Source organism: Eretmochelys imbricata, chromosome 10, assembly GCF_965152235.1.
Source record: "Eretmochelys imbricata isolate rEreImb1 chromosome 10, rEreImb1.hap1, whole genome shotgun sequence".
Classification (NCBI taxonomy): domain Eukaryota; kingdom Metazoa; phylum Chordata; order Testudines; family Cheloniidae; genus Eretmochelys; species Eretmochelys imbricata.
In genome coordinates this window covers 26,458,451-26,602,629 of record NC_135581.1, presented here as the reverse complement: position 1 = coordinate 26,602,629, position 144,179 = coordinate 26,458,451, and positions in this window count along the sequence as shown.

Here is a 144,179-nt window from a genome sequence, read left to right as displayed (position 1 = left end):
GCCAACATCAAACACATGGTGAGCTCAGCTGCAGACCTCTTGTATATAATGAACAGGGCACTGACATCCCTACTTCATGGCTGCATTGACACTTGAGGAAGCAGAGCGGAGTGACTGACTGATTATCCAACAGCTGCAAGGGCCCTTATATCAAAGACCAACATCTCCTTTAGTTGTCTCACTACCCCCTGAAAGAAATTTAGTATGGCTAAAGTGGACTTTATTTTCTTTCCACTCAAGCCCAGTCCCCTTCTGCTATTCTCCATCACCACAGGTAACATCCATCCATTGCTGGAGGTGTCACACCTCCCAACCATCCACGGGACAGCTGGCAAGATCACCTTTCCCTTCCTTATCTGTGGCCTTGTCAGCCTCCAATCCCATATGCATCTCCACACTAAGCTCCCCTCTTCTGAAATATTTAGTTCAAAACTGTGCATAGTTCCTCCCTTCCTTATTCCCCTTACAGACCACTGAAAAAAGGACTTCTTTGCCAAATGTCAGCCACTCATATATCTGACCAAGTAACTGTCAAAATATATGCCACTTCCATGACCTTTCTCTAAGTTGGATTTTTGCTTCTAGCCCAGCCTCATGCTTCCCTTCCTCATAGATATGTAGCAGAAAGGGAGAGAGTTGCCCACTGAGCTGATTGTCTTTTTCCATGTCATCCAGTATCAAGGGAAGAAGAAGCTGGATTCTCTTTCCTGGATTTGAGGGAGAGAGTGAGAAAAAACTATTACATCTCCCTAAGTTATGAGTGATGTGAGCAAAAAATCCTGGCCAGTTCCCTTCTCTAGAGAGATGAGAAGAAACCCCAGGGAAAGGGAAGGAGGTCTCCATTCCCCACTCAGATAAAATAATGGGAAGATTAATTGAGCCCACAGGACATGCAGTCTCTTTTCTACAGGCAGAATGGCTCTCTTGCCTTTCAATATTCCCTCCAGCTGATCTCTTAAAGAGAGAAAATGGTGGGAGCAGGCCAGCCAGACAACCCTAAGAAATGGCAGGGTACTAGCTGGAGACCCCCTTAAGACAGAACAAGAAGCAATGGTCTCAAGTTGCAGTGGGAGAGGTTTAGGTTGGATATTAGGAAACACTATTTCACTAGGAGGGTGGTGAAGTGCTGCAATGGGTTACCTAGGGAGGTGTTGGAATCTCCATCCTGAGAGGTTTTTAAGGCCCGCCTTGACAAAGACTTGGCTGGGATGATTTAGTTGGTGTTGGTCCTGCTTTGAGCAGGATATTGGACTAGATGACCTCCTGAGGTCTCTTCCAACCCTAATCTTCTATGATTCTAAGACTTCAGAAGTGGAAGATGACTGGCATGCCCTCAGAATATACCTATAGGTAAATGAATGTTATGAAGGATGTCTCCTAGTTGCTCACAGTTATGGTTCTGAATAAAATTCAAGTATTTGAGTTCCCAATCTATAATCCCATTGTCCTACATCCCTATGATGTCCTTATGTACAGGTATCTTTAAGTTTGGCCACCCAAACAAAGAAGGAAGTGCAAGTACAGAATATGGTAATCTTCCAGAAGCTCATGGCCATATGGAAACTTCCAATCATCCTCTTCATTGTTAGTAACCTTCCTCAAAGTAACCTAAGGTACGGCAGGAAGATCACTCCTGATATAATTGCATTGTTTTTTCTCATTCCATGGTGTATCATCCTCTGATTTTACCCAGGTCGTTATTATCTTACTCTGATTGCACTGTTCTTATCATTTGCATTACAAACAAGAGGCAAAGAGAGCTTCTATCAGAATTTGGATAGCAACATGTTACAACCCCTTAACTGGGGTTCTAGCTCCTCAATACACCGCTACCGGGGTAAAAGTAACTTAACGGACTTACCGATACGGAGGGCAGCTGGGATCCTGGGCAAGGTTGGGCAGGAGGGTGGCTCTGGGCCCCCAGAAGGGGCAGGCCCTCAGTGAGAAGGGGGAGGGCTGGGGCCAGACTCCCCCAGCCAGTCCTTCAGCACTGTCTGGCCTGCACCACCCAGGCCTCTGGCGGCAATTTAAAGAGCCAGGGACTCGGGCTGCTGCCGGGAGCCCTGGGTCCTTTTAAATCATCAGGCCCAGGGCAGCTGCCCCTTTTGCCCCTCCCTATCCCCATCAGCAGCCCTGCCGGTATGGTTGGTGGTGTACTGGCAGTCTTACTGGTATGCCATATCGGACCGGCTTACTTTCACCTCTGCCCTACCCCATGATTACTGCCTAACAGTTACTTCTTAGTATTTCACCTACCAGGAGAGGAATTCATCATTGAATCTTATAGGAGTCAATATTAATGATATTTTAACCTTGCTGTTCTGCTTAATTCAACTGTGTGATAGGTTCTGACTTATCTTAGTCAGTGGCTATCAAAATGTTTATCCAAACCTGAACTACTCACAGAATAAAACACAGTGGTGGTTATGATGTGTGAACTAAAATGTTAATTATACTTGACCATAACAATATCTTTGCCTGAATTGTGGGTATCAGAAAAGGTAGAAAATCCTTCCTCTTAGGTTTTTTTTAATTCTGTCTTTGCATTCAGAGAGATCAGCACTCTCCCTGATGTGAAGGTAATTAACTCAATCAGATGAATCTCCATGAATGTTTGCACATGGCTTTGAAAACATAAAGCTCTTTCTAAAGTAATAATGCTATGTAAGCATTATTATTGTTTGTTCTTATTACTATTTCACTAATATAACCAATTCACTCACAGGACAGCTTCTTTATGTTGGACTGTCTATATTACAAGTAAACTTGTGTTAATTTTACATTTTTGTGACAATTCATTCACACAAGTCTCATATAGTCTTTCTGGCAAGATGTCTTGATGGGTTGAGTTTACTGCAAGTGAGGTGACAGACATCTGAGGATTTTAGTTCCACAAAATGCAGTTGTTTCAGTACAGAGCAACCCATGAAAAATCTATCTTCCAGTATTACTTTGCTCATGCCCTTTTGCTTGGTTTTGAGTTTGAATGAACCCAGAATTGCAGAGTTAAGCCATGACATTTCACTTGGTTTCAGGTTGAAATATGAAAACCAGAATACCACATAATTGATCTGTGAAATGGTAAATTTTTCCAACTTACCTCACAACTCATCCCAGGTTAGATTTTGAACCTGGCCCAATTTTAGGATTGTACTGAAGCTATATAACAAAATTTATACTCTGCTTGTGAGTTCCCAGAAATGTTCTAAATTCTTTCACCAAACCCACTTATTATCAGTCCTAAGAACTTGCAGTGAGATGCATTAGTGCTGGTGAATTATCTCTGATAGTGCCATTACTACGTGTGACAACTTTAACCACAGATACTGTGAGCTCCTTTAACTTCTGTGCTTAAAGAGGGAGGCAAGAATATCCATTTAAGGGTCTGCTGCAACTGGATGAAACTGCTTCTTGGTGGGGGGGGGGGGTTTCCTCCAGTGCTGCTGTTCTGTTCTAATTCTGCTGCATCTATCCATTATATAATATAGTGGTTATTAATTTAGAATGTCTCATAAAGTATAACATTGTCATTACTAATTATATTAATTGTTTGAATTCCTAATTCCCCTGACGGGTGGGTTTTTTATGATTTCAGTCCTATCAGTGCAAATATAAAGGAATAGGGAATGTGGGGGAATAGAGGAGGAAGAAGAGAGTGAGAGAATCAGATGCTTTCCTTACATAATCAGCCTTTCCTTTCCTGAGAATAACACTAAATTTAGAGAAACTATTCAAACTTGTTACATATTAGATCTTTACAGCCTACATTTGGTAAAATGGTTTATTCAAGAATGAATAATACTCTAAAAGATAAATTTCAAACTGAAAATAACATCCATTACATTACCATTATAAAAGCACTTTTATAATTGAACTCTTTAAATATGTACAGAGAAAATAAAGAGCAGTAAATGCAGGAGCTATTTTTATGCACTACAGAGAGGAGGACTGGGGGTGGTTAAAGCACAGAACTGGGACTGGGGAGATGTTAACTCAGTTTTTGCCTCTGCCATAGACTTCCTGTGAGACCCTGTCCAAATAACCCTCAGTGCTTCAGTTCCCCATCTTTAAAATAGGGTACTTCCTGCCTTGCACTTCTTGTTTCTTTGTGGGTAAGGACTGTGTCTCACTATGTTTGTATAACTCTGTCCTCAGTATGTGTTATGAGTAAGGCTACATTTTAGTCATGGGTATTTTTAGTAAAAGTCATGGACAGGTCACAGGCAGTAAATAAAAATTCACAGCCTGTGACTTATCCATGACTTGTACTGTATACCCCTGATTAAATCTGGGGGGGGGGGCAGCCTGGGGGTGCCACAGGTGCTGGGGGTGGGTAGGGATGGCAGGCTCTCCACCTGGCTCCGTGCCTCCCTGGGAGTGGCGACATTCCCCCTTCCTCAACTCCTAGACGGAGGTACAGCCAGGAAGCTCTGTGCACTGCCTCTGCCCCAAGCACCGAATCCACAGCTCCCATTGGCCAGGAACTGCGGCCAATGGGAGCTGCGGGAGCAGTGCCTGCAGACAGATGCAGCGCACAGAGCCCCCTGGCCACATCACTGCCTAGGAGCCAAGGGATGTCACCGTTTCTGGGGAGCACCCCCGAGGTAAGTGCCACCCAGAGCCCTCATCCCCTCCTGCACCCAAACTCATGCTGCTGCTAGGGGAGAGGGGCACAGTGGCCTGAGACTGCACCGGCCACTGCAGAACTCAGAGGTCCTGGAAAGTCACAGAATCTGTGACCTCCATGACAAACTTGCAGCCTTAGTTATGACTCACCTTCCGTGTCCCCTCCACACACACACACACACACACTATGAATCTGTCACATATCTCAGCCAGAGAACAGAGTCTTTTCCCCCTTGTGGGCATGTGATGTGGTCTGATTCATTACAACTGGGTTATCCAATCTATATGCTGTAGACTGGGGGAGGTGATGTGCTAGTCTGCATCTGGGCTGGGAGCAGGAGGCCCTTTGATCTTAGTAGAGATGGTTGGGGGAAAAAAATTGTCCCCAGAAATTTGACAAAAACAGACACCCCTCCCCCATCATTTCTATCTATATTTACTCTGGAAATTTTTGATTTTTTTCCCATCAAAAACAGTTTGGATATAACACTTTTGACCTGCCCTGGATCTTGGCTGGGTCTGCTACACTGCCATGTTTTCTCCTCAGACTCCTGTTCTCACAATCATCTCCCTACCAGTGGGTCACCAAGGAGTGGAAAAACGTCCTGCCAGGAGACAGAGAGGAGAATGCTAGAGGAACGTCCTGCTTCTTGGAGTAGAGGTGTGAAACTGGAGAGTTAAAGAGGCAATCAGTTCTTGAAGCAGATCCAACTGTCAGCCCTAAACTGTGAAGCTAGCTAGAGAGAGGGAGATTAAAAGGGGGAGGCACCATACTTGCAAGATGAGGAGGGATAATCCAGTTGTAATGGATCACAGAATACTAGGTACCCATTTCACAGAAGGAATTATGTAAATGTTTATCTTTGCTCAAACTTCAGAGGTTCATGCTTTTGCTCTGTATTTCCCCCATTCAATCCCCAGTCATGCCCAAGATGGCAGTAATCCTAGCTGTGTGGTGCCTACCACAGTGGGGTTCCAGGTGTGGTAGTGGCCTGGAGGCCCAAAATATGGTAAACAAGAACAACCTCACGAGTCCAAGGATATAAGGCAATTTATGGTCAGTGGGTCAGCTGGATAGTGGTCTTTCAGAAACATCCTCACCCTCCATTGAAATGGATCCCTTCACTCCCCACACCTTATTTTCAGAAGTATCTACAGCAAGTCATAACTATCCAAAAGCTAAAGTGATCCCTCCCACATATTACAGCTACTGTAGAGGTTTTATACTGCTGTATCTGACAGTCCTCCTTTCTCTCTCAAGGATGTTAAAGGTGATAAATCTGTGCTGAAAACATGCATTTGTTCGTGTGGCTTTAGATTGTATCCTTTTAGCAAAGGAAGAATATGATAATTTACAAGTAGAGAAGCTATTCCGGGGTATAGAAGAATATTTAACCTATACATTTACTGTAGCAACTTATCCTCACACCTCTGAGCTCCATTGGGTAGCTTGAGAGAATCCCCCCCCCCCCCCATTTCCTACCCAGTGAGTGATTACCCTCCCCCAACAAACAACAAAAAAAACCTACCACAAATCCTGTAAGCAATGGATGATAGCAAATCAAATTTTTTAGTCTTCCTCTCTGGTTCTGCTTATAAGGAATGTGTAAGTTTAGGGTATCAGTAAGATTGTCAATTTGTTAGTTGAAAACAGTTTTTAAATCTATTTCTAACTGTGAAATGTGGTAGCCATGGAGCATATAATTTCTTCTTTTAAGATGCTGTGTGTATATCATTTAAAATAACAATGAAAGCAGACATGTCAGGATTGTGGTGTTTTCCATTTCAAACAGTTTGTGAAAAGGAAAAAAAGTCTGCTTTCTTAATGCCAGAATCTGATAATCTTGCTTGCATTAAGCATTATTTTATTGCTCAGTGGGACTTTACTGAGATCAATGGGACTACCCAAGGGATAAGGTTCTATTCAATCTGAGTAAAGGCAACAGAATCTGGCCCTCAGACAGGCATTTGCAACAGAAAGTTTGTTGTAACAAATAGTTGAAGATGAAGGTTTATTAGCAATATCAAACTAATTAGGCAATATAAACAAACATGCAGTTGTCATAAAAGTATAGCTTTCCTGAAACGTATATAAAGTATCATATGACACCAATATAACATGTGATAATACACCAGCAGATGGTTGCCAGAATTTTTTTTATAGGAAGTTGAAAGACATTTTTCATGCTGACAGATTCAGTGATATTACAAGACACACTGCTAAAACCCTGCATGTATCTTTCATTAATGAGTTGGCAACTACAGTGTGAGATGTGGCTTACTGCATACATGCATGTGTGTGGGTGCACACACACAAGTAAATTGCTAGTCAGATGAATGGGTGTATATAGATATATACATATCACAACCGGTGGTATAATCAGCATAGATCTAATGATTTCAATACAGCTCTGCCCACCTACACCAGCTGCGGATCTGGCCCAGTATATCCTCATTCATCTGAGGCTTGGGACACTGATAATTTGTTATTCAATGTACTGGAGGAATTGCCTTTGTTTGGGCCTTGGAAATAAGTGTTCAATATCTTCTAAGGTCCTGACAAACATTATCTAATTGAATTTCACAATGTGAACCTCTGAGTTCTTGGCACCCAGCCCCCTTCTTGGATCATGGTGCCTCTCTAATGAAATAAAAACTGGGGATCTCCAATTGCATTGGTGCAAACAGACACTACAAATAGTGCACGATTGGACAGGCATGGCCATGCATTTCCTTGGGACATGGAAAGAGAGGAATTTGAGCCTGCATTTCTTTCTAGTGACCTTGTCTTGTTATATTACAGTCCACAAATGGTTGCAAGGCTGTTTGACTGTCTCCTTTTATTGTATTAATATCCCTTTTTAATTCTGTAAATGAGATATGTTAATAACCTTCCCTCTTATAATACTACTTCAAATGAGATAACACTAGCAAATTGAATACTACATCATGTCCTCTAACTTGACTACAGCCATCAACAGCAAGTAGCAAAAGTAGAATGACCCATAAAAGACTCCTAAAACTGCTGAGACAGGAAAAAGATGGTTAAAGGAAATAAATGCTACTGAGGAATAGAAGCTATGCATTCAAAAATAGGAACAGGCAGTATTTTTAAGTAGCAATGCTACAGTGTATTTATTTCAAAATGTATAGTAAATGGAAGCTACAGATCAAACCTGCAAGCGTTATTCAAACCCGGACCATGCATTCCATAAACACAACAAGGACAGGCCTTCCAGTCTTTCTAGTCAGAGCAACAGAGAAAGTAAATGTGACACAATATCATTTAGGAAAGGAAAGAGATAAATACCTCTGATCACAGTGTAAGCAATATGACGTGGCATATAAACCAAAGAGGTCTAAAGAGGACAAGTATAAAACCAGGGCTACTTACAGTGTAAGGGCAATAAGGAAGCATACATTGTCAAGAGCTGCAGCCTTGAGCAAGGCATAGATTTCTGAGCCAAAGAGAAAAAGCTCAGTTCTTTGGAAATATTTCTCTTGGTCTGATAGTTTGGAAAGGATGATTTTAAACTACTTGCAGCCTTTAAAAAATTATACATACACAGAAGCCCATTGCTTAGAAAAGCTTTCACAACACAATTCATATGGGGCATCTTAAATACTGCCCTTTTGCATGCTCATTTCAAGGCCATAAAACACCAAAGCACCTAGACAAGCCATTGCTTGGATACTGACACAGCTGGCATTCTCAAGCACCATAATTTTTTGTCTGTTTAATTAAAGCACATGTACTGTTTGCACTTTCAGTGGGGGTCAAAGAGTGCTACCAATCTATTCATTGAAAACAAAAGCACAGCCCAAGAAAATAAAACAGCGTCTGCGAGTTCCAATAAAGTTATTTTAGAGCAACACAAGGGTTAGCATTAGCAGATGTGCTTAATGCTGCATAGTTTTAAAGACTTTTAGTATGCTAAACACAGACCATATTAACTAGACCCTGCAAAATATTTTCCTATTTCACAACTCAAGAGCTCTTTAAAAGTATGCATAAATGTTGTTCAAGTTATAAAGCAGAATGATCTTTACATGTATGTTCACTAGCATTTAACACACTAGACTACATGGCTGTCACTGCCTATTGCACATAATTTTCCTAGCTAGCCTTAGGTTCAGAAGGTAGGAGCTCTGATAAACTTTGACAAAAGAGATATAGCTTTTAATTTGCCCAAGGAACAGAAGGAGTAAAATTATGGTCTGAAACACAAGGCTGAGAATCGGCAGTGTATTTTCAGCTAACAGGTCTAGAATTGCTTTACAATGGACACTTTATGCCTATGTTCCCTTCTTTGCTTGTTGTAGAGATGTGCTTGAAAAACTTAGCGCTATCACTGTTCGAATATGGTAGCTCCACTAATGTGCAGTACATGTTAAACCCCTTTTTTGTGGTCATTGTCATAGGTTCTTTCTGTAGGCTGCTCTTGTTGAATTTGTTTGCTTAAGTGCATGCTGGGACAGATTATCTGAAAGTTTCTTAAAGCAAGAGATATTTTCTATGAACATGCATTTTTTTTTAATTTGCTATTCAAATGTGCTCATCATAGTTTATCAGGTGTATTTGCAAATGATAAAGATGACTACAAAACTGGCTAATCCATGTGTAGCTCCTCTGAAGTCAGTAGATTTATATGAGCTGAGGATTTGGCCCATACTTCCTGGGACTGAGTCTTCACAAATATCCACTGATCGCAGTCACAGAGATAGGCTCTTTAAAGAAGCAGATTCAAGGACCTTGCACTGAAAACCCACTGCAACCCCATCTAGTCAAACATGGATTGTTAATGCACATACATCATACCTGATCTTTGATGATGAAGAGAGAAAGAGGTGGTTTCTGAGGTACTGAGGAGGCACCATATACTGCTGGACTTTAAATTTGAGATCAACGCTTCCTATTTTATGCACTTAAAATATAAAGCGACAATGTGCTTTCAGCAGTCCTCAGCAAGACTTTTGATTTCTAATGCTACTTGGGACTCCAGAAGCAAAGGAGTACAGAATAGAAGACCCCCTATGTTCCAATCCTTCTTGAAGAGTAACAACCATGTGGACAAACTATAAAAAGATAATGTGACAAGATGTCTTTAATCTGTCAATAATTGATACAGAGTAGAGATGGTGCTGAGAACTGTGTAGTAGTAAAGAGTCCGGTCTCTCTTCAACTAGAGAAAAGATTGACAGGGAAGTGGATTCAGTTTGGACCTCCAGCCAAAATAGTTCATAGACTCAGATTTTAAGGATATTTGAATTCTTCAACTGGTCTCCATAACCAGTTCCTGCTGGTTTCTACTATAGGACCAGTAGATGCAGGAACAAAATTGACAATAGACTCATTACCAATTGAAACTGAATTTTCCATAGGACTATTTAATTTTTTTAAACCAACTTAATTTGAGAGAATAAGCTTACTTCATAGCTTACTTCTCTCCCCCCTGCTGCAATCAGTGAAGAACTGCTTTAAGCCTTTATGACACATGAAATGATAAATTTCAATTACAAACTTTGGTCAATACAAGTCACATCAGCATAAAGCCACTGCAGTAAGTATATTGCTTATGTGCGTATATACTTGGCTCCTTTTGCCAGCACTGTGCATACTTTCCAGAGTGCTTGTGTTGATGAACAGTGCAGCACACAACAGGTAGGTATCCCAATGTGCAACCTCACTGTCCAGTGCACTGTCTTTTGGGAAGTGACTTGGGCGCCACTGAGGTATCCACGGCGGTCTGCAGAGTGGTAGTGGGGTCTCTGCCAGTATGGCATGTAGCTCTTTGTAAAAGTGGCAGATCTGTGGCTCAGCACTGGTTGACATTTGGCCTGCCTGGCCTTCTGATATGCCTGATGCAGTTTCTTTGCTTTCACACGGTACTGCTGCTGGTCCCCATTGTCTCCCTCCTGCTGCATTTCCCAGGCAATCTGCTCGTAGATGTCAATGTTTCTATGGCTGGGCCACAGCTGTGCTTGCAGAGCCTCTTCTCACCACAGGCCCAGAAGATCCAATATCCCCTGCCTGTTCCAAGCTGGAGTATGTAGCCAGCATGGTCCAGTGGGCAGTTGCACAACAATGGAAAGCTGCTAGGTGTGTTTGCCAGTCTGGACAACCAGGAAAAAAAAACCACACACATTTCAAAAATTTGCAAGGCTTTAAAGGGGATGGGGACCTTCCAATCTCCATGACCCCTGGGCAGTGGAGTTCATAATTGTAACTAGAGAGGTCAGTATCAAGCATTGTAGGAAATCTGCTGAAGGACTGTCAGGGTCAACGTAAGTAACAATGTCTATATTTGTGCTGCATTGACCTCAGTGCATTGACCATGGCTCAGTGCTACTTGAGGTGGTGTTATTTGTTGCTGTAACAGAAATATTCTCAGAGAAACCCTTGTCACAAGCCTAGATTCAAATTGTGCCATTTTCTGTTCTGCATAGCTCAGTCCTTGTCAAAAGAAGGAGATATCAGAATTGTAATGGTTCATATATTTCGGGAATTAAAGTGATGTTCTGAACTGACTAGAGAGGCATGAATACTATATGCCGCTCACTAGACCCTACCTGGTAGTGTATTTTCTGAACTGCAGTGTATAACCCAGAGAATTTGCTGTCTTCTGTTGCACTGGAGCAGATAGCAAATATTTGGTGAAATTATCTGAATTATCAGGAAGAGGGAAACTGTAAAGCACAGGCCCAATTTTACACTGATGTGGTCATGTGCAAAGCTCTAAATGCCATTGAATCAGAACATTAGTCTCCCTTTGCAGACGTATAAATGCCCATACAAGGTGCAAAGCCATGGAAAACCAAGCCCTCTGAACCTGCTCTTGCCTCTTTTTGTAATCAGCAGCAAAACTCCCATTGACGTCAACAGGTTGGTGATTGGCCTCCACCTATGAATAACACAACTGAAGTCGACGTACTTAGATCTACTTACCATGGTGTCTTCACTGCGGGAGGTCAACTGCTGATGCTCTCCCATTGACTCCACCTATGCTTCTCACACCGGTGGAGTATCAGAGTCGACGGGAGAGTGCTCGGTGGTTGATTTATCGCATCTTCACTAGACATAATAGACCACTGTTGGATCGATCGCTCTGGAGGTAAGTGTAGACATGCCCTAAGAGAGGCTAAGGAAAGAAAATATTAGGCTTTTTTTTCTTTCTTTTTATAGACTTTTAGAACAAACAGATACTGATGGATTCTTTTTTGTGGGGGTGGGATGACAAACTTTATAATCTTGTCTATAGAACTGGCCATTCATTATATTATTAATTTGTATTCTGGTAGCTCCTAGGAGCCCTGGTCATGAACCAGGACCCCTTTGTGATAAGCATGATACAAACACAGAACAAAAAAGTCTCTTTTCCAAAGAGCTTGTAATCTAAGTAATTGCATTTTTTAAAATTATTCCTGTACCTTATTTGTCATCTCTTTTTTTAGGTCTTCCCTTATGTGCTGTATTTCATACCTTGCATATATCCAAAGAAAAATCATCCTGGATTTTGGGTCAAATATTTGAGATTTTGACTTTTCATTCTGAATTGAGATGGAACATATTTTCTAAATCTTGAAAAAATGAGTAAACCATTTCCTACTCATCTCTAGCCTCAACAATTATCTTCTTTGCACTCTGTATGAACATTGTATGCCCTGCCTCCCTTATTCACTACCACTGTCAGAATTGCTGCAAAAGCACCTATCACAAAGAGCGAGCCAAAAGTCCTGAGATTTTTGGAGTCACACTGGAACTCCTCGTCTTTTAGTCCTGAGGCTTGGTCTACACTACATAGTTAGGTTGACATAAGGCAGCTTCTGTTGACTTAACTGTAAGGCATTGTCTACATTGAAAAATTAAGCCTACCTAAATTAATTACTGGGGTGGTTTATGTCCACTCCCTCTATCAATGGTGCATGTCCTCGTTGGGAGCGCTTCCACCAATTTAACTGTGTGGGGCACTGACAGCTGGAGCCCCCCCCGCCCCGGGGTGACAGCCCAAGCTGGGTGGAGGGGCTCAGCTGTGAGCCCCATGTGAGTCTGACAGCCAAAAGGTGAAGTAACAGTATCTACCCAGACACTGCATCACCCTAACTTCATTGTCCTAAGTGCTACTCCTCTGACGGAGGTGGAGTTTTTAGGTCAGTGTCGTGGGCAATTGATATCAGCGGGATCAACATTGTAGTGGAGACACTTAGGCTTGGTCTACACTACAGCCTTGCTCCTGCTAGCGTAAGTCGCCCACTACGCTGACCTAATAATGCCATGTCTGTGAGAGGCAGAGCTCTTCGGTTGATGTAGTCAGGGTGATGCAGTGTCTGTGTCAACAATGCCCGAGTCAACTCTGCCTCTACCACCTGCTGCAGCCTCTGGGATATTACAGGCTCCTCTGAGTGTTTCAGAAGCTAACAGACACTGAGAAAACAAGTGTTTGCAAAAGTCTCAATTTCCTATCCGTTGCTAGCTCTGTGTGGCTCATTATTTTAAAGGCTTGAGATAAAGGAAATAGAGTGCATTTTCCTGGTCAAATGGCCGTAATCAGAACCTTTGAGGGAGCTCCTTTGCTTGGACTCACAGGAAGAGCTCTCACTGCAGCTCAGCTCTCAAGCGAACAGCACTCTAAACAACATTTCAATGAGTCTTTTTTCCCCCCTTCAGTAGAATTTTATTTAAGAACACTTGAAAGTCCGTAGGAAACTGAATGAACCATTGCGGCTCTTCCATCCCCCCAATGGGAGGTGAAGTTTTCAGGGGAATTAGCAGCCCTTAACCACCAATTTTTTTTAAAAAAAACTTTGTACACTAGGAAGGAAGGGAAGGGGAAGCATTGCTTACTATTATTTTTATACACGTATCCATCCCATTCACGAAAGGCTTTCATGGCCCCTTTGTGGCATTATGTCTAGAAGCTAGAAGACATTTTTAATAGCACTGTTGCTTTTCAACCAATCCGATGACAGATAGGAGTGAATAATATAAATTCTCTCGCCATTCCTTGGCATTTATTTCAATGTAAGTGTATTTTTTTTCAAGTAGAAAGCCCAATAGTAATCTATCAAGAGACAAATCATTTTTTCTTGGCAGTGAAGTCTGCAAAATCCCCATTTTTAAGGCATTAAATCTCCCTCCTTTGACAAGAGTAAGAAAGCATTAAAAGCTTTGATTTAGCTGGATCATACAAAATAGTTTCTCATAATTATCCTTTTGGATGATATATGCTTGTCTTCCCTCCCCCCCTTATTAAACCAGAGGTCTCCATTTTTCATCCAGCTGTATTACTAAATTAAATTGCCTTTTGTTGTATTCAAGTTAAGCACTTTGCCGAAAGCTTTTCTTGTTCAGGGAAATAACATTTACCCAATGTGCTCCCTGTTTTACTGTTTAAATTTACTGTTTGCAATTCTTTGGTTTGCTGAGCAATTTGAGGTTATTGTTTGTTTTAATAGGAATAATGAATCACTGTAATTTAGTGCAGTATCTTGGAGTACAGTATCTAGGGAAAAAATGCAGCACACAAGGAATTCATTTTTCCAATTGAAATGTAGATGGTAAAAATGTTAGAACACCATAAGCATGTCTGTCCTTCTTAAACTTTGTGTTATTGCCCCAGGAGAGGAGTGATTTGCTGGAGGTGAAGGGGATGGTAGTCTAGTTATTGACAAAATAACCATGAATACTACTATAACCTAGTATACTACTTTTCTTTTAAAGCTTCCCTCTTAGAACTTGGATTTGGATCTCAGCACCATCTCTGCCAACAACTTTAGTCCATCCCTTGTAAGAAAAAAAGCCAAACCTTGATAGGGCTATGAGATGTTGCTGGAGAACACCAAACTCATTTAGTACCCTTTGGACCACAGAAGATGGTATAGAGCCCAAGAACATTGCTTGGTGGATGTGTGGACTAAGGACTATACTAAACATTAGAGATCCTCCATTACCAGGAAGTCCAAAATCAAACTATCATGTGCTATGCACCAGGTGTATAGCAAGGCTAAATTTTGCCAAGCCACCAGGGAGCATTGATTGCCCAGTTCCCATTAGTGCATGTTCAGTTCCAGCATCCAGATCTGCAAGGCAGCTTTGATAATCTCAAAGCCACTGCTGACCTGTTTATAAAATAGGTCACTTGCCCTTTGCTTTTGCTTTGTTCATGGAAAACTGGGAAGGGAATCCCTTAAAGAGAAACTTTTCTTTTCAGAGACGTCCTTTTATTTCTCTATTTTTTTTTTAATCTAAGCCCTGCTGCTACACAGATGTTGATATAACTTCTGGTGATGATAGTTCCAGTAACATCATTAATTTTTTGCCAAATTGATTTTTTAAAAGAAAAAAGTCTGATGTTTTTTAATCTTCTTCTTCCCCTGAAGCAGCCCCTGTGAAATCCTTTTTATAGGGAATAGAACACTTCTTATAAAACCGTGTAAGAAGAATTTAGTATTGTATAGTTAGGGATTGGTTTTTGCTTGATTTCTCCTACACTAGCTGTGATTGACAAGTCTCAGAAAGGTTCCAAGTTTCAGCTCAGTGCAATTAAGCAACACAACTAAGGTGCTTGTCTGAAACTCTTGGGTCTGCAAAATTAGGATGCAAGTCCCCTGAGACCTGGATGTTTCATAATAAGTCGTGTACTTCTTTCTTGGGTTTAGGCTAGAAATATCATAAAACAGCCCTTCTCTCACCATTTCAGCTTCTTGTCTGGGCTGGAACCCAGATAACTAAAGGGGAATATAGGAAATGATTTTTTCAACCTGTAGAGGAGGTAGTAGGGGGTAAGGTTTAAGTTTTATATAAGTTAATAGAGAATCAGGAAATGCGAATTATTTTATTTAAGTTGGTTTTGCCCAGCCCTATTTATTTGTTGTTAGTGTAGCAGATTTGCCTCTGTTATATTGTAGAACCCTGTTTATCTGATCTAATTAGGACCAGGGCCAGATCAAAATAAAAAATTCAAATAAGTAGGGTAATGGGCCAAGAGCTTTCTATCCATTATTTTAATATGTGGAGTTGCTTTTAAACTAGCTGACCCCTCCCAAAAAAGCATTAAAACATGCCCCCGTCTTTATTTACAGCCTACGCAAACCATTACTACTAATACCAGTTTTTAAAAATACAGAAAACACCACCAATATGTAATATGCATAAAGTATCAAATTAAAATACAGTACTATATACAGCAGCACTCATGTTTATAAAGGCTGTGGGGGGAATCTGATAGTTGGCAATACTGTGCTTTTTCCAAAGTTAGACTCTTGAGCTATTTTTGCCAGTGACTCCTATTTTATTAATAATCTCTATTTTAGAATCCGCTAACAGTACCACATGCTTTCGCTTAGTGGTCTTGGTCATTTTATAAGGCTGCAAAGATATGATGGTTACAGAAGTGTTGCCATGGAGGTTATGTCAATTTCCAATATTCCTCTGTGTGTGCTGGTTGTTTCATTAACATGGAGGGGCCACATAATGGAGGCTCGGATAAATGGGGTTCTGCTGTACTATCGCTCGGACAGACCTGCGGGCTGCACAGTTAACACCTTCTTTGTTCCCAAATTTCTAACTAACAACAAGGACTTTAATCCAATAGCCACACTCTTCTAGCAAAACATGAAGTATGGGTGGTCTAGTGCCATCTAACTAATTCCCATGTTTGCCGGTGAACGGCAGTCCTTTGAGCCAAAAAGAAATCTGCATTAAAGTCTTCCACAGCTGTTTAGATTCAGTTATACCATAGTAGCTTGAAATGGCCAACCAGGACAAAATTAAATGACCAAGACAAATTTAAATTTAAAATTAAATTTCACAACCAGGACAAAATGTAATGAAAATTATGTTGCTATCAGAAGCATTCTAAAGAAGTACCTGAGAGGGGAAATGGTTAGTAGGAAAAGCATTGTTATCAACAACAACTTGTATAACAGTAGTCCTTAGAAGCCACAACTAAGACTGAGGCCCCTTTGTGGTACGCATTGTACAAACACAAAATGAGAAACAGTTGCTGATCTGAAGAGTTTACAGTCTAAATAGATGAGAGGGGTACAAGATGGGAGAAATGACTTGACTTAGGTCACACAGCAGCTCAGTGGCAGAACCAAGAACAGAACCTTAGTCTCCTGACTCCGGGTTTAGTGACCTACCCACTAAGCCACATGAGACTGGATTTTTAAAGGGATTTAGCATCTAATTCCTGTTTATTTCATTCCTATTGACTGATGGGATTTAGGTGCCTAAATCCCTTTAAAAATCTGGCCCATTGATTCTAGCATATGGCATCATCAATTTGTTATGGTAATCACATGGTTCCACAAGTCCAAACAATTAAAGTGGTGGAACAATGTAAAGTTAGATCATTTTAGCAGCAATGGAAAGTTCAGCTCTTTTTTCACTTCCCTAAATATAGCAGACTCCTTGTCATGGGGTGCCATTGCCAGATTGGTGCCTCCTCCTGGTAGCTCTAAGGATTATCTTGAGGCAGATGCCCTCATCCACAGTCTACACACCATCACTCTGTCTCTGATTCCACCTACAGTCCATCTCTCTACTTCAGGAACCTCAGCATCCTTCTTCTGACTCAGCCCTCTGGCTAGGTCATCCTCCATGTTTCCCCCTTCCAGGGGTGCATATCACAGTCTTATTGTCCAGTCACTTCCCTAGTGGTGAGGGTGAGATCTGGGCCTACCCACTACTCTAAATCCCAACCCAGGGACCCTATAAATAGCAGCCTCCTGCTGCATCTCTAACTGGGGCCACAGGGAAAAGGCTATATTTCCCTGTGGCCCAAGCATATCCTTCACCATCGCGTCACGGCACTCAACTGCTCCGCTCTTCATCTAGCTAGGAGCTCCCTCGTGTTCCCCTGGTACCTGCTAGTAGCTGTTCTGTCCAAGGTGCTTGCAGTTTTCTTCACCCTCCAGGGACACAGTCCTCAGTCCCTTGGCTCCTAGCAGCAACTGTTCCTATGCTGCCCTGCAGCTCCCTTTTATTTGAGCCTGCTGGGCCTGGATTGGTTGCTCCCTGCAACTCCTCCCTGATTGGCTGTGCTTTATGCGGTCTCTCTGGGCCGCTCGGAGGACTCACCTCCATTGCTCCTTCTGGTGCAAGGCATGGCTAACCATTTCTATGCCTGTGTGGGGCAGGGACCCCATCTCACACCTGTTCACAATAATCACCCACAGTGGTGCTTCTACTCCTCTAGTTCTAGACTAGGCAGCAATAGGGAAGTTCAATCTATTTGGTGCCAGTGCTGAATCTGTAGGGAGATGCAGCTGAATAATAGTAATGTACATGCTATTTAAAATTATTATAATAATTAATTTCTTGTATCCCACATAAGAGTGTGCTAGGTACCGATCACAGAATTATCTGATTTACCAATTCGTAAAAAGCCAAAAACCAGTACTATGATTGTTGCATGAACTGAGATATGCGGGTAGGTAGATAGGTAGAAAGGAAAACAGAAATTTTATTCTTAACTCACTGCTGATCTAACATTAACCTGCTACCTTCTGCTAGATGGGACTGAGGTAAATAAACCATGCAAATTTGGCTTTAAGTACAAATTTTCTGTCTTTTGTTGATCTGTGAAACAGCTTTAATGTTTCTGGAATGGAATTTGTGCTGTTCTACACATATGCTCTTGCACTAATTATAATTTCCTGGTATGAATTTAATCAAATATTAATAAACTAATAATTGATGCCAAATCCACAGCTCTGTCAAGCTTTCTTCTGCATTAACATCACTTTGATTCAATTATCTGTGACTCTACCCTATGGTGTAAAACAGGTTATTCATCTGTATTGATATTTTGGAGTCCTCAGCAAAAAAGAAGACATGAAAGCCATCTTCTCTCTCCCCCCGCCCTCTATTCAAGAAATGCTGTGTGAACCATTTACCTGTTTTCAGGGTTTTTTAAAAGCTTCCAACTCATTCTGGTTTGTCTAAACATTGTGAACCTTTCAAGTGCACCTGAACCCGTTTCAGGTTTTCTATTGAAATTGCATGTCAGTCTTTGTTTTGTATACATTCAATGCGCTTTTTACTGAGATTTACATTGAGATTTTATTATGAAACTCAAGGGTGAACCAAAAGAGAATGTGGACATGAGATGACATGAAACCAAATGGCTGAATTTTTGTACAGTATGGTTTGTTACCCAGGGTGTAATGTTTGTTCTGTTTGGTCACTAGACAAGAAGTGGGATAATAGAATTTAAGCAGCAATCTTAAATAGAAAGCAAATAATCAGATGTCATCAGGAGCCTCTTGGCACCAGGCAGGTTGGAATGATTTGCTGATGTATTTTGCCATGCTGTGCAAATCTTCATCTGGACATTAAGAAATTGAAAGGGGAAGGCGGGAAGTAAGATGAGTTTAACATCCTTGGTGCCCCTGAGCATGCTGAACGCTGCATGCAGAAAAGGTGTAACATACTGGACAGCTGAGAACTGCCTGAGATACACAACAAGGTTCTAAAGATTGCATGGAAATGGTTAGTTTTTATTGACTCGAGTGGCTACTGTTACATCTTCCCTCTCTGAAACCATACAAATCAAATGGAAATCAGACATGAGATCAACCAGCAATAATTACACATTACTTCAGCCAGGTGTACTTACCTATAGGGATGGAGGTCAAAGGACATGACCTAAACACCTCAACATGTGAAAAAATTACTCTGCCTCTTATTGGAGATGTGTGAATAATGGTCTTTGAACCTTAACAGCTTTCTGGCTACTTCCTGTTCCTTCTGCAGAGGCCTATTTGCCATTGAGCTGGATCTACCACCAGGAATCTGTTTGCATCACCTGATGTGATCTGGCAGGCGTGCATACTCTGATAGAGCATGAAACTGGGAGCCAACGTTGTCCTTGAATTTGTTTAGGGATCTTTTGTTCCTCTGGTTGGACGGACCTGAGAGGTCATAGTTTCCCAGTGGTGACTGTGTTTGGCTGAAGAAATTTGTTAGATGTTGGTATTACACTTTTGTCTTTCTGCCCATAAGTCTCCAGGCTGGGTGAGCCTAATAAAGCACTGTGAGGTATGTTATAACTCTGCTATGGATGGATGCATTGAATCTAATAAGGCTTTTCTTAGATCAAGTTCTTCATTGTTTGTACTGACATTGCTTCTATCCCACTTGACTATGCGGAAACAGGTTTTAACCATGGTTTCTTTGAAACTGTTTCCAGTGCTGTTCTTGTCTATGCTTACAGTTAAATCATGTTCAGCACTGATCCAGCACTGATCCTATTGCAGACATTTACAGCTTAAAGCACTGTGTCTGGGAGTAAATTGTACAACTTTATACCCTGTGTTTAGACAGGAATGACACTAGATGACAACAACACAGTGATGGGTTTTGGTGTGTTGAGGTAGAGTTGCTTATCTGAGTTGAACCAAAAGTCTTACCTTTTTGAGGTAACTCATCATTTTAAAATATTTTGTGAGCCTGGGAAAGTGGAAAATTATCTACTTATATTTGGCTGGCTAAAAGGTTTAAATATTCATGTCTGTTTTTGTTGTTTTTGAACAAAAGCCATCACTTTCTTAAATGCAATTGTGGCAGGGCACTGCTAGGAAAGCCCTTAATCAGCTCCTGCCACCCCAGCCCCCAATCAGGGGGAATGGATTGGGGCTGGGTAAATAGCCAGTGCTTGCCTGGGAACTGCCCGCACCTGTCAGCCTCATTAGCAGGAGCTAAAAGGCTGGGAGGAAGTGGAAGAAGGGAGGTGGAGGCCAGGAGGGAAAGACTAGGCCATGCCAGGCCCGGCTCAGAGGGAGGAAAGTGCCTGCTAGTCTGTTGCTGGTCAGGTCAAGCCGTGTAAATCCTCCGGGGCATGGTGTACACCCTGTTACAGTAATAAATTGCTATATTTCTGTAAAAAGGAACCTGAATCAGAACCTGATAATGAACCCTCTGAATTTTAAGAAAATATAGGTTATTTATTTAGCTCTCACATACAAGTTCCTTATGGGCATTGAATAAGTTAGACTGATAAAGCAAAGCCCTGGGAGAAAGTGGGCACGTGGAAGACTATATCTCTCCTGTATTGCATAGTTTAGAGCATGGTATTATTCTAGACATCCAGGACACATTTGGGAACTTGGAAATTCAGAGTTACATTCAGACTGTTTCCAGTTTGGGCTAGATAGATTGCCAAAAATCAAAAAGGTAGAACTGCAAAGCAATGTAGATTCTCATTGTCATGAAAGCAATATGTGTGACTTCATTGTACTGAATAAACAACACTAGTGGCCTCGCTCACTATTTGCCAGGATTTAAAGAGCAGTCACAAACTTTTCACTTGCTTACCGGCCTGTATAATTTATAATGATTTCCTATATTATTTGGCAGTCTCCCTTACCTAACTACCTAGGCCAATCCCTTTCTGCAATTGAGCACGGCAGACTGGTGACAAACGGGAAGGTCAAGTCCAACTGCAATAGACACAGTTCTAAACTAGGGTCATGCATTCTGTATTTGATTTAAAATAAACTTGAAGTTTTGGGATGTGGATGTAGTAGCAAGGGCACAAAGGAGAAATTAGATGAAAGGAAGGAGGAGAAAACTCGTTGGGACAGTAAGGAAAGTGCATCCCCACTAAGGTTCCCCACTAAGGGGAGGACGCTTAAGGAAATTGAGGCTCAGGTGATCTTTAGTGGGATTCTGCCTGTTCCTAGAGAAGGGCAACAAAGGTGTGACAAGATTATGACTATCAACAGATGGCTTAGGCAGTGGTGCTATAAGGAGGGCTTTGGGATGTATGGCCATTGGGAGGCATTCATGGATAGAGGACAGTTCTCTCGGGATGGACTTCATCTGAGTAGGGAAGGAAATAGACTTCTAGGATGGAGGCTGGCACAACTGATTAAGAGAGCTTTAAACTAGGAATTTGGGGGAGATGGTTGGGAGATGTCCAGGTAATCTCCACGCCAGAATTAAGCATAGAGCGGAAAGAAAATGAAGTAAGAGTGGATACAGCTGTAGGTAGGAGGAAGGGCAGTGTAGATACAAGTCTAATAGGTTATACTGGCAGTAAAATAACCGTGCCTAATAGGGTACAGAATGTGAGTGAGGCTAAACAGCAAAAATTAAGATGTTTGTACACTAATGCAAGGAGCCTAGGTAACAAAATGGAGGAACTAGAGTTACTGGTGCAGGAAGTGAAACCAGATATTATAGGTATAACAGAGACCTGGTGGAATAGTAGTCATGACTGGGCTACAGGTATTGAAGGGTATGTGCTGTTTAGGAAAGACCGAAATAAAGGTAAAGGTGGTGGAGTAGCACTGTATATCAATGATGAGATAGAATGTAAAGAAATAAGAAGCGATGAAATGGATATGACTGAGTCTGTCTGGGCAAAAATTAAATTGGGGAAGAAAACTATTAGAGCCTCCCCTGGGATAGTGCTTGGGGTGTGCTATAGACCGCCGGGATCTAATTTGGATATGGATAGAGCCCTTTTTAATGTTTTTAATAAAGTAAATACTAATGGAAACTGTGTGATCATGGGAGACTTTAACTTCCCAGATATAGACTGGAGGACGAGTGCTAGTAATAATAATAGGGCTCAGATTTTCCTAGATGCGATAGCTGATGGATTCCTTCAGCAAGTAGTTGCTGAACCGACTAGAGGGGATGCTATTTTAGATTTGGTCTTGGTGAGTAGTGAGGACCTCATAGAGGAAATGGTTGTAGGGGATAATCTTGGCTCAAGTGATCATGAGATAATTCAGTTCAAACTGAATGGAAGGATTAACAAAAATAAATCTGCAACTAAGGTTTTTGATTTCAAAAGGGCTGACTTTCAAAAATTAAGGAAATTAGTTAGGGAAGTGGATTGGACTGAAGAATTTATGGGTTTAAAGGTAGAGGAGGCCTGGGATTATTTTAAATTAAAGCTGCAGAAGCTATCGGAAGCCTGCATCCCAAGAAAGGGGAAAAAATTCATAGGCAGGAGTTGTAGACCAAGCTGGATGAGCAAGCATCTTAGAGAGGTAATTAAGAAAAAGCAGAAAGCATATAGGGAGTGGAAGAAGGGAGGGATCAGTAAGGCAAGCTACCTTATTGAGGTCAGAATATGTAGGGATAAAGTGAGACAGGCTAAAAGTCAAGTAGAGTTGGACCTTGCAAAGGGAATTAAAACCAATAGTAAAAGGTTCTATAGTCATATAAATAGGAAGAAAACAAAGAAAGAAGAAGTGGGACCGCTAAAAACTGAGGATGGAGTGGAGGTCAAGGATAATCTAGGCATGGCCCAATATCTAAACAAATACTTTGCCTCAGTCTTTAATAAGACTAAAGAGGATCTTAGGGATAATGGTAGCATGATAAATGGGAATGAGGATATGGAGGTAGACATCACCATATCTGAGGTAGAAGCGAAACTCAAACAGCTTAATGGGACTAAATCGGGGGGCCCAGATAATCTTCATCCAAGAATATTAAAAGAATTGGCACAAGAAATTGCAAGCCCATTAGCAAGAATTTTTAATGAATCTGTAAACTCAGGGGTTGTACCGTATGATTGGAGGATTGCTAACATAGTTCCTATTTTTAAGAAAGGGAAAAAAAGTGATCCAAGTAATTGTAGGCCTGTTAGTTTGACATCTGTAGTATGCAAGGTCTTGGAAAAAATTTTGAAGGAGAAGGTAGTTAAGGACATTGAAGTCAATGGTAAATGGGACAAAATACAACATGGTTTTACAAAAGGTAGATCGTGCCAAACCAACCTGATCTCCTTCTTTGAGAAAGTAACAGATTTTTTAGATAAAGGAAACGCAGTGGATCTAATTTACTTAGATTTTAGTAAGGCGTTTGATACGGTGCTACATGGGGAATTATTAGTTAAATTGGATAAGATGGGCATCAATAGGAATATTGAAAGGTGGATAGGGAATTGGTTAAAGGGGAGACTACAACGGGTCCTACTGAAAGGTGAACTGTCAAGTTGGAGGGAGGTTACCAGTGGAGTTCCTCAGGGATCGGTTTTGGGACCAATCTTATTTAATCTTTTTATTACTGACCTGGGCACAAAAAGTGGGAGTGTGCTACTAAAGTTTGCAGATGATACAAAGCTGGGAGGTATTGCTAATTTAGAGAAGGACAGGGATACCCTACAGGAGGATCTGGATGACCTTGTAAACTGGAGTAATAGGAACAGGATGAAATTTAATAGTGAGAAGTGTAAGGTCATGCATTTAGGGATTAATAACAAGAATTTTAGTTATAAGATAGGGACGCATCAACTAGAAGTAACGGAGGAGGAAAAGGACCTTGGAGTATTGGTTGATCATAGGATGACTATGAGCTGCCAATGTGATATGGCTGTGAAAAAAGCTAATGTCGTCTTGGGATGCATCAGGAGAGGTATTTCCAGTAGGGATAAGGAGGTTTTAGTACCGTTATATAAGGCACTGGTGAGACCTCACCTGGAGTACTGTGTGCAGTTCTGGTCTCCCATGTTTAAGAAGGATGAATTCAAACTGGAACAGGTACAGAGAAGGGCTACTAGGATGATCCGAGGAATGGAAAACTTGTCTTATGAAAGGAGACTCAGGGAGCTTGGCTTGTTTAGCCTAACTAAAAGAAGGCTGAGGGGAGATATGATTGCTCTCTATAAATATATCAGAGGGATAAATACCAGAGAGGGAGAGGAATTATTTAAACTCAGTACCAATGTGGACACAAGAACAAATGGATATAAACTGGCCACTAGGAAATTTAGATTAGAAATTAGACGAAGGTTTCTAACCATCAGAGGAGTGAAGTTTTGGAATAGCCTTCCGAGGGAAGTAGTGGGGGCAAAAGATCTATCTTGCTTTAAGATTAAACTCGATAAGTTTATGGAGGAGATGGTATGATGGGATAACATGGTTTTGGTAATTAAATATTCATGGTAAATAGGCCCAATGGCCTGTGATGGGTTTTTAGATGGGGTAAGATCCAAGTTACCTGGGAAAGAATTTTCTGTAGTATCTGGCTGATGAATCTTGCCCATATGCTCAGGGTTTAGCTGATCGCCATATTTGGGGTCGGGAAGGAATTTTCCTCCAGGGCAGATTGGAAGAGGCCCTGGAGGTTTTTTGCCTTCCTCTGTAGCATGGGGCACGGGTCACTTGCTGGAGGATTCTCTGCTCCTTGAGGTCTTTAAACTACAATTTGAGGACTTCAATAGCACAGATATAGGTGTGAGGTTTTTTTTTGTAGGAGTGGTGGGTGAAATTCTGTGGCCTGCGTTGTGCAGGAGGTCAGACTAGATGATCATAATGGTCCCTTCTGACCTAAATATCTATGAATCTATGAATCTATGAAGGTTCGCTCCCAGTGTTGGAGTCCTTTTTTAAAAAAAATAAAATAAAATAAATAAAAAAGTGCCAGAACTGGTGGAGCCCCAGGGAGATGAGCCTCTGCAGAGCCTATCCCATCTCCCTACCTGTGCCCAGCTCCTGCTCCCTACAAGTTGGATCCACTGTCAGGGTGGCCCAATACCTGATTCCATCTGCGGGTACTGGCTGCCCCAACCTTTGGATTCCCTTGCCCAGTTTTGGTTGCAGTGTTCCTCTCCAGCACCTACCAACTGAGAGTATGGTCTGAAACTGGGGCAGGAAAGGAGGCACCTGGCCTGGGTCCGGCAGAATTAGTGGAACACCATTCCATCTCCTAAAAATAGTGCCAGAACAGCATCCTGGAACATTCCAGCATGACTTCGGTAATGTTTGCATCATAGTATGATGTGGCTACTGTGATATATTGGTGGCATATATCCCAATCCATCCATTTCCCCAGGATCCTCTTCCCTATATTGTTTGGGTCCCTGCCAACTCTTCACAATGTCAGAATGCCCTTTCATAGGAACATTTTTTTCCAGCATGCCTTTGTGAGAGACACCCTTTAAACTGGTTAAAGCCAAGCAGCTGCAGCTGTAAAGTTGCCATTTTGCAACTGGCAGCTGCTGAGTGAGTTGCTCTCTTCTCCAGCTGGTGAGTCCCTGTTTTTGTTTTTGTTTTTTTTGCCCCCTGATTTCCCTTTCTAACTCTGGAGGAAACAGCACATTCTCACAGCAATATTTAGAAACGTACAATGGTGGTTGGAACTCACTGAATTCAGTTCATCCCAACTTCCCATACTGCTTTACTAACATTAGTTACATCTCAGAGGAATAGAGGATCTAATATTATTGTCCAAAGCCACATAGTGAGTCAGTGGCAGAGTGGAAACATAACCCAGATTTCCAAAATGCTTTAACTATGAGACCACACTGAACTGGCACATGTCCGAAAGGATCAGAGTGGCTTCTCTTTCACGGCTGTATCTCTGGTGAAAGCATTAGATAGCTGGTTGTCCTCAGAAATGAATTCTTCTGCAGTCTGACTCTAAAATTATATATATATACACACACACCTAGAAGTAAAAAGTACAAAGGTGTACGAAATCTTATTCTTTGAAAGCAGTTATGACTGGTAATAAGGAGTAAGTCCAGTACAATTGCCTTTGAACTTCAAGGCCTTAATTTAGCAAAATAATTAAGCAGGTGCATAAATCCATCCCTATTCAGCAAATCCCTGTTCAGCATATGCTTAACATTAAGTCCTGTTACAGTCAATTTGACTTAAAATTAAATGCATGCTTAAGTGCTTTGCTGAATAGGGATGATTTTCTGAATCAGGGCCCAAGTTAATGCTAATCTGTCCCATCGATGCTGGGGGAAAAGACAGTTTTCCTTAGAACAATGCACTACAGCAGCATAATGTTGTTTGACTCCAGCCAAAGAGCATCCAAATCAAATTGTATTCAATGTAGATGTTAATGGAAAGTAGCTTTTAATTTCTGCAGGTGAGACAGCCAGAAGCCTTCTAATCCTTTGAGCGGAGTTGACATTCATTTGAAAATAATTGAGGAAAGCAGAAATCAAGAGAAGGAATTGAAAATCAACAGTTGCTGATTTTACTTTCTTGGCACCTGATTTTATTATTGAATTAAAAAAGTTCTGGCAGCTACAACCAGCTCCACCAGATGTTGAAAACACGTTCAAAGAAGAATGGAAAAGAGAGTGTCAGATGACATAAGGATCATTAATTTAAAAAATAAAATGTCAGGATCAAGTTCTCTTCTGATTGTCAGAACTGATATGGAATGGAGTGAAATATCAAGGATAAAAGGATGAAAAGATTTTTGCAAATAGAATAGTCATCTCATTTTAAATAGACTTTCATGAATGTGAGCTTATCAGCCCTTAGAAGTACAGGACAGATTTGAAACAGCCCATTCTCCTCATATATTTTGGTTCAATTCTTTTCTCACTTTCACAGCTGCTATGAAAAAATGTTGTTTGGAAACACATTTGTGAGGAACTTCAATCTTGATGACAATAATGTCATCACTATTCGATAGCAAACTAAACCGAGAAGAGTGGCATAGAAAGTACACTGAAAATGTTCCTTAGATCTTGTAATGGTGTACAGGTACACACATACAGGTATTACAAAGCCAGCCTAACAGCCCTGGCATACCCAAAACACTCACTGAAGCCAATGGGATTTGGAGGGTGCAAAAAGTATGGAATTGTGTAAATGATTCCATGAAGGAATACACCACATTCTCTCAATTTTTTAATGTTTAGCAGTTTTCATTATAGATACTTCCAACTATTCTATACACATAAACATATGAAATTGTGATTTCTGTACAATTTCTAGTATTCTATGGACCTGATTGTGGCTTATTCTGCGTGTCCATGCAGAGGAGTGAAGGAGTGTATGTCCCCCTCTTACTCAATGGCACCTGTTGCCCGTACAATGGGTTGCTACAACTCTTCCCCATGCATATTGGGCAGGGTGGGTACTCCCCACTGCGCCAGGTATAAGACTGTAACAGCTATAGGGCTGGTGCAGAGTAAGCTCTCCCTGCCCGAACCAGCAGGCAGAGGATGATTGTCTTGGTCATAATCTATTTCTTGGTCTTCTCTTGAGGCTACACATAGATGAGGCTTGTTTCAAAGTCACAACTAACCCCTATATAATTTATGTTCTTGTAGGACTGCACCTGCTCCCATTGAAGAAAATTGACATGGACGTCACTGGGTGCAGGATCAGATGCTATTTAGCAGCTTCCTTTGGAGAACGTCAGAGTGGTTTACAACATTAATGAATGAAGCCTCACACAGCACATGTGTAAGGGAAGTATGACGATTGCATACAACCATTCAAGAAATGAGAGCAGGAGTTACCCTAGGTCATAGCAGGGAAGGCTGTGGCAGAGCTTTGAACAGAATCCACATCTCCTGAGTTCTAGTACTGATCCTTAACCACAAGAACATCTTCTCTCATGTACACTTATAATCTGTGTGTCTGTACATATGTGCACAAACAAGCCTTACCGTGGAATCTTCACCCTCAAAAATCAACTTATTTTTCAAGGTAACTTTTAGCCATCAGAAGAGAATTTTGCTGTCTTCACCAGCTTTTCAAAGTAACCTTCTACTTGAGCATTTCCCCAACAGGCAATAACTAAGATAGGATCCTTGTGGTGGTCAAGAAAGCTGTGTGTTAAAATGTCACTTGCATCTAGTAGGAGAAAAATTAACTGCCCTTCGCTTTTATTAAATTGTCATGAGATAGCAAACCTTTATGGTGTCACATTTCTCCTTGGAAAATTTTACAATAGGAGTCTATTTCTCACTGGGATTAGCATATCTAATTAGCCTAATTTTCGTTTGCATTTCAAATCTGACCTTTCCATTTGTATCCTTGAGATTCCTCTTTCTTTGCAAGGACATAGACTGTTATTTCTTTCCTCTTTGTAAATTTAGACTATAATGTGCAAAGCTGCCAGGCCATGCTACTACTAATGGAGACCCCAAATGAATCCAAATGGACTATTGCACCTGTCACTGAGGCTGACCAAACTTAGGCACACCATTACCCACTTCCCTGAATCAGGGTTTAACGAGGGAACACGCATGTATTTTGACAGGTTTCAGAGTGGTAGCCAGGTTAGTCTGTATCAGCAAAAAGAATGAGGAATACTTGTGGCACCTTAGAGACTAACAAATTTATTTGAGCATAAGCTTTCCTGGGCTAAAGCCCACTTCATCAGATGCATGCAGTGGAAAATACAGTAGGAAGATATATATATCTATACAGAGAACATGAAAAAATGGGTGTTGCCATACCAACTCTAACGAGACTAATCAATTAAGGTGGGCTGTTATCAGCAGGAGAAAAAAAAAACGTTTGTAGTGATAATCAGGATGGCTCATTTCAAACGGTTGACAAGAAGGTGTGAGTAACAGTAAGGGAAAAATTAGCATGAGGAAATAGTTTTTAGTTTGTGTAATGACTCATCCACTCCCAGTCTTTATTCAATTTAATGGTGTCCAGTTTGCAAATTAATTCCAGTTCTGCAGTTTCTCATTGGAATCTGTTTTTGAAGTTTTTTTGTTGAATAATTGTGACTTTTAGGTCTGTAATTGAGTGTCCAGGGAGGCTGAAGTGTTCTCCGACTGGTTTTTGAATGTTATAATTCTTGACGTCTGATTTGTGTCCATTTATTCTTTTGCGTAGAGACTGTCCGGTTTGGCCAATGTACATGGTAGAGGGGCATTGCTGGCTCATGATGGCATATATCACATTGGTAGATGTGCCGGTGAAGCACACTGAGTTTTGAGGTGAAGCAATATTCTTGGACTAGGAACAGTTCTAAAGTGGGAATTAAGTCAAGAGAAGGTGAGAAAGGAGCGTGGCACTAATGAACAGCTGTATTGGTGTTCTGATAAATTAATCATCTTTCTCGCCTGTCTGAAAGCAATACAGGAAAGTGGAAGACTTCTAGGGTCCTAATGAGAGGTGAATTTTTTTCAGTAAAACATTTTTCTTGAATTCTAGTGGGTTCACTGCACTGAGGTAAAGGACTGAAAATAGCAACCTTTTTCATGTTGATGATTCAGTTTTGAAGATGAATATTCCTTCTCATCATTTTGTCTTCTTTTTACTTTAACAGTTGTGCCTACAGGAAGGAAAGGAGCTGGGAATTCATGGAAATATCTCTCCTTTAATAATTTACAATTAATTATGATATAAAATAAGAATTAATAATTCTTGTTAGCAGTGGGCATATTTCACAAGTTCTGGAGATTTGGTTTGGATAAGCACTCAAAAATTGTCTGCACACATGATGGTCTTTTTAGAACAACTGTAAACCCAAGTTCTGTATATGAAAAAAGCAAACTGCACACTATATATGGTATCGATTGTTAATATTAAATTTGGTGCAAATAATCCCATTCTACTCTTCTTACTCAAGTTGAGTAGTATCTGACCCAAGTAGCCCATGGAAATCAGAGTAAGTTATTGCTCTTCATGAATAAGTGTGGCAAATTCTGGCTCCAAAGTCCTAGATTCTGTCCCTTTCCGTTGCCTGATGTAATCTTTCCCTGTGTTAGATCTTATCCTCAGGGCAAGGAGCATGGGTGAGAACTTACAGCCCAGACAGTGGGAGGGCTATGGTGGCTTTAAGCCACCTCTGCACCCTTCCAGTTCTGAGCTGCTCTGTGATCCCAGTGTAAGACAACTGTGGTTGCTGCCTGTAGGCTGCAGCACTGGCCAGAATCTCTTCAGCGCTAGAAATTGCAGTCCCATCTCCAGCATGTCCTTTCTTCCCCCCAACACTTGCCCAATGCCAGGGCTTGCAGGGGTGTCCTTGTAAGGCAGCCTTACAACTGTTGATCATAGTGCCTGCCCCAGCATAAAGGGGCCAGGGGAGATTAGGGTCTCACCCCATGTTTGCCTTCTCTCTGGAAAGAAATATGCCTCCGTCCCATTGTGATGGGCCTTTATGGGCAGCAGTTAAGTACGGAGACAGATTTGCTCCTGGGTACCATCAGTGGGGATGTTAACAGTTAACTGCTCAGAGTTAATGATGTATGGTTGAATTATCTAAATTAATTGTGACCACCCATTTAAACCATAATCAGTTGTGTGGTATTTTATCTCCTCAACTCTCAAGTCTGTGTCAATGCAGTGGCACAAATTGCGCAGCAAGCTGACAAACTGTGAATACTGTGTTTGTCTCACAGTTCTATTGTAGATCCAAGAAAAAACAAACTAAAAACCCTCAACCAAACACACATGAGTTTACAGGTGCTTATTACTCCTGTAAAAAAGGGAGGGTCAGCTGAAAACATGTCTCTAAAGTTTTACTTTCCTTTCGTAAGCACCTCATTTAAACCTTGCATGTAGTTAAAATCTTCTATTTCTTTTTTAGCAAAAATAAGTCTGCAAAACTTTTGTCTATGCCCATCATGACAAAGTTAGACTTTAACTATGTAGACTTTAGATTTTAACCCCTTCTGGCCAGGGACTGTCTTGCTATGATTATATAGTGCCTAGCACAATGAGGCTTCAATCTTGACTGCAGCCTCTGTGCGCTTCTGTAATACAAATAATTAATAATGACCCTAAGCTAACCCCATGTCAAGGTGGCCTTAGTTTCTTGTGCATTCCTCCAAAAAACAGCCCATACCTATAAATTCACAGATCTGGGTGGATGCCTCATGTACTCTTACACAATACAATGAAGGGGGGCATGTGTGCCCCTACTGTCTGCTCAGCAGGTAAAATAGGCAGGGTTTCAGTGTTACAAGAGACCTGTAAGGAGAATTGATGGTCCAAGATCTTAAGAAAAGTGGTTTTGCTGTTCTTCCAGAGCTCGGAGAAAACTGGCCATTCCATGCTGTCACCGTCCCTTCCTCAAACAACGAACGATGATGTTTAACAGGAAAACAGCAAAAGCCATGGTTGGAGAGAGGTAAGTCCACCTGTGACAGGGTGTACAAACTCAGCATTAGGCAAGAAGGGGTTAGAAAGCAGCTTTGGGCCCTGGCAGCCCCTCCCTGCTGTACCTGTAAGTCAGGCCAATCTTGCAGGAGGATCCATAAAAAGAGAGACAATCATTTCAGAAAGCCACAGGCTGGGGAGGCAGACAGACCTGTCATCCTCAGCTCTCAGAGAGGAGCACGGCAGAGAGTCATACTGCCTTTGCTTGCCTGCGAGCACAGAGCAGTAGGACAGATGGCTGGAAGATCCTGGTAGGACAGACACGCTGGTGCTGCTCTTTATTTCTGTTAGTTTCCTTTCCTTTAGTACCTTGAGAACTGGCACTAAGGGTTTGACTCATTGCAGACCCTGCTGAGAATACAAGCCCCCTGAGAAGGTGGGCCAACGTGGGTGGTAGGCCATGGAAAAAGCAAGAGATTGACAAGACAAACCTTAACCAATTAGTACAAGGGTTCCTGGGCTGGAACCCAGGGTAGAGAGCAGGCCTGGGTTCCCCTACAGCCTTACCAGGAAAGAAGATCCCAGACACAACAGTCCAGAAGGACTGTGGCACCTGCACAAGGACTATAGACAGGTGTGAGGTTCTGGGACTACTGGGTAAAGACCCTGGTTTATCCTGAAAGGGATGAGACCAAAGATGACCTGACTAGAGGGCTGAGTCACAAGGCAAAATGGGACCACCAGCAGATCTGGTTGGCAGGACTACAGAGAAAAGTCCTTGCCACATTGCACCTAGCCATCAGGCGCCACAATGGCTTTTTTGCCCTACCGCCCAGCACATTTTTCGTTGGAATGGGAAGATAAGGACCTACATGAGCTTTACGCCTGTTATTTCAGATGTGATGATGATATTCTGTAGCTGACTGTTTGTTTTTTCCTTTGATTTTAGAAAAAATGCAATAAATGTAATGAAAGATGAAATAAAAGGGGGAAAATTAGTGAGAGTGTTCCCTCATTTGTGTAGGTCAGAACGAGCAACTAATCAGTATACTTTATAACAGAAAACTATCTGTGGTGAGGTCTTGGATAGTATTGTACAACTTATAAGAAGTAAAACCTTGATTGAGTTTTGGAAGTCATTCTCTCATGTACAGAAGGGATTTTATCACATTGCTAACTAGCTTTATGCATTCTGCTTTATTGCTAGAGTTGTTCTTGGCAGGGGACGGTTGTTGCAGTTTAATAAAAAGAGGATAGAGGTCCCAATCCAGCGAAGCACGCATGCAGTTGTTTAAGCACATGAGTAGTTCCAAAGGGAAGAATGTATAAAGCTGGTCTCTAACAATGGAATTAGTCACATGCTTAATCATGTGCATAAGTGTTTTGCTGGATTAGTGCTCTTGTCCTCTCTTTACTAAAATATATAAGGGTCTGCTCACATGCTTAAAATTAAGCAAGTGCTTAAGGAATTCACTGGGTCAGGCCCAGAAGGAGCTTGCTGTATGGGTAATGCAGACTTCCTGTATTTGTTGTTGTGGCATCCTATGGAATTCTTTATTTGGAAAGCAGTGATAAAACCAGTGGAAACTCACTAGGGCAGGTGGGGTAGGCTTTGCTTGTCTGGTTTGAGCTAAATCCAGTATGATTTTAATCTGTGACTTGGCTCTGATTGGCCATTTATACCCAATGATGTGTCAGTGTTACCTAACCAATTTCACAAAGCACAGTGCAGCAGCATGTTATGTCCTATTTCCTGAATGCAAAAGCTAGATAGTTTTGTAAAAGGTTGTATGCAAAAAAAGAAAATGAGGCCCGGAGGCACCTTCAAACTTTCCAAATGACAAAACACTGAAGTCCTCTCAGAGACAATGCATGTAATCTGCCTTTAAAATCAGAATGGGGTGAGCCTGTATATTTATTTGTGCTAAATCTGCCATTGGGATGATAAACCATATTTGCTTATTGGGATTTGTGATGGATCTTCAGAGTGGGAATTTGCCCAGACGACCATGTTCATTATTTCTTGGCAGCTTTCTGGATTTTTTCTTCCTTTCTTTTTCCTACTTTTGAGTGGACTACAGCAATATCCAGGACTGAGCCTATCATTTGCTCTTTCTATATGCTCCATCTACTGTTCTTTGTATGTCAAATAATTTCTCATCTTGCTCTTCAGTTGCATTCATGCATGAGTGATACTGGGATTTATTGTTCTGTTGGGCTCAGTTGTGGATCCATTAAAATAAAACTTAATACAGTTTAGATGCCTTTGGATGAAGAAAAAATAGCTGCTTAAGTCTCAGAAATGCTGAGGTGATCTCAGTTGTTTTTCCCCCTCCATATTCTGTTACAAATAGTGTTCAGTTTGGTTATTTGCCCATTGAAGGCCTTGGTTTAAAACTTTCCTCTTTAAAACAAGATGAAAAAAATCCAGAACTGAAATAAATTCAGCACGATTTATTTATGTGGTTTTAGATTACAGTAATTTTTTGCTGATATTAGCTGATTGGTTTGCTGATATACAAAACAGGTACTTTCATAGCTATAGGCCTATTGCTGAAGGAAGTAGGTGGATTATTTTTAATTTATATACTTTAATTTCATTGTCCAGTTCGTTAGAACTGGACAAATAATTCATCTGAGGGTAGATAATCCAGTGGTGTAAATGTTCATAGTGCCATAGACTTCAGAGTTTCATGAACATTTACCCTAGCTAAGGATCTGTCCTCCTGAATTATTTGATGAAGATCATTTCTTGTTCTTGTACAAATTGTCAGTGAACAGATCACATTTCGGTCAATTTTTGCCAATTCAAAATAATTTGCCAGAAAAAGTCTTAATTGCTCTTTGTTTATGATGATCTTATTGTGAGTATTAAATACACAAAATATGGGGTGATATGAATGCACATATAGCTGATAGCAGCCATCCCCCTTCATCTGCTTTTTGGCTGGGAGGGTACCTGAGTAGTTTTTAACACTGAAGGATGATTAACCATAGAACAAGATACCAAAGGAAGTGGTGGATTCTCCATCTCTTGATGCCTTCATATCAAGACTGAATGCCTTTCTGGAAGATATTTTAGACAAATACAAAGTATTAGACTCAGTACAGGAGTAACTGGGTGAAATTCTATGGGCTTTTATACAGGAGGTAAGATTAGATGATCCAATGCACCATTCTGGCCTTAAAATCTGTTCTAGTGGGAGGGCCCTTAAAGAGACAGGCCCTGTGAAAGCTGTGTTAAGGGTGTGGTTGGGTTGGTGCAATGCTGGTGCAGTGGTTCTCCGCTCTGCTTGTGGTGGTGATGTAAAAGGGGGAGGTTCCCTGACAGAGGCTGTCCCCCTCCGAACTTAAAGTTGGACTCTGTGATAGCCAGGCCATAGCTGTGTGCGCGTGTGGTAGTCGAGAGTGCTCTGTAAAAGACAGAGATGTCTGTTTACTTGTAGGTGATTAGTTAGTAGTAAAAGTGCCAGTAGGTGACACTCAGTAATATTGTTCCTGTTCCAGGACCGATTAAAGTTGTGCACTGTAAATGGCTTCCAGTGTGCAGCTCTTTATATACGGCTCTCTTGACACTGGCTCCCCATAGTGGTTGTGTGGACAAGTAGACAAGTAGCACTGGAGAAAGAAAGCCATGTTTCAGAAGGGACCAAATCTAATGGTTGACTAAGAGCTCAGGAATGCACGCTGGGGCTTGGCTGCTGGTAGACAAACTGTAGACTCTCACGCTTAGAGCTAGACAAAAATTTTCTGATGGAAGGTTTTCTATTAGAAAATGTTGATTTGTCAAAATCAGAACATACTGCGAGAATGTGTCAGTTTGAATCCGTTTCTGAGGGAAGCCAGGCAGGTTTTTGGTGGAAGCCTACCTGGTTTCCTGCCCAGTCACTCGCCTCTCTGGTAGCCAGGCTCTCAAGGCTTACAGGCTACCTGGCTCCACAGCAGCTTGCCTGGCAGGTTGCCACAGAGCTGGGGTAACCAAGGCTTCCTGGCTTCTGGGGAATCTGGAAGCTCGGGGAGCATATTGAATTTCAGAAACCCAAACATTCCTGCTGGGGGAACATTTTGGTGTTTTTTAAAAAAATACAGACTTTCCTGCTCCACAAAAAAAAGAAGAGTTTTTGGAAATTTGTCTCAATTTGGGATAAAAATTTTTTTTCCCAAAAACCTCAAATTTTTTCATAGCTTTACTCAGCATGAGACTGGCCAGCCTCTCAGTATGGGTAACAAAGTTCTGTTCCTTACAGCTCTACCTGCCATGTCAAGCGAGACTATGCCAGGCTGGGGAAGACGCTTAAGGAAATCGAGGCTCAGGTGATCTTCAGTGGGATTCTGCCTGTTCCTAGAGAAGGGCAACAAAGGTTTGACAAGATTATGACTATCAACAGATGGCTCAGGCAGTGGTGCTATAAAGAGGGCTTTGGGATGTATGGCCACTGGGAGGCATTCCTGGACAGGGGACAGTTCTCTCGGGATGGACTTCATCTCAGTAGGGAAGGAAATAGACTTCTAGGACGGAGGCACAACTGATTAAGAGAGCTTTAAACTAGGAATTTGGGGGAGATGGTTGGGAGATGTCCAGGTAATCTCCATGCTGGATTTTAACATTGAGAGGGAAGAAAACAAAGTAAGAAAGGATACAGCCGTGGGTAGGAGAATGGACATAAGGAGTAAGGGCAGTGTGGATACCAGTCTAATAGGTCACACTGGGTGTAGAATGTCTGTGCCTAACCGGGTAAAGAATGTGAGCGAGGCCAAACAGCAAAAATTAAGATGTTTGTACACCAATGCGACAAACCTAGGTAACAAAATGGAGGAACTCGAGCTACTGATGCAGGAAGTGAAACCAGATATTATAGGGATAACAGAAACGTGGTGGAATAGTAGTCATGACTGAACTACAGGTGTTGAAGGGTACGTGCTGTTTAGGAAAGACAGAAATAAAGGTAAAGGTGGTGGAGTAGCATTGTATATCAATGATAAGGTAGAATGTAAAGAAATAAGAAGCAACGGAATGGATAAGACAGAATCCTCTGGACAAAAATCACATTGGGGAAGAAAACTATTGGAGTCTCCTCTGTGATAGTGATTGGGGTGTGCTATACACTGCTGGGATCTAATTTGGATATGGATAGAGCCCTCTTTAATGTTTTTAATGCAGTAAATACTAATGGAAACTGCGTGATCATGGGAGACTTTAACTTCCCAGATAAAGACTGGAGGACAAGTGCTAGTAATATAATAGGGCTCAGATTTTCCTAGATGCGATAGCTGATGGACTCCTTCATCAAGTAGTTGCTGAACTGATAAGAGGTGATGCCATTTTAGATTTGGTTTTGGTGAGTAGTGAGGACCTCATAGAAGAAATGGTTGTAGAGGACAACCTTGGTTCAAGTAATCATGAGATAATTCAGTTCAAACTAAATGGAAAGATAAATAAAATAAGTCTGCGACTAGGGTTTTTGATTTCAAAACGGTTGACTTTCAAAAATGAAGGAAATTAGTTAGGGAAGTGGATTGGACTGAAGAATTTATGGATCTAAAGGCAGAGGAGGCCTGGGATTACTTCAAGTCAAAGCTGCAGAAGCTATTGGAAGCCTGTATCCCAAGAAAGGGGGGAAAATTCATAGGCAGTAGTTGTAGACCAAGCTGGATGAGCAAGCATCTCAGAGAGGTGATTAAAAAAAAAGCAGAAAGCATACAGGGAGTGGAAGATGGGAGGGATCAGCAAGGAAAGCTACCTTATTGAGGTCAGAACATGTAGGGATAAAGTGAGAGAGGCTAACAGTCAAGTAGAGTTGGACCTTGCAAAGGGAATTAAAACCAGTAGTAAAAGGTTCTATAGCCATATAAATAAGAAGAAAACAAAGAAAGAAGAAGTGGGACCGCGAAACACTGAGGATAATCTAGGCATGGCCCAATATCTAAACAAATACTTTGCCTCAGTCTTTAATGAGGCTAATGAGGATCTTAGGGATAATGGTAGCATGACAAATAGGAATGAGGATATGGAGGTAGAAGCGAAACTCGAACAGCTTAATGGGACTAAATTGGGGGGCCCAGATAATCTTCATCCAAGAATATTAAAGGAATTGGCACATGAAATTGCAAGCCCATTAGCAAGAATTTTTAATGAATCTGTAAACTCAGGGGTTGTACAGTATGACTGGAGAATTGCTAACATAGTTCCTATTTTTAAGAATGGGAAAAAAAGTGATCCGGGAAAGAATGGGAATGGGAAAAGAAAGAATGGGAAAAAAAGTAACTACAGGCCTGTTAGTTTGACATCTGTAGTATGCAAGGTCTTGGAAAAAAAATTGAAGGAGAAAGTAGTTAAGGACATTGAGGTCAGTGGTAAATGGGACAAAATACAACATGGTTTTACAAAAGGTAGATTGTGCCAAACCAACCTGATCTCCTTCTTTGAGAAAGTAACAGATTTTTTAGACAAAGGAAAGCCATATGCTAAAAGTAAAGGGAAATTATTCTAGAATCACAAACATTGTGGATGGAACAGATTTTATGAGTCATCTAGTCTGTCCCCACAGGGTTGGCACATGGAATCCATTTTGTAGGGTGGCCTCCAGCCTGATAACTCTCCTCCCTCCACAGTGAGAGGGAGCCATCTCAGAGCTGTTGTAGCTCCAGCTTCTGTGAGTGTTCCCATACACAAAACCATGTTTCATTCATAGATATTAAGGTCAGAAGGGACCATTATGATCATCTAGTCTGACCTCCTGCACAATGCAGGCCACAGAATCTCACCCACCCACTCCTGCAATAAACCTCTCACCTATGTTTGAGCTATTGAAGTCCTCAAATCATGGGTTAAAGACTTCAAGGTGCAGAGAATCCTCCAGCAACTGACCCCTGCCCCATGCTACAGAGGAAGGTGAAAAACCCCCAGGGCCTCTTCCAATCTGCCCTGGAGGAAAATTCTTTCCTGACCCCAAATATGGCAATCAGCTGAACCCTGAGCATGTGGGCAAGGTTCACCAGCCAGGAAAGAATTTTCTGTAGTAACTCAGATCCCACCCCATCTAACATCCCATCACAGGCCATTGGGCCTATTTACCGTGAATAATCCAAGATCAATTAATTGCCAAAATCATGTTATCCCATCATACCATCTCCTCCATAAACTTATCAAGTTTAATCTTGAAGCAATAAAAGGAGTTTGTTTTAAGTCTTATAACAGTGTTTCATGTCTACAAACAGGCACTTTCTCTTCTTACAAAACAAAATCTCCAATGTAGTAATTTTAAAACCACTGTAGTTTGACCCAGTCAAAGTCATTTTAATTAAATCCAAATTATACCTTCGCACTCTGCTCAGGAAGAGAGAGGGGATGGTCATCATGGGGTGGGATATATATGCCTACAGCATTAGGGTACTAAGTAGATATGGGTGGACAGTTACCACGCTGCAACATAATCCTTTTAGCACCTAGATATTAAAGGAGGTAGATGCACTGGAAATACCTTACGCAGATACATTAGATTAGCTGGATGATTGAACACATCATTTGCTGAGCCATAATGGTCAGGGTAATAAAATAAAAAATGCATTCATTTAGGAAGCCCAATTTTCCAGTGTTAATCTTAAAGCTGTACAGCTCATCGAAGGCCACCATATGCACAACTGGACCACCAAGCAGTGTATTAGGCCCAGATACTGCTTGGGACACCACGTGTCTGTCTAGGCTCACAGGCCAAGGGCAATAAGGTCTAATCAAGTACTTTTCAAAATGTCAGAGTATGCATTTTTACATTTGAATGCTACAGTTTGTGTCAATGGATGTCTATAAAATGGATATTTGGACATCTAAGTGCCCATTTGCATGGCAAAATCCAGAACCGGGCATGGCAAAGGGTGTATCAATGACCTTGAACATGTAAATCAGGGAATATATTCCATCATCCAATATAGTAATGCAAACAAGTTGAGGAATTCTATTAGTTTACTCTTGCCAATTATATCAGTTTTCTATATTGTATTTGTATGCTTTTTTGCTGTACAAAGGAGACGTAGAACTAGAATATTGGTTGTTAGAATTAACATTCCAAACTCTCGTCACGCTTTACCTAAAGACACACATTAACTATGGTCCAAACCCTGCCATTCCTACATACTCAAAATGCCACTGGAACTCCTGGAATTTTTAAGTTACTAAGGATAGGAATGTTTGACCCAATAATTATTTTCCTTGAAACCATGGAAGAAGCCTTGATTGTTGAATATCTCTACAAAATACAGAAAATAGAGCCTTTCATTTAGCATAACCTTTAACTTTAACTTTAAACTAGTCAAACTGGGTGAAACTAATGCTTGTACATCAGTCCCATCACATATCCTATGCAGGACTTAAGGGCTCAAAATACAGTTTACATAGTCTGTAGGTCTTGGACTGGCCTTTAAGAATAGAGGGAATTTCACCCTATATCAGGTTAGATTTATTTCTATGAAATATACTATATTATCACTGAAGGTTTGAATTTCACAGTGCACATTTCTCCTACTTTTTGATAAACTGGAAAGCAAGATGTTTGCAGACACGTTGTAAAGATTTGGGTTTTATTATCCCCCTAAGCTCTCCCAAGATCCTCAGTTTGATCTCAGCGTGATTTTGAAAGCTTTGATCTTTTAGGGTTTAATTTAGTTCAGTGACATCGAAGTTCTCCAAGGCAATTCACCTTTCCCTGACTTATAAGAAAAAAATTAAAGAAAAAAAAAGTGTGAGAGAGAAACAAAACTTTCATTAGAAAGAGAGCCTCTCAACATTTCCTCTAAAGCAAAATAACCCTTTGCAATCCCATTAGCCTTCAGTAAAAAAGCCTGTTCTCTTCAGTAATAAACTCACCATACACAGTGCTAATCCAGTTTGAGACACTAAAAATATCCAACTAAATAGTTTATTTACTGTTTCAATTCAAAGCTAATACATTTAACAAGTGTAAAATTGTTTCACAGTTGTGTAGAACAGCCTTTGCTAAATTGAAATGGAAATTAATACAGTTTGTTGTAGCCCAGACTAATCTTTTTTGTCAAATATGAATACTTAGATGCAGCCCTTTGTTAAAATGTCATGACATCCCCCATAGGTGTCTGCTTGTTCACTTTAAGGTGCAACAAGAATTGTGTGGAGTAACTGGGTCCCCCAACCAGCTGAGACCACACCGATAAGTACGGAAACCTGGTTCCCTTTTGTGTTTCTTAGCTGCAAGAGACTGGGAAGGCTCTGGTAGGATACCCTAGATTTGTTTTTTTGCTGTTGGGTTTGCTGGTTGTTTTGGAAGGCATTGGTGTGTGTGATTGCAAGCATAGTCTTTTTCATGGTCATTTAAGAATAGGCAAGGCCAAATCTATTAAAAGGTAGCTGCTCTTTTTGAATGGATGTGTGTAGAAGTCTAAAGAATAAAACAAAAAGAATTGAATAGAAAAGTAGCAGCAGGACTGGAGTGTTAACAATATGTTTATCTTATTTTTGCAACGCACACCAAGGAATTGCTCTTGTGGAAAAGACCACTGGCCCATCTACTCCAGTGAAAGTTATTGGCAGTAGCTTATACCAAAAGCTTCAGAGACAGATGAGAAACCCACAATGTACTGAGCTGATATGCAATACTATTCCCCAGAGGGAAGAAAAAAACGTCTTTCCCAATGCAGCTGGTGATGAGCTTGTTCCCTGGAGCATGAGGCATTATTCTGCATTCTTAAAGCCTCTTAGCTATATATTAATTAGTGGCCTGTGAACCTGAAAAGGTTCAGAGATGGGTGAAATATTCACAGAGAGCAGTTTGATTCATGAAATTAGCAATTTTTTCCTGTTCACGAGGTTTTGGTGATTTGTACGTGAAGTGTTTTTCAAAATTAATCCAGTGAATGGTTTGTGGGAACATATTTCAGCCTGTAGGTTGTTTGCAAACAATTTGTTATGACATTGCTTCAGTCAGTCACTCTTAACAAGTTACTTTTTCTGCTGTGTGTTAGTATGTATTCTGTCTCCATTGCCATTTTCAAGATGGCTGCTGCACACTTCTGCCATCAGTGTTAAGGTGACTACATATTCCAAGAGTATTCATTACACTATCTCTCTCTAAGAACATTCTGGCAAACAAATATATAGAGAGACCTAGCTTTTAGAAAGTGTTTTTCAGCAGTAGATCTTAAAACACATTACAAAGGAGGTTTACAGATAGGGAAAGTGAGGCACTTGCCCCAAGTCATGTAGCAGGGCAGGGCAGAGCCAGGAATGGAACCCAGGTCTCTTGAGGACTAGTCCACTGTTTAGCCACTAGACCACACGCCTCACAATACATACAGATGGATTTTTGCAGGAAGCAAATAAGAGAGATTGGAAACACTTTGGTTGTATTCAAAAGAGTACTTTTGGGTAGCCTTCACTCAGGTTTGCTCCGGTTTGACATTTCAAAAACAAATAAGCAATCTAGAAAAAAAGTGAGTTATATCACAACATCTCAGTTAACAAGACTACAGTATAATACTTGTACAACTTTAATATGCGATGAAATCAAATGTAACAATGTTGTAAAACGTATCAGGTGAAATTCGTGGCTGTGAGGAACAGATGCCACTCCAGTGGAGACAGTTGTGTCAGCGGTGAATTTGGTACAATGTAATGTAATACTGTTAGTAAAAGTAGGTGAAATCCTACTCCCACAGAAGACAACGACAAAGCTTTTATTGACTTTATTGCGTCCCAGATTTTCACCACACTCTAAAGAACTTTGAATATTTGAAATAAACATGTAGGTACTGACCCTCAAGACAGCATTTTTCTTATTGTTCCTTGCACCCTTAGGTACATCTAGGAGCTTGTCTACACTACTGCTTAAGCTGATGTACCTTACGATGCTAAGGAGTGTGAAAAAGACACCACCCTGAGCGACGCAAGTTACAACGACCTAAGTGCTTTCCACACCAGCACTAAGTCAGCCAGAGACGCTCTCCCGCCGACATAGCTTCCTCCTCTCATTGAGGTAGAGTAATTATGCCAATAGGAGAACACTCTGCCGTCGGCATAGTGCATCTTCACCAGGTGCACTACTGCAGCAGAGTTATATTGGCGCAGCTGTGTTGACGTAGTGCAGTAGCGTGGACTAGACCTATGTCCTGGCATAGCCATCTTTACAGACCACATGCTTCATCTTAGCCAGATTCTACAGTTCTCTCTACCCTATCCAGCAGAGTCACAGGGCAAAGTCTCCACTCCTCACACAAGCCCAAAGTCACACTTTTGGCCAATACTGTCATTTTTTCCTCATGTCAGTATAGGCCATAAGGAAAGTAAGGGAGGATCTTCATTAATCCAAAATGCCATCCACTGCGGGGGAAATAAAAACTTGCACTAATATGGAGAAGAGAAGTAACCCTCTAAATGCCTGATTAAAAGGAAAGAGAAAGCAAATAATTTATATTGTAATCAAAGTGCACCAAATGCCATATACAGTACAATACTTCTGCGTATCATTTCTGTGGGCTGCTATGTTCTAATGCAATATAACCCTTCTGCTCAGTGGTTAACAACAGCAAAAATGGCCGAGTTCAGCATAGCTAGGATCTCTCTTGACAAATAACTAAACCAGCACAAGATCTATTGGCCCTTTTTGTTGTTGTTTACTGCTATGGAGAAAGGTTACATTGTATTAGGACATAGCAGCCCAAATAAATGATATGCAAGAATATTCTGTATAGCCTGCCATTTAAGACTGCATGAGGAGCATTTAGTGCACTTAGGTTACAATTATTTTCTTTTTCTTTTTTAAGTGGCATTTAGGGGCTTAAAATCATGAGTTGGGCCCTCCAGAATCATGATGTTGACTTAAAAATCCTGAGGTTTTTTTTAAATGATAAATTTGGGTTTCTTTTAATTTTCCTGCTGAGTTATGATCCTTTAGTGTGTTTGTGGATTACATTTTCAAACTTCTATATTCAACAATGAGAGCTAGAAAACTTCTTTAAAAATGAAAATGAAGATTCCCATAACATCATTTTGTCTCTGGGACCTGGGGTTTTCTGTCATACCAAATATCCCAAGACTTGCAATGAAATGGCAAGAGTTGGCAACACTGTTTTTTCCTGATTCTGCCCAGGTAACAAGATAGTAGATTTTCTGATGGTTTTTGGCTGTTCTGCTTCTGGTTCCAACAAGAATTAGGTTTGTTTCTGTTCCAGTTTGGGTTTGGAGGGAAGGTTCAGGTTTGTTGTTATGCTGTCTAACTGGCTCACACACCTCAGTACCCCATGTCCAGACACCATTCACCTTTAGGAATACTTGAAATTTGAACCCACATAAAGATCTAGATACCATGAGTGACTATACACCAAACTAAACATCCTATCCAAACAGCCCCAAACCTAGATGGATTCAAAATCCATATCCAGAACAAAAAAAATTTTGGCTTCAGCCTATCTCTACATTTTGTAGCTATAAAAATTAATTTTAATATTTAAAAAAGCATGATAAGGTCATCAGCTAAAATATAAGCATGTAAAGAACTAAATAGTCCCTTTATTATCAATGTATTCTTTATTGTAAAGAAGGGGGGGGTAAACAGGGGGTTTAAAACGTATCTTCCAGCATTTACAGTGTTCAGATAAATAGTATTTCCTATTTGTAAAGTAATATAACACACGTGGTTTAAACATATAGTGACTTCTGATCTAAGACAAATAGTCACATTTTACTCTGTACTACGCCTAGTCAAATCAGCAAGGCATCACAGTAGGTGATTCTATAAGATATACAGCTATACATGCCTACATATCTGAAGTAAAAATCAGATCCTTTGTCTTTTGTTACCCATTGCCACGTAATGCTATTTTCCTTTCTCTTTCTTTCAAAAGAGAATTATAAGTTACTGCTTTATCAAATAGCAGAATACAATAAAAAATAAGTTGGCTTAAGTTTTTAATTAATTTTGTAGCCCTAACTTTCTTGTTTTGCCAATAATATCACAGTGAAGACCGAACTTTATAACGCAATGACAATAATAAGTTTGCTAAACTGTAAAGACAACTTAGTCTAAAGCACTATTAATCAAGGTGACACCTTGTCAGATCTATGGATCTGCTACTACTAATTTGTCTGGTCACCTGAAATAGGCTCATTAAAGATGGATCTTTACCAATTTATTATGTTTTTTCGCATCACTAGGGGGAAAAAAAACTAATACAGCATTCAAATGTTATCATGAGCTTTTGGTAACATGAATGGATTTAAATAAGAAACTATCCTGTGACTGACCAAGGTAAATGAGATTTATAATCCATTTCCATTATTGATATGTTTGTGTGAATGTCACCTGTGCATTATTTCAGTATTTATACTTGTATTACTTTAGTTCCTGTTGACAACATTTCTTATTAATCTCTTTATAAAAATAATACTACAAATTTTTCTACTCCAAAGACCCCAAAATATGAAATTGTCAGTCCTATATCTCAACTCCTGCCCAGGGTACATAGTGTGTGTGACAAAGATCCAAAATGAGAGAAAGAAAATGACTCAAACTTAAAAGGCTGGGGGATTCATTTGCTTCTTTAACTTCAGCCACATGATCCTGTATTTGTCAGGTGAATAATTTTCAACAAGAAGAGGCCAAATCACAATATTGGCATGGAACGTATGTAACTTTGGGAGTAAAATATAGGCTATCTCTTTGATATGAAGGACATTGGTGAGATAGTGTTGGTGGGTGGCTTAAGAATAGCTGCTGAAATCTGCCGCAAAGGAAAACAAGAATAGGGAAAGCAGCAGCTAACAAATTAAAGCAATCACTATCTGTTTGGTGATCGTTCACAAATGGGAAACAGGCTAAACTTTCATTTTACATTAATTCTTTGGGAATTGTTCCCCCAGCTCTACTGGACACAAACAGTAGGCTGCTCCCGAACCTCCTATGGGTAGTTCAGCACATTTCAGCATGATGGACTATTCAAGCTAATCAGGCATGCACTCTGACATATCCTGCACTGATAATTTATCACCGTCATTTATGATTTATTTACTTCCGATGCTTTGCAAGTTGGCAGCCTGCCTTTAGGATAATGTGGCCACTCACCTAGTTATACTATACATTAATATATTCATTTCACTGCACACTCACAAAGTGCACTTGCTCAGGTTTCCCTTTTGATTAAAAAATACACCAAGAATTACTGTTTAACCTCCAAGTCTCAGAATGCTGACTAAATTCTCTACTGCTATAAATAAGTGTTGCACCACTGATTTTGGAGGAGTTTACACCAGAAGAGAATTTGGCCTTTTGTGGATTCTCATTTAGCTCTATCCACACCACTCCAATGACAAAACAGGAGCCATAAAGGTATCAAAAGGGCCTGGAGGAGAATTCTTCTGGTGTGGGAGAAATGGGGAGCTGACATAAGCAACGCTGTGCTATTACCTTTGTAAGCTTCCACATAAGATCTTGCTAGAAGCAGGGACAGAGGGAGGAGGGCACATCTCCTGAGTGCCGGTGTTAAAGAGATTCTGGGCTGTGAAACAGCCTCTACAGGCCACCATAACTTAGAGCAACCGTGGATCATCTCTAATTTATGGTGGGAATAGCTGGTTGAAATCCAGGATTAAATTTCATGAAAATATTGCCCTCCTTTTTCAGAAAATTTTAAGTTTAGAAATTTTTCAACCTTTTTTTTTCATTTTGCCAGGAAATCAAAGAGTTGGAAGGGACCTCAAGAGGTCATCTAGTCCAACGCCCTGCTCAAAGCAGGACCAATCCCCAATTTTTGCCCTAGATGCCAAACAGCCCCCTCAAGGATTGAGCTCACAACCTTGGGTTTAGCAGGCCAGTGCTCAAATCACTGAGCTATCCCTCCCCCCCAAAAAATCATCTTCTGAATCCCAGGAAATACACCATCCCTTAGCTTACCTGGAATCTAGGTGGCTTAAAGCCATATTTTGACCCACTCGTCTCTGAGCTGTACATGAGTGTACATTTCTGAAGGCATGTCTTACAAAACCTCTGTGTGACTGTGAAGATGTCCATCCTATAGAGACCACAGGATGAGCACCACAAAAAGAATTCTGACTGGGAGCTTTTCCCACAAAAGAAAAACCCTTCTCCCCCAGCTCAGGATTTATAAAACTTCAAGAGTTTGAGCTATATAAAAAGGGAACCCCAGCTCCTTGGGTCTTTGTGCACAGGCTGTTTTATTTTCAACACACGTGGATTTAACTGGTATTTCCCAAAATGCATGCAGCGGTAATACAAATCAATATAATCTGCCCTCAGTGCTGTAGATGGGAGAATTTCAACTAGGGTGAACATGTGTTCAGTAGCCTTTCAACATGAATAACCAAACATTCATCGCCAGTCTATTTATGTATCTTTTGTAATTCCCACCATTAGTCTGATCACTGTCCTTACTGTGCCATATCATAACTCCTTGTTAACTTTACTCATTGGAATGGAGTGTTTTATCTATAATACTCAAATAAAGCCACCAGTAAAACAAAGTCCAAGTTTATAACATATGCAGAAAATAGCATTTGAGGATGTCCCTGGTTTGGACATGAAGGTGGAGGCAACTAAGCTAGATATACATCCAGGATGTTCCGATAGAGACAGACTGTTATTGCAGCTCAGTCAGAGATCATTCTGTTAGCACCACCACCGGATCCAAATGGTTGCTCCTCCTGGTGGGTGCCACTACTAGATCTCTTAAAGGCACAGCCCACTACAAACACATATGTTGGCAACTTCAGGACATATAAATGAACTGGGTTATTGAATCGCTCTCCTCCTTTGGGCTTCTTTCTTTTTCCACTGGAAAAATCGCGCTTTGCTTTCAGTCACAGGTAGCTGTTTTCAGTAATTACTTAGATTGGAGCTGTGTACTTAGTCATCTCATATGCTTTGGATATCAGGCAAGTTTGGGGTATAATTCAACCTCTGTGCAATATGCAGCTCCTTTCACCCCGTACAATCGGACTGATGCTAAATACAGTTATTTTTTCCTGAACATTTCCAAAATTCACCCCTTCCTTTTCATCTCTCTGGCTGAATTACATGGCTATCCCCTTATCTTTGGCTAGTACAAGCTTGTCCTCTGTGGCATCCTTTTCACATTGATTCCCTCAAGTCGCTATTACATGATGCTGCTAAAGTTGCCATCCTCTCCTGCCACTAGAACCATGACACTCCCTTGTTGGAATCTCTCCATCAGCCCTTTTTTTATCTTCTAGATCAAGTCTAGGAACCTATCTGACCCTAGGCCTACCAGCATCGCTACTACATTGAGTTTGGTTTAAATTTTGACTATTTATGGGCTTCTTATGGATTGTGTTTTTCCCCCCATTTCTAAATACTTCTCTTTTCCAGCATAGTGGTCAAGACCTTAAAATGTGGGTGCCATAAGGGCATATTTAGGGACCTAAATAAATAGTCTATGTTTCAAAAGTGCTGAGCACCCAACAGCTGCCATGAAGTCAATGGAAACTGCTGAGTGATCAGCACTTTTGAAAATTAGGTTGCTTATTCAGTAGCCTAACTTTTTTGGTTCCTATTTTTGAAAATTGTGGCCTAAGATTTCTTTCTTTCCCGCCCCTCCTCCCCCAACAGCAATTTCACTTATCCTTTGAACTAAACCATATTTGCTATTCAGAGATAAACACTGAAGATCTTGGCGAAAGAAAATCCCTGACAGACTACCAAAATATTAAACGGGTGGAAATAATTTTACTTTGATGGTTCAGTAGCAGAAAAGTCAGGGGGTGGAGTTCTGGTGCATTGGATTCATGCCGTTTAAAATTAAAATATTAAGCCTAACAGTTTATCAAAAATATTGCATTCCAAAAATATTCCTTGGATTTATTCCAAACAATTACAATAAATTATCAGTAGCATGAGTCTAAGATGCTGAAGGACTGATTAGTGAATATGTTCCCATTAAATCATCAAGAAAAAGATCTGTTTTTTTTTTAATGGTAGAAATCTTTATCATGATTTTTTTTTAATGATAAAGCAGTAGTAAAATACAATAACACCATAGAGTGCTGGCACATATCATGCGTCAGACAAATATATTTATAATTCTTTGTATTTATAGAGTAACTTTTACCTCAAGAACAAGTGAACCCTCCATGACAGATATTCATCATATTGCTTAATTCTCTGCTGGAAGGTGCTCAGATACTATGGTAATGAGCATAGCATAAGAACCTATATAGAATAGGATAGAATCCCAGGATCTCAAAGTGTGGTACAAAAATCATTTCCACACTCATGTAAGCTATTAATATACCCATGTTACAGACTAGTAAAGTGAGGCACTGATGGTAAGTGGCTTGCCTATGGTTATATAATGAATCAATGTCAGAACTGGGACTAGATTTCCTGACTTCCAATTCTGAAGTCAATGGGAGCTGCTCAGGTGCATTCAAAGCCCCACAATGTCCTTGTGCATCCAAACACCTCCAGTGATTTAGAGGGACTTTCTACTTGTACCTTACCTCAGCTGTTAAATTTTATTTTAGTTTTATGTCTGTCAAACTATAGCCTATGTTTTCCAAAAGGGCTAGTGATTTTGAATCCTGCCATTTTTGGGTGCCCAAATTGAGACAATTTAAAGGGTGCAGATTTCAAAAAGTGCCAAGCGCCCATAGGTATCTAAAATAAAAAAACACAGAATGTTTCTAAATGCTTCCAGCTGTTTCCTTTGTAACCATGAGTGAAACTCAAAAAAATTTGATCCAGAAAAATACACAAAAGTCTTTTCATATTCTAGTTATCTAAATGTCTTTGGTTTTCACAAGAAGCAGCTCTCACAAGGGGTTTTAGAACTTCTGCTTTCTGCCTCACCAAGGCCTGGAAATGCAGAGGCCAGAGAATGGGGATAATAACTAGTATAACCAGACATTCTAGAAGCTGCATTTTGGTTTAAGAGATGTGTGATGGGGTATTCACCCCACACCTGAAAGGAAGGCATTAATGGAGGCCTCATGGGAGGAGCAGTGGGGGTAAGTCCTCCAAGCAGCCTAGGGAGGGTGTGCAAGAAGCAGCTAATTGGAGGGAGGCTGCACAGAGCAGCCAATCGGGGCCCAGAGGGCTCACATAAAAGGGAGCTGCAAGGCAGAGTATGGTCAGTGGTTCCTGAGCACTGAGTGAGTGAGGATGGTGTGCCTGTGGAGCTGAGAGAATGGGCAGTACCTTGGACAGAGCAGCAGCTAGTAGGGACTGGGGGAGCAAGAGGGAGCTCCTGGCTGGCTGCTGGGACTAGCTGGATCAATGCCCTGAGAAGAATGTGGAGAAGTGGCCCAGGGAATTGAAGCAGCAGGGACAGAGGTTAAAGAGGCATAGTAGGAGGGTACTATCCACAGGGTCCCTGGGCTGGCACCTGAAGTAGTGGGCGGGCCTGGATCTCCCCCACTTGCCAGTGGGGAAGTGGCTGGATTACTGAGGGAGATACTTATACCTCCCCCGGGAGGGGAAAAACACAGATGGTGACACGGTCGGAGGGCTGAATCATGAAGAGGACACTGTGGTTCCTGTACTAAGGTGGGTCTGTAGGTGGAGAAGGGGGGTAGAGGCACCACCAAGAGAGGGCCTGCTGTCTGAGAGCACTAATCCCCAAGATGGCCAGCAGGGGGTGCCATTCTGATGAGTGGCCCCCATGACAAGGCTGTTTACTGTTTGAGTCAGTTCTTATTTTAACTGAACTAGTTTCTCCCATTCCTATATTTTGCTGTCTGTGGCTTAAATGATGCTCTCCTTCAGTAATTAGTGCCAGGACTGATGTTTCGGAGCACTGAAGCTCTGTATTCATAATTATGAATATTAGTCTTTGGCATTGAAGCCCCAATCCAGCATATCACTCTAGCACAGGCTTAACTTTAGTACATAAGTAGTTCCACTGAAATCTGTTGAAGTTCACAGTAATTGAAGTTAATGGGATTTAAGTATATGCTTAATTGGTGTGCTGAAGCAAGGCCTTCAAATATCTAGCCAATACACTGACCATTCACTGCCACCCCAGCCAACTTACATCACCCTTTGAACCTTAACGTTGTTCACTCAGTTCTTCAGCAGCACACACTCATCAACAAAATATACTATTATTAAAGGATTAAAAGAGATATTATTTCAAACAAATAAATTTTAGTATGATTATAACAGCACACTCTACAAGATAAATTAATTCCAAACAATGCAGAGCATTAACATACTGTGGGCTAGAGTCTAACTCATGCTGTGGTTTGTCTTCACCTTCCTGGACAGTAAAGAAGCCATATGGCTGCCCTATCTGGGCTAATGAGGCTTCATTTTCCTCAGACAAACCTTGAAGGGGTGTAGGAATGTTGTATTTGCTCAGGGAGTAGACACTGGAGAAGACTTCTCCTTAGAATCTGAATTATATTGAACCTGAACTTCAAATACAAACCAAACTTCAGAGGCCAGGTCACAACCTATTGTAGATGTTTCCACATCATTATTCCAACCATTCTACTCTCCTGTTCTTAAAAACTCCTTTGTTTCTTTAATTATTTCTTTTCATCTCCCTGATTTTTTTTTTTGAAGGAATACTTCTCTCTTCATGACTCCCTGCACAGCAATTTTTTTCCCACACAAACAACAGAGAGCAAAGCAACGTTTTGCCTTTGAAGGATATTAGGGATAGACGATCCAAAGACGATCATTCAATACATCGGCCACTCAAGCACAAGTGGCATTAGAAAGCTATGCATTCTGTTAATTTTGTGAAATAGCTGGAGCTACAAGATACAAACTTTGCAATATTGAGCCACTGACATTAATGTGATAAAAGATGTAAGGACCAGCGTGGTGGAAAGAGAGAAAGCAAACATTTTAAACCTTTGGTAACAGATAAAAGAAAACATCTTTAACATTCTTGATGGCTCTGCTGTGCTATATTGATTACAAAAGACAAGATTCTGACTGGAGGTTGCTGAGTGATTTTCCTCCTCTGTCAGTACAACAAAAAGCCAAGGTCTTAAATCATTTTCAGGAACAACTTCCTACTACACAGCAAAATAAAATGCCATAACTTTGACTGTACCTTTGTAATTAGACCAGAGTTAATTAATATCCTAAGCCATCTAAATGGACAGTCCCACTGTCTTACCAATTGATTTGATATGAGAACTAAATGTCAGCATCATTTCTAATAAAGTGGCATGTGACACTTAATAAGTAAGACCTTTTTCTTTAAGATTTAAGCATTTCCCACACTCCTTTTTATTTCATTGACATTACAAAGATATCGCTGAATCAAATAGGAGTGTTTGCGTCTTTCTGAAATTTCACAGTAATCATACCTCTTCCTTATTATACCAATTTTTAAAGCACTGGCTTCACATCGTATTTAATTTTAGTTCTTTTTATTTTTTTTTTTGCCTTTGTTTTTATTTAGCGAAGTCCTAAAGCACATGCTCAAGTCCCATTGAAGTCAATGGGTGAAATCCCTGGCTCCACTGAAGTCAGTAGGAGTTTTGCCGTTGACTTCAATGGAGACTAGGTTTCACCCAATATGCTTATGTGACTTGTTAAATCGAGATGGACTTACACACGTTCTCAAAGTGAAACATTTGCCTAAGTGCTTTGCTAAATAGAGACCATGAAGGAGAGAAATGGCAGGAGGAAACCACATGATAAGCATCCAGGATTACAGGCTATTGGAGCCTCTAATCTAAACATGAAATAATAATGAATATTAATTAAAAGAACACCAAAAATAAAGGCTCAGCCCACACTCAAAAGAAAAACTCAGAGAGGAAATGCACATTATAAACAACAAGATAGACTAGCTACTCCTGCTGGACAAAAGGAACTGGGAGAGCTCAGATGATGGGTGAGGAAAGGAAGAGCACTACCTCTATGGCCTCAATTTTCTGTCTCTCTCCCTGACTCCATAGAGCCCCCCCCCATGGGGTTTGGGTGACATGTGGCAGAAGGGATGGCCCATGGAATGACCTATAGAATGTTTATGGGCACGTTAGGGGGGAGGGATAGCTCAGTGGTTTGAGCATTGGCCTGCTAAACCCAGGGTTGTGAGGTCAATCCTTGAGGGGGCCATTTGGGATCTGGGGCAAAAATTGGGGATTGGCCCTGCTTTGAGCAGGGGGTTGGACTACATGACCTCCTGAGGTCCCTTCCAACCCTGATATTCTGTGATAGCATATTTTAATGCAGAACCTATGGAGAGTGAGAGCACTCTGAGTGCAGCCACCAGCCAGGTAGCCTGTCAGCATGGCTTCCACAAGTGTAATGCTGACTAGTAGCTGGAAGCAGTCTGGTGACAGTGTGAAGGAATAGGTTTGTGCACAGATGCCCCATGCCACTGGTGATATGGAGGAGTTAATAGTTTTGGGGGCCAACTCTCAATCTTCATCTTTGGAGAGGAACCTCACTGCATTTCCTATCTACTACGCATGAGGAATCTACCCAGAAGATAAGTTGGCCCCGTAGCAGTAAAATCAATATTATTTTCTAAGTGGCAGCATGCCTCAGTACTATGGCTGAGAATCTTCTTGTTGTTTGAACATGAGCTGAGTAGTTTCCCCCCTGCAGGTAGAACACATTCAAAGGGTGTGACTTGGGAGGTGTCTAGTGCATGTGTGATGGGGTGTACCAGACATTTGCTGCCCCCTGTTCGAGGCCTGGTGCACTTGCCCTTGAAATTCTCCTTTTGGAAGGGAAACGCAGCCAGTTTGGGCCTCCAGAGGTTCCATAGAGAGGCCTCCTAGTATCAGCTTCTGTCAGAAACAGTGATACTTGGTCCTCCAGCAGCTAGAAAGGCTGGGAGCAGGGAGAGGCCAATCAGGGCCCAGCAGGTCAGATAAAAAAGAGCTGGCTGCTTCTACAGAAGGCCAATTCTGGGTGAGGTTGTGTCAGAGAAGGAAGGTTTTTCTGGTCTTTGGCCAAGAAACCTGTCCTGGTCGGAGACCAAACTCTGACAGCATTTGGGTTGGGTCAGCAAAGGCCTATTGTTTTATATTATGGTCATTAATTCCCAGGTGACCATTTTAAATTAAGTGTTCGTTTCTTTTCTGTACAATTATTACAATTATTCTTTTCTGTATTAAAGACTTTGCCTCAGTCTTTAATAAGACTAAAGAGGATCTTAGGGATAATGGTAGCATGACAAATGGGAATGAGGATATAGAGGTAGACATTACCATATTTGAGGTAGAAGTGAAACTCAAACAGCTTAGTGAGACTAAATCGGGGGGCCAAGATAATCTTCATCCAAAAATATTAAAGGAATTGGCACATGAAATTGCAAGCCCATTAGCAAACATTTATAATGAATCTGTAAACTCAGGGGTTGTACCGTATGATTGGAGAATTGCTAACATAGTTCCTATTTTTAAGAAAGGGAAAAAAAGTGATCCGGGTAATTATAGGCCTGTTAGTTTGACATCTGTCGTATGCAAGGTCTTGGAAAAAATTTTGAAGGAGAAGGTAGTTAAGGACATTGAGGTCAATGGTAAATGGGACAAAATACAACATGGTTTTACAAAAGGTAGATTGTGCCAAACCAACCTGATCTCCTTCTTTGAGAAAGTAACAGATTTTTTAGACAAAGGAAACACAGTGGATCTAATTTACCTAGATTTTAGTAAGGCATTTGATACCATGCCACATGGGAAATTATTAGTTAAATTGGATAAGATGGGGATCAATAGGAAAATTGAAAGGTGGATAAGGAATTGGTTAAAGGGGAGACTACAACGGGTCCTACTGAAAGATGAACTGTCAGGCTGGGGGGAGGTTACCAGTGGAGTTCCTCAAGGATAGGTTTTGGGACCAATCTTATTTAATCTTTTTATTACTGACCTTGGCACAAAAAGTGGGAGTGTGCTAATAAAGTTTGCGGATGATACAAAGCTGGGAGGTATTGCCAATTTAGAGAAGGACAGGGAGACCCTACAGGAGGATCTGGATGACCTTGTAAACTGGAGTAATAGTAATAGAATGAAATTTAATAGTGAGAAGTGTAAGGTCATGCATTTAGGGATTAATAACAAGAATTTTAGTTATAAGCTAGGGAAGCATCAATTACAAGTAACGGAGGAGGAAAAGGACCTTGGAGTATTGGTTGGTCATAGGATGACTGTGAGCCGCCAATGTGATATGGCTGTGAAAAAAGCTAATGCGGTCTTGGGATGCATCAGGAGAGGTATTTCCAGTAGGGATAAGGAGGTTTTAGTACCGTTATACAAGGCACTGGTGAGACCTCACCTGGAATACTGTGTGCAGTTGTGGTCTCCCATGTTTAAGAAGGATGAATTCAAACTGGAACAAATACAGAGAAGGGCTACTAGGATGATCCGAGGAATGGAAAACTTGTCTTATGAAAGGAGACTCGGGAAGCTTGGCTTGTTTAGCCTAACTAAAAGAAAGTTGAGGGGAGATATGATTGCTCTCTATAAATATATCAAATGGATAAATACCGAAGAGGGAGAGGAATTATTTAAGCTCAGTAGCAATGTGGACACAAGAACAAATGGATATAAACTGGCCACTAGGAAATTTAGACTTGAAATTAGACGAAGGTTTTTAACCATCAGAGGAGTGAAGTTTTGGAATAGCCTTCCAAAAGATCTATCTGGCTTTAAGATTAAACTCAATAAGTTTATGGAGGAGGTGGTATGATGGGATAACATGGTTTTGGTAATTAAATATTCATGGTAAATAGGCCCAATGGCCTGTGATGGGCTATTAGATGGGGTGGGATCCAAGTTACCCAGGAAAGAATTTTCTGTAGTATCTGGCTGATGAATCTTGCCCATATGCTCAGGGTTTTGCTGATCGCCATATTTGAGGTCGGGAAGGAATTTTCCTCCAAGGCAGATTGGAAGAGGCCCTGGAGGTTTTTCGCCTTCCTCTGTAGCATGGGGCACGGGTCACTTTCTGGAGGATTCTCTGCTCCTTGAAGTCTTTAAACTACGATTTGAGGACTTCAATAGCACAGATATAGGTGTGAGAGGGTTTTTTTGTAGGAGTGGTGGGTGAAATTCTGTGGCCTGCGTTGTGCAGGAGGTCAGACTAGATGATCATAGTGGTCCCTTCTAACCTAAATATCTATGAATCTATAAGGTACACCTGCTCCATTGGATGCCCTGGCTTTGGTAAGCCTGTGACAATAAGCAAGTAGATCATGTCTAGAGAGGTGATAGGCACCTCCTTCCTTCCCTGTTAGCTATCTCACATTGAATCTGGGCACTTAGCTCTCTTAGTTAAAACGTGTTCACTAACATATTTTAAGCATGAGATGTTTTCCTAATCTAGGCATTAGGACTTGTTGACAACATTTATTTCAGACATTTTTGGTGTACTCAACTTTAGATTTTCCAGGCTTGCTCCGCTATATTTCTGCATATCCTCACTGTTTTTTGAAGACTCTCCAAGAAGGAAGCCTTTTGATTGCTTTAAAGCTTTTGAACTTAGTGTATTTGTGTCTCTCCCCCCTCTTTTTCCCCCCTAATAGGAACAAATAAATACATAGCACAATGACAGCTGTTAAAGGAGGTGCCAGGTACGTAAATCAAACAGACAGAGCCCTGAGGGGGAGAAGGCCACAAATGATAAATAATTACCAATTCTACAGAGCTTGATTACAGCAGAAGTAACGTCTGATTAAAACAAGATCAGCATTAAGACATAGCCTTGAGCAGATAAAAAATGCAGACAAATTTGGTGGTTTAACAGAATCATGGTCCTGCCTCAGGGGCTGAGTGCTCTCCCTGCATCAGTATTGGCTGCTGCTACAATCTCAAACTCAGTTGGAGTTGTAATCTGGTTTCCAAGTGGAATCTGTAGTTGCCAAGGGTTTCTGGTCCTCATCCCTCCCCATGTTGTGAAGAGAGCAAGAGATGTGATATGTGGGGTTGGACTTGATGACTTTTCAAGGTCCCTTCCTGTGCAACGTTTCCATAATTCTTCTGCTTCTATTTTTGGGATTACACTGCTGCTTCTTCAAAATAGAACCATGTTTATGTACAACTGCAATATGTATGCTAGTTTTTCAGGGGTCTCCGCACATCCACTGTAGAGTACTGAAGGACCTGGTAGATTGGCAATGGTTCCTATGTCCTCTTCTGTACATGCACCCATGCAATAAAAGGCAGAATTTTGCCTGTTTTTCCCTTAGTACTGGGCTGATTCTGAAACCTTTCCTTACAACAATTATAATTTCTTCATGTGAGTATTCCTATTGATCTCAGTGGGACTATTTGGGTGAGTAAGTGTGTGTCAAAGTGAGAAAGAATTGGCAGGGCTGATCAGATCCTCAACTGCTGTAAATTGATGTAGATCCATTGAAGTCGTGGAGCTATGTGATTTTACACCAGCTTAGGATCTGTACCTTTGCACCTATGTATATGGCTCATGTATATTGTAAACTGTCTGGGGCAGGGACTGTCTTCTGTGTTACTGATTTGCAAAGGATATAGCGCAATGGGAGCCTGAGCCTTGATTGAATAATGCATAAGAGTAAATAGCAGTGTGATACCTATTAAAATGAAGGCTCAGGGTAGATGTAATTATATTAATATTCAGTGGTCCTGCAGGTCTAACACAGTCAGTTCTGTTTAGGTCAAAGTTAATCTTAAACTTTTTATTATACTGTATTGAAAATGTGTATGTCAGCTTCATAACAAGTCCCTAGTCCTAGTGAAACTACGGGGTTAAGTAAACTATCCAACTTTTATCTTGAGGAGTTTTAGTCAATTATCTTGGTCAACAAATCACGTTGATGCATGGGTGTCAGGGTTCCCTCCCCACTCTGAACTCTAGGGTACAGACATGGGGACCCGCATGAGAGACCCCCCCCAAGCTTATTTCTACAAGCTTAGGTTAAAAACTCCCCAAGGCACAAATTCTCCCTTGTACCTTGGATTAGGTAACGCTGCCACCACCAAGTGATTTACACAAATTCAGGGAAAGGACCACTTGGAGTTCCTACTTCCACCTTATATCCCCCCAAGCCTCCACACCCCCTTTCCTGGAGAGGCTTGAGAATAAACAAGATGAGCACAGACCAACCTTGGGTTTTTTTAGGACACTAAAAAAAAACCCATCAGATTCTAAAAGAAACAGAACTTTATTAGAAAGAAAAACAGTAAAAGAAGCACCTCTGTAAAATTAGAATGGAAGATAATCTTACAGGGCAATCAGATTCAAAAACACAGAGGATTTCCCTCTGGGCCAAACTTTAAGGTTACAAAAAGAAAAACAGGAATATACCTTCCTCTCAGCACAGAGAAAATCACAAGCCAAAACAAAAATAAACTAATGCATTCCCTTGCTAGTACTTACTGATTCTAATGGAGTTGGATTGCTTGCTTCCTTGATCTGTGTCTGGCAAACACACAGAACAGACAGACCAAAACCTTTCCCCCCCAAAGTTGAAAGCATCTTGTCCCCTTATTGGTCCTTTTGGTCAGGTGCCAGCCAGGTTACCTGAGCGTCTTAACCCTTTATAGGTAAAAGGATTTTGTGCCTCTGGCCAGGAGGGATTTTATAGTACTGTATACAGGAAGGTTGTTACCCTTCCCTTTATATTTATGACAACGGGCTACTAATAATAGTGTGCATACCCAATAATGATCCACTAGTATTTATATGATGAAGGCTGAACATACCATAATAAAACCATTTGCTATCAAAATAATATAATTATTAGCAAGTATATGTCACTTCAATGCTGTACAAGCTAAATGGCTAATTAGTCTTCACAATATTATTGTATCCATTATACAGACAGGGAATGTAACAGAGAATTAAGTGACATGTACAAATTCACACACTCACTCACACAGTGAGTCAATGGTAGAGCTGGGATTATAACTCAGAAGCTCCCATCTTCTCAACCTGTGAATTCTGTGGATGATGCAGCAGCACCTCCTAATAAATTCCCATTATTCTGTTGAGATAGTCCAGCAATTTAATGTTGTTCTCCTGACTTGACTAGCCATGTTGCAATATCCTGTCTGAAGAACCATAAGAATTTCTCATGTTAATTAGAACTGTGGGAATTCTTTGTGTTATTTGCTGCTTTTATCACAAAGGGTGATTGCAGTTTTCAAAGAACTGGTACATTTACTCATGTTATGTGGCTACAGAGAGAGAAAGAGACTAATTGAAGTCATTCTGATAGTCGGTTTCCTGCAGATTAGTAAGAAAGGTGCAAGTTTTTATTCTTTGTTTTCATGCTAATCTGGAATAAACAGCACCAGTCATAAATGCTGTTCTCTTCCTTCACTAAACAGATGAGCTGAATTTAATGATACCTGCTTTACTGGTACAAAGCAGAGCCCAATCACTACTGCCAGGAGATCAATGAGATACTCCTGGAAAGGAGTTGGGCGATATTGCCAACCCCAAGAGTTCAAAAATCATAGGTCAGGCCTCCTGTTTTTTTTAAATTAATTTTTGGTTTCTTTTTCTTTGCTTTCTGGTGCCTGAGCCTTTAGGGCTATGTCTACGTTGCAGCTGGGAGTGTGCTTCCCAGTGTGAGTAGACAGACACACAATAGCTCTGGTTGAGCTAATGTGCTAAAATTAGCAGTGTGGCCACAGCAGCATAGGCAGCAACTCAGGCTAACTGCCCAAGTACATTCAGGAGGGAACTGAGTGAGAGGGCTTGTACTCAGGAAGCCCAGAGCCACCATCCCTGCCACTGTAGCCACACTGCTATTTTTAGTGCACTACCTCAAGCAGAGCCAACATGTGTATATCTACTCGTGCTGGGAAGCAGCATGTGCCTGCTTGCTATGTAGGCCAGTGTTTCTCAAAGATGGTCTGCCGCTTGTTCAGGGAAAGCCCCTGGTGGGCCGGACCAGTTTGTTTACCTGCCGTGTCCGCAGGTTCAGCCGATAGTGGCTCCCACTGGCCGCAGTTCGCTGCTCCAGGCCAATGGGGGCTGCGGGAAGGGTGGCCAGCACGTCCCTTGGCCCGCGCCGCTTTCCGCAGCCCCCATTGGCCTGGAACGGCAAACCGCGGCCAGTGGGAGCCACGATCGGCCGAATCTGCAGACGCAGCAGGTAAACAAACCAGTCCGGCCCGTCAGCGGCTTTCCCTGAAAAAGCGGCGGACCGGCTTTGAGAACCACTGGTGTAGACATACCCTAAGGCACACTTACTTCACATTTTCAAGCTTTTCCCTGCAAACATGGGGGCTAGAAATCAACTCTTTTTTAACAAATAAAAACTGAGATTGTCATGCAATCTCTTATTTCTAGCACCTGGGGCTTTGCAAAATAGCGCTAAGTATCACAAGACTTGTGATAGGATCATGAGAGTTCACAACACCATTTCTTCTGCCAGATTGGCGGTCAGCTGCTATCCAGGTTGGCTACCTTTCCATGGCCCTTTACAAGTGTTTGAAAAAGCAAAAAGAGTATTCTACAATAATTCATTATGTCTTTGTTTAGGTGTAAGTTATTTGTAAAACCCATGCTTGTGCAGGATGGTACAAAAGTTGGTGGTGTATATGTATTTTTAATACTGATGGTTCAATCTTGATTTGTAGTAATGGCTTCCACGTTCATAACCCATCAAAAGGGATATCAAAACCTCCAGTCTTTGAGACTATTAGCATCTTTAAACAGCAGGAATGGTTTAATCATATTTTCACTAGACACATCATAAACCTTGCTGGCTGCTGTTTTAGCTACTCTTTAACCAAGTCACTAGAAAAAGAGATTGAAGAGGTAATTTTTAATTAGGTAGTTTTGTTCATCCCTTTGCCAGTGCAAGATCATTTCCTATAGTAAATACTGATTGCTTTGTCCAGTCTAAGTTTAAAAATCTCAAATAATGACCCTTTCTCCTTTTCCCTTGTGAGGGTCTTTTGCACTCAGATAGATCTGACCGTTGGAAATTTTGCTTGATAATTGCAGTCTAAATTCTGTCTTGCTCACTCTTCTCATATTGCCCTTAGTTATATCGTTTTGGGTCACCCTAAGCAATTTCTCCCCATTAGTGTTTATGTCCTTCAAGTACATGTATATGGTAAATCCCATTAGTCATTAATTAACCAAGCTGTATATATATTCCTGTTCGTATTTCCTCAATCAGTTTTTGTCAACATTAATCTTATAGAAACTAGCAAATCTACCTCTTAACTGAATTTGTGAAACCTAATCTGAAGATTATTTATTATGTTTATGTTGTGGTGGTACTTACAGGGCCCAGTTGGGCCCATAGTGAGAGACAGTCCCTGCCTGAAGAGCTCACACTCTAAATAGAAAAGATAAACAAAGGGTGGGAAGGGAAACAGGTGGAGAGAGGGAAAATGACTTGCCAAAGGTCACACAACAGGTCCGTGGCAGAGCAGGAAGTAGAACGTGGGTCTTCCTGAGCCACAGTCCAATGCCCTATCTGCTAGACCATATAGCCTCTCCTATTGGAACAAGCAATCTCCATCAAGAGTATGAAGGCTGTATACTGTGTTTAGTGATATGCCTCTTCATGTAAGGTCCACACACTTAACTGTGAACACCCAAAAGCATTATTAGGAGTTATTGTATGGTGGAACCCTAAGTTTACCTTGTAATAAGCATCTGACCTGTTTCTTGCATAGCTTTGCAATGTGTTATGCAGCTCACCTGGTTTGAGGATTAATTATGAACTTCAAACTCAGAAAAGTTTGACCTTAAGTGAACTGCCTAATTTATAGCTTTCCTAGCTTTTAAAACAAAATCAGGTAACTTTGGAGGGGTGGGGTTTTCAGATGATCTTTATTTTGGCCTTGTCTGTGCTTTTAATAACACTGGAAGGCAGACAGCATGCCCTGTTGAGAGAGGCCAATAACTTCTTTAAAGCTTAGAACCTAGCTATTAATGCTTTTTATAGCTGTTAGTCTAGCTGTGTTTAGCCTGTGTTTTGTTTGTTTTTTTCTCTTCATTGTCTGTCCTGTGGCAATAAGATCATTTAAATTAACTGGAAATGGATGTGGGGATACCTACTGAGACCAGAGCTGAGCTCTGATCTGTGAAGATGCTGATTCAGGCATAGAGAGATTGGTGTGAGCATACAGACCAAAGCAAGGAGTTACTTCCCTAAATATCAGAGGGGTAGCCATGTTAGTCTGTATCCACAAAAACAACAAGGAACCTGGTGGCACCTTAAAGACTAACAGATTTATTTGGTCATAAGCTTTCATGGGGAAAATCCCACTTCTTCAGATGCATGGAGTGAAATTTACAGATACAGGCATAAATATACGTGAAGAGAAAGGAGTAACCTTACAAGTGGAGAACGAATTTTGAAGGCCAATTTAGTCAGGGTGGATGTGGTCCACTCCCAATAATTGATGAGGAGGTGTCAATACCAAGAGAGGGAAAATTGCTTTTGTATTGAGCCAGCCACTCCCAGTCCCTATTCAAGCCCAAATTGATGATAATAAGTTTGCAAATGAATTGTAGTTCTGCAGTTTCTCTTTGAAGTCTGTTTTTGAAGATTTTTTTGTTGAAGAATGGAAACTTTTAAATCTGTTGTTTAGTGTCCAGGGAGACTGAGGTGTTCTCCTACTGGCTTTTGTATGTTACCATTCCTAATGTCTGATTTCTGTCCATTTATCCTTTTACATAGAAACTGTCTGGTTTGGCCAATGTACATGGCAGAGGGGCATTGCTGGCACATGATGGCATATATCACATTAGTAGATGTGCACGTGAATGAGCCTCTGATGGTGGTTGGTGTGGTTGAGTCCTATGATGGTGTCGCTAGAGTAGATATGGGGACAGAGAAGGCAACAGGGTTTGTTAGAGGGCTTGGTTCCTGGGTTAGTCTTTCTGTGGTGTGGTTTGTAGTTGCTGGTGAGTATTTGCTTCAGGTTGGGGGGCTGTGTGTAAGCGAGGACTGGCCTGCCTCCCAAGGTCTGTGAGAGGGGAGATCATTTTCCAGGATAGGTTGTAGATCGTTGATGCGCTGGAGGGGTTTTAGCTGGGGGCTGTACGTGACGGCCCATGGTGTTCTGTTATTTTCCTAGTTGGGCCTGTCCTGTAGTAGGTGACTTCTGGGTACCTGTCTCGCTCTGTCAGTCTGTTTCCTCACTTCCCCAGATGGGTATTGTCATTTTATGAATGCTTAATAGAGATCTTCTAGGTGTTTGTTTCTGTCTGAGGAATTGGAGCAAATGTGGTTGTATCTTAGGGCTTGGCTATAGATAATAGATCGTGTGATGTGTCGTGGATGGAAGCTTGAACCATGTAGGTTAGTATAGTGGTCAGTAAGTTTCCAGTATAGGGTGGTGTTTATGTGCCCATCGCTTATTTGCACTGTAGTGTCCAGGAAGTGGATCTCTTGTGTGGACTGGTCCAGGCTGAGGTTGATGGTGGGGTGGAAATTGTTGAAATCCAGGTGGAATTCTTCAAAGGCCTCCTTCCTGTGGGTCCATATGATGAAGATATCATCAATGTAGCATAAGTAGAAGAGGAGTGCCAGGGGACGAGAGCTGAGGAAGCGTTGTTCTAAGTCACCCATAAAAATGTTGGCATACTGTCGGGCCATGCAGGTACCAATAGCAATGCTGCTGACTTGAAGGTATAAGTTGTCCACAAATCTGAAATGGTTGTAGGTGAGGACAAAGTCACGAAGCTCAGCTACCAGATGTGCCGTGGCCTCATCAGGGATACTGTTCCTGACAGCTTGTAGTCCATCCTCATGTGGAATATTGGTGTAAAGAGCTTCTACATTCATGGTGGCCAGGATGGTGTTTTCAGGAAGATCACCAATGCATTGTAGTTTCCCCAGGATGTCGGTGGCGTCTCGAAGACAACTAGGAGTGCTGGTAGCATAGGTTCTGAGAGAGAGTCCAAATAGCCAGATAATCCTGCTCTAAGAGTACCAATGCCTGAGATGATGGGGCATCCAGGATTCCCAGATTTATGGATCTTGGTAGCAGATAGAATACCCATGCTCAGGGCTTTAGGGGTGTGTCTGTATAGATTTGTTCCTGTGCTGTAGCAGGGACTTCTTGAGCAGATGGTGTAGTTTCTTTTGGTAACCCTCAGTGGGATCGGAGAATAGGGGCCTGTAGAATGTGATGCTGGAGAGTTGTCTGGCAGCCTCCTGTTGATAATCCAACCTGTTCATGATGACTACAGTACCTCCTTTGTCAGCCCTTTTGATTATAATGTCAGAGTTGTTTCTGAGGTTGTGAATGGCATTGCGTTCTGTACACCTAAGATCATGGGGCAAGTGATGCTGTTTGTTCACAATTTCAGCCTGTGTATGTCTGCAGAAGCACTAGAAGTCCAGTCTGTCATTTTGACCATCAGGAGGAGTCCATACAGAATTCTTCTTCTGGTAGTGTTGGTAGGAGGGTTCCTGTGGGTCAGTGCACTGTTCAGTGGTGTGTCAAAAATATTCCTTGAGTCAGAGACAGCAAAAGTAGGCTTCCAGATCACCACAGAACTGTATCGTTGTGTGGGGGTGGTGGGGCAGAAAGAGGATCCCCAAGATAGGACAGACTCTTCTGACGGGCTGTGTGTGTGGTTGGATAGATTAACAATATTATTGGATGAGTTAAGGGTACCACTGTTGTAGCCCGCTGTGGCATGTAGGAGTTTAGATCGTTTACTGTCCTTTTTCCTCTGTAGAAAAGTAAAGTGTGTGTTTGTAAAGTCCAGTCACGTGGAATTTTGTGTGCAAGCTTGGTTTTGTATGAGAGTCTCCAGTTTTGAGAGCTCATTCTTGATCTTCTCCTGTTTGCTGTACAGGATGCTGATCAAGTGATTTCTCAGTTTCTTTGGGGGGGTGTGGCACAGTCTCTCACCATAGTCAGTGTAGTATGTCAATTGCAATGGATTTTTTACCTTCAGTCCATTTGGTATGATGTCCATCTGTTTGCACTTGGAGAGGAAGATGATGTCTATCTATATCTGTGCGAGTTTTTTCATGAAGTTGATGGATTTCCACTTAATACGGATAAATTCAGTACCTTACATGGTACTAAATAGTACTTCCCTAAATGAATCAGCAGCAAGCTGGAATGGAAAGGACTACCATCTGCCCACCCTTCAGGACTGCTGCTCCCATTGATTCACCAGACACAGCAAGGATCCAGATCAGAATTCTGGTGGAGACTATAGGTTGTAATTTCTGTGGGGAAAGGACTATCTCTTAGCATATGTTTGTGTAGCCCATAATATAATGGATGCCTGATCTCAACTGGAACCTTTCGGTGCTACTATAATGTAAATAATAACACTTTTAACCCTGTTAGCCCTATTAGAAAACCTTCATATTCTAAGCCATTTGTTTAACTAATTTTAAATGTATTTTGGCATTTGGGGTTTGAGGTGCATCTTTATTTAAAAAATAGTGTTTTGTATTTTTGACATATCCAGACAGGTTGTTTCACCAGAGATGAAAACCATTGCTGCTTAGAGCAGGATTATCTGAATTCCTATTCATTCTCCTGTCTGAGTATTCAAAAAACACTCTGTTACATTAGCATTTGTCATTTGCCTAAATGAGTACAAATGGAAATCATTTTGATAGCTGTAGAAATGCATCAAAAAACGCATAGAAAGTAATAATGGACAAAGCAGAAATTTTTGTAGGGCCTCCATCCCTATGATTTGTGCCACTGTCATGTATTGTACTGGTTGATGTACAGGTCCATGACACTGGCAGCTTAAAATGCAGCATAAGCAGGTGCAATTCCAATCTTGATCTGAACAGAATATACACACCCTGCATATAGTCCAAATATATCCCTTTCCTGGAGTTTGGCTTTACTGGGAATTCAAATAACAGCCACCAGACAAAAACCTTAGCCTAACTTTTCTTCCCAAACCTGACTTTTTTCCCAGGGAGCTTTCTCACAGAGCCTACTTCTCTTTGTCCAGAGAAATACTGCAACTCTTATTACTGTTTGGAGCTAACAAGGTGTTAGTCTGATTCATCACTAATTACACTGCATCTTTTTTGCAGGGTTTAAGCACCTGCTTTCAGGATGACTCAAAAACCCTTGCATTGATATTGTCCTACTGTCTGCCACCCTGTTACGTGTCATTAAAAATAGGGAAAAAATTACTGTAAAAATGATCCTGTAAGGTTCTAAATATTTTCTTTCAGCAGCTTCAGGATAAAAGTTGTTTTGTTTAGAAATGTAAAGATGATCATCTTTCTAACTGCTGCCTTGTTGGTGGCACTTGGGATCTGAAAATCAAGCTGGTTATTTCTGCATCCGTAAGCCATCCCTAGAATATTGGTTCCAAACTCTTGTCTTGTGAGGAAGTTGAGGTCTAGATATGACCCACATGCCTCAGTCAGTAATAACAATGCTGCATTTTAATCATGACGAGTGAAGCAGAATAGAACCTAACTCTCTCATCCATAGCTGTATTGGGTCTATTGAGCTAAAGACCTAAAAACACTTTTTGTTGTTAAAATAATTTGCTATGCCAAAAAGTCATACATGAATCAGTGATACTGAGTAAAGGAGTACTTGTGGCACCTTAGAGACTAACAAATTTATTTGAGCATAAGCTTTTGTGAGCTACAGCTCACTTCATCAGATGCATTCAGTGGAAAATGCAGTGGGGAGATTTATATACATAGAGAACATGAAACAATGGGTGTTACCATACACACTGTAATGAGAGTGGTCACTTAAGGTGAGCTATTACCAGCAGGAGAGCGGGGGGAAAAAACTCTTTTGTAGTGATAATCAAGGTGGGCCATTTCCAGCAGTCGACAAGAATGTCTGAGGAACAGTGGGGGGTGGAGGGGGGAATAAACATGTCTCCCAAGATCTGTGAGAGTGATGGGTTGTCCTTCAGGATAGGTTGTAGATCCTTGATGATGCGTTGGAGAGGTTTTAGTTGGGGGCTGAAGGTGATGGCTAGTGGCGTGGTGTTATTTTCTTTGTTGGGCCTGTCCTGTAGTAGGTGACTTCTGGGTACTCTTCTAGCTCTGTCAATCTGTTTCTTCACTTCAGCAGGTGGGTATTGTAGTTGTAAGAATGCTTGACAGAGATCTTGTAGGTGTTTGTCTCTGTCTGAGGGATTGGAGCAAGTATCACTCTCACAGATCTTGGGAGACAGGCCAGTCCTTGCTTACAGACAGCCCCCCAACGTGAAGCAAATACTCACCAGCATCCACACAACAGAACCACTAACCCAGGAACCTATCCTTGCAACAAAGCCCGTTGCCAACTGTGTCCACATATCTATTCAGGGGACACCATCATAGGGCCTAATCACATTATCCACATCATCAGAGGCTCGTTCACCTGCACATTTACCAATGTGATATATGCCATCATGTGCCAGCAATGCCCCTCTGCCATGTACATTGGTCAAACTGGACAGTCTCTACGTAAAGGAATAAATGGACACAAATCAGATGTCAATAATTATAACATTCAAAAACCAGTTGGAGAACACTTCAATCTCTTTGGTCACTCGATTACAGTCCTAAAAGTTGCAATTCTTCAACAAAAAAACTTCCAAAACAGACTCCAATGAGAGACTGCTGAATTGGAATTAATTTGCAAACTGGATACAATTAACTTAGGCTTGAATAGAGACTGGGAGTGGATGGGTCATTACACAAAGTAAACTATTTCCCCATGTTTATTCCCACCCTCCACTGTTCCTCAGACGTTCTTGTCAACTGCTGGAAATGGCCCACCTTGATTATCACTACAAAAGGTTCACCCCGCTCTCCTGCTGGTAATAGCTCACCTTAAGTGATCACTCTCGTTACAGTGTGTATGGTAACACCAATTGTTTCATGTTCTCTATGTATATAAATCTCTCCACTGTATTTTGCACTGAATGCATCCGATGAAGTGAGCTGTAGCTCACGAAAGCTTATGCTCAAATAAATTTATTAGTCTCTAAGGTGCCACAAGTACTCCTTTTCTTTTTGCGAATACAGACTAACAAGGCTGCTACTCTGAAACCTGATACTGAGTAGGAAGGTGTCATTTTTGCGTAGCTTATAACTGCTTTGATTACTGCAGGATGTCAGTGGCAGCACATGATTGAATCAGACAGACAGAATTGATGATCAACAAGGATTCAAATGCTTGAAAACAGATTCAAGTTTCACTCTTATTTTTCTTTCCTTTACAGATTTCCCCTAAGTCCTTTAACACAGAAGCAACCGCTACAGTAACTCATTTCCTCATAATGATTTCCACCCTTTGTAATCTAACCTACTTATCTGCTCTCTGTGTTAGTTTCAATAGCAAGAATGAAATTGAGGCATGATGTAGAAGGTTTGTATTTAATGCTGAAACTAACTGACCTTTACGTAATGCTCAGTGAACACTCTTGATTAATGATGGGTCATAATTTTCGCTTCCAAATAGTCACATCCTCTCTAAAGAATACAGATTCATTATTACACAACAATTTAAATCCAAATCAAATTACTGTATTTTAATACTTGGGAGGTATCTGTAACTGAAAAAAAAAAAGTCCTTGTTTAGAGTTCAAGGAGAGGAAAGGTTTGCCAGAAAGCTATCTTAGTATATCACATTTATTGTATTCTTATGAGTTGTCGCAAATGTCATAGCACCATAGTTGCATGGAAAGTGAATCTTAGATGGTAAAAGACTTCACCTTTTTTTTTCCATCTCAGAGCTGATTACTCCCACACATTTCTAATTGTTTCAGTTTTTCTACTTCCAAGTTTTTTCCTGTGTGGACTAGGATGCTTCCTGGTTGGAGAAATGCAGTCAATAGTACGTGATGTTGATGTGCCCTGCTGTGAGTGGGTTTTTGTTTTGTGTGTGTGTGTGTGTGTGTGCTCACACACATGCATGTGCACTCTTTCATCAGGAATTCCATTTACATTCACTGTACCTGAGCATTGATCAAAATGAATTCTGTGAAATTTGTCAGAATGGTATGTGTAACTAGTTTCACAAATCTTCTCTAGCAATTTAAAAAGCCTCAATGTAATGATTTAGATTTTTAGAAACAGATTATTGTGTGGATTTATAGATAATCTCTTAATGAATTAGTGTTGTGTAGTCCCAGCATGTGAAATGAAACCCCTTAAAAGAACTGAAACGTGCTTTCTCTTTCTCTCTCCTGAACACTAACAATATAGAAAGAGACACAAAAAATTGATAAGAATGTTACTGATCTTTACGTTTATCAAATAATTTTCTTGCCTGGAGATAAGCCGACATACTTTAAAGTGTTTTCTTTTTTTTAAAGAATTAAAACCTTTAAGATATAAAATAATGTAAACCCCCTTCCAGGTGTGCAGTGAGAGTGAACAAACAATTTAGATACTGTGAGATAGTTTTGTACAAAGTAATCATTTAAGTAGAAAGTGGCAAGAAAACCCCAACAACCCTACCTTCTGTGATGAACTGTCGTTACGCGATTTAGGGGTCTTCATGAGGCATCAGCATGTAGTAATTGATTACCTGTTACTGCACTGTAATGTCAATAAAAGAAAGGTTAGAGATATTCTGAGGATACCAACTACCTTTTTCAGGCTGCAAAATTAAGGAACAGAACATAATCTAAGAACCATCATTCATAGAGCAAATCCTTTGTTTAACTTTACTGAAGAAGTTGAAAATGTGCAAAGTAGACAGCCTGCAAAATGGAGGTTCATGAGGGAGTTGTCGTAAACAAACTGGATCTTTAGCTTACGGTTTTCTAAAAGAAAAGGACAGCAGTTTATCATCTACCACCTGACGCTGGGGATGCTGGCAAAGATGCTGAAGTTGGAATCCACATGGTCCCTGGGTAAAATAGTATTCTTGGAGGCCTAGCATAAAGCAAAGGAATTTCCAAAGAAATTTCCCTCTAGAACATGGATAAGCCAAGGGAAAGTGCCCAAATAAGAGACTTTTTCTAGGCTCCTAGACAGCTTGTAGTTTATTTCACTCAAGTAATTTCATTATAGCACAGCTATTCCACTATATTCCAAGGGAAGCTGCAGGGATCAGACTTCATGTCTTTTATTGAAGAATGCCAGGGAGTGCAGGTAGCATGATAAATAGGGAAGGGGAGACATCATTAACATTTTTCCTCCTTTTTGTCAAATTTATGACAGTTTTTCATTACAATTTTGAAATATTAAAAATTGTTGACTGTGTCTATTAATGAATGTAACCTGTATGACATTACAGTCAGACCCTGTGCTCAGCTGTCCTGCCTATGGCAAAACCAGGGAAGGTTCCACTGTGTAATGGAAGGAAGTCAGGTTGATTTAGGACAGATCCATGAATATTTGTGTTTTGAGCTGTCATGCGGGAACAAAGCTTCTAAGTTTGCCAGCACTGGGTACACAGCTAATTCCTGATGTTCTTGTGCAGTTCATTCCAGGACCATCCACAGAGCAGAGGGGCACAGCACTGTGCAGTTTTGGCTGCCTTGGTGTATGAGTTATAACACAGTGAGTCATTGAGGGAGACGTAAGCAGATAACAGATGTTAGTCCCAGGTTTGATGTGCAAAGAGACTGTCTACCAATGATCTACCCATAGGCCAATTTCCCACTCCACTCCGTGGGAATTTTATTCAACACATAGAGTAGGACACACTAGTTACCTTCAGTTAAACTATTTGCCTTTGTTACTGAAAGGAAATTATCCCCCGTCACCATGTCATTCTTCAACGGCACAGGGTATTGTTTAAAATAATACTAACAAGTAGATGTTAAATGCCATTCAGCTGTAGTAAAATCATAAGCTGGACTTGACTGCAAGTTTTGATCCCACTAGTACACAGAAATATACCTTTAGTCTCTTTTCACTCTTATTTGTCACACAAAATATGACAAACATATTTAATGGCTGAATAATTAGTCCCAGACTGGGTCTCTGGTGATGGCGAATTGAGAGCTCATATCAGTATTTCCCTAATTTAGGTAGATTATTTAACAGTTCTTTTCCCTTTCTGTGTCTTGTGTTGCTATGATCATGAATGACCTGAACTAGCTCAATTATCAGTCTAATATAGGTGGTAGACTAGAAGGGGAAAAAATCTCCAAATTATATCAAGAAAGCACTACGATTTTTGGATATGTTGTCTGTATGCATCTGTTTGTGGCAAATATATATTTTAATTAAGTCTTCCTTAGAGATAATGGGGCAAAATTCTCAGCTAATGTTCATTGAGTTCAATGATCATTGAGTTCAAGCTATGACAATTTACACCAGCTAAGGGTCTTCTCCAATAAAACCACATTTCTCTTTCTGTTTTTCTAGTAAAACAAAAAAACAAAAACAAAAGAGGGATGAAAACCAACTGTATAAAAATTGTGTGAAACACAATGCAACTCCACTCTAATGAGAGTGAACATTGCTCTGAATGTTTTTAGCAAGCATCCAGGCAACTGCTGGAAACCATTTCCTCACTAGTAGATGGAATGCTAAAACATGATTTCCTAGCTTACAAAAGTTTAGCAAGCTCAAGGATTTTGTATGTGACCTTCCTCTTCCCTCTACCCCTGTCACTTTTTGTCTTAATCTGCAATAATGTATTTTTCACCTTAAGGGGCTGTTTCAGACAGAGTAGGCTCAACTGAACAATTTGATCATTCATATTATCTCTTGGCTTTTCTGAAATGATGAGCCATTTGTTTTCCACTAAATGGACATGCTCCTAAGAAACCAGTGAATCAATGTATTAGATACACATTGACTGCAACATAACAAGAGTTGGTTCTTCACAGGTCTGGGAACTTTCATTTACACAACAGTTACAAAGGGTCTAATCCTGAGCAGGTGTACATCCCCACAGCTCTACTGACGTCAGTGGAGCTACATCAATTTACACCAGCTGAGGTTCTGGCTCAAAATGTGTTTTATTATTAGCATTATTTCACTATCACCTACACGTGGAAGAGAAACAAATGTATATTGTTACTAAAGCTGGTCAACAATTTTCTGACAACATTTTTTCATCAGAAAATGTACTCTCTGCAGCTGAATGTGATGGGTCTTTGTCCAGCCAGCAGGAAAAAAAGGATTGGGTGTTCCTTTAAGTGTCCCTACTGAATTTGGGTTACAAGAAAGGAGAAAGAGGGAAGGACTTACCTGAGCAGAGCCAAGGCGAGAACAGGAAGTTGCTGGACAAGGTGGGGGGTGATGACCCACCAGATGCACTGAGGGAAGGGTATTAATATTGCATATTTTCAGGAACGAACCAATTCTGTCATCTCTCTCACTGATCTGATCAGCAGCACCCACCCTCCCACGAATGGCGTCCGAGAAGGTAAATGTAAATGTACTGTGGGCATCATGCTAGTTGCCTTTTATTCTTTTGGGTGTGCTAGTTGTCTTTTATTCTTTTCGGTGCGGGAAGAAAATTTTCCCTCACCATCAGATTGACTGAGGCAAAGTGAGTTTTTTTCACCTTTCCCACAGCAGGTCAGGGACCTCATGAGGTAGGTTGAGAGGTTAGGTTAAGATATCTCAGTTTACTAATACAAGATGAACAGGAGCTGGAAGTGGCTTTAGGGGAAGGTATCCTCTCCGGAAGCCAGAAAAAGTAGAGTTGGGTCTCTTAATGTCTGGTACAGTGGGGAGACCCCTACCCCCACCAAACTCTCATGTGAGGGGAGGGTGATAGGTCTGAGCAACAGCCTGGGACCAGGCTGGAAAGGGGAAGGGCTGACAGTAGCTATCCCAAATAGGTGGAAAATATTAGGAAAAAATGCTGACCTGCACTTTGATTTACTACACCTCTATCCTGATATAATGCGATCCAATATAACACGAATTCGGATATAATGCCCGAAAGCAAAAATGTTTTTCTGTCTTGTCTACAACATTGGTTCTCAAACTAGGGGTCATGACCTGGTTATGTGCGGGGTCATGAGCCCTGACCCCTGCCCAAGGCTGTAAGTTGCGAGCCCTGACCCCTGCTCAAGGCTGCGAGCCCCGACCCCTGTGTGGAGCTGCGGGGCTATGAGCCCCGACCCCGGCGTGTGGCTGTGAGTCCCGACCCCAACCCCTGCACTGGGCTGTGAGCCCTGACCCCGACAGGGACACATGGCTGCAAGCCGTGACCCCAGTGTGCGGCTGTGAGCCCCGACCCCGGGCTTCATGTGACGGATGACATCAGATGCACCATTTCTAAAACAACACAAAGAATAAAACTTCTTGTGTCAAATACTGTATTAATAACAGAAATGCTCGAGGCCAAAGCAAGTTCGATATAACGAGGTTTCACCTATAACATGGTAAGATTTTTTGGCTCCTGAGGACAGTGTTATATCGGGGTAGAGGTGTACCAGGTATTCTCCGATATGTTAAGTGAATAAAGCTGCAGCCTAATTAAACCACAACCATTGCATCTTGTCTGTCTTCCTGCATAGCCAGGACAATGCTGCTTTGTCAAAATCAAAACTTTCTGCAAGTGTGTGTCTATTTCGACCAAATTTTATGTAAAAAAATAAATCAAAATGAAGCATTTCAATAATGTCAAATATTTTGTTTTGACATTTTCTGACTGGAATGTTTTGAATGTTTTGTTTCCAAGTGTTTTTTTTGTTTTGAAATGTAATTTATATTACAAAAAAGCAAACAAAGAAAAATACTCAAAACCAAAACATTCTGATTTTTACATAACTAATTGGCCACAACAAAAAGGAGAGCAGAACTGGTGTGCCTAAGAAAATTTGGGTCTATAATAAGAGATGCATCTCACCACAGTGAGACTTAGTTCAGCAGTATAAGTCCAGAAAAACAAACTACTTCTGTCTCTCCAGCTCATTCAGGGTATATAAACAAGATGGAATTCCATGTACTACATGACTAAAAGCATTCTTGATCAGAATGTACGATAGCAATCATTAAATATATCATGCACAATGACACTGAGGAAGGCTTTGTTCTCCATTCTGTTCAGTGGACCATGCTGGAACACTTGTTTCATATCTCAAAACCATTTATGATTGCTGTTAAAGAAGTCAGTGCTTTAGCAGAACCGATGAATCAAGTCAAGTTATCCCATTCATCTGTCTGTTAAAAGCAAAATATTGAAGAGAATGAAGACAAACACAGAATCTTAACAATACCCAAAGTTACATTAAAAAAATCTTTGATCTGTTTGTCAGTGGGACATATCAGTTCTGGAAAATAGCCTGAATTTTAGCTCAGCTTTTAGGTCTTTGCTTTCCCACCCCTTCATATATTGGGGTGGGGGCAGGGAATCAGGAATGGTCTGTGCACTCAGACAGAGAAAGCATGCAGAAATAGAGCTTCATCAGCCCTGATTTTTTTTCTGGTATTTGTTAGTGTATACCCTAGCATAGTGCTCACTAGGTAGCTCAGTGGTGGGTAGGGGCACAAACAGAAGCACAAACAGTTGCCACCTCGGATGTACTAGGGGGCAGTCTGAGGCCAGGAGTGAGTGATTGTGGACAAGCCACCAGCTTTGTCTCAGGGCTATATCACTCCATGTGTACGGGGCCAGTTGGAGTTGTATAGTTTGATATACTGCCTGCAGGGAACCTGTCCCATAGCTTTAAAATGATGGCTATCTCCAGTCCATTGTGCTTTTAAGGCAGCTATCTCTCACATCTCACATTAGCATCCAAAGCCAGGGTGTGCGGGGCCACTGCATGCTGTGGTGGCTGCATACTGTGAGTGAGGGTGAATATGGTGATCAGCCCAGAAATCAGCAGGTCAAAACTGGGGAAACCAAAGAAGGAATTATGTGCTGATGTTCAGATGCAGGGATGGACTCTGACTTATCAGGAACTAAAACAAAGAGAATAATTTACAATGGATAACTTCTTCAGTGAATGTCACTTGCTTTCTCTTTGAAAATTGTCTGAGAAGAGATTCTGAAAATCTAATTTATTCCTAAATTAGCATTTTAGTGGATTTCTTTAGTTAATAACTCTTTGTCAGCAGACTATTTGACTTGTTACTATTACAAATGAATAGATTGTTCACACTGTAACAATCCTATGGAATACAAAGCATATAACACTAACATAAGTTACAGTGGTGCACGTACATTCTACCTGTAACAGAAAGCACTGGCTCTATAAGTTGAATTCCAGGTCCAACTCTGGTTAGTTCCTAGTTGTTGCCTTGAGAAATCCTTGGGAATCATAGTTACCACAGGGATCATGGGGCTGCAGGGATGGGACAGGGATGGTGGGTAGGGGGCAAGAATATGAAAGCCTCCCTTTCATCAGAACAGGAGGAGTGTGGAAGGATCAGAAACCGGAACTGTTAGTCATTCACCTGCAAGTGCTTGGGCAGCAGCAGTTAGAACTGAAACTGAAGCCACATCAGCCGTGTACAGAACTCTGGAGATTGGTGGCAGATGACTGGTAGACAGTGGCATCTTGAGTAGAACTGTTGTTGGCTAAGGGGATTTTGTGCTGAAAGAGAAAGAAGGGTCCATAGGAGCCTGGGTTTCAGTTCTTGCTCCACCAGACATCCTGTGTGATCTTGGGCACACCATTTCATTGCTCTGTACCTCAGCTGTCCATCTGTAAAATGGGGACAATGGCACTGCCCTATCTCACAAAGGTGCTGTGGGGAGAAATACATTAAAAACTGGAAGGTGCTCAGATACTACAGTGGTAGAGGGCACTTTAAGTTAGATGGTTTTCTGTAGAGCCTGGAATGGGACACACCTGGAACAAGATAAAGGAGAAATCCTTGGGTGAAGAGGCCAGGAAGAGCTTGCTTTTTAAAGGAGCCTCTGAGAGGTGGGAACTGAATGCAAACCTCCAGCAAGACACCTATGACCCAGGCAAAGACCGGGGCAGACTTATCATTTATTGACACTTGATTTGGCTTCTGCTGTCCCGGAACTGGTGAAGTTTTAATTTAGTTGGAAGACTAAATTTAGATACTGAAGAAACAAATTGAATCAGTGTCTGCATTTCCACAGTGGACCAGGTAAAGACCCTCACACTAACATTTGACAAGATTTTGACATTTCCAGCAACATTTCCAATATCCACAATGAGGAATTCTACTGAAAATGGAAAATCTTCCAAACAGTTCCATGTGTAACTGATTGCAAGGTTTCCCATTTGTGCTGTCTTGGTTGTGTAACAAACGGTTAATATACAATTCAAAAATATCTTTCTACAAATATCCAAACATCTGTGCTTCAAATTCACTTGTGCACTTGTAGCTCTTTGTGGCAGGGACTGTTGTTTTGTTCTGTCTGTACATAGCCTACTGCAGTGGAGTCCTGGTCCATGACTGAGGCTTCTAGATACCTACTGCAGTGCAATTAGGGAAGTGGATTGGACTGAAAAACTTATGGATCTTAAGGCAGAGGAGGCCTGGGATTACTTCAAGTCAAAGCTGCAGAAGCTATCGGAAGCCTGCATCCCAGGAAAGGGGGGGAAATTCATAGGCAGGAGTTGTAGACCAAGCTGGATGAGCAAGCATCTCAGAGAGGTGATTAAAAAAAAAGCAGAAAGCATACAGGGAGTGGAAGATGGGAGGGATCAGCAAGGAAAGCTACCTTATTGAGGTCAGAACATGTAGGGATAAAGTGAGAGAGGCTAACAGTCAAGTAGAGTTGGACCTTGCAAAGGGAATTAAAACCAATAGTAAAAGGTTCTATAGCCATATAAATAAGAAAACAAAGAAAGAAGAAGTGGGACCGCGAAACACTGAGGATGGAGTGGAGGTTAAGGATAATCTAGGCATGGCACAATATCTAAACAAATACTTTGTCTCAGTCTTTAATGAGGATCTTAAGGATAATGGTAGCATGACAAATGGGAATGAGGATATGGAGGTAGAAGCCAAACTCGAACAGCTTAATGGGACTAAATCGGGGGGCCCAGATAATCTTCATCCAAGAATATTAAAGGAATTGGCACATGAAATTGCAAGCCCATTAGCAAGAATTTTTAATGATTCTGTAAACTCAGGGATTGTACCGTATGACTGGAGAATTGCTAACATAGTTCCTATTTTTAAGAAAGGGAAAAAAAGTGATCCAGGTAATCACAGGCCTGTTAGTTTGACATCTGTAGTATGCAAGGTCTTGGAAAAAATTTTGAAGGAGAAAGTAGTTACGGACATTGAGGTCTGTGGTAAATGCGACAAAGTACAATATGGTTTTACAAAAGGTAGATCCTGCCAAACCAACCTGATCTCCTTCTTTGAGAAAGTAACAGATTTTTTTGACAAGGGAAACGCAGTGGATCTAATATACCTAGATTTCAGTAAGGCGTTTGATATGGTGCCACATGGGGAATTATTAGTTAAACTGGAAAAGATGGGGATCAATATGAAAATTGAAAGGTGGATAAGGAACTGGTTAAAGGGGAGACTACAGTGGGTCATACTGAAAGGTGAACTGTCAGGCTGGAGGGAGGCTAGAGGGAGTTCCTCAGGGATCGGTTTTGGGACCAATCTTATTTAATCTTTTTATTACTGACCTCAGCACAAAAAATGGGAGTGTGCTAGTAAAGTTTGCGGATGATACAAAGCTGGGAGGTATTGCCAATTTAGAGAAGGACCGGGATATCCTACAGGAGGATCTGGATGACCTTGTAAACTGGAGTAATAGTAATAGGATGAAATTTAATAGTGAGAAGTGTAAGGTCATGCATTTAGGGATTAATAACAAGAATTTTAGTTATAAGCTGGGGACGCATCAATTAGAAGTAACGGAGGAGGAGAAGGATCTTGGAGTATTGGTTGACCACAGCATGACTATGAGCCGCCAATGTGATATGGCCGTGAAAAAAGCTAATGCGGTCTTGGGATGCATCAGACGAGGTATTTCCAGTAGAGATAAGGAGACGTTAGTACTGTTATACAAGGCACTGGTGAGACCTCATCTGGAATACTGTGTGCAGTTCTGGTCTCCCATGTTCAAGGAGGATGAATTCAAACTGGAACAGGTACAGAGAGGGGCTACTAGGATGATCTGAGGAATGGAAAATCTGTCTTGTGAAAGGAGACTCAAGGAGCTTGGCTTGTTTAGCCTAACCAAAAGAAGGTTAAGGGGAGATATGATTGCTCTCTATAAATATATCAGAGGGATAAATACCAGAGAGGGAGAGGAATCATTTAAGCTCAGTACCAATGTCGACACAAGAACAAATGGATATAAACTAGCCATCGGGAAGCTTAGACATGAAATTAGACAAAGGTTTCTAACCATCAGAGGAGTGAAGTTCTGGAATGGCCTTCCAAGGGAAGCAGTGGGGGCAAAAGACCTATCTGGCTTTAAGATTAAACTCGATAAGTTTATGGAGGAGATGGTATGATGGGATAACATGATTTTGGCAATTAATTGATCTTGGACTATTCATGGTAAATAGGCCCAATGACCTGTGATGGGATGTTAGATGGGGTGGGATCTGAGTTACTACAGGGAATTCTTTCTTGGGTATCTGGCTGGTGAATATTGCCCACATGCTCAGGGTTCAGCTGATCACCATATTTGGGGTCGGGAAAGAATTTTCTTCCAGGGCAGATTGGAAGAGGCCCTGGGGGTTTTTCGCCTTCTTCTGTAGCATGGGGCATGGGTAGATTGCTGGAGGATTCTCTGCACCTTGTAGTCTTTAAACCATGATTTGAGGACTTCAATAGCTCAGACATAGGTGAGAGGTTTATTGCAGGAGTGGGTGGGTGAGATTCTGTGGTCTGCATTGTGCAGGAGGTCAGACTAGATGATGATAATGGTCCCTTCTGACCTTAATATCTATGAGTCTGAGTAATAAACAGTAATAAAAATAAAATTCAAGTGCTCAAATGACATTAGCTTATTTTGCGTCAAATGATCAGTTTGAAGAATCCAACTGAAATTCATGTGCAATGAAGTGGGGAAAACTACCAAATCTCAAATACTGTGACTAAAAAATGCAAATAATAAGGCCTTATTGCTCCCATATTCAACTTTGTATGCCATTATAGTCCTTAAAAAAATAGAACAGGATTGGAGCTATACTCAGTACTAAACTAGGGAGAAAATGAGATGGGTGAGGGGCAGTGCCTAATGGTCATATTAAGTGCTACCCTCAGTATTTAGGGTTGATGTCAATAGAGAGGAATATCAATTACTTCATTGGGCTTCAGGACTACTCATGTGTTTAAAGTTACTTGCATGCGTAAGTCTTTGCAGGATCAAGGCCTTAAGTATGGATTGTATTCGCCATATAGCGTGCTTGAGCACCCTACTTGTCCTGTATGATGGACAGAGAGTACAGAATACCAAATCCCATGAAATTTGCTGTGCATAAGTCCAATATTTAAGCAATAGCTGCTAGCTAAAGCCTAGAAAGAGAAATGAGTGATTCAGTTCCAGCCCCTGATGTGTGGCAGGATTTGCAACAAATGAAATTTTAAAATTTCTCTTCATTTACTGGCTGAGACAACATAGCCACTATCATTATAGTGATTTGGCATCCATAACATCTCCTGCAGTCACCGTCATACCACTTATTGCAAATCCCAGATGACCAGAATCCCAGAGAAGCTGGCTGTGTAAGCCAGATAATAAATGGACATTATAGGAGATCCCAAATACTGTCTTTTGTTTTCATCTGACATTGCAAAGGTACTTGTCATTGTAACATGGCATTTTGACTATACAGAAAATACAGCAATGAAACTGGCATTGCAAATGTACTAGTTTCCTCTGAAATTACAGGATTAGATTCTGAAATGAGTGGAGTCAATAAATACAAATTAAAGAAAATGGCTCAGCATTTGCCTGCCATTCACAGACTTTGAAGATTCTGATACTATGATTTTGGAACTCAGCTCAGTGCTGGCTCTTATTCTTATAGCTCTGGCAACACTTTGTATTAAGTTGTCATTTATAAAAAAGAATTTACTGTTGTTTATTAAATTTGACAGCTTAGATGCTAGTAACTAGACATGCCTAGAGAAAATCACATTTTGTATCTGAAGTTTGTCAGGCTCAGGCATCAGTGACTATATCTGTTATGAGTTATGGAACTCCCTTCAGAACTGACCATCAGAAGAGCAGCTGATGTAGTGGGGGAAAGTCTCCCATTGATTTCAATGGGCTTTGGATCAGGCCCAATGTGGTTCTAATCCAGGCCTACGGAGATGGGATTTTGAATTTGGTAGAGGTGCAGATAGATATTGATGTGGGGGAAGATCCCTGAAGAAGAATTTTTACATGTATACAGCAAATATAGTTAATCAGCAGTCTTTCTTCTCTAGAGCCATTGCCCTCACTCTGTATAGAGATTTACAGATCTTTTTATTTCTTATTAAATTTACTGCTCGTAAATCATGTTAGATTCACAGCCCTGGAGACTGAAACCCTCTATTTATCAACCAAGCAGGTACAGCATGGGCCAGAGCAGTGCAAGTTTCCCTGCAGATCATTGCAACATGTTCCAGATATAATCTGGAGGACCACCAATTAGTGCCAATGACTTTTATGATGACATTGATCCCTGTCCACTGGGAACTGGGTTGAAACCATCAACAGTTCTTTCGAACAGACCAATGGGTTGCTGCATAGTCAACTTTATATCTGATTGGACTTTATATTGGGTCCTTGGAGATAATTAATACATTCATGTCAACCACTACTTGAGAGCAATTACAATCGTAGATGTGGGTATGTGCACTGAAATATTGATGAAAAATATTGCCTGTTACAAGATTCTCAGACATTAATGTAGCCATCTGTATTCTCTTTTAAGAGAGTGGGATCATTCCATAATGAAGTCCAATAGCCAGTCACAAATTTGCTTCAGTGGGAAGGGTACTTAAAAGTGGAAATTGTCTCTTTTCAGCATCTGTGTATTATCAATTAGAATAACAATTGGGTCCTTACTGATGTCTCTCATACTACATGTTGATGTTACACTGCTCAGCTCCCAAGGAAAATGTGCAGGCCCTCACCCTGACTATGCAAGCTATTTGGCTGGTGTAGATTCTGTTGCCGCATGTATTGCTGTGGCATGACAGTCTGGGACCATATCTGCGGCTTTGTTTGTTGCTTTTTTTCTCCCACAAGACACTTCGTGGTAGTATGTGTTCCCCATTAAATGGGTTCAGATCAGGTTCTCTTTTTGTTTGCTTTGCCTTTTACGAAGCCTATATGGGTCTTGAAACACCCTAAGGTTTCAGAGTGGTAGCCGTGTTAGTCTGTATCAACAAAAACTATGAGGAGTTCTTGTGGCACCTTAGAGACTAACAAATGTATTTGGACATAAGCTTTCATGGGCTAAAACCCACTTCATCCGATGCCTGGAGAGAAAAATACAGTAGGCAGGTGTAAATATACAAGCACATGAAAAGATGGGAGTTGCCTTACCAAGTGGGGTCAGGTGTTTGGAGTTAATACCACAAACCAAATCCTGCCATCTTTATCCATGCAAAACTTCCATTGAAACGAATGGGAATTATTCCTGAATAAGGACTTTAGGATTGGGCTAAAAGCATGAGACTATAACATTTAGCTTCCTATCATACTATCATACTCAGACTTTTCTCCTAATGTCTTAGACTGAAATTGACTCGTTTCCAAATGTTAAAAGAAAATATCTTTGTCATATTGTGGGACGATATCTGATTTAGGTTAATACATTTTCCTTGTTTGTCTTCCTTCTACTTGGGAATTATTTTGCTTTATGTATCTAGGGGGGATTTATGAAATGTACTACTATACTTTTTTTCCTAGAGAACACTTTTGTAACTCCATCTTGGTTAAGAAATTGACTCAGTTTTTGCCCACAGCCAGCAAGAAAAGATGATTTCATATTTCCCCAAGTGGAAGCTAGTCAACAGGATTCCTCTTTATTGCAAAGAGGGGATACAATAATAAAAAGACATTTGCTGGTGGAATATTGCCAGTAAAGTACAATAATACATTAAAACAGATACTTAGGGCTGAAATTTATGAGTTTGTTTTTCTATGCCATTCAACATATTTTTCTCTTCCACAAAGATAGTGACAAATATGTTAACATCAAAATGCAGACGCTCAGCAAAAGCTTTAATAATAAAAACAGCAGCAGTCAAAAGCAAATGGAGAACTTTAACTTTTGGCATAAAGAGTTTATCTTGCGATTTCGTTTTCTGCTTAGGATCCAATTTTACTTTGCTTTCCTGTTTCTCCTAATAAAATATTCATCAGCTTGTTCCTTCATGTCCAAACTTTTCACTGGAGCGCTCAGACCAATAAGCATCACTGGTGTCCCCCCCCGCCCCCTCCCCGCCCACATGCATACCTCCCTTTTCTTTCTGCAAGATTAATTTGGAAAAGAAGTGTTTTGCATTGGGAATACTGGAATCAAGTCAAGCCAGGGACGGCATTTTTAATGAAGGTAAACAACTTATTTATGCATAATAAATACACAGTACCAAGCTTAAAGAGCAGTATATTCCTTTTCTAAATAAAATTACCTGTAGTAATAAAAGCTTGTATTCTTATCTTTTGGAGTATGTTTGAACCATGTTGTATTGAATAAGTTCAGGAACTGCTGGCCAGAGTTTGATCTCAGTAAGAGCAGTGTACATCAGCGAATAGCTTTGCAGAACTCAGACAAGTTACCCTTTGATTTACACTGCTTCACTGACATCAGACCATAATCCCGCATATGTCTAATTCCCCGTACACCATATTGAAAAATGATGGGTGCTGCTTCAGGGCCATTAAAATTAATTGGAGTCAGGTTCCTAAAACACCTCCCAGTACCTTTAAAATGTACCTGCCTAATGTCAACAAATCTATGTGTATCCCATTCTCTAAATTGATTGCTACAACGTGCATTTTCAGGAAGGTACATTTAGTTCTGTTGCTGCATAATATGTCATCTTAAACCAAAGGAAAGGTACAATCGGGCTGCAAATAAATTAGGTTCTGATAATACATTGGCAGAATTTGATGGGAAAAAGACTAAAGAGCATTTATGCAACTTATAGACTACTTATAAATAGAGGGCCACATAGTGTCATCACAGTAGAGCTTCTATTGACATCAATCTGAGTTCCATGCATGGATTGAAGGCAGTATATGGCATAAAATTTGTAACAGGGAGAAAGATAGATGACTGTAATATCTGAACATTGTGCTTATCCCCCTAGAGCTGTGTGAAGAGGTTCATGCAGTATTGTTAAACCCACTAAATCTGGGTTATATGCTGACATTTCTCTAAATTCTTTTATTTTGGTTTGAAGAAGTGAGTGAATAAAACATTCCTGGTAAAATAAAACCCATTTTCCCACTCTGCAACATTTCTCCTTTTTCCCTAGCCTAAAAATTGACCAAAGGTAGTTCATAAGATTTGTGGTTATTTAACATACATAGTGTGCGTGGGTGGGTGTCTTCCAGGGGGAGGTGTCATGCCAATGTTTTAGACCCCAGCATCTGAACAGTGTCATTCAAAGTTAAGCATGTGCTTAAATCTTTGCAGGATCAAGCCCTTAGGCATTTGCTGATTGCTATAAAGATCTGTTTAATACTCTTACAGCAAGTTTGCCAGCAGCTCGCACCTATCCCCTCTCTGGAAAACTACATCTTTCCTAGCCCTTTGGATTAACTCCAGTGGTGAATAAACATGTTTGGTTTTGTATGCGTTTTCATCAAATCTGCAACCTTCCTTATAAACCTAATAGCTTTGGGGGCCTCTGAGCTTACTCTAGCCCCATTAAGTTATTGTTTTTATCATATTTTTAACATCAAATATACAGAGGCTGGAGGAGGGTCCGATAACATCAAAGTCTCATGAGATTTGTAGCAAACTTAGAGAAGGGATAGAGGCTAGAGGCCGGCTGACAAATTGGTTAGCCCAGCTGATTAAATGGAAATCACTAGCCACTGTAGAAAGGCCAGGATCACTTGGGGAATTAGTCTGGCACTCTCATTTTAAGTAGTACTTTACCTTAACTGAAATCATGCTCGTTTTTATTTATATTTTTCTCCTACAGAAGAACAAAGGGACATTCAGTGAAGCTGAACGGGACAATGGATTTAGAACTGGTAAAAGGAAATGTTTTTTTAATACATTGTACAATTAACCTGTGCCACTCATAGCCACAAAATATCTCAGAGGCTAAAAGCTTAGTAGAATTTTTAAAAGGATTACACGTGGATAAGAACATCCACAGTTATCAGAGATACGATTAAAAATAGGAAAGCTGCGGGGAAAAAAAGGGGTATCAACTCTCATGCTTTGGGTCATAAATTCTTGGGGTTAGGAAAGTTCCCCTAGAGACCTGTTATTTCCAGATTTGTCTATTACAGGGATTTTTACATCTGTTCTGAGTCATATGTTATAGGTCCGAGAGAGAATACTGGATTAGAGGACATCTAATCTGATGTGGCATGACAATTCTTACATTTATTAATCATTTTATTTTTAATGGGCCTAACATTTTAAACTTCTGAAGACTCTGGTCAGTAGCAGATTTTGATCATATGGTCTCATGGATATGGATAGGGATATGTTTCAAACACATTTCATTCATGCCAGAAGTTTCATCACTTCCATCATTTTCCAGTGATTCTGAATTTTAGTGATGACATTTCTAGAAAGTTACAAGTTTGGTCCAGGATGATAAGAAGTTACTTTTCACCTTCCCCTTTTTATCTGGTAGAAGATAGACAACATAACAGAAGTTTATTGGCACAGGAAAAGAAAAAATATAAACATAACCAGAATATTTTGTGTTAAATTTGCCCATCTAGTTCTTGTCACTAGCATCAACATTCTGGCCTCTACTAATGCAATAAGTATGTATTACCTAAGCATTGAGGTTAATGTAATACAGTCCAGCAAAGCAGTATGAATGAGGGACTACAAACACCTGCGATTTAAGCTGGTAACAATCACAATTCTGGGATTGTAAAACACATTGCGACTTGATTTAAACTGTAGAAAATTGGCCAATTTCCAGGTGCATGACAGTCTGGAATACACAGATGCATCCACAGAGAGTGTGAGGCTCTATTAGGGTTTCCAGCTGCTCTGTCCAAAACTAATCCCAATCTACAATGCTTCTCTGCCTTCTCCCTCCAAGACCTTGGACCCACAGGACCTGTCTGTCCCCTGCTGAGTCCCTGCTGGACCATTCATTCAGGTACTAGCAAGGTCTCAGCAAAAGTTGGCCAGTAGTACAAGTCAAGGGAACCAGGGACAGGAGCAAGTGAAGAGATGGGCATCAAAAAGCAGGGATGGCGAGGAAACTAACACCAGTATGCACGGAACAGATTGAGGTGCATTTCGAGGAGTGAGGGGGTGTCAGGAATCTGGGTGATGTCAAGTCTCTCACGGTGGCAATAAAGGGAGTGGGAACAAAGCATGTTTTCCTTGGCATTCTAAGCTCATCTGGAACTAATTTTTGACATGAACATCAGAGCATTGAATTATGCAGGCCTGACAGACACAGCTTTATCTTTAATTAGGTAACAGGGTTGTTGTTTTTTTACATAGAAATTTTATAGCAAGGCCCTGATTGTTACCATACTGCAATAATCACAAAGCTAGGCTCAACATAGTGAGTCTAACCTTATTTGCTGCATCCCATAAATTCAGCTAGGGAGACCTAAACATTGTGTATTACTGAAGTAACTGTATCACCTAGTTCTTTTATTCCCCACCAGAGAGAAGAATGATAGAAAAGGGTAGGAAAAAAGCCAAAGGATAATAAAAGTATGTTTGTTTAAAAAATATGTTAACTGTAAAAATTCCAGTGCATTACAGTTGGCAGACAACAGAGTTGCCCTTCCATCTTTGAAACTGTCTGATGTTCTTGCACCAGCTTAGCAATTTCATCATAGCAGGCAAATCAGCCAACAAGAAAAAAAATGCAAAAATTTCTTTTTTAAAATAGAATTGAGACTTACGGGGCTAAGCACAACAATAGCGGTCTTTTCTCTAAACACATCAACATCGGTGACTTCCTGAATTTCACTAATTCTTCAAGCTACAAGGTTATTTTCTTTTAGAAACTTTTTCCCAGCATGCATTATCTGGGGCTGTCCTTTAAAATGGGGAGAGCCAAACAGCTCAAGCCCTAAGTAGCCATTTTGGCAGGATTCTATCTTGCTGTTTCTAGCTGGTGAGTTCCTTTTATATTTCCTTCCACTTTCACTTTCTCTCAAGATCTATTTGTTAGCAGCATGTATGGCGCCGTGCAGTTTGGGAGAGAGTGATTTGGGCAGCAGCCTCTGGTTCTGAGCTTCCAAAGGGAGGGCATTCTCTACCTATTCATCTCAAGTATAGTTCAGAACAGAATTCTCCTATGACCAGGTCACTTTGTTACCAGAGGAATTTCACTAGAATCAGCAATACAGTTTGCTTTCTGTCTTGTGGGGTTGTGGAAGAGCCCCAAATCATTGTATAGTAGAATCCAGTTTAGTGATCATTACTGCAATGATACATAAGTGTTGACCCAGAAATGAGTTTGTGTCACAAAATGGTGCTTTCTAGCAGCTTGTGTGTGTAGCAATGGTTATTTCATAAATCTCTAGTTATCTTTATTTCTCTTCCCTTCCCAGCCCCACTTATTCTTTTTCCTAAGCATCTTCATGAATTACTGATATTATTTGCTTCTTTCTGTTGTTCTTCTGGAAGCCCTAAATGAGCCCACAACACAATCTAGCAATCTTGGTTTGTGTAAGGTAGAGGAGTATAAATCGGACATAATAATTTGTCCAGGGAACTCAGGGAACTCTAGCAACTCAAGTTCAAGGCTGTTTCTAGCAAATGTTTCAAGCCAGGAGGCAAATGAAATTGCAGTTGATAGAGGTAATGCTTGAACATCAGAAAGGATAGGACAGGACCTGTTTGGGTCAGTCTAAAGTTTACCAGTTCATTCAATCATATTTATATTAGTTTATTTCAAAGTTGTTTCCTTTGCCCTTCCTATCAGATGTTTTACTGTTGGGTAGGAAGGTGCCTACAAGCAAGATGCTCTGAGAATTGGCTCACCCTCTGTGAGACAGAGAAAAATGATTCTGATGAAATGCCAAGTGAGAATACGTGCATGTTGGAAAGTGACAGTAGCAGCATTGTGCAGGAGCCTGTGGCTGGCAGTAATGTCTTGGCAAACAAAGAGAACTTTAGCTTTTAATCCAGACTAGAAGTTCAGGCGTTAGCTGTGAACCAGCAAATCCATTTGCAGCCTTTCCCAGAGGTGAGCTTAGCCGGCTGTGAGGTAGAGCCATTTAAAATCTCTCAAGCTGCTACCTGAGAAAGTTCACATTTTACTTGTTTTCATCATCTGATTGCTGTTGGCAGCCTTAATTAGGGCCTCTTGTTCTTAGAGATAGATCTGTGTTTGCATTTAGCTAACTAAGTCTGCAGGAAACCTCCCTGAGCCCCAAACGCTGGCAGAGATTACGGATGTAAGCTTTTAACCTTGTGAAAACAGCCTTGATGATTGCAGCTGCCCCTGGGGCAGCGCCTGTGGAGAGGTAAGCACCTCCACTTGCTCTGCCTAGGATTTCACCAGCTTTGGAGGAAATGCACTAGTGCAGTTTTCCCTTCCGTTGACTTCCTGGCGTGTAAATACAGTATCAAAATTCTGTGTATTGTCAGCCTCATGGCACATGATTTAGTAAAAGATGCTGTGAGATGGAGGCAAACCAACACCATGATAGTCGCCAAATGGAGCTACTCAGAGAGACAAAGGTTTCTGGATCTAGAGTGAAATATGAGTTCTGATGTGATTATTCTACGGGTGCTGTTTCAAGCACTATGGAAGTGCTGGGGTGAGATTTACAGGTTGTATTGCAGTTCAAGCTAGTCGATTAGAGCAGAATAAAATGCCTTTCCTAGGAAGGGTGTGAGAGATGTGCCACAGTATAGGTCATGGTTCTGCAAGTATTACTATGTGGACAGCACCCTGCAGTGCTCCAATTATGTCAGAAATTCACCTACATGTAAAATCATGTAGGCTTGGGACCATACCTTATATACAACTCGGCATGTTTAGCTTCTGCTGAGCAGCGTAGGAGGTGACTTTGGTAATTTTTCAGGTGTGAGAACTTTTCTAAGCAGATGGAACTAGGGCTGGCTAGAAAACAAGAATTCCACTTTGTGGGGAAAAAACTGAGCTTTTGAAACTTGATTTTCCTCTTCATTGGAACAAAAATAAGACCTTTTGTGAAATTTCATGAAAAAAGAAAACCACAAGAGAAAAACCACCCAAGAATTGAGACCTCTGAATCTCTACTGCTGGAGCAGTTCCACTTTGTGTGAATTATTAAATATTCACTGTGTGAGAGAGAAACTGACTCCAAATCAGGCAGAGCAGGGACTTATACCTGGGCCTTTCACGTCCCAGGTAAGTGCCCCAACCACTGGGCTATTGTGTGTCTGTCTCTCTCTCTCTCTCACAAATTTCCCATCCAGCTCTAACGCTAGCTCCAGTTACAATCCTCGGTATGTAACAGATGTACAGTGGCATCTGGAGATACATAAATTTTGTGTGCAAGAGAAAATATATATAGTGAACAAACTAACTAGTTGCTGAGACAAACCAGTAACAGTTGTGAGGGCCATAAATAATTTCACATATTGCGGTTAGCTACTCAGAGGGGGCGGGGCTAGAAAAATGAACAGGCAGGAGAGAGTGGTGATGTCAATGGGACATCCTAAGAATAACTTATTTTTAATGCAAAGAGAGTAATAGAAAAGGATTGTACAGGAGGGAGGGTTGGAAAGTCAGGGCACACAAGAAGTCAAAAAGTGACCTTTACAAACTTGTATGATGTAGCCATATTAAAAAAACAAACAAACAAACACACAAAATGTGGCCTGCATCACCAATGCCAGTGACTTTGGGTGGCCAAGTTGAGATTCCTTAAAGAACTCTCTGAAAGTCAGGCCCCTGTAAAGCCTGGGACATCCAGTCACTAGTCCTTTTTGAAAATTTGGGCCAACAGCTTTTACCAGCATCTCATCAGTGCTGTTGCCACTATACATTGCCTACATTCTTGGGCAATCTCACCCATGTGCCACATGTTGTCCAGGAGAGCCCTGAACCTAGCCTTCCTATCTTGCTTAAGGAGGGGATGCCTATGGTATGTACAAAACCTGGATTTCAGTGGGGATGTGGAGCTTGGGTGGCTTTCTTGTGTGTCATTAGGCCACAATTAGTGCCCTGCAACTTGTCTTCCCAGCCATGTGAATGGGGGAGAACTTAGAACTTTGGTATGTAATATTGATATTAATTCTAGGTGTGGCATCTAATTTCCAGGGTTTCCTAATATAGTATTTAATTGCTCAGTGTTGCATCACTCAGACTTTGCACTCCAGCTGAGCCACACTCATTGCAGCTGAGAAAGGGAGTACAGCAGTACCTTGTATGCTCCCATGACCCTGGGTGGGCTCTGTGACAGATGGCCCATTTGAAAGCTGCTCTAATCTGCATAATCTGCCAACAGCCTGAAGAAGTTTGGAATCTGTAAGGAGGGGTGGGGGAAGAAGAGGAGCTGTTCCCCCTCTATGCTATAAGGAGGCTCCAAATAACATCTTTTTACTTGTAGTCAGACCTCATTGTCTGTATCTTTTGTTTCTGCTCACGTGTAAATCTGTCAATAATACAAGTAAGAGTGCCAGGTGTTACGTCTGACAGTACAAACACAAATCAGTTCATTTATCATCTATAATCTTTTGTAAATGAATTTTTAAAAGTTTGCTCTCTTTGCTTCTATATTACTGTTGCTGGTGGCTGCTGTTCTCCTGCCTGTCCTCCTATTGGTCCAAATGATTATCCTCAAAGATCTATTCCATTTTTCCTCTTCTCTACAAGTTCTCCTGTTTGGTAGTTTTATTAATCAGTGGCAAATGAGCTTCTCACAACTGTTTGCTCCTGAAAATTGTCTCACTGTTAAGAGGTTTGGCTGTTGTGATGATTTTGGCTCTTCCTACCTTCTTTGACTTTTTTTTCTGTGGTGAGTTCTCATATGCAAAAGATTCCATTGCAGGGGGCCCTCTCTTCTGAGGCCTGGTCTCCAAACACAGTTGTGCTGGTAAAGATGGGATTTTAAACATGATCCATTAAGTTGGTGCAACTTCATGTTGTGGACCCTCTCCGCAGATTTATGCCCTTGCAGAGTGGGTGTAAAATGGCACCAAATCAGAATTCACTACTCATGCATGCAGTAGCATTTTACACCACTTTGCATTCACTTTGTACAGATATAAAAACTGTCTCAACATACAAGCCAATAGAGCAGTGGTTCCCAAACTTGTTCCGCTGCTTGTGCAGGGAAAGCCGCTGGTGGGCCGGGCTGTTTTGTTTACCTGCCGTGTCTGCAGGTTCGGCTGATTGTGGCTCCCAGGGGCTGTGGTTTACTGCTCCAGGCCAATGGGAGCTGCTGGAAGCGGCGCGGGCCAAGGGATGTACTGGCCACTGCTTCCAGTAGCTCCCATTGGCCTGGAGCAGCGAACCGCGGCCCCTGGGAGCCATGATCGGCCGAACCTGTGGACGCGGCAGGTAAACAAACTGGCCCAGCTCGCCAGGGGCTTTCCTTGCACAAGTGGTGGAACAAGTTTGGGAACCACTGCAATAGAGGATGAGGGTCACACATTGCCTAATCTCATTGACACCAGTATACATGAGTATTGGCACACAAATGGAGCAAGAGGAGGATTGGGCCCATTTTGCTAAATATAAACCATATGATTACACCCTATTACTGAATGCAAGAGAGAATCATGGCCATAGTTCTTGGATATGCTTATATCCAATAAGGACATTAGTCTTCGCAAGCTTCAGGGTCACCTTCAGGTTTACTCTACGGAATATAAAAATTATTGCTAATGTCCATGCAATCCTCCAGCAAACAGATGCAATAAAACTGTGGTTTGCCATTCCCCTCTCCTCTTTTCTTTCTTTCATCCTCTGCAGAGGTGCTTTCAGGTATGGTTGAGAAATAATATAATGTCTAGTCTGAAAATATACTGTGGAATCCACATTTTATCTTGAGGCTTTTATCTTCGTGCAGTAACTTCGATGCTAGGCACAACGTGGTCTCATTATGCAGTTGGGAACATATCATGTCTACACGTAAAGAAGGGATTACTTGAGCCCCCAGTGTGGCTGGCTGCTTCCTCTTCTCTCTTCCTCTCACCCTAAGTAACTATAAACAACATGTAGAGAAGACAAAACCCCAGCAATGAACAAAAGCTGCCTGCATGTTATCCATCAGTATTATTTAGGTAGGACATGCTGGGCTGTTCATGATACATTCATACCGTAAGTGATAAGCCATAACATATGGTATTCATTTACTTCTCCATTCCAACAGCAATATAGTGAAGACAATAAATTTTCCTGTTTGTTCTCTGACCCACTGTTCTTGGGTTAAGCAGCATGTTTTGTCTACATTTGTCAGTTGTTACAAGCTTCTAGCTGCTGTGGACTAGGGTATTGATGAACCCTGGAAAATGGAGCCTTGAATAATGTATAAAGCATTAAACATGCAACCATTTCACAGGGAGAAAAAAGAAAAAAGTGTGTTATATGTTTTCTCTGTTGTAGCTCCTTCATTTACAAAACATATTTGTCAAGTCTTTTGCTAAGAATAATGCCATGATGCAGTTTCCCATCATTCTTGTTAATGGGACTGTCTTAGTGTTACAGTAAACAACCATAACTCTTGTGTCTCAGCCATTGTGAGACATGCTTAGTTTTTTCAGCATCCAATTAAGGGTGTTTTAAATGTCATCTAGAGTCATGGGAGTGGTTGTTTAGTTTCCAGCCCTACAGCACAAGAGGGGGCATTTGGAAAGGGGCAAGAAAATGGGTGTTTTAATAGGGCTGAATGCACTAGCAGGATTCTGGTGAAAGTTCACATGTTGTGGGGTGGGGGTTAGATTTATTCAGAGAACTGGAGGTGCCGTAGGAAATAGAAATGAAGTGTTTTGGTAATTATTTGGGGGGGCAGGTGGAAGCTACATTTAAAAATGCAAAAATAAATGTTATTAAAAAGGGGGAAATACTGTAAAAATCTATACTATATAACTACCTTTTATTATTATCTAAATTGAAAAATAAAAGTGGTAGGTGATGCATGCATTTTGCAAAACAAATCAATGTCATAAACCATTATATCTAGGTTTTCATTAATAAAAGAAACTTTCTATCAAACAAATGTTAAGGACTGTTATAAAAAGGAAGGCGCTCAATTGTTCTTTATGTCCACTGAAGGTAGGACAAGAAGAAATGGGCTTAATTTGCAGCAAGGGCTGTTCAGGTTAGATATTAGGAAAAACTTTCTAACTCTGAGGGTAGTTAAGCTCAGAATAGGCTTCCAAGGGAGGTCATGGAGTCCCCACCATTGGAAGTGTTTAAAACAAGTTGGACAAACACCTGTCAGGGATGATGTAGGTTTATTTTGTCCTGCCACAATGGAGGGGGCTGGAGTTGATGACTTCTTGAGGTTCCTTCCAGTCCTATATTTCCCTGATTCTCTAAATGAGACGTTGGGCCAGATTTTCAGTGGCTGGAAATCACTGCAGTTCCATTAGCTTAAATAGAAATATGGCAATTTACATCAGCTGAGGAACTGGCCCATGAAGTTCTTCCTATTTCAGAGGCATGTGTCAAGGCTGCAGTAAGTTACTGGGCTTGATTCAGCCCCTATTTGATTTGTCCACATCCCAAAAACCATCACCACATTTGGGTTCCTAGTCAATCTCCTCAGAGAGCCCAAGGATTGAACTGGCATGAAGACTGAACTATACTTTTGTCCAGGACACCACTGAAACCCATTGGTGAGCTGCATGGAGGAGAATGGCAATGCTTCTATCTGTGCTATATCTGTTCTGTAGATAAACAGGGAGATTCAGTCTCTAGTGCTGATAATCTGCACTTTTCACACTAAATTCACTTGCAAATTTGAAAAACTGTTTGAAAAAGAGGAACGTTGCTTCTAGCATATGGGTGTTTGCTTGCTTGTTTTTAATTTTAAGCATTGCATGATCTAAAATGGTTACTATTATAACTGAAGAATTACTTCTTACCTGGCCGGGTGTGCATTTCTGCACATAAATCCCATAACTCACATATCTGTGTGCATTGAAATGAGAATATAGCCCATCAATTTACTGGAGTCTGACACTCCTAAAGCACTGTAAAGGGGCAGAGATTCCATGCAATGCACAGAGATTTATCCACAAAGACTCCCATTAACTTTAACATAGTCACACAGCTAAATCTGCACACATCCTGCTGAATATTCGACCCTAAATGTGTTCATCCTTAACAAATTATTTATGAACGGTGAACTAGAAATGTTTGATATACATAGAAGCAGATGCACACAGTTGAAGGCAAGACTTTAAAGGATATGAATCCTCTTTTCTACCTTCCTCATAGGTATTCATTATCCTGCAAATGTGGTAAGGAAATAGCCACTGAAGCAGAGTATCTGCTGCTAACTGCTACTGGCTTCACACAGACAGCTGATGCGATCCATGTATAAATGATTTTGGCATGGTTATTCCCTAGGAAAATAGAAGACGTTAATATAAGGTTCATACGCTAATTTGTTGTATGATCCATATATTATCAGTAGACTATTTCAGGCATACAGGATCAATGTGATTGCTCATAAAGGTAAATATGATGGCTCTGTAGGGGGAAAAGCCTCCAGAAAATGAGAAACTTCTCTAAGACATAGGACCCTTCTTACATGCGCAATTGATCAAAGAATTTTCCTGTTAAAGTATCATTGGGCATCTCTCACTGTAGCTTTATAATGTTTTCAGTTCATTGGTTCATGCTTATTAGCATCTAGAGATTTTAGATCCCTGTTTTATGATGGAGGTACAATATTCCTCTAGTAAATAGGTGTTTGAGATGTCCACTTGATGGCTTCCTGTGCTGAGGATGGTTTCAAAGTTGTGTGGAGGAGCACTGTGTTGTGCCGCTTTGGCAGTAAGGTATCTCTGACAGGCCTCAGCCACATGCCTTCATTACGAGATGCCAGCATATCTGGCATCCCAGATTGTTGTCAGTCTGTGATTTGGAGGCACAGGCTTCACTTTCACCATCTGAAACACTGATTATGTTCTTAACATGAACCTTGCTAGTTTAATTCTCATCATTGCTGCAGTCCTCGATTCATCTTCTGAAGAAAATTATGGATCCACTGAAAAGCGGGAAGAGATATATAATTCAAGAAGTTTTCAAGATTCATTTTCAGGAAGATGAAGAGCTCAACACATTATATGCTGAGTAGGGTTCTTTGAACAGTAACAATGCCACCTGTAGCACTAAATATGTAGTCTGAATAAATGTTTTATGGCAAGCAAGTCAGGAAGAACAGTCAATCACTATTACCTTGTCTTTTTCCTGCAGATTAAAGATTCTTTCCTTGCATTTGCAATGACTTCTATAGATCAGACTCACTAATGTAAAACTAGAGTCCATCTCTCTCACTCACACACTTCTACAATAGACAGCACAGTCCATGCATTAACCCTACTAGTGATAGATAGAAAACAGCTAAGCATAGTGTCATAAAGAAGTAGTAATAAGAAAGCATACTTGTACCCATATAGCAGGGAGGATTAAGGCACAGTGTTCCGCAAAGGAAATATATTTCAGGGTACTGGCACTGATGAATAACACTGTGGTAATGTGTTCCTGTTCTCTCTCCCACCATGAAACCAAACTAACAATGGCCAGACATTACATAATGGGTTTCGTGCATAGAATGGAACACAAGGTAATAAGTACTAGGGAAGGTGGCATGAACTCTGGGGGCCTGAAAAACTCACGCTCAATTCTGAAGTCCAGGGACTTTAGCCTGAGTAAGAAATCTGGCATCAAGACCTAAAACTCTAATAATGGGCCAAATCTTGTTTTTCTTTCTCAAACTAGCACTGTCATTCGAGTCAGTGAAGCAACTGTAAATATGGTAAAGGGACTCAACCCTGTCTGGGGTTATGTAATGTCAGGTGTTTTCAGGGTAAATGTGCTGTCATTGCTCTGTGGAGAGGAGGTAGCCCCTCCATCTGAGAAAGTGAGAGGAGGTGGCCCTCGCCTCATTGGGAGGGGGAGTGACAGTTGGTGGAGAAGAGGGGATGGTGGAGGGACAGAGGTGGGGAGCCTGAGAAAGAGGTGGAGAGAAACAGAGTCTGGGAGCAACCTGAGAAAAACAGAGCAAGGGGAGAGGGGCAGAGAGAAACAGAGAGTGAGCGGAGAGGCTGAGATTGGGCAGGACAAACACATGCAGAAGGGGGCCTTTCTGTTTAAAGCTGGCTGGTCAAGTCAGTCCATGCTTAATGGTGTATTCATGAGCATCGGTTCTGGTCATCTCCTGTCATTGAGTCATCTTGTCCTGGAGATCCAGAAGAGGAGACCTTCTGGAACCTTGAACTAAAATAATCACAGCAACCTATAAAATAATGGCCTGTACATACATACATATATATAGAGAGAGAGTGGGGTGAGGGGGGTTATATTTTGTTAAGTACACTTTGTACTATAGTCTGTGTCTGTGTGTATTTGAATTGCTATTTTTTAATTATATATATTCTTCATATATTTAATATTGTAGGTAGGTGGAATCCAGTTCCCTTTGTTCCAGTTTAATTCAAATCCCTGTTACGTTTTTTTGACAACCAATTGTGTTATTTTTGCCTACCATTTTATCATGGTGTAACCACCCCCAGTACTCAGCTGCCAAGTAAATTGAATCACCACTGTGAAGGATCATTGCTAAATCTTGGTCAGTGGTTTTGAGATAGGGTGACCCTCAGATGTATTTCAAACTATAACACAATAACCCTACTCTGAGAGGTCAGTTTACACTACTCCCAGGAGGAAGACAAGGCATGATTTGGCCACAGGTACTCAAATTTCAAAACCCAGGGTCTGAAATTCACCTCACTTGCCACCAGCTTGACATCAGTGTGACTCCATTGACTTTAAGGAGTTACGCTGGCATACCTCAGGGGTGAGCAGAGAATCAGGTCATGAGGCTGAAGGTTCTGATCTTGCCCCTTTGAAATGAATGGGAATTTTGCCAATTTAATGGAAGCAGGAGCAAACCCTAATAAAATGTAACATACTCGTATCTAGAAGAACCCATATAAAATATTTTTTCTTGATCTCAAGAAAAAATAAAAGGAAAGTTAAAATCCCAGATAAGGGCATCAAAGGTTTATGTTCCATTCAAGAACTTCCTCCTGAAATCAGCTGGGTTTTGAAAAGAGAGGGTGAGATCTGAGAGCTGTTGAATAATTTGTATTCAGTGAATTGAGTGTTTTTTTTCCCTCCCCTTCACAAATCATCTGCAAGCAATTCAGGATTTTCTCAAATGTGTTGGTGGTTCAGAATTATTTGCTAGGCAGTTTTCTCTGAATAATTTTTGGTTTGTAGATTGTTTGGGAGTTGGTTGTGAATATTCAATGTAAGTCATTTTCCCAGGAAAGCTCCGGGAACAAGAATAAAACATTTACTGCAGAGAAAAGGATTGGGAAAATGTCTGACCTGCTGATATTCAGAGGGGCCAGTCAAAGATGCTAATCATCAAATGGTCAGATACTATAGTGATTTTTGACCTACAATTACTTGTACAAATAACAATAAATAAAAATGAATAGTAGTGTGCTGGCTTCCTATGTTTTACAGGACAGATAGTCAATCAGGAGGGGAGGTCACAGTGTTAGATAGCACCATCATTTCCCCTTTCGGCTGGGAACAAGCACCCCTTAAAATGTGTGTGTTTTTGGCTGGGGAGGAGCCGACTAGGGCAGATGAGTGACATACTCACTCATTACATCCTTGCAGCATCTTCTGCTGGCAAGGCTCCTAGCAAGTCTCTTGCAGAGATTATAGTTGCCTTAGAAGCAATATAGGACTTGCCCTGCTAGGAACTAATACCACCTCATGGAGCCTGCTAAAGGGAGATGCAGTTCATTTCAGGTTGGGGGGTGGTGAATCAGGGCATATGTATACTTGGAGACAGAAATATAATATCCAGAATCACAAAAGGAGAAATAAATTGGCTCTAGGTCATGTTACTAATCACTATAAAGAGAGTCTAGGTCACATATTTGAAGGTATTGTCAGACGCAGAACGGACAATCATATGTTCTTTAGTAACATGATGGACAATAGCACTTGCTCAGATGGCTTCTTCATAGAGAACCATCTCAGGATGAAGTGTGATTTTCAGAGACTATGGGATTTACTAAACCACGCAGAGCCAGCTTCAACTCAATGACCATTTTTTCATGTCCTTATCCTCCTATTTTTTCCTCTACCACCTCTGTGGTGTCTTTCTCTTTTATGTTTTCCACCAACATAATCTATTTTAAGGTTTTACACTGACACCCCTCACTTTAGTAACTCTGAGCCTGCTGTGTAAAATCAATAGAAATAGGAAAGTCCTTAGTGGACTTTATGGAGTCTCTGGCCCGTTTCCCTTTTTGCAGTCAGAAATCTGCTTGGGGGTAAGGATATGTTTTATCTCTATTTTTTTTATTTTATTAATTTGCATTTTTAATACTGTAGTTAATTGTATGAGGGACAGTACCATATGATTTGGCTATTCTTTAATCCCATTTTAGCAGTGGGTGGATCTTTGATTTTGCAGCTAGATTTATGAGCTGTCTTTCTCATCTGTTTGCTATTCCTTTGAAAGTTTGATGGGATTATTAATCACTTTAAAAACTTGAAAAGGTAAATAATGAAAAAATATTGTACCAAACAATAAATTTTAACATACAAAAATTTGGGTCAGAAGGAAAATGGGAACTTTTATTCACATCTAGCTGCAAAGGTCTCTCTTGGATGTTTTCCCCATCGTTTTATACTTGGGAAATTAAAGTTAATTACCCCAAGACCAAAATTATGGCTTTTGGAAAGCTAACTCTTGGTTTATAGAGAACAATAAAATCAAAAGGTTGGTATTTGTGCTTGTCCCTAAAAATGCTGAATTTTTTAATGCCAACAGTGACTGTCTGGATCATTTAGTTCAGATCAAAGAAAAATCAAAATCTTTCTCTTTTGAGTTGGTATGTTTCTCCTTTAAATTTGATGAGCCATCTTTCCAAGCAGTGCACAGAGCCTTTGAGGGAAAAATACAATCTATGTTGCTTTCTGGTTTTGAAATTGTAGATGTAAATGAATTTTTAGATTTAGAAACAATCCAGAATTAATTTATCAAGAAAATTATTATTTTCCTACCACAATCCCCCACCCTTAATTATAATGTTGTAACAGAACTGGGCTTGATTCCCCTTTTTATTACGGTTATCTCACTCCGTCTGTTATTGATTAAGCTTATTTCCCAGGATAAATTACTCTCTTGTCAAAAAATGACTTATGACACCCAGAAGTCTCTTCCAATTTGATTTTCCTTTAGTTAAATGGTATACAGAATATCCTACACACAACTAGTATGGGCAGTCTTTGAATCCAACAGCTATTGGTTCCTGTTAGGATAAGTGAGTCAGTTTGTAGTAAAAGACTCTGGGATTTATCAGCGGAATCAATTTGATTTTAAGTAAGAAGAGGGTGTCTTTCTGATGTGTGTATAACCTCTTCATACAATGTGCTTAAATCTTAAAGGCTCTGCTAAAGAAAGGTTGCTGTTCACTAGACTGCAGAGACTGGTTTCTTGGTGGAGGGTATCCTAGGCTAACTCAAAGCTACCTTCTTTTTGTGTCTTATGAAATCCCACCCATAAATTCCACCAATTCGCCACCATTGTCTACAAAGACAAAAAAGCGCGTTGTGCAAATGAATAGTCTTACGTGTTTGTGAAATATGTGTTCTTTCATTTGGGCTAAATATGTGACAGGTGACCTATTTTCGGGTGGGATCATCACTGTCACTTCCACATGTGTTGTGCATATACGTACACACATTAGCCATCCATAAGATGACAATTCCATTTTGTGTCAATTTCCATGCAAAACCTTTTGAATGTTTTCACAAAAACAGAATTGGTTCAAAATAAATGAAACATAGTGATGAGAAGCAAATAGTAAATGTCCATTTTTGAATTAAAATCTGAGCTTTTCGATTTGGGAAGGAGAGATTCTCACACTCTGTAGCCTTTCATCAAAAATGTTCCAACCATCTCTAATAGTACATTTGCCCTTTTGGCCTGAAGAGTTAGACAATATTTGAGGTCTTGCAGGTTGTTTCTGTTAGGAGGAAAAATTGATGTTGGAGTCAGGTATTTCTTTGATTCAGTCCCGTTTATTTACAGATTGTACCAAGCCCAGTTTCCTTAATACAGTAGGAATCCAACTGCAGGAGACTGTTTCTTTGCTCTCATTTCCAATCTTCATTCCAGCCAACACTCAACCCAAAAGCTCTCTCTTACCAATTTAGCGGTTTAGAATCTCATTTAGACAGCAGAAAAGGTTAAAAAGAACAAAAAGGTCCTAATCAAAATGATTCATTTCATTTGACCAGAACAAAAAAATTCAGTTTGTCATTAACATTTTTGAGATTTTGACTTTTCATCCTGATTCAGAACAAGAAAGAATTTAAAATATCCAAAATTTTCATGGGATGGGAAAACAGTTTCCCACCTGGCCCCCGTTACTGTGGTAACTAGTGCACCTCATAACTTTTTAATGTATTTATCCTTACAACAGCCCTGTGAAGAAAGGCAATGCTTTTACCTCAGTGTGGAATCTGGGAACAGAGGCACATAGATTGACTTGCCCAAGGTCACAAAGAGAGTCTGTGGCAGAGCACAGAATTTGACCCTAAGTCACAGACTATCACCTTAACCACTGGTCCATCCTTCCTCTGTCTGTTTGGCTAGCAGTTAGGTAATAAATGTGACAAGCTTAGAGCTCTGTAATATATGCTGAGAATACACGCTGTGCATGAATAATTTCCTTAAGTAATTGTCTGGCTAACCTAATCTGTTTACATAATAAGATAAATTCTTTCATTCCGTTATTACACAGCTTCTCTAAAATTTGTGACTGACAATTAGTCAGAAAGCTGACTGTGAAAATTAGCAATTATTAAATCCAACATGTAGAGCTGCTTTTCTGTGGGAACTTTAGCCACAGTCTAGGTATAGCTTTAAAATCAAGGGCCATATTGTGCCATCAGTTATTATGCAACTCCCCATTGAACTCAGTGTATTGGACCTGGGTCATAAACATACACTCGTAGGCCATGGTATTGTTTATAATCAGTAAATGGAGAATTGTTACAGGTGGGTAGCGCATTCAGGAAAAGCACAATATAGTTCAGTAAACCTAATGTGTATTGACTCACAAAATGGGTCAATAAGTGGATTTAAAATGACCTAGAAATTTGGAACAGATTTAGTTTAACCTGGTTCTCCGGGCTTAGGATCACTAAAATGAAATTCTCCCTAATCTCAATTATTATTTTCAAATTCTTCCAGTTTAGGTTTCCTTGAGTTACTTTAGGAGGTTGCAAAGTGACTTATTAAAGTCAGTGTAGGCCCCTAGGTAGATACAAATTAAACCTCAAATTGCTACATTAAAAATACTGGGTGAGAATCTGTGCTGTAGGGCACAGAATTTACAGTCCAGGGTTAAGAGTGTGAGGAGGCAATGATTTATTTAAGCCACCTTTGCACCCTCCTGAATTTAGGCTGCTTTGCAGGCTAGAGAGGCCCCAGGCAGAATGTAGACATCCCTGGGGACATATGTAAGATACAGCAGCCTTCCCCAGCTATCTTTAGGGCCACCTGCTGCCCAGAATCTTTTGATCTGCTCCTGGAATACTTATGCCAGGGCTTGCTGGGGGTCCTTGGAAGGTAAACCAAGTATGCCTGGCCCTGGGACTATCTGCATGCCTGGCTGCTCTGGAGCCATGGACCTTGGAAGCCTGAGCTGCCAAGCAGACAAGGTGGCAGGACACCAGGCAGGATTCTGTCAGAACTGGGCAAAGTTGAATCATCTCCAGGAAATGGCTTGATATTGCCAAATCAGTACATTCCAGGGAAAATATTTTCTCAGAGTTTTTTCAACCAGCTCTAGTTGTAGCGTTTAGAGTGCACTTTTCCTATATTTTCTTCCCAATCATGAGGGCTGGAAACTTTTTTTTTTTAAATGAAAGCTGAAATTCTCACCTAATCCCATGAAACCATGAGCTAGGTCATTAAGAAAAGCACCAAATATCATGAGGCTCATGATTAAATTGGCAATGCTGATTGTCTCTTTTTAACCAAAGGCTCTGTGTACAATATGTAAATCTGACTGAGATTGGGGTGTATATTTCCTGCTGCTGATTGAGATCACAGGCCAGGTGTGAGGACTGTGACCCTTGGAATGATGTTAACTATTACTGTACCTACCACTTCTCAGATGCAGTCTACAATTCAATCATGAAATCCATATAATGCATGATGTCCCTTACCATGCCAAAGTTGCGCATTTGTGGCAGCAGTGAGAAATGGCTGGCTACACTGTATGATTTTTCAGGATTTTGTTTTTAAACCATTTTTGTCTCATTCTTCATCTCCACTGGTCTATTTGGATGCCACAGTTTCTTTTATCTTCCCCTGGCATAAATATCTCCTCCTGCTCCACGTGGAAAGTGCATGTGGCTAGATGTAAGATGTGCTGATTGTTCCAAAAGCAATGCATTGTCATTGTCATTTTGGTACCTAGAAGCAGCAGTGCTGTGACACAAGCCTATCTTTGATTAGCTCATGTGCCTCGCACCACAGATTCAGCTGCAAGAAATGGCCAAATTGGAATTAAGAGGCTCCCTCTGTAACAAATGAGGTTGGTGACATATGAGGGATTTAATTAATGCTATGGAGTGTACACAGAACAGAATACACTGTTTATCTCAGAGAACTGGTTGAGGCTCTCTTACAAATTTAAATAAATGAATAGGAAGGCATCACCTTTAATATTTTTTATGTTCTCCACATGGTTTCTGATCCTTCTCTCATTGAAGCCACTCGATTGTGGGTGTAAATATCTGATGATGCAAAGCTGCACCCACAAACCTCTTAGATACCCTTACTGGTGGTTGGAAAATGGGGCTTTTTTCTGCCAAAATTTTTGACTCTGTCAGAAAACTGAAAACTTTTGGGGGTTTGGGTTTTCAATTCAGGAAAGCAGACATTTCCTGCAAAAAATGTCCATTGGGGGGAAAAAACCCAATTTTTCATCCAAAAATGTTTTGATGGGAAGCTCTTGACCAGTCCTAGATGTCTGTTCAGCCTGAGTGCTGAAGGAAGAGAGAGGGCTTGGGTTTTGTGGGCATATTGTCTGGCCATTTAAAGGTCTAAATTCAAAGGTTCTGGGAAATGTCAAGGTCTTTCCCTGTGGTCAGGAAAATGCATGGCGTTTTCCCAGCCTCCAAGCCAGATTCGCCACGGGAGGGATATGTTACATTTTCCTCCAACCGCAAAGCCTCTTGCGCTGTAGGGGTAATTCACCACAGAGGAAAGTTGTTGGTGTTGCTATAATTGTTCTCCCCCAGGCTTCCTGATGGTTGAAAGGAAACAGCTTTAATTCCTGCTTTCCATTGCCACCATCTCTTCTTGTGGACATCCCACCTGAAGGGCCTTTGACTAACGTCTATGGCTGCAAAAGCATAGAGGCAGACAAACAGGGTGATCTAGATCCAATAATGAATCTTGCCCAGCCCCATGAAAAATTACCATCATGGGTATTAATGTGCCCTGGAAATTAATTTGCAGCACTCTATTCACCACCGATAATTCAGCACTTCTGTATGTATCAGCCACATGATGCTGCCTAGCCTTCAAATGGTGAATTATGTGCTAGCAAATTTGAGGATCTGACTAGCAAACAATGTGAGTGTTGCTGTATCATTTCAGGTCGTGTTGAGTTCACATCAGCAAAAGAATACAGGGAAGTGTAATGAGATATGACTAACATCGCTGACACAATATTACAATGGAGAGCGAATGGTCTGTGGGATCCGATGTCTACTCGCCACTGATACTGAGCCAAACAGAAGGTAACATAATGAGGAGAAATAAGTCGGGGTTGGGAGGGTGTCACATGAAAACTCACGTGGAGGCATCTGGAGTTCTGATCAGCTGATGTTTTTCTTTTGTTTAAACAGTTTTAGGTTGTTTTTTCCTGGGCCTTGTTTGGCTTACTGTGAAGTTTCTCTGTGACTGTGATTTCTGGGTGGTGACGCAGCTCAGGAAAGTCTGGAGTTGTCAAATGGCAGCTCATACCTACCATGGTAAAAAAAATACTAAAGATTCTGCACAATGGCCATTGGTGTCATTAACCCCCTTGCTAAAAGACACATCACAGATGAAATTCTGGACTGACCACAACTGAATGTGTGACCCCACTGAAGTCAGTAGAGTCACACAGGGGCTAAGTTGTCAAACATTTCAGTTCTTTGGAAGATCTTTGGAGGTGGCTGACTGAGGCAATGAGAATTTTAATAAACTGCTGTGAAGGTTCTCAAGCTGTTGTCCAAGAAGCATTTGCTGGCAGTTTCCAGAGAATTGAGTGGTCACATTTTGCTGAACATCCTCTGGTTCCAAATGTAAAATTGCAATAAAAGAAGCTTTTAAAAAACATGAAATACTTTCCTAATATTACTTTCCAAGGTCAGCATTTAATGTAGTTGACAGAGAGGTGTTAAACAGTGATGATTGGAAGCGGGGACATGGCCCTTGCACATGTGACTCTGCATGGGAGAAGGCCACAGAGATAGCGTACCTATTAAGATGTGGTCCATTTTATGAAAGAGTTTGAGAGCCCCTTAACTGTTGCATTCTTAGAGTCAGAAGGAGGGCAGAATTAGAACCCTTAGATTAAAAAGATGAAACAATTGGCATATATAGAAAAGGTAGTTGCACAAGAGCATGACATCGAATTATATGGGCAGGAAACGGGACTTTTATTGTCTTCTAGACTTATCCGCTGCAGTATTGCATGATATGTTCTCACTTGATTTTTATATTGATTGATTTCATGATCCTGATGCAGTTTTTAAATGAAAAGACTCCAAAATTCAATTTTGGATACGCCTGTGTTAGGGGGCTCAGGCAGATAGGCCTCCAAACCGGCTATCACTGAGTGGTTGTGTGAATCTGATTGCTAAATGGATTACAGAGAGCTTCACCCTCTGAAATCCTGTGATTTTACAATCTGTATAGAGCTTTCCCAGCACAGAACTGGTGGTGGAATTCGATTAATTGTATCAGAGTGTAGATGATTTATCTGTGTTGCAAGAAGATTCATTTTCTGGAAACCCTAATCTGGTGAATTTGCCTGAAGATGAAGTTCTGCATCTCGTACCTTAATAGAGCTTTTCTTCTAGTTAGATGAGAGCAGCCCACGCAACTGCTATCAGTGTTGGGGATTAATATGGTATTTCCTCTCTTATATGATAATATTAGTTTTCATTTAACATCTTTATACCTCATGGAAAATTAATAAAAATCTAAAGAAAAATTCAGTAGTATCCATAGGAATAAAAAAGTGATGCATTGAATCTCAACTAATCAGTTACCAGGGTGCACAACACATGCAATAAATGAAGAGAATTTGCTAATATTCACTGCTGCTATATCTGTCAGTTCTATTTAGCTCCTAATTAATAAATCATTTGCAGATATGTCATTGTATGCAGTTACAGGGGCAATGCCCCAAAGTTGAGCTCACATGCTCCCATCCCTTTCTTTGTATGGAATGGAGCCTGCATCTCTGAAAAGGGGGGAAGGAGAATGGATTTAAACTCCACAGGTGATATGTTGTTTATCTTTTATCATTTTTCTGTATGAGTTCATTCAAGAGCATAGTGATAGTCTGGTTTCACCCACATAATAGTGATTGGGGCAGGGGATAAAAATATAATTGATGTATCTCAGGTATCTTATTGGTGGTGTTGTCACCCAAACACTCCAAGAGAACCTGTGAATGAACACTTTTCACAAAGCGATCACTCTATATCTGACCTCTCAGTCCTCATCCTCAAAGAAAACCTACACAACATCTTCAAAAGATGAGTCTAGGAGCTTAAATTCATACCTTTGCTGGACACTAAAAATCGTAGCGTGAACAGAGACACTGGATTTATGGCTTCATATAAGAACAGCCATATTGGGTCAGACCAAAGGTCCATCTTGCCCAGTATCCTGTCTTCTGACAGTGGCCAATGCCAGGTGCTTCAGAGGGAATGAGCAGAACAGGTAATCAACAAGTGATCCATTCCCAGCTTCTGGCAAACAGAGCCTCGGGGCACCATCCCTGCCCATCCTGGATAATAGCCATTGATGGACCTAGTCTCCATGAATTTATCTAGTTCTTTTTTGAACTCTGATATAGTCTTGGCCTTCACAACATCCTTTGGCAAGGACTTCCACAGGCTGACTGTGCATTGTGTGAAATTCGTCCTTTTGTTTGTTTTAAACCTGCTGCCTATAAATTTCATTTGGTGACACCCCCTCCCCCAGTTCTTGTGTTTACAATAAGGAGTAAATAACACTTCCTTATTTACTTTCTTCATGATTTTATAGACCTGTATCATGTTGCTGCTTAGTCATCTCTTTTCCAAACGAAAAGTCCCAGTTTTATTAATCTCTCCTCATACGGAAGCCGTTCTATACCCCTAATCATTTTTGTTGCCCTTTTCTGAACCTTTTCCAATTCCAATATATCTTTTTTGAGATGGGGAGACCACATCTGCATGCAGTATTCAAGAAGTGGGGGTACCATGGATTTATATAGAAGCAATATGATATTTTCTGTTTTATTATCTGTCCCTTTCTTAGTGATTCCCAATGTTCTGTTCGCTTTTTTTGACTGCTGCTGCACATTGAGTGCATGTTTCCAGAGAACTATCCACAATGACTCCAAGATCTCTTTCTTGAGTGGTAACAGCTAATTTAGACTCCATCATTTTATATGTATGGTTGGGATTATGTTTTCCAATGTGCATTAATTTGCATTTATCAACATTTAATTTCATCTGTCATTTAGTTGCCCAATCACCCAGTTTTGTGAGATCCTTTTGTAGCTCTTTGCAGTCTGCTTGGGACTTAACTATCCTGACTAGTTTTGTATCATCTGGAAATTTTGCCACCTCACTGTTCCCCTTTTTCCAGATCATTTATGAATAAGGCTACTTTTTAGTCTCGGGTACTTTTAGTACCCCAACCCCCCTGCCTCATCCCACACCCAAACTCTGCTGCTGCGGTGGGGGAGGGGTCCCAAGACTGCCACAGCGGTGGCCGGTGTGTCTGGCACATGGGCTGCTTGAGCTGCCCCTGAGCCAGGTGCACCAGCCATTGCAGAAGTCACAGAGGTGATGGAAAGTAATGGAATCCGTGACTTCCCTGACCTATGTGACAAATTCGCAGCCTTATTTATGAATATGTTGAGTAGGACTGTTTACCTCTCTCCATTCTGAAAACTAACAATTTATTCCTACCCTTTGTTTCCCACCTTTTAACCAGTTACCGATCGATAAGAGGACCTTTTCTCTTATCCCGTGCAGCTTACTTTGCTTAAGAGCTTTTGGTGAGAAACCTTGTCAAAAGCTTTCTGAAAATCTAAGTATACTATATCCACTGGATCCCCCTTGTTTGTGCTTGTTGACCCCCTCAAAGAATCCTAGTAGACTGGGGAGGTATGATTTTCCTTTACAAAAACCATGTTGACTCTTCCCCAACAAATTATGTTCATCTGTGTGTCTGACAATTTTGTTCTTTACTGTAGTTTCAGCGAGTTCACCCAGTACTGAAATCAGGCTTACCAGCTTGTAATTGCCGGGATCACCTCTGGAGCCCTTTTTAAAAATTGGTGTCACTTTAGCTATCCTTCATTCATTTGGTACAGAAACTGATTTAAATGATAGGTTAAAGACTACAGTTAGCAGTTCTGCAATTTCACATTTGAGTTCCTTCAGAACTCTTGGGGGAATGCCGTCTGGTCCTGGTGACTTATTACTGTTTAGTTTATCAATTTGTTCCAAAACCTCCTCTAATGACACCTGAATCTGGGACAGTTTCTCAGATTTGTCAACTAAAAAGAATGGCTCAAGTTTGTGAATCTCCCTCATATCCCCAGCTGTGAAGACTGATGCAAAGAATGCTTATTAGAATAATCTATAACCCACTAAATCCTGCCCCTTCCCCCTGACCCCCCGCTATCTTCTTCTCTCTCCCTTTCACTCTATGATTGAAAAGGTATTAATGGGCCACTTCACCTTGAATGGTCCCTTGAAATATGGGTTAAATACTTATGTTAAGCAATCTGTTCCACCTTATATTTAGATGTGACACTCTGAGTACGTTTGCCAAACCTGAAGAGCTCTGTGTAAGCTCCAAAGCTTGTGTCTCTCACCAACAGAAGTTGGTCCAATAAAAGATATTGCCTCACTCACATTGTCTCTCTAATATCCTGGGACTGACGTGGCTACAACGTTGCATAGTGCAGTCAAAACCCCATTACTGTTTTGGCTTGTACTCCATAAGGAATGACAGAAACTGTGGTTACCAAATAGCAAAGGAAAGAAATAGTAGAGAAAGAGAGATGTTATTTTCAAACCTCTGAGAGGTTATTATGCAATCAATAGAGAGTAAAATGACCAAATTAGAAACTATATAAAAGCACTTGATAATATCCCTTTATTCTGTTTCAGAAAAACCTATTAATAATATGTTTATTATATTTCTTGTATCCTAAAGTATAATGCTACTACTTAATCTGTAAAGCCAAGTGCTCATTGAAAGATATTAATGAAAAAGCTTTTTTCCCCTGCATGTTGCTGCAGTTTCTTTTATCTTTTTTCCATCCCTATATATCTCAGCAAATATAGAAATGTATAGATTTCTGGCATTAATTGGCATCTGGACATAAAGCTGGCATGTGGATATTTACAATACCTGTTAGTACAGTTCATTATTTTCTTATTTATTAGACTACCTATATGTGAAATGCATACGGAGGTGCATAAATCTGCAGACACAGCATTTCCTGACTGCCTGTGAGCAATTAGAAACACATCAAAATGATCAAGAGGGAAAATATGGTTAACTGAGACAGACCTGCAACCCAAGAGCTTTACATTATTATTATTTATTATTTATTCATTGGTATTACTGGAGCACCTAGGAACCCTAGTCATACCCAGAACCTCATTGTGCCAGGTGCTGTACAAATTAAGATGAAAATGCTTAACTTCTGTGCCTCCTACATGTAAATTGAGGGTAAAATTCCTCTACCTAAGGGGGTGTCATGAGACTTAATTTATTAGTGTTTTTGAAAGTGCCTTCAGATCCTTTGGATGGAAGGTGCTATGGAAGTATCATTGCATGCAGTTATAATTACCTGTTTGTTCAACGGGCATACACTTAGCTAGTCGGCACAGGATTTGCAAGAGTTTGAAGTGTTACTTTATCATTTTATAATTTCTTCACATTTGTACTTTTTCAGGAAAGGGACCAGTGTCATTTTGGCACAAAACTGTATTTTGTCTAAATTATTCAAAGGGGGCTCCTGACCTTTTCTCAGGCTCACTTTTCTTTGACTGAAATGCATCCCCCTCTGTGCTTTTGGTGTATGTCTCCTTCGGAATTATAAACAATTGGAATGGGATAACAAGAGGAGTAAATTGTGTTTAATGAATTGTGGTAATAGGGTGTTCTGCTGTTGTAAGTGTAATTTAGTCTAGACTGAGGCAACAGACCCAAAATTACCATAATTTCTTCATGGTAAAGCTTTATAAGAACAATTAAATTCGTGGTTTAGTTAAAAGTGAATGTATAGACCTTAGGATGCTAAAGCTCCATCTTGGAACTTGGTAAGTTCTCTCCCATATGCCTAGCAAGAATGAAATCTCTAAGTGCTATCAACTCTAATACACTGGCTAAGGCTCCGGTGTTCCCTTTAACAAAAGTTTTCAGGAAGTGCACTAAAATTATCAAAAATGGAGGTCATGCGGCTGCTTTAAAACACTCCATTGAGCCCCTCTGTGTGCCAGTGTACATTTTTCATCCTTAGCTTAAGGTTGTATTAATAAAGAAGAGGTCTGCTGCACATTATGCATCTCCTGATCTTGGCTATTTTACAGAAACAGTAGGCTATGAAACTTCAGAGTGATTTTTGCTATAATAATCTGCTTCTGTTCCTACTGATGAGGATCTACTGCTCCTTTCCCTGACCTTCTGTGTTCGCCAGCCAATCAAGCTTGAACGATTTCAGCAGTGTTAAACTTCACAGCTATTTCTGTTACTCTGAGGTCTGTCCCCATCGATTTTTAAAAAGTCAGCATGCCAGGAATTCATGTCAGATGTCAGCAAGCTTCAGAGTCACCAACGATAACCTGCTGTCTCAGCACATTATAGCAGAACGGAGCATTCATGTTGTTCCATTCCTGATTGTCTAGTGAATTGGGAAAACATTGTGCAAAATACAGCAGCTTCACTGGTGGGAAAAATTGCTGAACAGCACCAGCATAGTAAGGCAAGACCATCTGCTTACTTCCCACACTCCTTATCCCTCTTTTTACCTTGATATTTGCCTTGTTTTATTTTATTTGATAAGATGAGACAGCCCTTTCCAAGATTTTTTTTAAGTCAGTAAAGAGAAAAAAACAAAGCTTCTACTGTGCTTTCATACAATACATGACAAGCCTGTGGAACTCATTGCCACATGATATCAATGAGGACAGGAGTTCAGCAGGATTCAGAAAAGAACTGGGCATTTATCTACAGAAAAAATGTCTAGAGTTGAAATACTATAGTATGAATTTTTAAAAAGTGGTTTGGAAAGCCTTTAGAATCTTTTGCTTCAGAGCATAAGTCAACCCACTAACTAATGGAGGTTAGGAAGACACATTTCTTGTTGGCAAGTTATTCCTTGCCACCTTCATTGATGCAGGGTTTCTTACACCTTCCTCTGCAGCGTCTGGTGCTGGCCACTGTCAGACAGGATATTGGACTAGATACCCATAAATCTGATCTAGTGTGGCAACTCCTATGTTCTTACTCAAGGTGCACTCTATGGGAAATAAGAATTCTCACTCATTTTGTTTTAGTTACATAGCATCAAAGAAAGTAACATTCCAATAACCAGACAATCCGCTCCAGTAAAACATAGCAACATCTGCTGTACTGGGAACAATTGTACTCTTTCCTACTGGAGGTTTCATAAACCTATCCACTGTAACATTCTGGTTAAACTGAAGACAGCTTGTATTGATTTTTATGTTTCACATGCTTGTCCATGTGGAGGACAAAGAGACTATCTAACTAAATATTTTTTCCTTAATCAGACTGAAAGAAAGGAGGGTTTCAAGGTCAATTATACTGCAAGATGCCTTTTATGACCTCCATCATGCTGTCTATTTCTTCAGCCTTAATAAGCACCCCCCCTTCCTTTTTTTCCCCATTATACCAATTACAATGCACTTTCCCTCAGAGGATTTTTCCATTCAGGCTGGTATTTGTTCTCAAAGTCAATCCCCAGCGCTACCCAGCATTGTTTTGGTGATGTGCACTGCTGACCTTTGGGAAACTATTCTGAACTTCATGAATTCCTTCATCCTTCACTTCACTTATTACAGCTGTTGGTTACTATTTGTCTTTTGCTGTGTTAGCAAACACAGTGCAGGCAGGAAATATGGATTTCTTCTGTGAGGCTAAATTGGTAAAATATATAATGCAGTATCAATTGCCCTCCATGCCCCAAACTCCTGCCTTTGTTAACGAGGCTGCAGCAAATGTTTAACTCAGACCAGTCGCTGGGAAGGGGAAGGGAACAAGTCAGCAACAGTCAAGGAAGCTGCTTCCCATTCTCTCTAGTTTAGGTTTTTGTCTGACCCCCATTACAGTAGTGTCTGAGCACCTCACAGTCCCCCTAAAAGGTAGGGCAGTGCTATTATTTCCATTTTACAGCTAGGGAACTGAGCCACAGAGAGGCTAAGTGACTTGTCCAACGTCACACAGCAGACTGTGGCCAAGCAGGGAATTGAACCCATGTTTCCCAAGCTAATACCCTAACCACTGCCCCATCTTTACTTAAATTCCCAATTTAATAGCCAGCATATGTTGTTACTGAGGGCTATATCCCATGCAATACAATGAGTCAAGAATGTATTGGTGCGCCCGCAATTCTGTGTCAAAAATAAATCAGGTAAAAGGTGTCAGGAAAGGCTTTCCAAAGTCAAGTCAAGGGATTGCCCTCATGTAAAACTGGTATAAGTGAGCACAGAAGTAGGCCCATTACCTCACAGTACATGTAAAGCGGCTACTCAATTAGAATAATGTAAGGGGGCTGTTTGTGTTGTTGCCACTGTCGTCAGAGCAAGTAAAGACATGTTTAACAAGATGTAGGTGAGAGGCTTAGTTCTTCTGTTGAGCCATCTACAACATTTAGATTCTTTGGCCTGCTTCTTTGAGATCTAAATGCTGGGGTCTGTTTCCAAAGCCATGAAATTTCCTTCACTGTTACTTACAAGGGTCAGAATTACTACTAGATAACATTTTCATTAAATGCTACTACATTGCAGTGGTGTTAAGTGTCCCATGGTAGCAAAGGTTAATAAGTATGGAGTTGAGCATGACATGCTAAGGTAAATTCCCCTCCCTACACACACACTGTTAAGAGGAATTGCATATGGGCATTGAAAGAATAGACTCCACTGTTATGCAGTTAGCTCGTTACTGCAGCACACATTGGATCGTGCATTGTTGTATGTCTCCAGCACGGTATGTTAAGTTAAGAAAGAAGTCCTGCCGTTGCCTTTGTTATTAAGTGTTTATAATTTCTGTAGTTCCCAGGGTATATGTACATGCAGTAAGTGCTGGGCATTAGCTAAAAACAGGCACACTTCTTTCCCAGGAGAGCTCACTGTCTATGAGTAGATGAGGTCACAGGCAATAGGGCGAGACAAGGGTGATACCAATGATCGCATGTTTATTTGTGGAGTGTGGGGGGAGATGGTGCATGCTCTGGTGTAAGGAAAGGAGATTATATATATATATATATATATATATATATAATATAAAGCTTATAACTGTAGCATTTTTGGTGGGGGGCGTAGTCTGCTGCAATGGAAGGAAAAGAGAGGAGGTGGGATGGTGAAGAGGATGATGTACTTGGCAAACTAGGGAGAATGGAAGGGTGGGGTGGGCTGAGGACCGAGGGGAGGATGGAGAAAAGAGGGGTGACATGAATTAAGGACAGTGACATCTCAGAAATACTGGATTCCATCAGGGTTCTCCATGACTCCCTGGGGCCATTGGGGCTAGTGGTGGCAGTGTGTATGACACAGGTGAGCCTTTATTGGTTGTGCCTGAAGGGCCTTCCTGGCTTCTCCTTTCAGCAGGAACTGTGCCTGGAGGCGCGAAAGTCTTGCTAGGACCTGCTCCTAGGGTTACCACCTCTGAGATGCAAAAAAATTGGGACATCCAGGATGATCCTGAGCCCATAAAACCAGACAGCTGGCAGTGTGTACTGAGCACCCTTACATATAACTACCTCCAAAAGAGGAACAACCTGGGAAAACCTGGAGATGTGGCAAGTCTACCAGCTTCCTCCGAGCATCTGGAAGGGGCAAAAAGGGCAGGGGGGAAGGACTGGCAGGACCTGGTTTATCATCGGGCAGTGCGCAGATCTCCCTGACCCCTCCGCTGAGGGGCCGCAGGGACATGTCAGCTGCTTCTGAGAGCTGCACAGAGCCAGGGCTGGCAGGGAGCCTGCCTTAGCCCCGCTGCACCACCGACCAGAAGCTGCCTGAGGTAAGTGCTGCCTGGCTGGAGCATGTGCCCCAATCTCCCTCCTGCACCCCAATCCCCTGCCCCAACCCTGCATCCCTTCCCAGAGCCCGCATCCCTGCCCCAGCTCTGAGACTCCTCCAGGAGCCTACACCCCAACCCAAGCCCGAGCCTGCTACCACACTCCAAACCCTTCAGCCCCATCCTGGATCCCACTCCTGCACTCCAAACCCCTCATCCCCAGCCCCCCCCCCCCGCCCAGATCCTGCACCCCCAGGTGGAGCCCTCACCCCCTCCCACACCCCAACTCCCTGCCTCAGCCTGGAGCTCCCTCCTGCACCCTGAACCCCTTATTTCTGGCCCCATCCCAGAACCTGTGCCCCCAGCCGGAGCCTCTCCCGCACCTTAACCCCCTTCCCCAGCCCAGTGAAAGTGAGTGAGGGTGGGGGAGAGAAATGGTGGGAGGGGAGGTGGAGTGAGTGAGGGCGAGGCCTCTGAGAAGGGGCAAGGCCTCAGGGAAGGGACAGGGCAGGGGTGTTTGGTTTTGTGTAATTAGAAAGTTAGCAACCCTATAAATGATATTTACCCTTGTTGATTCCATGTCCCCTTTCATCCTAGAACCTTAAAGCACTTTACAAACATTTTCTAATTAAGCATACAGCTCTCAGTGAGAGCACTCTTGTAACCATTTTTCAAGGGGTAAGCACAGAAGGTTAAAGGCCAAGGAGTGGCCAGCCCTTACACAGCAGCACAGTGTAGGAAGTGCATAAAGAGCCTCCCACTAATCCCCAGACACGTCCCACATTAGGTATGGCCACAAATACAGCTCCAGTGCTAAGGTAAATGCAGAGGTCATTACTGTGTTACTCTTCTGAGTGCAACTATGCTGAAGAGTATGGGGAACAGACAGAGCCATGAGTCTGGCCCCTGCACTGTTCAGGGATAGAATATGGCTGACTCTTTAAAGGGATGTTGCAGGTTACTCCCCACTAAGTGCAGCCCAGATGCTCCAGGAGGCGCTCTGCTCCTGTGGTCTGCACTGCCCCTTACTAGAGGCTGTGGCAAAATGCCACATCTGGTATTAAATGATGAACTCAGAATCATCTAGCAAGCGAATGACAAAAGCACGAATAGAACTTATGAGCTCTGATTCCCAGTTCCATCCTCAAACCACTAGACTCCGTGAAGCTGCTGTGATCTACCAGGAGAGCCACGGATCATCCCAGCGCATTCCCTTTTTGTAGGGGGAACCACTTCCATTACTTAAAAGCTGCAGAACTGGTTGTCTCAAAAAATTCTTTTAAAAACAATCCCGCTCCTTGCCATCTGGCTCTAAACTTGTACAATATGTTACCTTTCAAACCGGAGGAGAAGTTTTATGATCAGGTTATAATTTGTCAGCTGCTTACAGATCTTTAGATTAAAATCATATTGTACAAGATAAAGTTACTCTCTATATTGTGGGGTTTTTTACAATGAGTGGTGAAAGTGAGAAGGAAAAACGGAAACTTGAAAGTGTTTTAATTGCACAGGGATGTCATTGCCTCTAGCAAGAGTTCTCCTGCTTCTGTCATAAATTTTTCATATTGCCTCATGAGAGTGAAAACTGGAAACTTTACCCTCTAAGTGAAAGTCGATGAACCTCATACCAGACTCAGATCCCAGTAGTCCTGCACTCAGGAATATTAATTTAATTAAGATTGGTACAATAAATTCTGTGAGGGAACTCTCCTGGCCCCTGTGGTAACTCACTCAGAAAATAAATAAATAAATAGAAAGAAAAGGCAGAACTATGTCTGATGGAGGAAGATACAGTAGTACAGTGTCCTCAGAATGGTTGTACACTTATCAGAACTGACAGTTTAAGAGACATGTAAGACATACTAAAATAGAAGCTGGGATTTTTGGTGGAAAAAAACATACGATTATATGTAGTGTAATCATTTTATTTTCATTACACTGACATATCTGCAGCCTAAGAAAACATGAAAAATGCCTTGGAAAATTGCTTCTTTCTTTTGGGAAATAAAGGGCTGCAGCCACAAGGGGCAGTCGCCATACGCTATAAAAAAAGGGAGAAGGCTCTCCTCATCAGCTTCTGAACATACTACTAGGGGGCTGTACTGTTTCCCATCTCCAAAGTGGAGCAAAGGACCTCTATTCACGCTGTATCCTACATAGAGACATTGAGCACAAGACTGGGAGGTAGGAACCTCCTGACTGTAACTCCCTTTGTGGCCCTGGGGAAGTCACTTTAATTTTCAGCTTCAGGTTTGGAAGGGAGAATTATTTAGCAGCTTGAAAATAAGTAAAGAAGGCCTGGTTCTGGCCTGATTTACATGTGTGTCTATCAGGGGTGACTCCATTTCAGTCGATGGTATAACAACCTTGTTAAACCCATGCAAATTTAACTGTGTGGCTTCTCTAAAGATGCTACTTACTTATAAATACAAAAGGACATGGGAGGAAGTGCAGAATACAGCAATACGTTGGTTTGTTAGGACTGACCATGAAGAATTTTCATGGCCATGGCTCACTTAAGAAAGACCTTGTTTTAGAGTCATACCATACACTTCTAGATTGTGCGGGTAACATTTATGTCATCAAAGAGTGGGGAATTCTTATTTTAGATTCTCATAATTTCCAGGTCTAAGTTTACATGCAGGATTATGTATTCAATTATTTTAAAATAATTGTTTAATGTAAATATTTAGGGTCACATGCAACATTGAATATTTTTTCCTTAACTTTTTAAAGAGTATTTCTTTAAATTATGGTCACCTGATCTGTCCCTCAATTTTTCTCTAGGTGAGTTGTGAGGTCAATATTTGCTTTTATTGCTACAAGGTCATATCTTCCAAATATTACTATGTATATGGCTAGATTCTGGTATCCTTGCTCGTAATGGGTAGCACTTTACCAAGTGGGGTCTAATAAGGTCAGACTAGGTTATGTAATGGTGCCTTCTCACCTTAAAATCTAAGAACAGTTCCATTGACTTCAGTGGGTCTGTACACAGAATTTAATATAAGTGAGGGTATCAGAATGTGGCCCTCAGTGCTGACTATAATGAGTAGTCCCATTGATCCCAATGGTAGCAAGTTGTAAGCATGCTATTAAGAATCCATAGCACATTCTCTGACCAGCGTTGAGTCTGGTAAGATAGATATCATGTTCTCTTGCCCTAAGCCACTTCTGTCTTTGTAATTTTTTTCACCCTGGAATTTAATAGATAAAATCTATTTTTTATTTCATAAAATATTCCTTAAACAAGATTTGTATTTTATTCATGAGATTTAAAAATTGAGTTGAACAACTAAGCTGACTGAGACCATGTGATGGCTAGAAGGCTGCTAAAAATAAAGCAGCAACAAGCAGAAAATAGACAATTGTATTTTAAATTAAGTAACCTTGGATGTATCATGATAATTTTTTGCCTATCCTTCTATCTGCCCTTTGCTAAATGGCACAGTTCACTAAGATGCATAGATTGGTGTTACTTCAGGCAGTGCAGAGCCCTTAACTACAGTATCTGTTCCTCCTATTCCTTCAGGGTTTATTTGCAAAAGGGCAAGGTAGCCAAATGTGATATTTAGGCTCTGGTTCCTATTAAAGCAAAACAAACACAGCACTACATGAATGTTTCCTTATTTCAAGGCAACTTGTGGATATATTCACAAGTAAATAACGGTTTTGTCCTATTTTCAGATGTTCTGCATAGAGATAGCAAATATGAACCTTAGGAAAGAAAAGAAAGATTTAATCAACCCCCTGGGTATTAAAACAGTTGAAAAACTTCAGCAATAATAGCTGATAACTGATGGTTCAAGGGGCTGAGGATCAGGTTCAAATATCTTCATTTTTCTGAGAACCACACGGGCGTGGCTCCAGTTAATGTTGAATCAACCCTTTATGCTCCAAAGGAAAACAGGAGTGGATTCTGATCTCATGTACAATGGTGTAAATCATGATGGACTCTCCCAAGCTACTGGGTGTGTGGAGAGAAACCAAGCTCATCCTGCTCTCTCAACCTCTGAAGTTGGAACCAGGGGAAGCTCCTCTTGGAGCAGTTTCCATGGGCTAGAGGAAATAGCACCCCTTTCCCTTTCCTCAGCTCACCCCATCCCTTAATCAGATCCATGTTTTTTGGCTCCTTCCTGCTTGTGCTAGTAGAGAGAAGCACAGTCCACTATGTTTAAAAGCAGGGAATGTGTATGCTGGTTGAAATAAAAGCAAACCAACTGACAGTGACCGTGAAATACTTGAAGCTACTAAAGAAAATTGGGTTTAAATCTGAAATAGCATTTTATTAGAACTGCTTGTTGATTGCTGATTCTGCTCAGCAGACCCACGAGAGGATGTGCTCCTACTCCAAATAGTCTGCATTCTGGTATGGACACTCTAAACCGTTCAGATACAGAGGGGCAAAAAAAGCCCCTATCAACTCTGTTGCTGAAGTGCTCAGCCGCCGTGGGGAGCACAAAAGTGGTTTTCTGTCCCCCAGTCCTGATCCTACTGGCAGCAAGGGGCCAGTTCTGCTCCTCAGTGTAACTTAGAGCACTGCCTGGGGTGTTTTTAGATGCACCAGGTCTTAATAGCCCCTTTACATCAGCAAGGATCACTGGACAACAATGTGATCCAGTCACGACCTCTCCTAATCCAAACATGCCAGCATGTCCCTTCCGGCACAGGGGCGAGGAGGAGATGGTATAGGGCCGGTTATGCCAACTCAGCACCAGGGAAAGTTTCCCCTCTGTTGGCTGTCCAGTTAGGGCAGCTTGAAGTTCTGTTTGTGCTGCTACTGTGTGGCAAAAGGAACTTGTGTAGGCTAGGTTCTAACCTGCAGGGTGTAGACCCCATTGAAGTAAATGGAGCTGATGGTATTCAGTATCCGTTATGACTGGGCCCTAAGTGATTTCCAAGGTCCCATCTCAAGTTAGCAGGAGAACTCGAAGCCCTGATTCATAGCCCCCCAGCTCTGGTCACTATATAGTACTCCATGCCTTCAGCCAAACTCTTTGATTTTTCCAAGCTGCAAGCACTGGCACTTGTTAAATATACTTTTAAAATAAGGTAAGTTGAACAAAAGCCCTTGTTTTCAGTGCTCGCAGCTGTGGAGGGGCAGCAGATGGGCTGTCTGGGAATTTGGGAGGAAAGAAAAGGAATTTATTCCTGGTTGTTTTATAGCAGAGCCAGGAAGCAGGTGGCAGGCAATTCCCCCAAAGCAAGGACATGAGCCAGGCAAAAAGGGAATATTTGGCTGCAAACTCCACTTGCCAAGCCTGATCCTGCAAGGGACAAAGTGCCCCCTGGGTGGTGCTGAGCATCCTCTACTCCTGCTGACTTGAAAAGCAGTTCAGCATTCTGCAGGCTTTTGCCCTCCATAAACATGACAGAGAGCAAAACCTAACCTAAGAAAAAGTGATTTTTTTCCCTCCACCTCTTTATAATCATGCTGCTGCCTGGAGCTGCCACATTGACTGAGCTCTTGTTTTACATCATGGCAGCCAGGAGGTAAGGTGAATTGGAGCTTTCCTTAGGCTATTAGTTCAGAGAGTTTCCTGGACAGACACAAGGCATTGCTAAAACAATTATCCAATATGAAAGTACTACTGTGCTTACCCACTAGAAACGCGCACAGCACTATGCAGTCTGGGCGGCATCCACTACCATTGTAAAGATCCAGAACACTTGGGTCCTGGAGCACAAGCAATGAACCATTGCAGCTACAAAGGAGAGAGCTGTTCTCATTCATGCATGACTTTTTAGGAATTTTGCTGTAGGCTTTTCAAGTCAAAAATGACAAACTCAGCTTTTAGCCTTTCCAACCTAACTGTTCATCAGAGGTCTGCCTTCCGATTCCTTTCCATCCACAATAATCTCCAACTGAAAGGGCTGCATTCCCAGGAGAGATTGAAGGACCTATAGTGTGCAGCGCTGCTGGTAACTTGCATTTGCGCGTATGTGTTTGTTTGTCTGCTAGAACACGTAGCAGTTAGGAGCAGGCAAGCTTTTACCCTGCAGTGTGCTTCAGGTGTTTGTCTTAGAATTTGTTTGTGACATTATAATACAAGATGCTTTATTCCTTCACTACCATGAACTTTTCTGCGAAGATGTCTTTTTCTTTTGAGGTCCCTTTCTGCTCACTTATGTCTCTGTACTTTTCCTCCCCTGAGCTGCTGACTGGTTTTCATTTTGATATCTTCAGTGTGATTCATTCTTTTCTCTTTTTTATCTTGTACCAATACAATACAGGAAATATTGTTGTGGTCATGAGATACACATACTGTATGTGTCTCGCCTTTCAAAAGGACACAATACAATTTACAGGGAAATATAAGACAGTCCCCAAGGTCTCCAGCTCATATTGGCTAATAGATTGATTTTGGTCACAGGAACAAATCTTATTATTCTTGCTCACTTACACTGGAAGGTATATTAGAGGCTTGCCGAGTCAGCATGCTCCAACACAAATAAACATTTGGCTTTCTTCTACTTTGTGGATTTTACTGTTGGGAATACTGGAATCTCAGGTTGCTATGAATGTGAATTTTATTTTTAATATAAAATAGGACAAGGGGTTTCACTTTTGAAGAAGATGATATCCGTCTCCTGACACAGGAGCTAGCAAATACCATATGGACTTTTCTCAGGCATTCAGCCTGGGCTCAATCACTGACTGAGCGAAATGGGTCAGACCTGCCCTGATGCTTTACTCCCCCCTGCAACTGTATGCATTACAATTGTATATGTTACAAGGGATGGGAAATGTTGGCTCAAACAAAAAAATAACCCTCCTAAACCTTAGCCCTTTTCTAGAGTTGAGCTCAAAGGGAAAAGTTTAAAAACCTTTTGAAATGTTCAAATAAATGACTGTAGGTGATTTATTTTCATTGTCCTGTCGCCTTCTGCACTTAAGGTTGTGGCCTGTTTTCATAAAATCTCCGGCCTAATTTTGCAGGCTGAAGATCATTCAGATTAGCTTCCTAGAAATAGCTGAATTTACATGAGCAGTGAACCTTTCTGGGCTTTCCCATTGCTACCGTGAATGAACAAGGAAAATGTTACCCTGTGATCATCCTAAGGGATGAATAGGAACCTTCTGAAAGTCACCTCAGCATGTGAGCCTCTGTATCACTGGTGCTTGCGTGCAAAACAAGATAGGAGAACATGTTCTTTCTCTAAACCAGGTAGTCTCCTCTGTTGATGATGATGAGTGCAGACATGCATGTCTTATAACAGAGACACTATTCAGTGAACAATTACTCTGGGGCAAAATCCTGCCCTTACCCTGGAAGCCACCCAAAGAAAGGAACAGTGGAGGCTGCATGTTGCAGGCAGAGTGGCTGAGGGTGGGGAAGCAGAACTAGGGAGGAGAAGGCACTAATCATAGTTTGTTGCTGCTCTGCAAAGTAGCAGTGTCTCCACCCCCATCCCCAGCTATTGTGATGGACTCCATGGAGCTGAGGTGCTCTGGCCAGTGTAGCTGGTCCCTCCCCCTCTGGCTAGGAGGAGGGATGCTGCCCAGCTGCTTGGAATGGGGAGTAAAGAAGGAGGTTTCCTGTGCCCTCTTTACCCCCTAGTTCACCAACTCAGTAGGGGCAGGATTTCACCCTAACTTTTAAAATGAATTTAACTCTTTGGAATTAGTGCTCTTGCCCTACTGCAAAGATAAAGGGCTGTGTAAAAGGATTTTGACTCTTTGCTTCTTGACAGGCAGTCTGTAAGCATGCTGTTGCTACACATTCAGTCCCTCTTCTGTGAGGACTGTCTTCATGGGCTCCTCCCCTAATCCCAGCCTTTTGGTAAAACATCAAACAAGCGGAAGTGGTTTCCTCCCAAAAGGTCCCCCCCCACCCTATTGTGTTGGCAATCCCAGTTGCACATGTTGTGTATGATCTTCAGCATGGTTATTTGAATTTGTTTCAAGCAGCTTTCTGACAGCAAGTCTTAACCAAAGCTCTGAAGGTTTCTCCTACCAAAACCTCATGTAACCCTTCTGCCCGTCAGAGTTGGCAGCAACAAGGGCCGGGTTCAATATCTAGGGGATCCATTCCAATAACACAATGCAAACCGGCTCGAGCCCCCACCCAGTGACCTGGGACAAATATATACCACCCCCGCTGGGCGCCTCCAAGAGGCAATACTTCCCCTCTCGCAAGCACATAGCCTGAGTGTAGCAAAAGCCTTTTAATAACAGAGAGAAACAATGTGGCATTATGTTGGGGAAACACCACCAACAGGATTCATAACACAACCCATGAGCAAAAAAAAACCCACCCCAGGCAAATTGGGGCATGCCCTTTTCCCTTTGGTTCTTGAGTCCAGCAACCCCAAATCACCCAAGGTCCCAAAAGTCCAATGCCCCAAAAGTCTCTGTCCCTGGTCAGGGCAGCCCCAGAGTTCGAAAGTTTATCTGCGGAGCTTTACCTCCCAACCTGGGTGGAAATGGGACGGGGATAAGAGGCACCTTACATGATCTGAAGCTGACCGCCCCACAGCTCCATAGCAGCGCTCCGCTCCGCCAGCCGCCCCACAAACTCCTTCGCTCCGCTGCGCTCCGCTCCGCCAGCCGCCCCACGAACTCCTTCGCTCCGCTGCGCTCCGCTCCGCCAGCCGCCCCACGAACTCCTTCGCTCCGCCAGCCGCCCCACGAACTCCTTCGCTCAGCTCCACGACCCACAAGCAGCTCCTGCCATCCACACACTGCTCCGCGTTGAACTGCTTCACCAGCCGTGCCGCAAACTGCTCCACAATATATCTTCAGGCTCCCCCACTACTTAACACAACACTCAGTGATTTCAGCTCTTAGGTGAATTCAGCTTGTAGTAGGGGAGCCCCAGTGCTGGTGCACTGTCAGCCCAAAGTGAGCTCAGCAGCCTATAACTAGACTTCTAATGAAATCAAAATTAGCTCTGATATTCCACAGTGGAGAGAGGAGGAAGTGCAATTAGCATGTAAGGCCCTCACCAAGGGGCCCATGCCACCAAGTATTAATACTTGTCCCCAGCCTCTCTCAATTCACAGAGTTTTGGAACCCATGTCCCTTGCCTAGCGAGTGCTACTCAGTTGATGGTGAGTCCTCCATCATAACAAAAAGGCCAAGTACAGTTCCAAGCACAGTTCCCATAATCAGGGTACTAACAATTTATTCTTCCCGCCCCAATAACAGAGACACTGGGGATCCCACAGCAGCCAAAGTGACCATTTGGGCAGTTATGGCCTCATTCTAGGCGGGGTGGGTGTGCCTATGCAAATGAGATCAGCCCCTGAAGTTCTTTTCCACAACTTGCCACACCTCACCACCAGATGTCAGGGTGGAGCCCACCCTGTCTCTGCTTACACTCATGACAGCTTTGCTTCAGGCTTACAATGGTCAGTGCAAGTGCAAGTTGTTTTCATAGAATCATAGAATCATAGAATATCAGGGTCGGAAGGGACCTCAGGAGGTCATCTAGTCCAACCCCCTGCTCAAAGCAGGACCAATCCCCAATTAAATCATCCCAGCCAGGGCTTTGTCAAGCCTGACCTTAAAAACTTCTAAGGAAGGAGATTCTACCACCTCCCTAGGTAACGCATTCCAATGATGGTGAATGGCCTTATTAGCAACATTCTGTTCTTGGAACGATGCCGAGGTCTAAGCTGGGTTGAGTCCCGGAAGTGCAGGGAGGAGCCCATTTGTACCTCTCATGATGGGAAATCAAACTATTTGGAAGAACCAGGACATGGCTCTCACACTCTGAACAGGACACAATGATGGCAGAGGGGGATATTTTTGAAGACAGTTAATCTTTCTGGGTTTCAGCCTTCTCTTAATTCATCTATTGTGACCAAAGCCAGAGACTTGACTTTCCTGTTCATAATGAAAAGCAGGCAGTTACATTACGAATAAATAGCCCACTCCTGCCTGACTACCAAGCTCGATGCTAACTACCATAAGCAACCTAGCTGGTTCATGGCAATAGCTATTAAGCTTGGTAAGAAGTTAGTGGAGGACTAGACCCTAAGATGTTAAATTATAAAACAGGGAAAATGCTATGAAATTGTAATAAGCCATTTAAGAAGACAATAAGGGTCAGCTGCATATACATGATTCTGGTATTGGTCATAGATCTCCCTGCTGCTGGGCCTGGTGCTGACTATCATGATTGTTGTTTATTTTTTCTAACACCAAAGAAGCCCCAGCCGAGATTGTGGTAGATGCTGGCCATCCACATAGTAAGAGACAGTCTCTGACTCAAAGAGCTTGCAGTCTAAATAGATAAGACAGACAAAGGGTGGGAGGGAAAACAGGCACAGAGGAGGAAAGTTACTTGCCCAGAGTAGGTCAGTGCAGAGCCAGAATGAGAAGCTGGGACTCCTGATTCCCAATCCAGTGTCGTGTCCACTAGGCCATGCTGCACCTCATGCACCACTAATCATAGCCATAAGCATTATGTGTGATAGTAAGCATTTGCTGTATCAGAGAGGACTTCAATCTTTAGAGTTGTCTGTTGAGCACCTTCTGAGGGATGTGTTTCAATCTGTGTAGGCCAATACATTTCCCAGCAAGGCACTGGGATGAAAATGGCCCTTGATAGTAGAACTGATTGGAACATTTTCATGACAATGGAATTTTACTGAAATATGGTGTTTTGTCGATGCTGACATGTTTGTGGAGATGTTGATTTTGATAAAGATTTTGTTGGGAAAGGGGTAGGGAAGGGGAAGAGACACTCACACTCCGTAGCCTGTGGGAGGCCCGGGTTTAAGTCCCTACTCCTCAGCCTGATTCAGAGCAATCTGGGATGTAAAACCCTGCTCTGAATCAGGCAGAGCGGGGACTTGAACCTGGGTCTCACATTGGTACCGTCTTTGCGTTTTGTCAAATCTCCAGTGAAAGGGTTCTTAAAACAAATGTGCTGGATAATCATCTGAGGCTGCTATAACATGAAATATATTATAGCAGGAGATATACAATTCTCCCCCAAGAATTTCAGTCACAAATTTAATCAATACATTATTTTTTTAACATGCGTCATCAACGTGGAAGCATGTTCTCTGGAATGGTGGCCAAAGCATAAAGGGGCATACGAATGTTTAGCATATCTGGCACATAAATACCTTGCAGCACCAGCTACAAAAGTGCCATGCGAATGCCGTTCTCATTTTCAGGTGACACTGTAAATAAGAAGAGGGCAGCATTATCTCCTGTAAATGTAAACAAACTTGTTTCTCTTAGCGAATGGCTGAACAAGAAGTAGAACTGAGTGGACTTGTAGGCTCTAAAGTTTCACATTGTTTTGTTTTTGAGTGCAGTTATGTAACTAATAAAAATCTATGTTTGTAAGTTGCGCTTTCATGATAAAGAGATTGCACTACGGTACTTGCATGAGGGGAATTGAAAAATACTATTTCTTTGTTAATCATTTTTATAGTGCAATATTTGTAATAACAATAATATAAAGTAAGTACAGTACACTTTGTATTCTGTTTTGTAATTGAAAGCAATATATTTGAAAATGTAGAAAAATATCCAAAAATATTTAATAAATTTCAATTGGTATTCGATTGTTTAACAGTGCAATTAAAACTGCAATTAATCACAATTAATTTTTTTAATAGCAATTAATTTTTTGAGTTAATCGCATGAGTTAACTGCGCTTAATCAACAGCCCTATTTTTAACAAATGAACAGAAATGAAATAAATGTTATAATTGAGCTAATATGATAGTAGTGTAAACATGGATCCTTACAACATCTCCAAATTTGCTTTAGATAACTAATTTACTAGTATGGTACTACATTATAGGAAAATACTTTGTATCCTAGGAATATCTGATACTGATGCAAGGACTGCGAGCTTTGTTGTTTTATTACCTAGGGCAACTGAAAAGTTTTCATGGTCAACCACTCTTGGCTTGGGAGTTAGACGTGGATGAAGCAGTGAACTTTTGCTGTGATGGAATTCTAAACAAAATATTTTTGGTAAAATTTCCAAGAACAGAAATGTTAAATTGCTAGATCCAGCATAGACCCCTTTCACTCCTAGCTTGGGATAAAACTGTGTGAGGCACAGGCTGGAAGAAACTAAAGAAAACATAAGGATGGATGGAAACAGTTATGCCAGAATAAGAGCCAGCCTGAACCTTCTCACAAAATCTGAGGTAGAGTTTGGCTACCATTTTTGGACTGGTTTCTTTTTTGCAATTTTCACTTTGATTGTGTTCAGAAGTTGAAGTATAGAAATACCATGGGACAGGCTGTTTCTGTGTTATTTGTAGCTGAATTTCTGAATTTAGACCAAGACTGTGAAACATTTTAGATACTTCTCTAAACCACACCTCAAATCTCTTTTTGTGAGAATTGTCCATCCTTAATTGATTACAGTTATTCTGAATCTCAAAGAACTCAGAACAAACACAAATTCTGTGATGAGCTACTTGAGGGAAGAAGTGAGAGCTTGAGCTATCTAAACTATTCCTGGAGAGCATACAGAAGAGTTTTGCAGACTTAATCCTACAATATGCTAAACGCCCTCCTCTCCCATTGAAGTCTGAAGGAGCTCAGCATAATTTTATGTTATCGCACCTTAATACTAATACCAATCTGCCGGCCTAAAGCCACTAAGAATTTACCCCATATGTGCTCATTATTAATGGATGAAATCTGTTCAGAAATACTGAATGTCTCAATACTAAACAGATTCAGCAGACCTGGAAACAGCAGGGAAGTCCATAGCAAAGGGAGAGCTAAAAAGTAGTTTTGCTCTTTCAAGAGGAATAGAATATGGTCTTAATATGTAGTCATGGATTTTTATGTTGCCCTTGTCTTGTGTTAATGGACTTAAATAGATTTATGTAATTACGGTTAATATCAATATCGGGAGATATCTGAGACAGGAGTTCAAGGCTGAGAGTATATGGAGGTCTCTGTGCATCTCTGTAATGTCCGACAAGCCACTAGCCTGTTTAACAGATTTGTAAATAAGCCTAGAATTATTTTGGTACTAATTCAGTGACATTTTACAAGACTCATGGAACGTCTCTTAGGCCAGCTAATGACTGTACTACATTTCATTGCAAGTGACAATTTCCCGGCATGAGCTCCTAACCTTTTGGAAAAGTATTCAGAAAGCCTTGTCAAAGAGCTGAATGTCTCTCTTGTTTTTCCTTTCTCTATGTGTGCAAAATCCTATTTTTGGCTATGGACAACATATTTTTCAGCTCTTTCTGTGGCAAGAGCCTAAGTTTTGGAACTCGTAACTCGCTACCATTTAGTGCTTTGGCCATGTACCACTTTGGACATTACTTTGCCAAAGCAGCAATTCAGGGTCATGTTTGCAAGAAATTGAGTAGCATTTGGGGGACTCTATTGAGATCTTTTATTCATCCAAAATATTCTTCATTGGAACAGTAGCTTGACATGATGTAATTGTGTTACAGTTAATATAGATAACACATACCTTCTTGAAAAGTATGGGATTAGGTTTTCCTCTACCTTGGTCTATCACTGAAAAGATGAGAGGAAGAATGATGATCTGGGTTAATTTCCAAGTTCACTCAGAATGTGTGCTCACATCAATTGCCAAGTACAATTATGCCCTGAATTTTCTAAGGGAAGACTAGTGATGCTGAGTGCACAACCTGAGACATTTTGAAGGGGCCTGATTTTCAGAAAGTGCTGAGCACCCACCCTCTGAAAATCAAGTCTCTTTAAGGTGCTGAAATTAGGAGCCCAATAAACACCAGTCAGTTAAAAAATTGTAGGCCATATATGTGTCCAGTGTGTAATCTCCTTTGATTCATTGCAATTAAAAACTGGCTAACCTGTATGTTTTGCATGCAAACTTGAGAAGCAAGCTTTTAAAACTTTACCCCAATGTGTGACATGATGTGACAAAGAGTGATCTATTATTATGTAAGCCAGAGGTTAACATGGGCCATCACTTTCACTCTTTTGTGGAAGGAACATGCTGTCGTGCAATCTTAGAAAACAAAATGTGGTCAAATCAAAGCAGCATTGAATTTTGAAACTAAAGTTATAGTAAGCCCAACCGGCCTAACGGACAGTGCACTTAAGAAATTATTTCCCCGTCAGTGGAATCTTTTTTCCAGCCAGGCTTATTTTTGTTCTATCGTTCATTGTGCTCATGTGTCCTCTGTTATAAAGTACAGTTCCATCGGTGCAGTCTCTGCTTCACTAAGTGAAATCCTAGTGCAGCCAGCTGTGATAACAAATTGAAGATTACAAACATACTTAATTAAAATGATAAAATATTTACTGTTCAAAACTTTGTTTAAAAAGTAACATGGTGCTAATGCTCCGAAATAATTTTTTTTTTTAAAGACTAAGTGGATAAATTGCTTAAGGCACCACATCCCATCACAGGAACACTTAGAGAATTGGGGCTAATGGAATATCTTAAATTTTGCAGTGTTTCGCTAGCTAGTAGAATTAATCTAGAAGGCACTTTTAAGAAGTGCACTTTGTGGTATTGTGGTTATACTGATGATTTTTTTGTTTGTTTGTGTGGGGTGGGTTAAAATGTGACCTTAGTTCCCATGCTGTTGATGAAAAATACAGCAGCATTTATTAAAGAAAATCTTAATTCATTTCACAGGCACAGATGAGGAGGTCATATTGCAGAACTGTTCAATGGAGGAAGAAGTGTCTATCAATTCTTTTTCATGGAAGGGGGGAAAGGATAAATCACAAATTGATTTTACTATCATTAGAACTTGGCCTTTCTAGTTTGAGTTGGAAAATGTGGATTATTGGGCAAGAGAGGGATTTTTTTGTTTTGTTTTGTTTTGTTTTTCTTTTGGTGACTGGATTTGGAACTGACCCGGAGCTTGTGAAATAATTAGAACAATAGTGCAAATCAGCCATTTCTGAAAAGAGTAATTTACTCCATATGCAGCTTCACAGCGGGAGCTCTCATTAATCAAAGAAGGCCATGTACATCAAAGTGTTCCTTGCTTGCTACAACAACATCCATCATACTGCTATTAAATGTGCTGTGGCAGGGCTTGATAAATATAATGCCTTTGATATGCTGATAATTCTGTGTATTGGCATGTTGCTGCCTGGAACTCCCTGGGTATACACAAAAATATAAAGAGCCATAGACTCTGTTCTAAAATTATACCTAAGCTTACTCTTAACTCTACTGAAAGACAGTTATTTCTGAAGAAAGTCTCCAGTATATTCTCTCTCTCACTAATGCTTAACAAAGTTGATTTTTTTTAGTCATCAAAATATTGCAAAATGCCTTCTGTGGGTATATTTACACATGGGATGCAGCATCAGCTGAAAACCAGGTTATATACGATGAGCTACTTTTATTAGGCAAAAAAGTATTGATTATTGTGCAGGAACTTGCAGAATGAACTTAAAATTAGTAAGAGCCCTGAAATGAAACAATAAGGAAATAAAACATACCAGGGGTGGGAGGGAATCCTACTGGAAAGAAATGTCTTATACATGATTTGTTCTTACTGAAACAAAATGTGTTTATAGGAGTTTTAGTACTTTAGGCATATAGAATATGATCCATTAGCTAGTATTAATTAACTGCCTTCAGGGTAAAATTTGTCTGCTGCCAAAATGGCTTGCTGACTATTCAAGCTCAGTGAGTAACAAAAATGGCTATGCTGCAAATCTTGCTGCATTGCCACGTCCGCAGTAGGAGATGGGATTTTTGTTTTGTTTTGTTTTTTTGCTCCATTCAAATTGTGACAGTTCAAATTGTATTTACATAAACACGAGTAGTTGAAGGTGGAAGAGACCTGGTTTTAGGATTCTGGTTTTTACTGTTTACTGAACCAGGACTTTATGGTATAGAAAATGGAGAACTGGGCTTCCCCCCAACTCCCCTATGTCAAGCTATGGTTTCTTTTTGCAAAAAGAAATGGAGTACTTGTGGCACCTTAGAGACTAACCAATTTATTTGAGCATAAGCTTTCATGAGCTACAGCTCACACAGCTCATGAAAGCTTATGCTCAAATAAATTGGTTAGTCTCTAAGGTGCCACAAGTACTCCTTTTCTTTTTGCGAATACAGACTAACACGGCTGTTACTCTGAAACCTGTCATTATGCACGGTTTCTTTTTGCTTTCTTAAAGGAAAGTAAATTAGACCCTGCTTGCTAAAGAAACTTGAACTCCAGCACAGCTCATGTTTGGCATGGAAGGGGCTTGGAGAAATGTGCTCAGCAGGCACCCAGCCTGCGAGCTGTAGAATCTACCTGCTGTCCCTCTGTGTGGTGTCTTGGGGGTCACAGGATTTGTGAATGAGAAGCTCAAAGTCCCCTCCCATAGTTGTCCTTCATGCTGAACTATGCAGAGCTAAAGAGAAGGCCCTCTCTGTTGCCCATGGTAGTACAGAGATGCCCCTGCACAATCCCACTGGGGGCCCTAATGCTGTGTGTGAGGGAAGGGACAAATGCTGCCCTCTACCCCAGCGAATTTTCTCACTTTGTGAGCCTGGGGAGGGATGGAAAGAGAACCGGAGTGGCTTAGAATAGGATTGCCATTGATTACACTTTCTGTAAGGCAGGCACAAGCCTTTCCAAGGCTGAGCATCTTCCTCCTCTCTTCCCCTCACAAATGCTGCAGCCCCCTTAATCAAGCAAAGCTCCCACTAATTTCATGTAGAGTGTTCCCTGAGTAGAGCTCAGTTGACTAAATCTCTGTTTTTCTCTCTGGGTGCTGAGAGAGAGAGTATTGGAAAGCAGGGATTTGCTCTGTATTTGTACAGCTCCCAGCACAATGGGGTGCTACGGTAACACAAATAAATGATCACTCAGGGCTCTCATTTTCCAGGGCGCATGGTGCAGTCCAGTGGCTTATCTGCAGATCATATCACAGAAGGGGGGGAACCCTCTTCAGGCAGCCAATATTTCCTCCCTCTGTGTTTCATGTATCCTCTCAGCATGCTGATGTTAGCCCACTGCACCACCCATGTGGAAGTAGAAGGGTGAGCTGAGCACCACTGAATACTGAGATGCTTTCCAATGCATCACAATTACAACACCACCTGTGCTAAACAACTGAATGCTGCTCCATTGTTAGCACTTGTACAGCATTCAATCATCCTCTAAATGTCTCATTTGTCGTCTGTGATAGCTTGCAGTGTGATGCTATGGAGGGACTTTGAGGGTATGTGCCTCTCAAACACTGCCTCCAAGGAAGTGGGGATTTCTTTCCTTCTCCTTTTATAAGCATGTTTTTTTAGAGATGAAATGGGTGTTCTGTGTAGCTAGTGACATAAACATCAAAGCACAAAAAAAGTAAAAATCCAGTTTGAAAAAAGAAATGTGAGATTGAATCTATAAAGAAAGCATTGCCAGGACATATTCAAATGACAACCCATGCAAGTTAGTAAGAGGTGGGGTCAAACATGCTCCCGGAGGAAAACAATGATGATATTGTGTCAGTATAGTGGAAGCTAGTTTGGAACTTGTTATTGTTTCTTTGTTTTATTTATGTTACTGTAGTGCCTATGAGCCCCATGGGACCACGATCCAGTTTTGCTAGGTGCTGTACAAAAACAGAACAGAAAGACAATCCTTGCCCCAAAGAGCTGATGATCTAAGTATAAGATGAGACAACAGATGGATACAGACATGGGGACGACAAGCAAAACAATGAGAGAGCATCATGTAAAGGTATGAGACAGAGAGGGTGGGAGAAGTTGGGAGAACGCACATGCAGAGTGAACAGTAGGATGTTGGCAAATAATTAATACCACAGTTTGGTGGGCGGGGGTGTGGATGGGCTTCCTTAAGAGAGGATCAGTTAAATGGAAAGAAAAGGGATAGGGACAGGGATAAGAGGATAAGAACAGGCAGTTGTGGAGTGAACTGAGGTGAAGAGACTGAGAGGAAAAGTAGGGAGCAAGAAAGGGGAGAGGTGGAGAGAGCCAATCAGTGCAGGGCAGAGACAGTCTGAGGACAGTCTATACTTTTGACTTGCATATCTAGAGGTTTTGATATGACTGCTTCTGCCCCTACCAGCTGGAGTTTCTGGTTGGCTGCTCTTTGCATTTGTAGAATGCTATATATATATATATATATATATATATATATATATATATATATATATATATATATATATATATATATATAGTGTGTGTGTGTGTGTGTGTGTGTGTGTGTGTGTGTGTGAAGGGAACATAATTGTAAATGCTGCAATGCTACATTTCTGTTGTACGTAAGACTGTCCTTTGTTGTTATTACCACTTTTGGATGTGACTGTCCTCTGTGTGCCTAGAAAAATGTCATTGAGAACCCTTTGCGTAATTTCCCACATGCCGACATTAAGATGCGCAATTAAATATGAACTATTGCTGAATGGTTCTGGAAATAGTATGTGATCATTGGCAGTGGGTGTCATTAAAATGCCAACAATGCCCCAGATTTAGCACCGGTGGTATTGGAGGTACCACAGTAATGTTTCTGTTTTACCTGTGGGGAGATCATCTTAGATATCACTGGGGGGTAACTCTGGTGTTGACTTTTTAATGGCAGCAGCTTACATCTTTGAGGGGGGCCAGGACCGCCATTGAGCAAGGTACTTCAGCACATAACTAACTTCAATCACATGTTAAGTTCCATTGAATTTTGTGCCTGAAGTTAGACATGGGTTTAAGTACCTTGCTGAATTGTGTACAAAGGCCTATTAGCACTACATACTATCATGACTGGTGATGTATAAAATATTACAGTGACTGGAAATATATAAGTATGAGAAGAGAGCACGAATTAGGTGGCACCAGCTATGGCTCAGGTATAGTTCCCATAAGTGAATGTAGTGAGCAGTCTAAGTTAGGTCTATCCGTGGAATGGGAATCGGTGTAAAGATGAACAAGTCACAGCCTTGCTCTCCTAAAAAGCCCAATGTGTTTTTACCACCTTTGTTATAAATAACCAAAGAAATTAAAAAGGCCTAGGTTTGTTGCTCCTAGGACAATATCAGAGTGTGTCCCAAATCATGCCAAGAACAGTGTCTCTTCCTTCTACTCACAGATTTAAAAATAATCTTGTTGGCTAAGAAAATAGTCCCTGAGAAAATTAGGCAAAGTCAGGGCCCTTTATCAGGAGACATTTGCAATATCTGGAGCAGTAGCCTAAAGTTATGTTGACATTACAGCCTGTGTCAGCAAAACTTATGTTTCATGGGTGTGAATATTCTACCACCTTGAGTGACGTAAGTTACACCAACATAAGTGTTTGTATGCACAGAGAGCATCTCCTGCCAACATAGCTTATGGCACTTGCTTAGGTGGTTTTTTTTTTAATGCCGATGAGACAGCTCTCTACTGTCAGCATAGAGCGGCTTCACCAGGCACACTGAAAGCAGCACAGCTGTATTGGTACAGCTGAGCTACTGCAGTGCTGGATGATTAGATGTACCCTAAGTCTTTTGCCTTACAAATAAAGCTAGTGAACTATTTATCAACAGCCTTAAAGACAGTAATGGGTACACTGAAAAGGTATCATTTGGAAAATGCATAGTGTCTTGGGCAAGATATTCATGTTAATGGAATTAATCCTTCCAAACCATGTAAAGGTAAAGATGTTCCATCAGACCTGTTTTTTTAAATAGATTCTAAAAGCTTAGAAAATTTAATCTTTACTCTGTTGATCATTCCGTTAAACAAACCCCAAACTTTATGGTTCTGAAGCCCTGAAATACCATTTAAAATGTAGCCATGTAAAACCTTTCTTGAAGTTAAGTTAGAAAATTACGATATCTCTGATTTATCCCAATTGATTTGGTTACTTTAAAGTCCACATCATTTTTATTTTTTTGCAAAACGCCAAGTAAGTTGGAGAATAGAGGGGATCAGTTAAGTGAAGATCAAAAATAAATATACAAACATGCACATCATGGTTAAAATTTTCAAAAGTGACTAGTGATTTTGGCTATTCAAAACATTTAGCTGCCATTTTTGGATGCATTAAGATGACCTGATTTTCAGAAATTGCTGAACACCCTCCCTTTAGAAATCAGGCCTCTTTCAAGGTGTCTTATACTGGGTTACCCCAAAATGGAGAAACACCACTGAAAATTTTACTCTGCTCTTAATACCAAGAATTGTTCCATGTTACTCTTATAGAGGGTCCATGAGTTTATTTATTCAGATAGCACTTGCTTTTTGAGAGGTGCTTTCCAAACACTTTACAGGGATGGCTCCTCCTCAAGGTTGCTCACAATTTAAGGATAACCAGACAGAGGTTAGGGAAAGGGCAATAGTGGTAGGCAATTTATACACAATCAATTCACTGTAAGAAGCAATGGGCAATGAAGAACTTCAAAGTGAGTATGTTGACTTAGAGAATCTTTTATGGGACTGGAAGAATGGAATTTCATGCCTTTTCAATACCTGGAGGATAAAAATATCTTGCAAAGACTGTGTTTTATTGTATTTCAGCCCCAGATATGCCTCAGTGAGGCATTGGAAATTTCAGTGAAAAGCATAACACACAATACAGATTCCAACATATGTAGTTTTTATTCAGATTTACTCCGGACACTGTTAATTTCAAATTGCCAGCAATAATCTCTTAAAGACTTGAAGCAAAGAAACTCGATCAAAGTCTCTTTTGTTTGGTTGGGATTTTTTTTTCTGTAAGTGACACGATAGCAGACTGGCTGTTGTTACTTTGGGGGGATGATAAATATTTTTCAATCTTTGCATAACAGGGCAACGATGCCATAAATACACATTTATCATGGCATATTCATTCTGGCTGTGTGATGCCAGATTCAGGAAGTAGGAAACTGCCAGACACTTTTCAGTTTTTTAGTGCATAAAGAATATTGATCATTATTTACCCACTTCACAGACAGACTGCAGAAGAGGAGGTTAACTGTTTTTTGTTAATGTTAAACGTAGTGCTCTAAGGTCAACTGCTGGCCATTCTTGAAGGTTTTCCAGAAAATAGGCACTAGTTAATGCTATAAAAGCAGTGTATTTGTGAAGCTGTTTCTTGCCACATTCTTGCACCCATCCAGATTAACCCGGATAGGAGCATGAATTATCTGTAAGGGACCAGGTCATGACGTTTACTCCCTAAGGGCTCGATCTTGCAAAGTACTGAATGACCTGAACTACCAGTGCAAATCAGTGGGCCGTGATTTTCAAAAACACGTAATGATTTTGGGTTCCCTCAATTTTTAGTTGGGCTTTCTTCAAGGGGTCTGATTTTTTCAGAGGGTGGATGGTCAGTGATTTCTGAAAATCAGGCCCCTTTGCAGACTCTCAGTTTGGATGCCAAAAATTGGGGCATCCAAAACCACTAGTTATTTTGGAAAATGTTGGCTCATGCCTTTAAGGACTTGATCCAAAGCCCTTTGATGCCAGTAGAATTCCATTGACTTTCTGGCATGTGTGTGGGCATGAATTCCAACCGTACTGCAAAGAGAATTCAGTATTATCTATAGCCAGATCTTGACTTGATTCAGTTGCCAATCTATTTTGAAAAACTGACTTGTTTTTCTAAAACTATGGAGAATAATACATAATTTCTATACAAATGTGTCAGTGGGGAGGGCAATCTCTCAGAAAAAGAACTAATTAAAATATAACATGATTTGTCCAGCTGTAGCTATCAACTTGTTTTGCCAAATGAAGTTACACAGGAGTGTGTTTTCAGAGTAGGAGAGTAAGGTTTATGACTCATTAAGAATAACAGAGTTGTACACCTACACTGTAATTCCTGAAAATGTATTTTTTCCTTCAGTACTGCATATGCTGTATAGAATGACAATAATTACAGAAACTAATTGAATGAGATAGTCATAACTCTAAAAGTCATATTGCCTATTTCAAAATTGTTTATTTCTTGAAATAAACCATCTTTACACAGTGAACAGACATAACTTCCCTTGTAAGTTTATTAAACTCATTACATTTCTCTAAATATGTTTAAAAATGAATGCAGAACATTTAGTAAAGAATATAGATAAATTGAAAATATGACATTCATAAAATAAAATCCCACAATGATATTTCAGTGAAATGATTTTACAGTTTTGCTTTTCTATCCAATAAAAAGAAAAATATGATCATGATTCATAAAGGAAAAAAATCATTAAAATTAAAAATATCTTTTTAATTGACTCAAGTAACCCCCTACCTGATTGAAACCACTAATAATACTGAAACAACAAAAAACATGGAACTAACACAGGGGTGGGCAAACTTTTTGGCCTGAGGCCCACATCAGAGTTGCGAAATGATATGGAGGGCTGGGTAGGGAAGGCTCTGCTTCCGCAAACAGGCTGCCCCCCCCATCCGCCCCCTCCCACTTCCTGCCCCCTGACTGCCCCCCTCAGAATCCCCCACCCATCCAATCACCCCTGCTCCTTGTCCCCTGACCGCCCCCTCCCAGGACCCCCCACCCCCTATCCAACCCCCCCCGTCCCCTGACTGCCCTGACCTCTATCCACACCCCTGCCCCCTGACAGGCCCCCCAGGACCTCCGACCCATCCAACCCCCCCCACTCCTAGTCCCCTGACTGCCCCCTCCTGGGACCCCCCACCCCTAACCACCCCCCCAAGACCCCACCCCCATCCAAACCTCCCTGTCCCCCCCCTCCTGGGACCCCCTGTCCCTAACTGCCCCCCCCAGGACCCGACCCCCTATCCAACCCTCCCTGGCCCCCCCCGGGATTCCCAAACCCCCTGGGACCTCGCTCTCTATCCAACCCGCCCGCTCCCTGTCTCCTGACTGCCCCACCAACCTCTGCCCCATCCAACCGCCCCCTGTCCCCTGACTGCCCCCCGTGACCTCCTGCCCCTTATCCAACCCCCCCCACCCCCTGCCCCCTTACCATGCTGCTCAGAACGGCAGGACAGGCTTATTGGAAAGCCTGGGAGGTGGGTGGGCACAAGCTGTGCTGCCCATGCGGCGGTGTGGCTGCAAGGGTGGAGGGGAACAGCAGTGGAGGGGCCAGGGACTAGCCTCCCCGGTCAGGAGCTCAGGGGCTGGGCAGGATGGTCCTGCGGGCCGTGGTTTGCCCACCTCTGAACTAACACAACATTTGCAAGCCTTCACATTGTTCACTGTGCTTGTATGTTACATCCTTTCCTTTCTGCTTTCTCTTGTCTAAGCATTTTGGGACAGGAACTGTCTATTACTTTGTACAGCACCTTGCAAAATGGGACCTCATCTTTGGTCAGCCTCTTGGCACGACCATAATGCAAATAATAAGATGATTTTTTTTTTGCTCGACCTTAGAGAAGCTGATATAGGGTAGAATTTTCAGAAGTGCTTGGTGTTGGCCTAACTTTGTTTGCATTGATATCAGTGGTATTTTTACCAATGAAAATCCCACCCATAGCGTTCAAGCATCTTGAATGAGCTACATCTTTCATGTAAAATGACTTAATTCTTCACTGGCTGAAAAGTTAGCTATACTTATATAATGGTAGTAGTTATCCATTTGTCTGTCATAGATCACCTTCTATTAGAGAAGAGTAAGCTATATATAAAATGAGGCTCTTGCAAAAAAAAACCCAAAACTGATTGTCAATATATGTAATATTAAACTTATACTTTCAAGGCAATTTTTCTATATGTATAGGTCAGGCTTTACCCTGCTCACTGCATGCTTCCAAGGTTGTATTGGGATTGCTAATATTATATTTGGAACACACATTAGGCTAATATTAATTCCACCTGTCATTGGCAAGTGTTCTAATCAGCTTGGTCATCTTTTCCTTATTTGGATGGGTTTAATAGTTAGGTCCATATGCTTAACTCAGTCCATACACACAACTGTCATTCTGTCCATGGGACCTCATCATATGGACAAAGTTCAGTGAATGACCTTTAGTGATCAGTTACCTGCTCTGCTCCATGCAGTTTGGAGTTTGTTTGCTAAGCAATCGTGAATTTCTGCCTGGTATACAGTCTTTTAGTACAAACTCTTCTTTCATTCGCTGAATTGCCTTCACTGACACTGACAATCTTCATCAACATTCATCCACTATGTCATCCAAAACAAGATGATACATTCCACCTTTGCACCCAAGGGTGTTTAGTGTTCAACCAATTTTCTATGAGTTGCTTTCTTGCACCACTCTACATCATTGGACTCCAAAACCTAATTGTACCATCTTCTGCCCTCTGAAACTAGCTCATTTTTCTCCAGCCGAGCCATCAGAGATTCTGTCAATCAAGATGAAACATGTCACATACAGCCTTTGCCTCCCTGTTCTGTATTCTCTAGGCTATTCATTCGAAAGAAGTGCAACAAAATGTTTTAAAATGTTGGCTTAATGTTCACTTTCTTTCTCTCATCAAATGTATCTTAATTTTTAGCCTGCTCAATGTGCTCTTGCCCAGCTCTAAGTAAATGAAAACTTCAATAGATGCTAATAACAGATCTGTACAATTAAAAAGAAAAAAAAAGAAAGAAAAAGCCTGACGGCAATTTATTTTAAAATGTACTTTTACAAGATTTCCCTTATGTACCTAAGTACAATATAGTCTATTCATCATTTCCATATGTCTTAAATATGATTATAATATCTGATGACTCTGTTTAATTATATTAGTTTTTTCTCCTTTATTATAGTCTATCTAAGGGGTACATAAGCCTCTAATAGCAATTGGGCTGGTCAAAACAGGGTGACATTGATTCAAACTCACAGGCTACAAGTATTCATTATAAACAAAATCTGTCAAATCTTTTCACTAATAAGGGTGTAGATCTTATTACAGCCTCAGGACAGCATATAACTTATCCTCTGACACATTATGTGAATTTTATGTGCTTACTCTATAAAAAGTGCACAGTTTCCATAGCAATTTTGGTATTTATTTGATACATGATATGACAGCAGGTACCATTTTCCCACCTTCCATGATAAATAGGGTTTTTCCCCCCCTCTCTACATTAGGATGCTGTTAGAAATCAGCATTTTGCCCTGGCACCACAAACTGGTAATATCAATAATTTGACTCAGATGTTTGTTATGGCAGTGAAAACTTCTCTTTTTATTATCATTACAACTTTTTATTATTTGGGCTAGCAATTTTGAAGGCATAAAGTAGGGATGAAAAGATAAAGGTGGAGAACTGGTTCAGAAACACTAAGGATCAACCCAAAACATACAGCTCACTCTGACAATCTGATCATTTTTAATTTTGAAAAAGTTTAGTTAATTTAAATTTAAAAAATGACATCCCTGCATTTTCTGTTTATGACCAGAATTTAGCTATATGCAAATACAAGAGAGGTTGTGTGGTGGCCTGGTTGGAAACAGCAGGGACTATGAGAAATTTTATAAAAAGTTGATGTGTGTGAGATTTTTCACCTGACTAAAGGTCTCAAAAGCATGAGAATGTGTGCTAGGAATGGACCTTTCAGATATCTGTACTGGACATCATCTGAAATGGATCTTTCTGGGGTTTGTCCATGACTAGTTCTGTCTAGAGCTGGAAACATAAAAAAAATAGTTTTGTGAAACATTTTGAAATTTCAAGTTGTTTTTACCTAGAAGGCTTTGAAACAGACATCTTTTTGGTTTTAGGCAAAAAAAAATATTTTAATAAAAATATTTATAGATATCATTATAGATTTTTTTCACTGATCCAAAAATCCATTTCTCAATAAACTATAACTCCTTTGTAAATGTTTTGATGGTTTTTAATTTAAAAAATGTTATTTTTTCTCAAAAAATAGAAATTTTGACATTGGCAATATTTTGCAGTTTTTGAAAAAGGCAATATTTTGATGAAGAATCATTCAGAATACTTGGACCAATGCTCGTTCTGTACATATAAAAAAGATGAATGATTTCATTTTAATCCAGATCTAACAGACAGAGATTTTAAGACAATCATTTGAAGCAAGACATTTATCAAATAGCACTCATGAACTCAGGCCAACGTCACTTGTGCCTTTTTCATTCCCACTCTGAGCAAGCATTGTGGCACTTTTCCATCTGACTAGAGGGCACAGCACAAGGCGTAGGAAAACTGTCGTCATGTCATGAAAAGCTGGTGGGATAACTAAGACCATTGCTGTATAACAAGGAAGTCTCATTGCACTTACAGTTCAGTCTCCACTAAAGATGAGCATAGGTCCTCCTGACACATGGATCTATTCCGATTCAGGTTAATGTTCAAGTTAACAGTACTGAGAGAATGCATCCTTTTAAAATGTATTATGCTACAGGTCAGCCTACCAAACTTTTCCACCCACTCTCTGTCCCCTTTTAATTAGCTTAGCACCTACTTCTGATCAGATCAACTGGGAACAGGGAGGATGGACAAGAAGGTGATCTGGGCTTCACTGCATGTGAATATAAGCTGAGCCTTTAGAAATGGAATGAAATAGCCTGCATTTCTGTAGCTTTTGCTATGCCTCTTTTTCTGCTCTTCACTTGAATGTATGTGATCTATTGGATTTTAAGAGGTTTCTCAATACCATGTTGCTTACATCTGTTTGCAGCCCTTAGCCTCTCTCACTTTGAGGCACAAGCATCTTCAAACCTTTGGTGTAATTAATTCAGCTCTCTGGCACCAGTTGGGTCATGAGAATGGAACGTGCAAAGTGTATGACTGGTAAATCCCCCTGAGCACAATCATCACTGAACTCCTAAATAGGGCTTAGGGCTTAAATAGAATTTCAGTGGTGCATATGCTAAGCTTGTGCACATGGCTGAATTTCTACCTAAATAGGCAACCTAGGGGGAAACCTTTAAACTTCTCTTTAGTGATTTGTGTGTTGGTTTGTGTCCCGTACCGCATATTAGTTTGAGTGGATCAATATTTGTGTGTAATAGATTATGTTAGAGATGAAATATATGGGCTTGCATAATGACCTCATTGTTTGATGTTTAAAGCATTATTAGATTTTACAGTATGGATGGTACATTGATCTGCAGGTGTAATATGTGGTTATGCCAGGCAGCAACATCGGTTTCTGTTAAGTATATTTTCAGTGAGTGTTACTGGTGTGTATATAAATATCTGGATTAATTTACAAGGAAGTATGGTAGTTTTTGATCTAGGTTAATTTTTATGTATCACAAATTATTGGTTTGTGTTATCTGCCAACAATATTGGCTTAAACTGGTTGATGTGCAAAAGAAGTGCTGATCTTTCTCTCATATATTGATTTATCAGCAAATTGTATTGCTTTTTATGAAAGAGATTACTTCCTATTTTTCAATCTTATTCTGATTGGCTAACAAAGACTCCACTTTATAAAACTCAGATGCATCTTGCCAGGCATGGTTATTGTTGTTTATTACTTCTGTTCTATTTCATATCGGTTTTACATTAATCGCTGTAGTATCTGAGCTCCTTCCAGTATTTAGGGACCCTAGCTGAGAATGGGACCCCATTATCCTTGGCACTGTACAAACATGGAATAAGAGGCAGTCCCTGCCCTGAACAGTTTACAATCTAAATATACAAGACAGACATAGGGATATAACATACAAGGAGAGTGAACATGAGATTGTCTGCTAATGTCATGTTATTTCCATAGTGCTTTTGTTGGTTTCTTTGGTTTTGTGTTTTAAATTACATCATCAGTATCTAGAGTCAGGATCGACGGATCGGACTCTGGAATCTCTTTGGTTATTCCAGAGGGTTGATCTGAGTTAGCTTACAGAAGGCCAGCCATTGTGAACCTTGGAAGTAAGGCCCTTTGTTTCTCCACAGGTATGTGGTACAGAACATACATGATCTGAGACTTTAAATCAAGGATGGATATGATGCAGGATGTGCAGGGTGAGGTTCTATGGCTTGTGCTATGCAGAGGGTCAGACCAGATGATCATATCTTGAAAATCTATCAGTCATATGAAGGACCCTGTTGCGGCTGCTTGTCTCTGCTCCTGTGGGCTGAGTCGTTAAGTGGTGCCTCACAGCAGTTTGTTTCTTTCCTGAGCTCATGTGTCTGGGAAGATATATTGAGCCATAGGGGTGTGACACTTCTCTTAGCATGAGTGAGACTTGTCTCTGCCAGCTGCAGGTCAGCTTATTGACTCCATCGGCCATGGATAACAAAAGCCCTCCCCTCTCAGCCAACCCAGGCTTTGCTGTCCCTCTGCAGGTTAGCAATAAGCACACTCCAACCCCTGAATCCTCCATGCGTCTCTCTAAAATTTCCAGCCCATTTCACTGGACATTCACAGTATTCACAGATTCATTACGCCCAAGGAAGCGGTACAGCCCCACTTACCAGTTTCACCTCAGATCACCACTCTGCTTAACTCACAGCGTTGAGAGATGCTTATGTGAAAAGAAGCAAAAGGGTGTGTAACAAAATACTGAGGTTGAGAAGTAGTAAGTACAAGTAGTATTGGAAACAAATGGCTACATGAAAAATAAAAGCATAACACACATTCTAGATCCTCCACTTAATTAACAAGATACTTTCCTGCCTACTGAAATTTAGTTCACAGTCATTGCAGCCATTGCAGGTTGGCTGTGATCCTCCTTTCATAAGACAGAGCACGTGGACAGTTCATCTCCTTGGTGAAGTATCCAGGGTGTACTTCAGTATCCACAAAACTCCATTGTCATACTCACAAACTGGATATCCCCCAGCTGTTTTTTTTCCCCTGCATCTTTCCTCTCTTGTAGTTTTTGCACTTTTGATTAGCATCAGGCCCAGTAATACAGAGAGGCCTCCATTGTGATACATACAATACTCAACGCATGCATAACCAGGTGGAAGATATCAGCCTGAAAGGAACCTGGCTGAGGGTTTGTCACCTCCTGGAGACCTGACTTTAATTTCAAAGCTTTAAGAACATAATTTCGAGTATAGGTATGTAACTTCTTAAATGTTATCCTTACATATATTTCACAATGATTAAGATGATCAGTAAGCTACTGGCTCTCTGTAGAGACCGCACATGCCACCTTAGGTGGATTATTATGCACAAACCTGACCTAGGGGATCCCAATAAAATCCCTTTGCCCTTGGCACAAAGGGTCGCTGAGTCACAATGGCTGTTGGTGCCCTGGAGTTGGAGTCTCCCCTGGGTAAACCCAGCTAGGTCTCGGTTCCCCCCATGCATATTACCTATTTCTTGTGTGTACACTCACAATTAAAGAAAAAATAATAAAGCAGAGGAAAATTTTGCTCATTTATTTATTTATTTGTATTAGGGCTGTCAAGATGAAATTAATTTTTTAATCATGATTAATTTTTTTGAGTTAATCGCATGAGTTAACTATGATTAATCGACAGCCCTAATTTGTGTTGCAACACCTAGGGGTCACAACCTAGTCCCAGGTATCACAACTGGTTCAGCTTTCAGATTTTTGGAACCCATTGAAGGAGATGTTGCAATACATGCATTTTAACCTTTTTACAGCAATTTTTTTTTAAGCTAAACCAGTACTTCTCTGGTTAATCTTTATAATGATTTTCAGTGGCAGAAGCTCTTGTCTCACTTCCTTTGTACCATTCAATATCCTAAGTCAATGTGCAAGCGCTCATGTGGTGGCTACCTTGATCCTCAGCTTACCTTGCAGAATGCAGTTTAGAAGATTGTAGGAAGATAAATTGTATGATTGCATTATCTGAGAAATAAAGGGCTAGTTCTCAACTGGCATAAATTGGCCTGGCTCCCTGGAATTCAAGGTATTGCTCACTGAGTTTCTGAACTATGCTTTGTTAAACATATGGACAACAACTGAACAGTTGATGCTGATTTAGACCATTTTCTTTTCTGCGTGAAGGAAGCATTTGCTGAGCTGTAGAGATCTAATACTTCTTGACTTTATTCTAGGTCTCCGGTGCTCTGCTTCCGCTCCAACTCTCTAATCCCTTTGCCAGTGCAGAGTGTTACATACAACAGATGATTAGTTTGGCTGAGTTGTTAGAAAGCCCTTGTATTATTTAATAGAAGATCAATACCACACATTCCTTCACATTTTAAAGATTTATGTCTTGTATGTGAGATTCTAGGTTGGCTCAATTTTTTTAATCCATCCAGGCACGCAGTTTAAAAGAGAATTTTGCTGAAAATTGGAGAAAAGTCTGTTTTGAGTCATACGAAAGCAAATTAAATAGAAGTTAACTTGTTTTCTATGCTCATTAAACTCAGATTTGCTATGAAGTGAGCTGTAGCTCATGAAAGCTTACGCTCAAATAAATTGGTTAGTCTCTAAGGTGCCACAAGTCCTCCTTTTCTTTTTGCGAATGTCATTTCTGTCTTCAAAGAATAAAGAGACCCAGGAATACATATTAAAGATTACCCACTGCTGCGCTTACAATATATGTGGATGACACACACGCTAATTACTGCATTTAATTGCCATGGCTGTTTTCTGGTCCATCTTGTAATTAAGAGCTTCTGCAAGTCTTTATAATAAGAAATGACTAAAGCTAGGCAAACAAATCTTGGACAGAACAGTTGTCTGCCCAAAAATACTGTTCAGTTTAAATAAAAACATTTGGGGGTGAATATGTCAATTTTGAGAAAATATTAGATGAGAAAAAGTCAAAAAGTTTTGTTTTGATATTGCACAATGTTTAATTTCATTTTTTCATTTTGATTAACTTCATTATCTTTTATATTACATTATTATTTTAATTATACATTGCATCTCATATTTAATATTATATAGTCTAACTGAAATAAATTGACATTATCTAAATTAAATGTTTTTACCTTATCACAATGAATGATTCAGCATTATTGAAGCAAAACATTTTGATGGTTCCAAATCAGAAGTTTTCAGAATTTTTGTTTTGTGGGAAATTTTGACATTTTGGATTTTCACTCCATTTTGGAATGATTATTGTTTGTTTCTTTTGAAATTCCTGTGGAATGGAAATTCTGGTTTCTGACCAGCCCTAGAAATGGCTGTAGGATTGTGAATGCTATTGGAGTCTAATACCTGGCTCCCAATGATACCATACCCATGTCCTTAAAGATTAGGTGTGAGTTCAGACAGTAACCTTGTATCAAAAGCATGTACTTTGGCATCTTCCACAAGAATATTTAACAAAAAGAAAAGGAGTACTTGTGGCACCTTAGAGACTAACCAATTTATTTGAGCATAAGCTTTCGTGAGCTACAGCTCACTTCATAGGATGCATAAGGATATTTAAGTTGCCTCCTTTCTTCCATGCTCCAGGTGACAAGCGCATTGCACTTTTACCTGGCCATTACATGAGCTACAGAGATCTCCTTGCAAGGTCTCACCTCATGCTGGACCCACATAAGGATCAAGCACAATCTGGATGTAATTAATTTCTTCAATAGCATTATCTTGAGAAGGAGGGGAGGAATTTTAAATGAAAGTTAAATATAAATAAACAAATCTGATACCAGGTCTCAGGCTGTGCACCCAGAGATGAGCACGTTCTGTAGAAAAATGCCGTTTTCCAGCAGTTACCAAGGACCGAAATGATGGAAATTAAGGACATTTGTCACATCTCCAGCATGGCAGCTGTTATTATTGCTGGAACTGGGATACTTCTTTTTCAGCAAAACATATCTGGGGCCAATTTTATCTGAAGTTACACACCCAAGTAATGCCATTAAAGTTAATATGGTTGCACAGATGTAACAAGAGGGCAAATTTAGCCCCATGGACTGCAGTTTTTGGATTGAAGTTGAACTTAAGCAGTGAGTATTCAGACAAGTATTCAGACATGTCAGGGACTATTCCCTGACTACTTTATATCCAAGGCTCAGAAACTTTCCAGTCTAAATTTCAGGTCTAATCAATATATACAGTATTACATTAAAAAAAAACAAAAAAAACCCAAATGTTAAATGAATGTTAGGCTTGCAAAAGCTAGGAAATGCCAAAATAAAGGTTACCCATGCAAAAAATTCAGCTGCTTTGTACATATGTGCTATGATCGTTTTTCACCCCATGTCACATGAAGTGTAATGTGGTTCCACTTTTTGTTGTGTACTCTGGCCTACACTCTTGCTCAAAATCTATAATCCCCTCTCTACTATTCCACTTCCCCTTCACAATAAGACACATATCTGGGTTGTGTGTACGATGTGTACTTTTTTTCTTTTGTCTCTTTCCCAGGCAACTCCCATCTCTTCATGTCTGACATTGCACAAGAGTATATATGGATATAAGTCAACAGTGTGCCGTTGTTGCCAAGAAGGCCAATGGCATTTTGGGATGTATAAGTAGGGGCATTGCCAGCAGATCGAGGGACATGATCATTCCCCTCTATTCGACATTGG